This window comes from Perna viridis, chromosome 7 (genome assembly GCF_037379345.1).
Source record: "Perna viridis isolate PV_CMFRI_1.1 ecotype Kerala chromosome 7, ASM3737934v1, whole genome shotgun sequence".
NCBI lineage: Eukaryota > Metazoa > Mollusca > Bivalvia > Mytilida > Mytilidae > Perna > Perna viridis.
Genome location: NC_142451.1, coordinates 39,249,969 through 39,394,147, shown reverse-complemented (window position 1 = coordinate 39,394,147; position 144,179 = coordinate 39,249,969). Strand labels below are relative to the sequence as shown.

Sequence of the window (144,179 nt, the reverse complement as noted above, 5' to 3'; positions counted from 1 at the left end):
AATTGAAACAAACAATAATTGTTGTTTTCAATAGGTAAAAGTGAAAAGGAAATTCAGTTTAAATGTCAATTAAAAAAAAAACTGACGATAACAATCATCTTCAGTCATTACCGGGTGCTACCTTGTCGGAAGTTAAAACAATAGCTCTGGCATCGGGCTCTTTTGAATGTTTTAATCCACGCGGCCCACGTATTTCCGGTAAATAAGACAGACTCGATTCTTTATTTTATTCAATGCACTTCCGGAACTTCACTTGTCAAATGTCTGCTGTTATCTCCTTTTATATTGTAAATGTTTATCTTTAATGGTAAACTGGGATGACAACCGTCTTTTTATTTCCTATAAATCGCATCGAAATCAATGCAAATACACTCAAATCGTCCCTAAATTGATGAACCTAAATTAATAGCCAAATGAAAGAAAATATAAAATTAAAGATAATAGATTTTTGACATTTGATGTTCTTTTCACTAAATTAGTAGACGGTGCATAAGTGACGGTCAGTCTTTTGTCTTTTTAATTATTTTTATATGAATGAAACGAGAGAATACCATGCAAAGATCCACGTTTGTTTATGTTCTCTTTAATAAATATAATTTTCCGTTTATTGATAAATTATATAATGAATGGTAATGGAAAAAAGGAGCACGACGCTTCAATAAGGAAGGAAGACAAAACCTATTTCATTTATATTGAAGAAAAATGATATGCACACATTTTTACCAAAAATAAATTGACAATAAGGTATATAGTTTATAGATATTGTATTTTCTATACATTGAAGGAATTTGTACTTCTTGAATTGATAATATCTCCCATAAATGCCATGAACGTTAACCACATCTAATTCAATGAGCCACCTGCACAATTTGAAAATAAATAACAGGTTTAATGCTCTGTGGTTAACATTTATAAGTATATCACTATTATAGGAAATTTTATGGAACCATTAAAAGTTATGGAACACGACCATAGCGATTTTATGGTCATTAGTCATTTCTGATTTAATACCTTAAGAGAAGATGACAGTTTTTGCTCCCTTTTCATATTTTATAGACAGTCTCTGCACCATTTTCAATACTTATCATTCACTTATCGTTCAATCATTTTCTGTCGATCATTTATCGATAAAAATGCAAGGCACTTAATTAATTTGAAGGACATTTCTGCGCAAGAAAAAGAAGACGTCTAGGACAATTTTTTTTGGAAAAAATATTATTCTCTATTGTCCGATTAGATAGTGCCCAAAGGTATTAAATTGTTCTGATGTAGATAATTTTATTTTCACCCCTTCATGATGTGTCGGAACGTACCCTTTCGGTGCGGCTGTACAGAAAGATGTTTTCTTTGGAACTTTTATTTCCACAATTTTGTTTCATTCGTTTACAGGATAAGATAATGAAGTATGTGATAGCTATCACATTAAAGAACATTTATCCCCCTTGTCAGCAGATTTTAACACCCTAGTACAAAATTGACCCTTCTGTTTTCGTCTGCGAATTCGTCAACCTTTCAAGTAAATAGACAGATGTAGCGAGGCCAGGACAAAAGGATAGAGAATTAAATAATTTTTATACAGTTGATAAATACAATCTTGCTTTAATGATTGTAATTATATTATCGTAAATGTCAGAATACCAACCATAATCCCAATCTCAAGGCCTTATTCAGCAAATTTGAGGTGTCATTAAAATTGAATTCGAATGGCAAGAAAGTCAAATATAAGATGCTGAAATTTCAGATGCAAACATTTTCACAAGAGTCTGATTTCAAAGTTTGATGTCTAAATTTTCATTGCTCTCGGTGTACTCCATTGACCCGGGTAATGTGTGAAAAGTTGTCATGGTTTGTTTGAGGCATCAAACCTCAACTGACATAAATGGGCTAATGAGTTTATATAATTTATGTATAATAGGAAATGGTATACGAATCAAACAATCGGAGCAACTGTGCAGAGGAATCTTAGGCCAAAGGAGTAGCGTCACTTTTCAGTTAGGTTGGTTCATTTTTTACACTTAGGTGCAAGTCTTTGTAAGAACCAGCCTAACTGGAAAAACAGAAACATTGAAATAAAAAAACACATGGATCTGACAATGTAATTTCACTCAAGAGTGACAGACTACTATATAATCTCTGCATCACTGGATTTGTTTAGAATTTTTTCAGTAGTATAGTAGAAGAACAAGTACTATCTTTAAAAAAGATAGCCAACGCAGTAAAATTTGTTCTTTTTTACTTATAATTCTATTCTCATCTGGAAATAACACAATTGCACGCAATTTCAATTTCCGATACAGTTTTTTTAACGCCACTAAGTTATCAGTATTTGGCTTAGTAGGTGACTTGTGTTTCCATGGAAGGGCGTCTTTAAGGTCAAAGGGTAAAAAGCAGAACTATACCGACTGCGTCGGAATAAGGGTTTTCAAATAGTTATCTGTCATTGAAATACTCATTTTCAGCGCATTTCAATGAAGTTATTATAACTCAATTTACCAAACTTTTATGGAAAATCTTCCTTGATACAGATGGTGCTAATAGTCAAATTATTCTTTCTGAATGGTGTTTTATACCATGTTTCACCCACTGCCTGATTCTTACAGAGTGTGGCACTTAAGTAAAAAAATCAAATTAGGTTAATATTTAAATCGAACTAAGGTCATGTGTACTTTTGTGAAGCCAATCTTTTGGTAAAGTACAAAGAAATTTCAGAAAAGGGAAGTGAAATTATAATTTCAGCTATCTCTGCATATAATAATTACAAATCAAAATTCTACTTATAGTGCAGAGTTGATGTTGGTGATGAATACCACTATGTAATTGAGTGCATTAATTAACGGTCCGATAGAAGCTACAATGTACATGTAACAAATGACAGAAAGTGCACATTTAATTGCAATGTTTTAAAATGTATGGCTACCATGATTCAAAAGCAGTATTTAAAGCTGTGAAAATTTTGACTACCATGTCTGATGTGGAATAAGGAGGCAGCTCAGTTTGTTCACCTATTTAGGACATTTTTACTCCAAATCTTATCTTAAGATGATTAAGGCATATTCGTTCAGGATGCTCGCTGGTCTATTAAGGAATAATAAGGGTTCAAAAAGGATTGTGAAATCTTTTAAGACTGTTCATTCTAGAACAATATAATTAGAAGAAAATAGTAGGGTTGTGAGCTCGTTTTTTGAGATGTAGGCATTTAAGTAGCACTCCAGTGAAGGATCATGCAAAATGTGATTCATGGGTAAAAAGCCTACATATCTTTATTTTTGATATTTTGTTTGAAAAGTCATAGTAAACAGAAATAAACGTGTGTTTTTTCATATAACCCGTGCTCTTAGGAGATAAAAATTATATAGAATGCACTGTAGATTTCAAAATTAAGGGAGATAACTCTGTAAATGGCGCTCAAATACAATAGAATCTACTGTATTTTCAATATCAATTATCTCCTAAGGACAGGCAGATTTGAATGAATAATTACACATTTCATAGTATAGACCCATAAAACAACTTAATTACAAAAAAAATATGTAGCCTTTTTTGGGGTGTATCACATTTTTCAGATTTTGCATGATTCTTACAAAGACAGCTACTTAAAATTTTATCGGGAAAAAGATTTCTCTACATTTTTCTTAGGTTGTGTCTATGTAGGCTTTATTATATGTTAATAAATATGTAATTTCATATTGGCCCTGTTCTAAGTTTGAGGTCTGTCATATAGGTCGAAGCGGTCGTATTCGTCCCGAGACTTCGCCGAGAGCCAATACGGCCGTCGAAGCCAATATAATTTACCGAAACCTATAACAGGGCCAATATGAAATTACATATTTATTGACAATTTTATAAACCAACTCATCTAGATGATTTTTAGAACAGTTGTTTACGTGTTTTACCAAGAACATGTAGGTTTATTTGCAGTAATTAAGTCTTGAATATCCTTTTTTTATAAAATGGAAGATTTTTTTGGGGGGTTTATGCAGCTTTTAGTCCTGGTGATCGAAGTTCATTAAATCCAATTCTAACTAAAAATGGCGGTGTCAAACGACCGGAAGTTATGATGCCATGATGCCATATTTGTCCAGGTTTGATCCATATTGGTCCTCTTTTTTCATATTGGCCCCGTATAGATGCCCGGTTTGAATTCATATCAATTTGTCAGTTTTTGACATATTTTAATATATTTTGGGTAGTTTGTTGGTAACTAGTTTTAGACACTGAAGAAATTACAAGGATTTCATAAAAACTTCCCAAAAAATATTTAAAGGTGTGTTTATTGAAATTATGAATAACATTTGACATTTGACAGAATTTACTATAATAATCATTTTTTTTCTTTTTTGCAAAATCAGTAAAGCAAGCCAAAATGCTATTATTTTGTAACACTTGTACACCACATATTTTGATCTAATTTAGGGCTTTTCGACCACCTCACTGACTTTTACCTCTTTCAAATTTAAAGAGGGGGACCGGTCCCGAATTCAAAGAACAAATTCACGGACGAGTCTTCTGTCCTATTACAAAAAGTTCAAGAGGACCAAAACAAAAACAAAAACAAACAAACAAACAAACATACAAAAAACAGAACGAAAATTACTAACCAATAACGATCAAGAATAAATAAAACTGATACAGTCCTTAATACAATGTAGTTATTCGTACATTTTATACATGTACCAGGTTTTTTGTTTATGAGTTTGTGTAAATATCGAACTAGGATTGACAGAATTCCCGTATGCTTTTTATCTCTTATGTTGTTTTGACTTTTTTTCTATATCAACGTCGTAATTTGTGATTGTCTTTGAGTTTAATCTATTTTATTTTCATTTTTAATGCTTTATTTGTCACATTTGTATGCTAATTTTCCAATGGTGCATGTGTTTGCTGTTCAATTCTACATGTAGTAAGCTAAAACGTATACATATGAGACAACCATTTGATACTGAAGGTGAGATTTGGAAGAAATATTTATTTTTCACATACACCGAATCAAGTTATATAGTTCCATTAATAGATGTAAAAGCACTTTGTTCAGACCAGAGTGATTTGCAAGTATAAAAAAAATATTCTTTCTACCATCTTCAAGAACTAAATTTCTCCCAAGCCCCTTTCCTTTTAATATTACACTGTCACACCCTTTTAAGTAACATAAATGCTTTAACAGGACATGTGCGCAACTCAAACAGGTGCATGACTAGTTTTCTATTACTACATATAGTACATACACTTAAACAGCAATATTTAAAAAAATATATGAATTATGAGTTATGAGTTCTACCCGGAAAATGATTGCATTCAGAAAAAAAATCCCATGAATATCTTCGATGTTATCTCGAACAGAATAATGATTCGCGGAAATTTATAACGTTGACAATATTTTTGCCTTTATGAGGCGGTTTTCTAGTTTTGTTCCACGGTGATTTCATTATTCCTAACTTCCTGCAATATTGCAGTATAAAATGGTATACCATAATTACCTAGAAAAAACGTTATTTTTATTGTTTGACGTTTTAATTGGTCCATTCTAATGGCTCTTGCAGGCGACCAATTTACCGTAAAAGAAAACCAGTGCCGGTTAGAAAGACTTTTCCGGTTTAAGTATTTTTCTGTGGTAAAATATTTGACAACTTACAAAACCAGGAAGTCTACTAGGATTGAAATATTGACTATTGACTCAATTAAATGGAAAAACAATATACGTAAGATGGTAATAAATTCAATTTCGAATAACAAAATATGTAGCCATTGTTTCGTACTTATAATAAAATGTAGCAAGAAGACAATATCTGAACTTTAATCAAGTGTCATTCGTGTTCTAAACACATGAGATTATTATATCAAATTATATCTGTCAGTTTCATCAATAAACGTAAGTTTCGTCGAAATTGTGACTAATTATACAGAGCGATTAATAATTGGCATTTAACAGTTTATTAGAGAAATGGCGGGATACTGAAAATCTCCATCGTCATCTTAACAATGAGATTTTGATTCTGTAGGTGGGAATTAAGTACCGCAAGCGAAGAGCTATTTATGTTCATTTCAATGCAAATTATAGACTAAATTGGCTCTTTATACTTCCTGTTTTGTTTTTCAACGTCTAACGCACGTGTCGTCTTGTTCTCAAATATTCAGTACCGACTTAATTAGATAAAGTTTTAAGATGTAGTTACATTGTACGTGTTTCATTTCGATATAATCATGAACCATTTTAAAAACTAAAGTTACGAATGATATTTACTATATAAATTTGGTCAGAATGAAATTGAATTCTCTAACAGCAGTGAATGCAAGTTCGGCAGATGTAAACCATTTCGCCAGTGAATCTACATACAAACTCTCTAAAATCATTTTTTGTCATAATTTACTAATTGTTCCTCATTGTAGAAAGGTTAGTCATTTTTCGTAACAATTGAAAATGACAAGTGTAAAGTTATAAAAACACTTCTAAATAATGCAGTAATCTGGACAAATGTATTCGCGTTCACAACATTTGAAGCGACGTCCTTACACTAAGGAGCCCTGTTCAGATTAATGGAATAGCTGGTTAAACATGTTTGAAGGTACACAGTCAGTAGTGGCACATATGAGCATGGTCATATGTAATAAGTAATGATGCAAATGATTCAAACATGAATGTGATTTGCGAGCAACATATGATTATTCTGTGTTGCACTTTTTGCCGTGTACATAAAATCATTTTAACTGCCGTTAAAAAAAAACAACAAAAAAAAAACCAAACAAACAAAATTAAACAATAAACAAACAAACTAAAACAAAGAAAAACACCATCAAAATCAAGTGTGACCATAACAAAATCCTGCACTGAGAAAGCAGGAATTAATTCATTTAATTTTGAGACAGGAAAAGAAATGCCAGACCAATTAAAAATAGAAAGTGACATTATTCAAGTTACTTCGGACCGTATTTCACAAATCAAAATTAGATTACTCTTCATTTATTTTGATCCATTTGTCTCATATAACATTGAATAATGACATGTTGTATTTAGTTTGAAGAATGTGTCAATTTTGGTGTTACAATTAGTAGGTCCGGATAAATGATGGTCCGGCAACCGGTTTGTCAATTTCACACACTTCTCGAATTTTCTCGTCATAATCTGATATTTGTAATGTCTTCCTGTGAAAATGAAACAAACCAAATGTTCACCTTTCACCTTTACAAAAGATAATGATGAGGGCGATTGAAATAAAACCATAGATCTGCATATTATGCTAAAAGCGGTCGTAATCGTCCTAACGGAACGATGTCCTGTCACGTGTCCGATTTTATACTACGACGTTCTATTGAGAATTTGACAGATACATGAAAATAAGATAAATGAAGTTTACCGTAGAAAGGTTATGATGATCTTTACTTGAAATTTAATGACTTATCATTTCAACCCATTTGAAATCTTAGCAGTGACATCACGCACAGGAAATTGTCAACCACTGTCGAAAACTACGACAATCTCGCTATGGCAAGCGACAAAGGAGCAATTAAGTACTATATTTTCATTCCTTTGATCTTACCTTAGTTTAATATTCGAATCAGGTATTATGTCTCTCCAAGGAAGCAGTCATTTTTTTTTTTTGGGGGGGGGGGATTTCGGAAGGGCGGGCTTAGCTGGGATTATATATTTTACCCTGATTTTTATTCATGGTAATTTCGAGCCCTGAACTTTTATGAGCTACCGGCCCCGTGCAGGTCTGGGTGTCAAAAGAATAGGCCTGCAGCAGCGCTAAGCTTGTCGTAAAAGGCGACTTAAAAGTGCTCAGAAACCTAGCCGGGGGCTAGGCGCTCCGCCCACAGAGCAACTGGGATGTGTGGCCAAGGAGCTGGAATGGGGTACCCCAGGTGTGTTACATGCTGGGGTTGTCAGGCTATCGTACGGAAAACCTGACCGCAAAACATAGTGGTGCACCGTGTTGCGAAAGATGCCACGTTAAAGAACCCTGCTGTGGTAGTAGGAGTAGGAACCTTTGCGCTCCGTCACAGGAGGCTAAATTGCCCGACCCTACCCAACCCCATTTTTCTAGTGGCAACCAAAATTTGTCGACGCTATTGTCCTTGTGTCCCATCCCTTGTTTTATTTCATCATCATTCATGTTCATTTTATCACCCATTTCATGTTCATCGCCTGAATATAGTTGAAATATTGCTGCTCGGGCGTAAAACCCAACTACCAATCAATTAATCATTTATGACCTACTGTAAACTCTGTTGTGGGAAAAGCTATTTGCTCCTATCTTTTTTAGTGTTCAAATTTGATATCCTACTCCCCTTAACTATAAAATGGTTGCTCATCTACCGTTGTTTTCTTACGATCATATCACCTTCCTAATAGAAATACATGTAATGGTCTACATATCAAAATAATAGTCAAGACTAACTATCCATCTAATGACGACAACAAACACACCCAGACAATTACAATACAAGTACAAAAATGAATTTTGATTTAATCTGTGTTTTATACACAATATTTTTTCATGGTTTTCCGCCTTTTCGTTTGAGACACCCTTAATTTTTGGACAATATAAAAAAAAAGTAAACTTTAAGTTTAATTTAAGGAATAAATGTCAAAACAAGTATATTAAGATACCATGATATAATTTGAACATTTAAAAGCGAATACTGTCGTCCATGATATAGGTTTTCGAAAATGTACTTAAAAGTGTTAGTCTTTCTAAAATTCAGGCAAAATTAATTGAATTAGATCAGAAACATTTGTGTTCCCCTAAACGACAAATTTCTATTTGACATTACAACGTTGTGATCTCCATAGCTTTTAAGAATGTATGTGTGAAAACAAAAATTAAATGAATGTTTTTGACAATCGTGAATTTAGACAGTGTTACCTACCCTTGAATTGTTCATTTGTGGTAAAAAAAAAATAAATAAAAAAAAAAAAAAAAAAAACGAAGCGTCAGCGAGGAGACGACTCAATTACATCAAATTATCAGTACATTGCCTGAACACGGTGAAAGTAAACAAAGACTGTCCACATACACAATGTAAAAAACAGAATAAAATACAATTACATAGAATACCTAAAGTTAAGTAAAACAAGAAACCACACACTTTCAACATTAAAGCAATAGCTATATGAAACGAAAAGAACAAAACAAACAAATAAAAACAAAAAACAAAAACAAACAAAACGGGGGTGACATCAGGTGTTTCAGAATGGTAAGTATGTTCTGCTCCATCAAAGTATGTTTTAAAGACATACCACTATACAATTAAGTTTTGTCCTTGCCAATTTTTGTACCGCTTGCCTCATTCTTGTTGCAAAGACTGGCAATCAATAATCATCGGTTAATGGTTAACGCCTCGGAAGCTTTTGTAACTACCAAAACATTTGACAAGTTCGTTCACTCTATTGAAAACAGAATCTGAATTGTACAGACAAAAAAAAAACCTAGATAAAAATTCTATCGCTTCATCGGCTCTAATTTCTTTAGTTCTGGAGCCAAATGATCGAACTGACAATTTTTTCAAATCGCTGAATAAAGACTTCAAAGAGAATAATTCAAACTTTTTCTGTCAAAAAGTCATCACTATTTGTAAAGTTTTCGTTGATTCATCGCTATTTTTATTACATAAATAATAACATTTTCAGATTTAAAATTTGTTTTATCTCTATATCTATAGTTTTCAAATTTTCAATGGGATATTTTCAAATGTTCGCATGAGTTGTTCTCACTTTAAAGTCATATATTTATTAAGTCGAAAGTTGAGGTTTTGTTAATTTTTTACTGGCTTTAAATTTTGACATTACGGTTTTTTTTACAATTTTAGATGTTCTGATAAGGGATAGTTCGACACACACACGCAAATAGATAAATCTTATTTGAAGGTTCCCCTGCAAAGATTGGCCCGTCTGTTTTTAAGATTTGTGACGGCAAAGGATCTCCCGTTTTTGGCAGGTAGTCCGAATTGTATATATTTCTTTAAATGAAAACATCTTTCACGAGCTTATCTAATTGAATAAAGATATAAGAGTAGAAAATATGAGGTTTCGTCACGATAGTGTGTCAGAGGGCATTTTAGTATTCATTTTGCTATTGTCCAGAACTCAATACAAAACCCTAAATGTGTAAGTAATTCGATAAAAAGGCATTTTTACCCAAGACTATCATGTTTCTGTTTAGTATTTAAATATTTATATTTACAAAGAACATTATTTAATCGTTCGGTTCTACGAGGCTTTTGAGCCACCAAGAAAACAACAAATGTGTGAACTTACTCCATGTCTAACTGATGATATATCATACATGTAAGCATGTCATCTTAAGGACTAAGTGCACGTTGGTTCGTGTGGTACATTTCAAATGACTGAACCCTGATCCAAAAAAAAATTAATGGTAAGGTTTTCCTTTAATCCTTCCTCAACTAAACGTTTGACCCCTCGGATCTCTTGAATTTATAACTGTCAGATTTGAGATAGAGTAAGTCCAAATTTTTTTATGAAACGGACCCAGACCATGCACTTTGGCATCAATTGAACAACGTGTGTTTGTGTGTGTGTGTTTGTGTGTGCTGTTTAACGATAATTTGATTCCCATGATATTATGTGTGAGTATACTTTTTTTCATGCTTCCATTAAGATGGAGAAGTTACTGTTATACAAATGTAATATATGACTGTGTGTGTATATGTGTGCGTGCGTGTGTTTTCGACGCTATTGTCCGAAATGAAGGGGAGTTTTGAATCAAAGTTTTCAGCGTACAACTCAACTTGCATGGGCTTATCCAGGGACTTTTAGACATAGTTTTATATTGACTCTTCTAACATTTTACTGTCAATACAGAAGTTCCCGTACATTAGCTTTAGCGATGTTTTAATAAGTTCCCGAAAATCATAATCCAAACTGAACAGAAATTAAATATATATATATATATTAACAACTAATTATCATAAAAATTAAGTTACTACATGTATTTTACAAATTGTGTCATGTTACGATTGTTGCTTAACTAGATAATTTAGTATAGAGTCTAATTACAATCTGCTAAACTTGAATGAAAATTGGAGATTTTATTGAATACCGTTTTACATGATAGAAATCAAAATTATCCTCTTGACTTTTATTCAAAATAATTGCAAAATGTCGTAATCTACATTACAAATTACAACGATTTAAGCCCTATATTCATTTAAAGTTTAAATAATTCAACAAGTTTTTATCTCATTTTATTTCTTTGATAGAATTATTTTACGCGTAGGAAAATGATATCCAATGTGTTAAAAGATTTACAAGTATTTTAATAAAGACTCTATCTCGATATAGATCGCGATAACTTCATCACCCCTAACGCATAGATCTAACTTATAATTTATTTTGAGATATGAGACGCTATGTTCCCTTTTGACAAATTGTGGAAAACTGTAATCGGAAAATTGGCGGTGTGTTTTGCCTGTTGATATCCGCCAACCTTGACGGAGCTATTCACACCAAACAATCACCACGGTTTCGTATTTCAACGAACTCATGTTATCTTTCGAAGCCTTTGTTTTAGAAAACCTGTACTGGATTATTAAATCTTAGCATTCCTTCAAATTGACATTTTTCTCAATAAATTAAAATTTAAAGTCTCACCTTCGAAAAGGTATTTAATAAATTGTCTCTCAAAAATGGCTCCGAGTGGCTTCCGGGCGACAGGATGGAAGGGCGCCTAAACGGGAAATTGCGTGCGAGGCGGATGTTTCCATTGTTTGTAAATGTTTGACACTTAGGATAAAACGGAAAGTTTGTTTTTAAAAAAAAATACTTCAAAACTTCAACAATTTTGCAAGTGATAATTTAAAATACATAATTACCAAGTTATTTGACTTCTAATTAGAATTGTTAAAGAAACGTGTTCTCAAGGCAAGGTTGAAATCCACAACTGCTAATTATCAAATAAACAAAACATATATCAACAAATCACAATTATAACAAGTCTGTAGATTTCATCGCATCTTAATTAACACACAAACGTCTTAAATGGTAAAGTGGTAAAGAATAAAGTTATTTATTCCTTCCACGATCTTCCGAAAAACATAAAAGGTGACTGTCAGGATTCGACCAACAAGATTAACATGTTGTTCTTTTTTTTTTTGCATATTCTGTCAGATTTGTGAAAATTTCTTCACAGTCTGAATTAGAAAATTGGCCGCAGATCTTGAAAACAGACCTGGTTGCCTTTAGATACAAATGTACATGTGCGTCCATTAGTGTGTAGATCTTAACGTGTACGTAATTGTTTCAGCCATTTTCTCCCAATAAAAAAGAAAAAAAATAGTTTGAAAAAAATATATATCATGTTATATATATATAATATACTGGTTCTGGAATAATTTATGATGTACCATATTGTACAACGTGCAAGACATATTCATACGTGATGTGTGTTTATTTCCCCTGCCCTGTCTTTATCCTTGAATACATTATTTTGAATATCTTATTTTATTCGGTTCGCTACATTGTTTCGTCTCGTCTTTGTTTCATGTATTCACGTCTAGGCAATGCTCTTTAGATTTTGACGTACTTGAATCATTCTACTGATGACGCTCCGGTATCTTTTGCCGATATTTGATTATCATCGCCCGAATCTTTGTTCCCTTGATTATTGTTTGAAATCCAAAATGTATATTTAAGCGCAGCGAATTTTGGATGGACTTGGTCCGGATATAATGATACACAAATCGCCTAGGTAATGCAAAGAAGTATTCTCTACTTAAAGATGAGCAACCCTATTCCTCTAAAATTTGGAGCATGGACAGGTACACCGGTAGGATAAGCGTTCCCTGCTTTTCTTAAGTTGTAACGAAATATCATATCCGGGTTAGACGAAAGAGGAGAGGAAAGCTATGACATGGTAAACAAACCGGTTCTCATGGTGCAGATAGATACACCATAACGATCTACGAGTTCATGATGACCATCATAAAGCTTTTGCAGTGATGACTTTAATCGTGTAGCAATATAATTCTAAATCAACATTCCGTGCATTTAATGATTAAATTCGAATTAACATATAACGAGAAAAAGACTAAATTAAAATCGCCAACAAAATTAGGATCAGAAACCAAATCAGTAGAAAGCATCCGAGTTGAATCACACACAAAAAACTTGGCAAAACAAAATGTAGTAACTCAGGCTCCACCAAACATTGAGACTGCAGAACATGTGCACGTTTACGGGAAGTGAATATGGTATTATGGAATTCAAGGGAACAGGGATGATTCGAACGGTAATAAAATATTAAATAATATAATGATTAACCAGGGAAAGCAGACACGCACAACAAAGAACATGAAAATACCAAAATAACTCGTGCAAAAAAAAAACCAAACAAACAAACAAAAGTAAATGAGCAACCTGGACTCCACTAAAAACCTGGGAGCATAGACTAGGTGCACCGGAAGAGCAGGAGTCCCATGACTTTTACACTGTCTGTTGGACAACGTTTGAACACATTCAGGACGTATTCATTTTAGCTAAACCTGAAGACATTTTACTCATAAAAAACGTCTGGCTGTTGAAGGTGGTCGATAGTCCGGGCATCTTGATGAACTCGAGGATACTTGCGTGTGTATTTCATCTACCGCGAACATCTTTTTTTTTAAAATCTTAAGTGTATGTCGTTGCCAGTCATGTACAATCATATGAATCGTAATCTTAACCTACTTTGGACAAGACTTGTTTTTCTTTGAAAACGCTATTGTTCGTAACAGACGCTTTGTTCCTTGCATCAACCCTTTGACGTTTATAAGAATTTGAATCTTAATAGCTAAGACAGGAATTGCAATGAGATACAATACCTTGAACATGTAATTTACTAATTAAATAACTCGATCCTTTATCTTAGAAATCGCTTTATTGTCCCCGACGACTCACCTTACTTCTGTTGACAGGCGCTAGCATTGGATTACCTCGGCCTTCTTCGTTTACAATAGAAACACAAAACAAAGATAACTTGTTTTAGGTAATTAGTGTGTTACATTGTGTTACAATGGTAATTATCTTACTGATAAAAAAGACAACACAAGTTGTATTTTCTGATCTCGGACTACGGAATATAAAAACAATCAATGTAAGATTTAAAAAAGAACACAGAAGCATTGAAAATTCAATAATAATTGACTAATTTTTACATGTGTATGCGTGATTTAAATTTTCAACTAAACTGTTCATGTACATGTGGTCTTCAAACACCTACCAACTTATGTTTGCGTTTGTACACTATATTGTCAGCTGTACAATTTAAAAGATATCTTACTAGGAAAGCAATGTTTTAAGATTTGCCATTCTCAGCAATTTTCAAGTTAAATTAATGTTCTCGTTCGGAATTTTTTTAGTTGGTGACGAAACTCATTCGAATGGTCAAACACTTATCTTTTCTCCAGATGCTGGTTTATTATTTTTTCTCATTTTTCTTATTGGAGGAGGGGGAAGTTCTTGTTAATTCTAATTGGTTTCGTTCTTTTTGTTTTGTCAGCTTCGTTATACATTGAGACCTGTCTAAACTGAACCCCGTTTAGGCTTTAAAATATGTTTGTTTTAGAGAGCCGGAGGTTTTCGGTTTGCAAAGAATTATAATAAAAATTTAAATTAATGTAAAGGGTCTATACCAATTTTCTGGATTAGACAGGTTTTGGATTATTCAGGGTTCGATTTGGACAGGCTTCACCGTACTTGTATCCTATGATATCTTTTATGAGTTTTCTGTCTCCGTGATACTTGTGTTAATCAGAATGAGGCCTGATAAAAGTACAAGCATTCGGCCTATGTGTTAAACTTCATGCATCTACCACAGCCCGACGTGCTGATAACAATATCGCCCCCGAAAAATCATACACAATTCAACTTCGAGGTTATTAGCTGTAGCATATGATGTGAAAATCCCACACAATTTTTCCATATATTCAGACCATCTTTTTGTTTTGGAAGAAATCATAATGTTGATTTTTTTTATCCAACATGCACCTTTGCTTTTCATATGGTAAATAATCAAATGACTTTCGGTTCTCGAAGACTGGAATATGTTCAGCTAATGTTGCTACCATCACTACAGACGTTTTGTGACTGTAATCACAATCTGACTGATCGATATAAAACTTCTACCGCACAGCTGATACAAGATATCACGTCTTATAGAATTGGCAAATCACCAAACTTTACGCATTAGCACTGGATTTTAAAATACTCGTTTGCAATGGTACAGGCGCTGCTAGCGAAGCGGGAGATATTTACCCTTCCAGATTACTTGATGTCATTCCCGGTTTTTGTTGGAGTTCATATTGCAAGCGCTGTTAACAAAATCCGCCCTTTTCTGTGCTGTCTTGCAAAATGTTTTCTTATCTCCAGTTTTTACAAGCGATTTTATTTCATTCTGTTGGCTATAATTTTTGAGTATTTGGTCTGACTTTTTGCGTATGAACAGCTCTTCATCTTGATTTTCCAAAATCATTTCTTCTTTTTCTTTTTCTAGTTTGTCATGGCAGAATACTGACAACAGAAGAAAAGATAAAAAAAAAATGCATATGAAAAGAGTTGACTTTTCAAAGAGTACATAAGTTTTCAACGACGTGCAACTAATAGAATGATTTTTTGTCGGTTTGTCGTTTACTTGCAGCTAGTTGCATTTTATTAATTTTAAATAGCAATACGTTCATGTATAGCAAGACAGATTTTTACAAAGAGTAAACAAAGAGGAATAACTCTATTTGCGCACATACTGTAAAAATGTATAAAGACAACATTGCGCGCAGTTGCACGGTGTTCGTCATTAATCCCAGCTTGAACTTACTAGGTTTTAAACATGAACTTAGCCGTCATGTCTGCTTATGAGTTTTTAGTACTAATACTGGATTCGTGATAATATGAAATTTTTTCCTTCTAAATATTTTGAAAAAAAAGCTTTATTTTTTTTTGAGGAAATCATGTTTTACTTGTTGTTGGAACTTTTTTTTATTATTGTCAATTTCAACAGATCTGTATACAATACGACATTCCTGTAAGCGCGGATATGCGGGATGCATGTACGGGACTTCATTTTTTAAAGTCGAAATTGCGAAATTTTAAACTTTTTGAAAGCCTTATGAACTCGCAATTTTTACTAATTAAACTGGTCTGGAGCTGGCATGTCAGTTAACTGCTAGTAAGCCTCAGTTTATACATTTGGGTAATTTATATTTTAAACTCAAAACATAAACAGATACAAAAAACACAAAAAAAATGTAAAGAAGCTCATAAAATCAAAGCTATGATAGATGGAATTTCATATGACCTTAAAGTCACACAAACAGTTTAAATTCTTCTAAATATTTTCTATACAATATTAGGTTGTTTTGAAGGATTGTGTTTGTATTGCTTATATTCCTGAAATACTGAACGTTTTCCATTGTAAGATAACCAAACTGCTTGTGTGTTGGCAGACAGATAGAATCAATCACAGTTTTGACCTCCATTGTCATGCTTTTCCTCCATTTCATCGAAGAAGCATATCCGTCATTTTTAAACGGATTGAAATCATTCTCTTTTCTTTTCCGGTGTCTTCTCGACCAAGATGATAAATCAGTTATGCGAGTCACGTCGTTTTGTATGAAGTCCAAACCTAAGAATTCAAAGATTTTCTTTGAAACATCAACAGAGTTTCTCGCTATGTGTTCTGCTGTTACAAATAAAATATTTTTTGGATAAATTTCTGATAGCTGTAGAATCCCTTTTCTATCTATATCCATCTTTCTACAGACTGCATCTGCCATAATTTTTAAAGAGGTTGTATTCATAGCTTTTTCATATTTTAGTCGACGAAATTATGCCCCTAGGATCTCTATACAGGTATACTACTTTCAATTCTTTATTTACTGCCAACAATGTTTTAAGATTGCTCGCTGTAATTCGTAACGTTTTTGTAAACCTGACATTTGCACCTAAGCAAAGCTTCTTGAGATTTTTAATATCATATGATTTGAATTTTCCCATGTTAAGCGTACATGAATGTCGGCTTTGCATACTTGACGTCAGTTTGGATAGTGCCTTATAATCACAATGATAAAGTTTGTTTAGTAGAGTAGTGGCATCTGTATCATCGATTCTGTAAGAAATAAAATCGCATTTTTTATGACAATAAGTTCCAAAACCTTCTGCAAAAAACACAATCAAAATTGTTTAATCACAGTCCCTTGGGTTAAGGATTATTTTTTGTGGAGGATTAATTCTGAAAACATCAGTAAATCAATTTGATTTTCTCTTTTTATATCACACTCAACAGCAAGAACAAAGACAAGGCTTTATAGGTTACAATAGCGCAATTATGTCTCCTCGGTATTCAGCCAGATCTTTACCCCAACATGCAGTCCAGTGGAAAATACAGAAACGTTCACGAATGATGGATAATAAAAAAGATACTTTCATGAAAATTTGTACGAACAGTAAGGAACCAAAAGTATCGAATTTAAAAGCTAGCAGCCCATGTATGTATATTTTATGGAACACTTAAGGCTTAGGGTGGCTACTGTAAATTGATGTTTGAAAAAGTATCCCCCTTTTTGAACCTTAATTTACGAGCAGAAACTCCGCATGACATGATGGTTTTTATTTCAAAATTTAAAAGCTATATGGGTGTCTTTTAGCAACATTGCGTTAGATTAGAGAAATTTCACCCGGATCTATTTTTAGATTTTAGTTGAAACGAGGAACCCCCCCCCATACGGAAATTGCATTATGATTAATTGCGCTTTTGTATCCTATGCTACGTCACAAAAATTCTGCATAACCACTCTATTATAGTGTGCGCTATACAGTTACATTAAGGCGCAGTGTTTCGCACACCAAGTTACCCCCGTCAAATTTTGTAAAACTTAAAAGTTGAAATTTGGTGGATATGTAATGGTAAACAGGTGTAATTTAAATTCAGATTGGTATCCGGAACGTTTCAGTCTCCTGCGGTATTAGGTTCTCTCCTCAGCATCAGATGGCTGATTTCCGAAATACTTTATTTCGCACGGACTTTTGGAACTAAAATTGTGAGAGAATGAATCGAAAAGGGTCTTATTATTTTTACCCTTTTTCAACCTACTCCATGCATGCTTTCATCCTGTGGTAGTGTCTAAGTGCTTGATATTTTATAAAACATAGTAATTGGCTGTCATTTGTTGAAAGGCATTCCTGATTTGTACTAAAACTCAGTAATATTTTTTTTCTCAGTATGTTACCATGGCTACTGGATTTTATAACAATAATCACTAAATTACTTGTAAATGACTTGAACCTCCACACACCAAGGATTTCAAAAATATGCACTTTTTTAAGACAAAACACTAGAAATTTCTGTGCGGACTGCCTCAACAAGCTATTTTCAACAAAATGAGACAAAATTTTCAGAAATGACCTAACTGTATTGTACTACCATACACATGCCGGAAAGATTATAATCTAAAGGCACAGATCTATAGGTTTTGACAAGACGGTTTTTAGATTTACGTCAGCAAATGCCCCATGTTAATTAATTTTCAAATACAACGTAGGGTTTTAAAACCATTGGACATTATTATTTCATATAAGCCAAACCTGGAAAAATGGGTTGGTCAAATATCATCGGAAGGACTGGTGCCAAGATGTCTTAATACTACAGTTTCTTTATATAGGTCTTACAAGTCTCATTTGCGACAAACGTGATGACTTTTCATTCAGAATTGTCACCTTTCCTTTCATCTGTGGCAACATCCCTTCGGCACATGCGTATGGAGTGTTCATATCACAACTCATACGTTATGCCAGAGCTTGCCGAAACTACGCAGACTTTTTGTATCGCGCTAGAACTCTAAAAAATAGGCTTCTGGAACAGGATTATTTTGCTACAAGATTGAAGTCATCACTACAGAAGTTTTATGGTCGTCATCATGAACTCGTGGATCGTTATGGTGTATCCATCTGCACCATGAAAACTGATTTATTCAACGGGTCATAGTTTTCCTTTCCTCGTTTGTCTACCCCGGACTTGACTTTTTATGAGCAACTCGGCGGGTGTTTCTAGAAAAGCAGAGGACGCTTACCCTACCGGTGCACCTGGTCCATGCTCCCATTTTTTAGTGGAGTCCGATTTGCTTTTGTTACTATGAATGTATGATTTTAGTTACTTTATGTTCTTTGTTGTGTATGTCTGTTTTCCATGTCTGGTCTTTGTCCCTGGATTACATTCTTTTAATTACCGCTATAACCTTGGTTCCCTTGATTACTCTCTCAGTTAATATTTGATCCAGAATTTTTACTGTAAATTTCTGCTTCCGGCCTATTGATCAAATATTCACACATACTTAATCACATAGTGCAATGGTATAATTTTTCCACCTGAATGACTTCGTGGGGTTTCTAGTGAGGGCAACAAGGGTATCACCTAGTAAGCTACTCTCCTTGTAGTTTTTTTTGGTGTAAAATCTGATATATTTATAAATGTATGTTCATCACAAGTCTATCTAGCTATACTTTAAGAATGAGCAATATATGAACTTACGAGTTTTAGCCTCGTGGTTTGAGCAGTTACCATACAAATAACAATTATTTTGAAATGCACAAGTGCATACATGTATATAGTAAAGTTACATTGCGAACCCGTCATTGTTTCTTCAGAACGTATAAAACATATTTTGGTAGTACAATACCGTTAGGTCATTTCTGAAAATTTGGTCTCAATTTGTTGAAATAAAGCTGTTTCAAGGCAGAAATTTCTAGTGTTTTGTCATAAAAAAAGTGCATATTTTTGAAATCCTTGGTGTGCGGAGGTTCAAGTCATTTATAAATAATTTAGTGATTATTCTTATAAATCTAGTAGCCATGGTAACGTACTGAAAAAATATTACTGAGTTTTAATACAACTCAGGGGTGCTTTTCCAAAACTAACAGCCAAATACTGTTTTATAAAATATCAGGCACTTAGACACTGCCACAGGATGAAAGCATGCATGGAGTAGGTAGAAAAAAGGTAAAAAATAATAGGACCCTTTTCGATTCATTATCTCACATTTTCAGTCCCAAAAATTCGTGCGAAATAAGATATTTTAAAAAATCAGCCATCTGATGCTGAGGAGAGAACTTAATACGGCATGGAATGAAACTTTCCGGATACCATTCTTCATTTAAATTACACCTGTTTATCATTACATATATTACATATCTCTATGCATAAATGCTTAACTACATTTAAACAATATATCCACCAAATTTCAACTTTTAATTTTAGGTTTTACAAAATTTGACGGGGATAACTTGGTGTGGGAAACACTGCGCCTTAATGTAAATGTATAGAGCACCCTTTGCATGACTTTTGTCTGTACAACATATATGACAATGAATAGAAGCTTATCAGTATTATTATTATTACTGGTACAGCAAGGAAAACATGTAAAAAAACATGCCTTCGCTGAGAAGTTTTTGAAGTAGGCTAATTTTAAAGAAAGTGATTTATCAATAAATCAGTTTAAATTACATGTAAGTGCGACTGGAATTTTCGTGATCAGGTAAAATTAGAAACAAAATAGCCGGTGTATTCATTTGTATTAGTTTGAGAAAAGAAACTTTCACAAGTAAATTATTATTTGAGGATTTGAATACATTTAAGTAACGTATATTACTTTTGAACTTTGTAAATATATAGTGGTATGTACGTTTCTCGTCTAAAAACCCAGTCACAAAAATATAAATCGTAATAAAATATTTTCGATCATTCTTGAGAATGTAGAGGACATGTTTTATTATTGTCGAAGTACTCATGTTTAGCTATCGACCAGAAGGGTTCATAAAAGTAGAATGTGTTTTCTCTGCATCCAAAAATATGCCCAACGAAGGTAGCTTCACTCCTCATGTTTGCAAATAAAAGGACATCTGTATGGAAGCTGCTTGTTTTTAATGGACCCATTTTCTCTGAAATTAAAAAAAAAATTAATTCTGTGTGCTAACCGACGAATATACATGGTTACAAAGGTTTCAGATACAGGGACTGGTATTTTAGTCCCTATATTTGAATGTGTATCTAAGCGATCCTTTTTCGTGCATTTTGATTGGCAATGGCAGTTAATTCAATGTAATGTCTCTTACTTTTCCAATGTATGCATTCAATTAAAATTTTTATATTTAAATTTTCATGATCCTAAGTGCAGCAAAAATGTTAGAATGACTGAAAATATATGTTGTGATTTTGTAAGTATATTTTTGATTATAATGAAATTAGTTACTTTTTTCTATTACTATATTGAATGGCATGTTGAATTATTTAAAAAAAAAAAAAAACCACCGAAACTACCCATGTAATATATAAATTACAGACATTATCTCAGTCAATACGCTATATGTCGACCCGTTTTAATATATTGACATCGGGCTTCGTCCTGGTTAATGTAATCTAAATAGTCCATATATAACGTATGTCCATAATTAATCAATATTGCCAGAGTAAATATCATATTGCACGAGCTTTCGAGTGCAATATGATACTCTGCTAGGGCCAATATTCATTCATCGATACCCATTTATTATATAGTAATAAATTTTCTGTTGTTCCTGAAATATCTTTTAAACTGCTGTGATTTTTTCCTCATTGTTCTAATATTGAACTGGGTCCAATATATTGATATAAGCACTATTATTAACCAACTACCCAAATTACGTTAGAATATGCCGAAAACTGACCAATTGATATGAATTCAAACCGCTGCTCTATACGGGGCTAATGTGGACCAATGCATCATAACTTCAGGTCGTTTGACACCGCCATTTTGAATTAGATATTCTCAATTCATTATCCTGCTGGATTATTTATGCATATGTACCTAAACATTTATATAATTAACCAAACAAATAAGAAACTTAGAATAAGGTAAGAAAACATTATTTTGATATGGCATGTCATTCAAATACATTCACAAGCTCTAATGAGCTTCAGACCAAATATAAAGACATACATTATGTAACATAAACAAGACAAACTAGAATCAAAGGATGTGCATACAGAAAAAAATGAATCCAACATAACTACGATATGCAAACCAATAATTTATTACACCTGGCAACCCTATTGCAATGTTTAAAACAAAAAGCAAATTATAACTTCAATTGCACATTTGTATATCTAAAATGTGCTTTCAGAATTGTGTTATTACAGGAACTTTGATCATCAAGAGTAAAAGCTGTAGAAACACAAAAAATCTTTCCTTTTACACAAAATGGATATTTAAGACTGATTAATGCAAAGAAACCTACATGTTCTTGGTAAAATACGAAAAAATTAACACTTTTATGTTGTGGTAGACAAAAAAAAATAGTTTTCATAGAATTAAGTGTAGCGTTTCAGTGATGCGAAATGCTAATGGTCATATCAATCACAAATTTGTCTAGTAATGCAGTAGCTGATAAAATGTTTCTTTTCCCTAATTTCTTCATTTCTTCATCCCCATTCCCGTTTAATTTTTTGTTTAAAATTGATTGCTGTTCTCATCCTATTACTGCATGAAGTAGTTTGCGGCGTTAAACAACCAATTATCAATCAATCAATCAATCACGTAAAATCCGTATTTTACTTATTGCACAATCAATCACAGTCACGAATGTGCAAATGTTAAAAAAAAAAACAAGTGTGAGCAACAAATTAAATTTGTGCACACATTAAGTTCAGTGTACCCTTATTCATAAAATGATTGGCTTTATTGACGGATAAATTGATAGCTTTGAAATCAGAAATGTATATTTCAGCGCAGTGAATTCTGGATAGACTTGTTCCGGATATTATGATACGCACTCTTTTCAGGTTATGAATATAAACATTGAATATGATATTCTTACATGTATGTAGTACTCTAGCTAAAAGTTATGCAAAATGTGATTCATGGTTGGAAAGTATGCATATTTTTATTTAGTACGTTATAATAAACAGAAATTAACATGTGCTTTTTTTTAAATAACCCCTGTTTATAGGAGATATAAATTATGAAGAATGTTCTATAAAATTCAAAATTAAGGGAGACAACTCTGTAACAATGAAACACAACAGAAACGATTGAATTTTTAATGTGGATAATCTCCTTAGAGCAGACATATTGGAATGAATGATCGTTAATTACATAGACGCACAAAACAACATAATAACACAAATAAAAATGTGTATCTGTTGTTAAGGGTATATCATATAAAACAGGATTTGAGACTTTGCATAATTCTTACCAAGACTGATACTTAAAGGTGACATAAGTAGGTGTACCTGTTATTATCATATTCAGTTCTGTGTTATACATTGTTTTTAACAACAACGTTGCTAAAAATACCAGAACTAGAAATTTCATGAACAGGCAAGGCTTGTATCTTATTTTCATCGTTCTTAAGGCAATGACAATTTTTTCCTTCGTTATTTTCGTCATCAAACCTTATCTAAAGAGACCAAATCACCTCTGAAAGTAGATAAAAGACGAGATTTAACATGTGATCAGTATTTCTGTACACATAATTATTATCTTCAACTTAGTGTGGTCAGGTTAAGTGTTTCTGTACATCTCTATATGTACATAAATGGAGTCTTGGCAGGTTCAGCATTCATGTAAATCCCTAGAACAATTAGAGGCTGATCAGATTCAGCATCCCTGTAAATCCCTAAAAAACTAGAGTCTGCTCAGGTTCTTTCAGCATTTGGTGTCTGTTTTCCGTTACAAGCTCATACACTAAGATAAAAAAGCGTCAAACTTTAGTTGATTGATTGATTGTTGGGGCTTAACGTCCGAGCAGCAATATTTCGGCTATATTCAGGCGATGAACATGAAATGATGATGAAATGAACATAAAATAATGAGGATGAAATGAAAAAAGGGATGGGACACAAGGATAATAGGGTCGGCACATTTTGATTGCGACTAGAAAAAAGGGAAGGATGGGTGGTGTCGGGCAATTTAGCCTCCTGTGGCAGAGCGCAAAGGTTCCTACTCCTATCGAATACCACAGCAGGGTTCTTTAACGTGCGAGGAACGTGGCATTTTCCCAACACGGTGCACCACTATGGTTTGCGGTCAGGTTTTCCGTATTATAGCCTGACAACCCCAGCATGTAACACGCCAGGGGTACCCCATTCCACCACCTGGGGCACACATCCCAGTTGCTCTGTGGGCAGAGCGCCTAGCCCCTGGCTAGGTTTCTGAGCACTATTTAGCTAAGCACTGCTGCAGGCTATTCTTTTGTTACCCGGACCTGCACGGGGCTAATAAAAAAAACAAAATCTCCAATATACCTCTTTACTAGTTAACAAACTTCAAGTAGGCTCTTTTAACACATGTTATGCTGGCATGTCTTCCTAATGTTTGGTTTAAGTCCCTATTTTTGCCGTGAAATTATTACCTTTCGGAACTATATCCATACTCAGTAACTGTTCACACGATGAAAATATGGAAATTACTTTTGATAACAGGAAGCACCGCGACGTTAAAAATAAATTTTATAATCTACGGTAAATGTTTTAATTTCCCTTAAGATTCCCCAATATGCCGACAAGAAATGTCATGTCCCGGAAGTAACTAAAAATAAAAAAAAAAGATGTATGTAGTATGGATTACGTTATGACAGTATTTACTGTATGCGTAGTCCAGGTTTATGTGCAATAGTGCAGCATGTATTTCATTTAAAATAAGTGCATTTACATGTATGTCTTTGGACATAAAGGAATTTATGATGTAAAGCATATCATATTCATATGCGCTTTAAAGCACATGCAAACTATTTTCCTTAGTATTTGTTTATACAGTCATGGCCAAATAAGGCAGCGCAATGTTAATTGGTCAGCCAATCAAAGAATAGGAGACAGCCGCGCGTTTTTCTGCCTGTACAGTCTGATCAGTCGTTTGCATACGCAAGCGCCATTTTGGTGGAACAAAACTTTTTACAAGCCTTTTGCATTGGTGGAGCGAATCTTTTTTACAAATTAGAAGTTGAGTATCTAGTGTATAAATTTTACAAGCCTTGGTCATTAATACCTATTAAAGGCAGCAGATCGTAATTACCCCCTTTTATTATAATGAAAGTTCTGATCCTGGGTCATTCCTTCATTTCACGTTTGGATAATTACTTGGCCACATCTAGACAAGCAGACTTTTGTGTGTCATACAGCGATTTTGGTGTATATTTGGACGGCACTCTGGGAGGGGACATAACCAGGGTCAGATACAGAGGGCTGCCTATGGTTCATTACATAAAACCAGATATAGTTGTGCTACAACTTGGGTCTAATGATTTGTGCAAGGAGAAATCTGTAAACGATGTTGCCCGGGAATTGAAGCAGTCAGCTTGAAACAACTTGAGGTTGCTCAAATTATTTTGATGCAAGTTTTATTCAGGATAGAACTCACAAAACGGATCCGGTATGACGTCGATACGAATTGGTTTAATGGCAGGATTGAATAATAGGGAACGTGGAAAGATGTTCGAGAAATGCCCGTAATGCTGCATATGGCAAGGGACAACACTACTAGACTATTTTTAAAAAAAAATTATGGTGACAATTAAAACATTAATGCAACAACTTCGAAATATTTTGTTACATGTATGTTAGCTTGTTTTGATATTAATAAAAATTGTCCATTTCAGTAATTTTCTGCATATTAATGCATGAGTAAAATGATTTTTACAGTAACAACCTGCATGTGTATTCCAGGTTTATGTGCAATAGTGCAGCATGTATTTCATTTAAAACCTATAAAGTCCAGGTGAATGTTCATGGATACATGTAGTTTATAGTATTTACATATATGACATAATACACATTACTTTATTAATAATTTTCCACTTAGGTTTGATGCGCTTGTGAAAGAGTAATCAAAGGAACCAAGGTTATAGCGGTAATTAAACGAATGTAATCCAGGGACAAAGACCAGACATGGAAAACAGACATACACAGCAAAGACCATAAAGTAACTAAAATCATACATACAAAGTAATAAAAGCAAATGAGCAACTCGGACTCCACTAAAAACTGGGTGCATGGACCAGGTGCACCGGTAGGGTAAGCGTCCTCTGTTTTTCTAGAAACACCCACCGAGTTGCTCATAAAAAGTCAAGTCCGGGGTAGACAAACGAGGGAAGGAAAACTATGACACATTAAACAAATCAGTTTTCATGGCGCAGATGGATACACCGTAGCGATCCATGAGTTCATGATTACCATAAAACTTCTGTAAGGATGACTTCTTGTAACAACATAACCCTGTTCCAGAAGCCTATTTGTTAGAATTCTAGTGTGATATAAAAAGTATGCGTAGTTTCGTCAAGCTCTGGTATAACGTATGAGTTGTGATATAAACACTCCATACGCAAGTTGCAACATATGAAAGGAAAATTGACAATTCTGAATGAAAAGTCATCAGGTTTGTCGTAAAGTTTGGTCAAAATCCTGTATAGTCCAGGTGGGCATACTTACAGTACATGTATATTAACCTGAAGAGTCCAGGTTTATGTAGTTTTAAGTAAAAAGCATTTATTTCATTTAAAGTCTGTATAGTCCAGGTTTATGCAGTTTCAAATACCACTGTTACAGATAATTCAATTAAAGCCCTATAGTCCAGGTTGATGTTCATGTCCAGTATGTAGCTTACAATACTTAGAAATAATATTTATTCACAGTCCTGGTTCGTAGATAATTCACCACTTCACAGTATAGTTTAGATTTATTTGCAATTACAATGAATACAATATACAGTGTGGTCTTAGACTAGGTGTACAGAATACATTGTACATGTACAAAGTAAAAACAAAAACATCTCGTGTATGGTCGAGTTATATGGTGGTTATATGGGAAATGTAAGCTTGCTTTTAAGGATTTGTATTCACTATGTGTAAATATATAATATTATTTATTAAACATCTGCTTACATTACAGTATAAATTTCAATTGGTTAAGATTGCAGCATAATAGCTTTAACATACTATAAGGGTATTAATGCATTTAAATACTAGTAGGTGTATTTTGGAAGGATTAGAAAGGGCAGGTCACAGGCCTCTAGTAAGAAGTGTAAGGCTCCCCAAAACCCTCCCTTGGTTGTAGACATGCAAGCTTGAGTAGTTAATCTGTCTTCTCGTTCAGTACACATATCTCAGCAGAAAAGGAAAAGGCCAAGCCGAATGTCCACATACAGTCAAAGTGAAGATTTCTTGTCAGATCAACAGCCCAGACACAGTCTTAAAGAGATGAAACGCAGGTATCAGAAGGATACCTCTAGTTCAGATATGGAGGTATCTGTACCTGAGTCGGATGACTCGGATCGAAAGGATCTTTTCACAGGTGAGATGGGAAGTGACAAACAACTTCAAAATTGCTTACCCTCTATAGGGATATCAGATTTAGTTCCAGATCCAGATATAATTACAAATAAAATCAAGCAAAATAAATTCATTGAATTCATTGAATTCATCGGTCAGTAAATGATTTTATTCAAGATGAGTTTGCTAAGGTGTCATATAGATGATGCTTTATCCATAATTAATAATGAGTTCTTAAAAAGCCTCCAAAACCTGTTCCACATGACTCTTTTTGTAGTAGTTTATCAAAAGCATTAGAATACCTGGGTTATGACAAAAAGCTCTATAAATCCCACAGCTTTCGAATTGGGGCAGCAACAGCAGCTCATGCAAGAAATATTTCAGATGATAGGATAAAATACATGGGGAGGTGGCGGTCTGGTTCCTACAAAAAGTACATAAGAATCCCGAGCATAAGTTAAAAGGGGGTTTATTTCATGTTTTTATATTCCAGACTGAGCTGAGGCAGCTGGGAGTGGAACAAGTATAAATTATTTAAGAATGAATTAGGACAAAACAGACTGTTGCGTGATTCACTAGATAACTAGATGGGTAGATTGATACAAGTATCTGTTATCTTTTGTTGCTAATAAAAGCTTTGTCTGACTTAGGCGGCCAGAGCTTTACTTAGTTTTTTACATGTTCATTTCAAATTAATGTACATACATGTATATTGCAAGACTGTCTTAGGCGGCTAGGTTACTTACATGTACATGTCCAATATGATTTATGAAGTCAAATATAAATATGAATGTTGATTTGCTTAATGGACAAGATTATCCTAGACTGAATTAGGCAGCTAGATCACTCTTAATAAGTATGTTGGAATTTAGTTAAAAAATAGGGTGTGCATAGTCTGACTTAGGCAGCTATTATACTCAGAATCATTGGGATGTGATCGATGGTGCATGTACATGCATGTAAAACGAGGAGCTAGACTGGCTTAGGCAGCTAGCAAAACGTAGGAATAAGCATATAAATACAAAACAATTTCATTATGATATCTAATGCTTAGTTTCAAACTGTATTATTGTCTTTTCAAGTATTTGTGAACTGGTGGGAAGTGGTGACAGAATACAGATAATATGCACAGGAACATGACGTTATGTCACTTTTCGCCAATCACATACACATTGTTGCGAGCTAGCGCTGGAACCAATTGGCATACGGTTTGAAAATCGAAAAATTAATATGAGTAAAGACACAGATTTCGTATAAATGAGAATTTCAGAACACAATGCGGAGCAGAAAATTTGGCGGCTGTAGAATACATGGAAAATTATGATAAGGCAGTATTTGTGTAACAAAACATAAATCATTATACCATTCATTTTCTTATCTAAATGTAGTTGAATATAGCAAGAATTTCATTGTTAATGTATTCAGACTGGCTTTAGGCAGCTGACTTAGATGTTTGAAAGTAGAGTTGTCAGCTCCAAGATATATGAGGCAAACTTGGGTGGCGGGATGATTGTTTTGCAAAATGGTTTCCCGTCGCAAAACAAGCAGTGTGGCCAAATTTTTACATACATGTGCCACCTTCGCTGTTCCTTAAATCCATATGGTAGGATTATTTGATAGATTTTGATTCTTCGATAAAATTCACAGTACGTTTATGCTTAATGTACTATTCTTATAATTGCAAAGTTTACTGTTTGTATATCATGTATAAATTTGGTAATTCCTATATTGATTTTTTTTCACTGTTATTGAACAAGAATTTAAATGAAATGCTAATTTTCAATCAATCAGTGTGATTTCGTTTAACAGCGAACCAGCTTCGTATTCCTCATTTATCCCATGGAATTGAATATGGATGTTGAGTCTTAATGGCATACCACTGTCGGAGGCATCCCACTTACATGTACTACATGTAGTTATGATGCATACAGTGAGAATCAAATCTAATGAAAATGGTATGCTACTGTCGTCATCATACATATGAGTACATGTACATGTACAATCATGTATATATGTATATGCTTCTTGGATTTTGGCAAGGTTTTAACAAATCATAACTTCATCTTTTCTTATTTTTCTTCTTATAAAAAGAGGTGAATAATTAAGATCTGTTTTACAAAATCGGAAAAAGTCGGATGTATTATCCGCATTTCCATTATTGGAAATCATTTTATCATCCTGATCAATGAATTTCTTTTCTCAGATAGAGTAGTCAATCATTATCTTTTTGGATTTTACACGCTGTTAGTTGTAATCTGGGTTCCTGGTAAATATCATAAGCCACTCTTGGATTGCAAAAATATTGACTTCGATCACCAGCGGTGGATATGCGCAATATTTGACTAACTTGCCGCCGCTTATGAAATGAAAAAAACGAAGAATTTTAAATTATTTAAAATAACTTAATTGTTGTACATTTGTATAGAAAGATACTATAAGTTATTTGAAAGGACTACTTAATGTCAAGAGCCGAAATATTGGAATTTTGAAAGCGGACGTTCAGTGCCATGAACCTATCTATCGCCTCCGGTCTGTCTTTCTTTTTTATTTCTGTGTGTCATAATCTTAGAGTGCACTATACAGTTACATTAAGGCACACTGTTTCGCACACCAAGTTACCCCCATCAAATTTTGTAAAACTTAAAATTAAAAGTTGAAATTTGGTGGACATATTGTTAAAATGTAGTTAAGCATTTATACATAGAGATATGTAATATATGTAATGATAAACAAGTGTAATTAAAATGAAGAATGATATCCGGAAAGTTTCAGTCCCCTGCCGTGTTAGGTTCTCTCCTCAGCATCAGATGACTGATTTTCAAAATACCTTATTTCACACGAACTTTTGGAACGAAAATTGTAAGAGAATGAAACGAAAAGGGTCTTATTATTTTAACCCTTTTTCCACCTACTCAATGCATGCTTTCATCCTGTGATAGTGTCTAAGTGCCTGATATTTTATAAAACATAGTAATTGGCTGTCAGTTTTGGAAAGGCACCCCTGATTTGTACTAGAAATCAGTAATATCTTTTTCAGTTTGTTACCATGACTACTGGATTTTATAACAATAATCACTAAATTACTTATAAATGACTTAAACCTCCACACACCAAGGATTTCAAAAATATGCACTTTTTAATGACAAAACACTAGAAATTTCTGTGCTTACTGTCTCAAAACAGGTATTTTTCAACAAAATGAGACCAAATTTTCAGAAATGACCTAACTGTATTGTACTACCTTACGAACTGTCTATGACGTCTCTTGGGATATCTGAAGGGAAGAAAGGCACATGTACACAATGGCTTTTAAATTAGAGCGACCAAACATTCTGTTTTTAGGAGTAAAAGAGATTTTTTATTCATTGTCAAGTATCAAAGCATATATTCTCCCAGTGTGATGCGTCTACTTTTCGGTTTCAATATATTTGTTTTGATTTCTTGTGTGTGTGTGTGTGTGTGTGTGTGTGTTATGAGCTTTAGGGAAACACGTGATGAGGTGACCGAACTAAAACATATTTGGAGTAAATTGATAACTTATGATACAGAAGGGTAGTAACACAATTACTGAACTAATAAAATATATGCAGTGCCCAAAAGGAGTAGTCAAAAGGAAAGTCCGTCCAACAAATGCCAAGATCAGGGTAAAAACCATTACAGAATATGTATTATACGTAACTACTTACTCATTCTCGCAACTGACAAAAAGTGAGTAGATGTATAAAACTGAATCAATAAGTATAATCTAACGTATGCAATCACACAGCAGGGGCGTAGCTAGGCCTGTTTTAAGGCGAGGGGGGGGGGGTCGCTCAAGGCCCCCAGTGAGTCCGGCAAGGCAAAGCCCTGAGGGAAACTCCTGAATTTTAACGATTTTGGAGTCAGTTTTTATGTATTAAAAAGGATTTATCATTGCATAAAACCTTTATTTCATCTTTAAAATGTGTGTTTCTATTTTTGTTTCTTTTTCCGAAAGTACGCAACTGCGTATTTGCGTATAGGCAGCTACGCCCCTGCACAGGGTCACATGAATATTGAATTGAGTAGATTGTAATTAAAGGTAGTAGTAGGAAAACAATGACACATTAAACAAAGCAGTTTTCATGGTACATATGGATACACAGTAATGACCCACGAGTTCATGGTGCAGATGGATACACCGTAACGATCCACGAGTTCATGATGACGACCATAAAACTTCTGTAGTGATGACTTCGATCTTATGAAAAGTCTGCGTAGTTTCGGCAAGCTCTGTCATAACATTTTAATATAATTGCAAAATGCAATATCGTTTCAAAAATGCATTTTCTACTCATGTAATATTCAAATTACAGACTTTATCTCAGTCAATACGCTATATATCGACCCGTTTGAATATACTGACCTCGACTCAATAAGGAATGAGAGGACAATTTACGTCGTCAAAATTAACACTTTTATGGTTTTTTTGTGGTGGACAAAAATATTTTATATAGATTTAAAAAAAAAGCGTTTCATGAGACACTTTCTGTATGTTTCAGTGATGAAACGAAAAGCGAGGCAATCACGAATTCAAGAAGCATAATGCGAGTTTCGAAAATATCACTCACTCTGAATATCTAGATAGAATGTACTTCTCCATCAGTTTAATATTTGAGTTACTTGCACAATTCCTACGCACACTTAGAAAAAATGTTTTAAGCTTTTGAAATGCCCACAATGGAATCCACATAAAAAGGAATTAACGCTTTTAAAACAGAAGGATACAAAGAAGCTCAGACAACAAACAAACAACTAGAGATTAAGTAGCACTCCAGCGAAGAATCATACAAAATTTGATTCATGGGTAAAAAGCTTACATATTTTTATTTTTGATATTTTGTTCGAATTGCCATAGTAAACAGAAACTAACATTCAGTTTTTCATATCACCCGTGTTCTTAGGAGATAAAAATTATATAGAATGCACTGTAGATTTCAACATTAAGGGAGACAACTCTATAAATGACATTCAAATACAATAGAATCTATTGGATTTTCAATGTTGATTATCTCCTAAGAGCAGGAATGAATAATTACGGATTTCTTTATATAGACCCATAAAACAACTAAATTACAAAAATAAAAATATGTAGCCTTTTTTAGGGCGTATCACATTTTTCAGATTTGCATGATTCTTACAAAGACTACTACTAAACACTGAGGGTGCAAAATAGCGTCATTTTCAGTCATTTGCTAATTTTGCTAGAGTAAAAAGTCTTTTTCTCCAAACGTCCCATTGGTTTGTTAAAACGTAGCGTACGGTGTTGGTGTCATATTTGGTAACGTCGAAATCGGCAGTATGCTTATTTAATTTTTACATAAAATAACACACACGACATGTTTTATTATTTTATTGTCCGATTCGATATTATTTTTTCGTACGTTTTGGTCAATTGAAACGATCAGATTACATCCTGATATGGTAAATAGTTTGGCATCAATTATTTAAAAATGATTTGAAGGAAATTTTATCCTATGAGAAAAATAAAATGTTAGGAATTATGAAAACATATTTCCTGATGCGCTAAAAAAAAGTAGAACACCCTCATGAAAACAGAAAGCCAACAAACCAACAAGCAAAAAAGTCAGTAACCAACCCCCACAGGAAATCAAATTGTGGAAGCGTATAAAGTGATTTTATTTCTTTCCTATTTGGTTTTATATCTCTACTGTAAATGTACATTGTATGTTGAATACATGTACTCGTTTCGGAATTCTAAGGTCTGTTGCTAAACATAAAACATTGCTAAACATTTCGAGAAAACAAAACCTTGGCAAAGCTCCCTCTTTGAGAAAATTTGAGAGCGAAATCTCCCGTTTTACTTATACGACGAAAAAAAATTGCGGTCGTATAATGTTATGGCGCAGTCGTCGTCGTCGTCTGGGGACACTTCGTTTCCGTGCGATAACTTTAGTTGTGGTTGACGAATTGTTCTGAAATGTTGATATGACTTTACCAACAACTAAGAAGATTCCTATTTAATTTGGACTTTGTTGCCTTTGCCACTTTAGAAAAGGGACAAAAAAGGGTAAAAATACGTGTTTTATTAAAATCCAAGTAGATTGTTTTTTTCGATTTTAATTATTCTATTTTCAACGTGTTCTTTATTTAATTCGGGTAAAAAATGTACCCCAGATTTTATGTTCTTTTGGACCGTTTTCAAGATATAGGGGTCAAAGTTGGGCAACATTTTCATAACTTTTTTTTCGAAATTATTTATTCCATTGGATTCTTCATTGGATACCTCATTAATAATCCTGCCTGAATTTTTCAATCAGATTTCGGATATCTCTTACGGTTTTCGAGTTATAAGGGGTCAAAAAGGCCACACCAGAATAAATCTTTCTTTTTTTGTTTTTGGTCCGATTGGAAAAAATTTAAAAAAAACATTTTTGCAATATTTGTACAGCTTATTATATCTTATAGCTAAAATAATTGTCAAGAGGTAATTAAGACGATCATGAAATACGTTTTTCTTTTTCCAGTTTTCTTTTCAACATTTCTTTCATCATTTTATCAGATTCGCTAAAATGTTTTTTTTAATTCATTACATCCACAGTCGTATTAATTCAATCTAGTAAGTCGTAACTTTTCAATACTTTTTATTGTTTTTAAAATTGACCTTTAAGAGTTTTTACGTCGCAAAACAGAACGTTACTTTGGAAACGTCAAAAATACGCTTTGTGACATTTTTGTTAGACACGGTTTTACATTATATATATTATAACCCATTTGTTAAGCCAAAGAAAAAATGAAATGATAAAACCATAGAGGAGGATGAATACATTTTTAAGTATATGAAGAAATTAACTCAACACCATTTGCCTTTTTGAACAATTCGTTCGAATTTCGTATGGTGTATGCGTGCATAAATAAAATATACAAATTTTAGATGTGGTGACATTTTGGTTAGACACAGACAATATGCTGCGCAAAGATACATGTTCAACCAAGTACCATTATTTTTAGAATATACTGTCTGCAGCATATATACATGTAAAACTTAAAATTTCATAGTTATTAGTTCACCGAAAGTTAACGAAAAAAGCTTTTGATAAAGACCGGGTAGCACGCAACGTGTAGAAAACGTCGACAAAAAGACAACGTGATATCACAACATTTGTGCGTATTTATCTACTATTAGACAATAAAACTCATTATTTTTTAGAATAAACAGGATATTCTGAATATTTATACAGTATTTTAAGCGTAAATATACTTTGGTAAAAATACTATTCGTTGTTATATTTTACAACGGTAAGCAAGAAAGTAGCCAATGGCCAACGTCGAAAAAAATAAGATTTGTGACATAATTGAAATACGGACAAAAAGGCTTTTAACAAAAAGACTGATTGATCACTATATATATATTTTTTTTTTCATTGGGGTTATGTAATAAATTGTCAATATAGTTAATAAAAGTCCCGATTAAAAAATCTGTTCGCATAACATAAAAAAATGTCTAACATTTTGTCTTCAAATCGATTTCTTTCCATTTTAACAATGTCCACATGAAAGGGGAGACATTTGTGATATAATTGTAATACGCTTTGATCTTTAAGTTATCATTATGTCATGAAAAATATGACATCGCCTGCAGCACAAACTGCTCTTTGAAAAAAAGTTTGTTTTATCAAAATACGCCAAGAAACAACTTAGATATATTGGTGAAATGGGAAGCAAGCATTTCTTAATGTTACCCGTCCACATATGAAAGTGGACGTTCTTGTGATCGAATAGTGCTTTCCCTCCGCAATAATTAATGGCATATTTCAAAGACGTATGATTATAATCCTAAAACAACAACCATTTTCGAACATTTTAATATCTATATTGCCTTTGATAACTCAACATTCTAATAGCAATATTTAAGTTTTCGTAACCAGCCCCGGTTCAGTCGAATGTGACACCAACAACGTACGCAACGTCTAATGAGTTACGTGTACGTAAGTCTTAAAGTATTACGAGTGCTTCGTGAAACGATACCATTTATTCTGTTCATTCCACTGCCTCCGCTAACTTTTGAACAGTTAGATCTACAATAAAGGCGAAAAACATGCTGTGTAAGGGATGAAATAACGGAACCAAATATTTTCCTATCGAAGAGATACGACAAAATTGACCCTTTTCAATGGGCTTGACATTTATAAATATACATGTATGGAATACACAAGGACGAAAATAATGAGAATTTTTGCTGTCTTCATACAAAACATACCTCTGCTTATTGCATCATTGAATTTTCAGTTAATAGTCTTCCAGCTGAATTTTCGAATTTGCAATCCCCATGCATTTTTTCCCTTTGTGAACCCACTACTTGTCAGTAAATTTTTTATCTGTCAGACAGTAATCAAAGGAACCAAGATTCTAACGGTAATCAAAAGAATGTAATCCAGGGACAAAGACCAGACATGGAAAACAGACAAAACTGGGAACATAGACCAGGTGCATCGGTAGGGTGAATGTGCTCTATATTCTAGAAACACCCGCCGAGTTGCTCATAAAAAGTCAAGGCCGGGGTAGACGAAAGAGGAAAGGAAATATATGATACGTTGAACAAATCAGTTTTCATGGCGCAGATGGATACACCGAAACGATCCACGAGTTCATGATGACGACCATAAAACTTCTGTAGGGATGATTTCAATCTTGTAGCAACATGACCCTGTTCCAGAAGCATATTTGTTTGAATTGTAGCGCGATACTAAAAGCCTCCGTAATTTCGGCAAGCTTTGGCATAACGTATAAATGAGGTATAACCGTCCTCAGTTACTGTGCACACGTGAAAAATTCTTATGATAATATACTATTTAGATAAGATAATACTTTATTGCAGAAGCACATTAATGCTTTAGAAGTTATACCAAAACTCATTTATAACCAGCATGAGATATTAAGACAAATCATAGCAGAGTTCAAACACAATATTATGTTAATTATCTGATGTAATAAAATCTCTAAGTGTCCAAGCATCTTTAACAATATTATAAATAATTAACTTTCGTGTACATTTTAACAATGACATGAATTTATTCATATTAGGCCATAAACATTAGTACCTTGGTAGATATTGCAGTCTAAGCTGTCTATAAGCTGGACAAATTATAACAAAATGGTATTCATTCTCTATACACAACATATTACAACATTTACAAAGTCGTTCATCACGATGCAAGTTAATAAAACGAATCTTCTCAACGTTCAGTTTTAAAACACCGAATCTAAGACATGATATGAATTTTACATTAAAATTTTTCAACACATACAACTCTAACTCAAAGTCTGTTTTTATATTTTTGTATAATACTAGCGCTTCTCACAGTTGTCTACAGACGTATGCCAATTTTTATAAAATTGATCAAGAAGACGTTCATTTACAATATCAAAGATTATAAGTGCAGCATCTTAATCATACCATTATTATTGAAACCGAGTTCAAAAAGTAAATTACGAATATTTGTAGCCCACTTTACTTTATATTTATTACAATCGGTAAGAAGAATCTTATAAATATCATACACAATGCCTGGTCTATTAAAAACAATATTTACCCAGAATTTCAAATTTGTTTGCTTTCTTACAATATACATAGGTAAATGACCTAGGTCATCAATCAAACAACATGTAGGTGTTTGTTTCGGAACTTCAAGAACAAATATACAGAATTTATTATGAATGAATTCTATATAGCATGCACGGTGGAAGCCACTTCTGCGAAATAATTCAAAATGTAGGATACAAGACTGTCAAACATAGCACATTGGTGAAATGTAAGTAGATTTCAGAATATTCAATAGCGAAGCTAGTGCTCTACCACCTTGTTCAGAAAGGCGTTTTTGAGTTTGTAGAAATTTGCCGTTGTAATGCAGAAGAACTCCAAGATAGACGTATGATTTGATATTTAGCTCAGTATTGTCGTAGTACCACCTAAAATTTATGTTCTGCCACCTTTTACGAAAAAAATCTCAGTTTTATTTTTGTTCACTTTTATTTTCCACTTAGAGCAGTATACGTAAAGTTTATCCAATAACAACTGTAAAGTTTCGGGTGTTTTTCCAAAAAGGACCGTATCATCCGCAAATAATAAGAGATATATAAGAAATCCATTCAAGTTGATATAATCGTTCATTTCGTCGTTTGTCATACGCAAGTCTTCAGCAATGTCATTGATAAAGAATATAAAAAGTAAAGGAGATATTGGTTCTCCTTGCTTTACACCAATGTTATTTGAAAAGGCTTCTGATAGACGTCCGTCACATTTAACTCTCAAGTTTACAGTTTGATACACAAATTGTACAACCGATACAAATTTAGTAATTTTTCCGTTTTTGAACAGTTTATACCATAAAACCTTTCTGTTTACTCGACCGAACGCCTTGGTAAAGTCTACGAAAGCCGTGTACATTGCTATTAGATGTTGATGTTATAATCCCATGTAGAATTAATACCGCGTCTACAGTTGACTTCTTTGTTCGAAAACCAAATTGATTCATAAGGAGAGTTTCACTATCTTCTGCCCAATCTGAAAGACGACGGTTTAAGATTAATGTATAAATCTTCGAGAATACACTTACTAAAGTTATTGGTCTGTAGTTATTCGTGTTTGTTAGATCGCCTTTTTTCGGTACCGGTACTACTATTCCTTCTCTCCAATTTTCTGGATAAATGCACAAATCGAATAGTTTAGTAAATAAAACTGCTAATGCTGAACTAAACAAGTTAATGTCTGCAAGAAACATTTCACCGCTTAATCCATCCGTATCTGTGCTTTTTTCTCTTTTCAGTTTTCGAATAGCATTTTTTGTCTCTTCAGTGAATTTCCTATCTAATTCCTCGATGTGTAAGCCATTAATCAATGGTCTGATTATCAAAGTTTTAACCTCATCTGACAATTTTCTAGGTTCCGTACCAAGAACGTTCTTAAAATGTTAAAATAAACCATCGCTTTCTGCCGCACATCCTGAACGATATTTCGGTCTTATTTTCCTCTAAAATTCTCTCGGATGAGTTTTAGCAAGCTTGCTTAGTTCATCACCCTGTGTCCGTTTATATCTCACTTTTGCTCGATGTTTGATTGTATTATATTTATTTCTAGAATTTATATACAAGTCTCTATTTTGATCGCTAGCGTATCGTTGGTAGCGGTTTCGTGCCTTGTGAAATTCTCCCCGTTTTCGTTTACATTCGTCGTTGAACCATTCATTTGTTTGATAGTTTTTATGCGGTTTTCACGTTTTATAAATGTCTTATCGAAAATGTCATATGTATGGACAATGTCTGTTATCTTGTTAACGGCATAATTTGCACCTTCGTCATTGTTAATGTTAGTCACTAGATCTTTCTAGATATTTCATCATAACTTTTGAAAAAATATTCATCTTGTTGAAGAATGCGGCCAATATGTCCGGGTATTAAACAAAAACACACATTAGCCTCCATTTTAAAAGAAAATAATGAAAGTTGAATATGAACACACTACTTTTTGATATCTTTGTTACACGTAATGTTGCAATGACTAGAAAATCTTTTTTGTATCAATTAAACCATTTTTTCATGCAAAAAAAACACATCATTAAGTTTTTACTAGGTAAACTCACATTTTCACATCATAACAGGGCTGGAAAATTGTATAAACATAAATAACCCTTTCAACAGGAAACAAGAGGCTCCGAAGAGCCTGAATCGGTTACCTGACAAACCATGCCCTATTAACTAAGTAAGTAAAGGTATCATGCTTTATTACCATGTTTGATAAAACAATACTGAAAAAGAGCACATAATGATGAATTTTGTATGTTCAACTGAATGTACCCAGTGCATTGTAAGATGTTTGAAATGCCTTCAAAGTGTTTTTAAAACATATGCACAAAATTTTGGCAGGATTCCCACCGTGTCGGGGTATGCCCTGTTATTCCAACGGGACAAATGGGCATTAGCCCAGTATACATTTGTTGAAAAAGAACATAAATGAAGTTAATCACGGCTATACATTTTCGCCATCACCATTCAACCCATGAGACTATGTTTACCAAATATCGTTGAAATCAAAGCAAGTATAAAAATTAGCGGAAAAATGACAGCTATTTTGAAATTGGCCACCCAGAACAAACTTTCGTCGTTACCATTCATTTAAAAAAGTCTGTCCAAAAACGTTTTCATTACTGCAAGTCAACTAAGAATATCATGTTTTTTATGAGTAACTTTATCTTCATTACTCTTCAAAGCATTGTGACCCCATACTCTATTTTCAGTAATGGCTGCCATATTGTTCAACCGATGACAAATTTTAAATGATCAGTTTGTGCATGATACCATGAGGAACCAATATGCCAACTTTCATTGAGTTTTATCAGTGAAAAAGATTTTCAATGTTTTACGTATGAAAAACAACAACAACAAAAAATTGTTTCAAGGGCCTTACTCCTACATCCGTTTTCGAGTTATTTGCAATAGAATGTATTTGAACTCTAGTAACGACGGCCATGTTTTTCAGTCAATGACAAATTTTAAACAATCACTTTGTGCTGGATACCCTGAAATAATAATGGGAACTTTCATTGTTGTTGAATTGATTCATAGAAAAAGATTTTCAATGTTTTACGCATGAAAAACAACAAAAAAATTGTTTCAAGAGGCATAACTTCTACATCAGCCGAGGATTCATTTTGAAAATTTCGGCATAGGTCCATCTTCTGATGATGACCAATTCAATTGTGAGAATTTTGCTTAATTCAACAGTTTTTGAATTACTTGCAAAAATTGTATTTTGACCACTATGTTCTAATTTTAGCTACAGAGGCCATAATTTTCTATGTTTCAAAAAAATATTTTATGATACTCAATAACTACCCAAAAGATCTGTCAATATCTTCTAACACCGGCCATGTTTTTCAACCGATATAACTTTGTACGATCAGTTTGTGCAGGATACCCTAGGGAACAATTATGCCAACTTATATTATTTTTTTCAAATGGTTTCAGAGAAGATTTTCAAAGTTATAAAAGTGAAAAACGATAAAAAAAAAAATCTGTTTCAAGGGCCATAACTCCTACATCAGACGGGATTCATTTTGAAAAATTTGGCATTGGTCCATCATCAGATGTTGACCGATATAGCTCCTATCAGAATTTTGCTATATTCGACAGTTTTTGAGTTATTTGCAAAAAACTGCATTTCGGCCCCTATGTTATATTTTTAGAACAACGGCTATAATTTTATATGTTTAAAAAAATTATTTTGTGATATTCATTAACTACTCAAAGTTTGAAAAGATCCTTCAATATCTTCTAAAGTAATTAACTAGAACATATTGGTGGACAGACAGGTAATTTTTTTAGGGTATCACATGATGCCTCCCTAATATGTGTGGCAGGGTATAAAAGTACCATGTTTGAATGTGATTCCATCCGTAAAGAAAAAAAACCAAACTTTTATATTAATTCATTTTTATTTTAACAGCCAAAATATAAAAATAAAAATACAATTCTCCGTAAACAACATCCATCAATAGGCAAGATGTAAAAATAAAAATACAGTGAAACCTGTCTAAAGCAAACTCTGAATAATCTGAAAACATGTGTAAACCAAACTCTGAATTATATGGAAACCTGTCTAAACCAAACTGTGAATACATGAAACTTGTCTCAACCAAACACCGAATAACCTGAAAACCTGACACTTTCCAATGCCCCTTTACATCAACTTAAAGTATTTTGAACCTTCGTAAACCAAACATCTAGTCCAAAAACATTCTAAATCTAAAGGTGGTTGGTTCAGACAGGTTATACTCTGCATTTAATCAAGTAAAGTGAATGTTTAAGTCAGTGAATTCTTAAAAAACAAACCTTGTAGGGGGTACTATATAAACTGTTGAAAAGATATTAATTTTCAATTAACAAGTTCCGTGTAATTTGGTAATATATAAATCTGATGTAAACATTCCAATTTCTGTGTTAAACAAAGAAATCGATAAGTAGAAACATATGCTTTCAGTGTTCTAGGATTTGAGAAAATTTTAGGTTTCCACAGGAAAACTCCAAATAAAAAAATCCCGATTTATTCTTGTCAAAGGGAAAGAAGAACATAATATACAACTTTCCAAAAACCAAAATTGCACTTGTTCCGGGTGATGGGAAAGCGGAATACTAAAACACTGGGCTAATAATATATCAATATAAAACTACGTTAAATTTGAGTTTTGCATTGAAGTTTTATTTTTGCGATTTAGTTATATGTTGCATTGTTGTTACACATAAAATATAGATTTAGTTCTTAGATCCTTCTTTTGATTTAGTTCTTCTTAGATCATTTGAAATCCTTCTTTTAAGTTACATTTTCTGAGGAAAAGCATATGAACACAAGAAATTTTCTACGGATTTATTGATTATTACATCAGCTTAATAATAATTGAAAAAAGCAAGTAGAAAATACAAAAAAAACTTGATTGGATAAAACATAAATTAATCTGATTGAAAGAAAACAATTTTAATTTAAAGGATGAAGGGGACATTATCATTATGTTTCCATTCCTCCCCTCCTCCTCTTCAATGTTTAAGCCAGATCTATTCCAGAGGGCATAGGGTAAAAATTATAGCGAGAACACAACTTCATCTATCAGGCAATGCTTTTTTGACTACGGTATATCCAGTTGTTTGTCCTTCCCTGTATTATTTTCACTACGAGCTCTAGACCAGTTCTTTTATTTAAAATTTGTACTTGGCCCCACACCCCAATCATAAAAATGAAATAGTTGATCCAATGTTTTTAAGCTGAAAATTGAACTCAACCTGTATTTTATTGTACTAAACAACTATGCACAATTTCATAACAAAATAATTGTTACATTCTCAATTTAAAATGCAACCGCATTTTTTTCTGAGGGTATCACATACATTGTAATACCTCACCACTATATGTGGAAGAATATAAAAACTAGAACAAAGTTGACAAAAGGCATGTATTCTCATTTTTTTCTTCATTCTGTGATAAAACTTGAAGAAGTCAGTCAACTTTAATAGGTAATGATACTTGATTTGTTTCTAATTTTATTTTTGGACCAGTAATTTTATATTCATATGACTAAAATCGATCACCTTGGTATTCAGGAGACTGTAGTTGTTTAACAAATATAAAAATATTTTGGTTTTGAATATCAAACATTGACTTACACCTCGACTGTTTTCTGGAAATTGCCATGCCTTGTGTGGACACGACCCATATTGTCAATACCTCGTGACACAGATTCTTTCATATCACTGAGAAATAGGACTTTTACTGAATGCCATGTCTCAGTTAAAATTGGTTGTCGTGAATAACCAAAATATGATCACTCGTGAGCGGAACAAGTTCCGCACACTCGTTAAATCTCGGATTTCTTCGGCAATCGTGATAATATTTTGGTAATTCACTCTTTCCAATTAATTATCCTATTAACAAAAATGAGTTTTCGTTTGACTAATAAAATCTAGTGTGGCAGAGTTGAATTTAACCAGGAATTGACTGTGGATATAATATTCATTTAATGTGACTCTTTCTATATATTTTTGTATTGTATTTTATTTATTATATGATATATGATTTGAGATTAATAAACGAATGGTTTATATGTTTATTAAAACTTACTCACATTTATATTAAAATGTATACATGTTGTTACTTGTATCAGTGTAATTGATAATCATTTACTTTGACTGATGGATTTACCTATCAGCTGGTGAGCTATTTATAGAACTCTTTATTTTTCTTTTATTTATTGGTCTATTCAGGTCACATGTACTTTAAAATTCTCTTTGGGGTTTCCTTTGGAATGTGAGTATTATTCTCTTTGAGTTTGCTGAGCTGGATGGCAGACATATTGATTTCCTTGAGATTTTTATAACTTAGTCTATAGTTTCTGCCTAGTATTTCAACATAAATCTACTTTGGAAGTTTAGTTGTATTGCTGAGTTCTGGAACTTGTATTTGAGGTTTGTTTCTATATTTCTAGCACTTTATCCCACTAAAATAACTTTGTCTTAACTGAGCAGCTAGTATGAGGTTGAATGTTTGGTTTGAATTTGAGAATGAATTTGCAGTATGAAAATGAACTGAGTGAATGAGTAAAATCTATTTAAACCATTTAAAGAGACTAAATGATATAAAGGATTATAAATATTTAAAAAAGTTAATAATTGAGCTATTAAACCAAAAGTTTCAAAAGAGACAAATCTTGAATGAATGTGATTTCTTATAAATAAAAAGGATATAAACAATTGATTAAATGGTTAAATTTTAATATGTTAAATAATATTTTTATTTAATGATGTACTCAAAGTGTTTGTGTTTGGTGTTTGTAATGAATGTTATTATTGTTCCATGAACACATCAGTTATGAAACATATATTTGCTTCAGGTTTTATATGATGTGTCATACTGTATTATACCAGACAGTCAACCTGACCTTTTCATCTATTTGAGAGGTAAGCATTAAGTTGTGTTTTTATTATAATTTTTTGTGTTAACATACCATTTGTGGCAATGTTTGGCAAACTTATGTTTTGCTGTTATTTTAAATCTTACATGTTGCATACAATTAATAGAGTACCAGAGATCTGTACAGAATACTATTATGTCAGAAGTTACAAAATTATATTGGTATGAGATTTATGTCAATCATGAATAATTATAATTCATACATGTAGACGCAAGATATATTGAGTCTTAGAGACAGACAAATACATGAAAACATAATCTATATTTTATTCTAACAATATTGTACAGGTTGACTGAATATGTTCTTTATTTAAAAAATAGAGTTATCTTTCTTTTCTCTGTACTTAAAGTATTTTATTGTATTACAGGGTCAATTAATTTATTATTATTTCGATACTACTTCGATAGTTACAATGACGATAATAATAGTAATCAAGGGAACCAAGATTCGAGCGGAAAATCAATAGAATATAATCCAGGGACAAAGACCAGGCACGGAAAACAGACACAACAAAGAACATAAAGTAAGTAAAATAATACATACAAAGTAACAAAAGTAAATGAGCAACTCGGACTCCACTGAAAACTGGAACCATGAATCTGGTGTACCAATGGGGTTAGCGCATTCTGCTTGTCTAGAAACACCTGCCGAGTTGCTTATAAAAAGTCAAAATATCTTCGGGTGATAGCAATTCTAACCAGTGTTGCCTCTTGTGCGTGTCAAATTCAAATGGGTAGCAGGTCGGCGAATATGTACCTAAAAGCATCGACCTTAATGGTTTATTTTCGTGTTGGTTTCGAATGTGTGGGAAATATTGCATGCCACTAAACTCATATGATGGGATTAACTTTTACCGACTCAAATTTGCATCCGAACTTTTGCAGTTTACCGGAAATTACCGGATGTTTAGTGTGGAAGGAGATGTTTATTCTGACATATCTGATTGGTCCTTGGTAGGTGTAATAAATCATTGATTAAAAAAGAATAACCTTATTCTGATTGATTGATTGATTATTATTTAATGTTGGATCAGGTGTAGTTATGTTCTATATGTAGCACTCTTGTACGTACGAAAGCATCTCGACCCTCGCTTTAGAAGTATATGGCTTTTGTAATGGTCAAATCAAGTACATCACAAGGACTCACATATAAGACGAAATAAATCAATATACCAACAATTTATTGTATCAATCATTTTGCTCGATTATCTATGTGATATGTAAAATCTTAGATAAATAGTTTGTCCATTTGGGACAGGGTGTCGAGTTTTTATATAAATATGTACTTACATGTATGACCCCATAAGCACGTATATTCACTTTTGTATCTGCGTTAAATAACAAGCATTCCTAATTCATGTAACTGTATGACACGTAACCAAAACAACTTTGCTGAAGCTAGTTTAATTAAAATTCAATATTACAATGTAAAAGAAAACAGAAATCATAATATTGGAAAAAATCAGAAAATAATATGTATAATATATGCTTTGCAGGAAGTTGGATACAGTCAAAAAAATTTAAACAAAAAAAAAAATGAAATGAATTTCATGGTCTGCTTTGTCACGAAACTTGAACTCGTGTTTATTTAAAACAATCGATGTATCATTTTGAGTCCAAAGCACTACATGACAGTCTTTATCTCATCAAGGACATCTATCAAGTTTAGTGAAGCGTCTTCAAGATCCCGAGTTCCAGTTAACCAGGTGCTACTAGATGTATCGTAGAATGTATCTAGAACATTCATTGTCCATGGAATACCCTCTTGCTTTAGTCTGCTGGCAAAGAAATTTTCCAAAATTGGTAACTTCAGTCTGGTTCAGAGCTTTTCCTTTGTTATATCATGGCATTACTGCTCCGAGGTATGTTTTCAACTTATGATTTTTAGTAAAATTGGTTGCATAAGTGATTGCTTGGTTCACGTTTGTTTGTCCAACATCAGTTCCGTTTCCTGTCCAATATTTTTGGCTCTTTTTCCCATTTGTTACCTCTTCGTTTGGTCCTGATGCATAAATATACCACTCCGCCATCATATAATCGTCATCTTTGTAGATATTGTCGTCAATGACGTTAAGATCCTTTGCTGTTTTCTTTGGAGACCGTAATATAATTATCCTTTTCTTGTTCTTTCCACCAGCATTCCTTATCTTTTTTTACAACTCTTCTTGTCCAGTCATTGTATTTGTCAGTGTTTTCTCTGAGACTGTTGCTATAGTCGTTGCCATCGATTCCGAGCTCAGTAAACAAATTGAAAGACAGTTTGTAATCAAAGGCTCTTAGTTTCCTAACAACTTTTCTCCACCAGGTGAGATATTCCGTTCCAGCCTCATCAGTAGCGTTCGCTTCAGCTTCATGGTGTATCCAGGAAATAATTTGAGTAACATTCAGGCTGAGAGAATCATTGACAATCGTTTTCAAATTTCTCAAAAATTTTCTCATTTTAAAGCCTTCAAGATCAGCACGACATCGGATACGAAGATTCTTTAAACCTTTAGCTGCAACGTGTTCAATGTTTGTAGAGAGACCCTGGCCAGTAGTCAGAGGGCTGATCGGACTTGATGAAGTCATTAGCTCGTGTACATAACATGTCAACAGTACTACAGCTACTAAGATGTTAATCTTTATTGCACTTCTGAAATTAGATATAAAACGATTCAATAATTTCTAATCAAATCGGTTTGTCAATATCATGTACCTCACCAATCCAACACCTGAGTTAAAACATGGAACATTTTAATTATATCAAATTCACCTTATAGATTCAAAATCAAGTATGGAATAAATGGCTTTGGCTTAATTTAAACTCAATTGATTTCCGTTCGAAACCTGGTTCCTAACGTATATTTCAACAATCTTTCGGAGAATTATAAGAAGAATTTATCACAAAAATATCATAATCTTTCTTAAGAACAATCTTATATATAAATGAAGAGTAATGATAAAGTTGAGCAATAGTCAAAAGGAATCGTAAAAAAGTCAGTATAATAAATGACAGTATTAAGGTAAAAACCGAGAAAGAGAAAAAACCTGATTTTATCAGTGCTTACTGAAAATGACAACAAATGTAAGGTACACTTTTTCTTGACGAAAAAATGGTGAGTAGGGTAATAGGAAACACATATGTGTTTTGATTGGCCTAATCATGCATTAGAATCATTATTTCGGGATATATATTTATCAACGGTATGGGCATTAGAATTAATTTAACTTAAGTTAATGTCTTTAGTCAATATCATTCATGACCGTTCTTTATAAAATCATGTCATCCACTCCAATTCAATTTAAAAAATCTTCTATATGCTATAATGTTTTTAATGATGTATAATGTTTTTAAGTCGGGATTTTTACTGAGCATGGGGAATAGAAATATACAGTATTGAAAAATCATAGGTTTTAATACTATTATATTCAGATAATAGTCCTGAACTGATTGTCTCCAAAAGATCTTTCGAATTTTTCAGGATCCATATTGAATTAATACCACTACGGGTGTAACAAGTGTTGTGGTAGGACTGCAGACCATCTTTTACAGTTGTGAGTATAGAAGTTAAAAGTTTTGAAAGAGGTTCGGTGGTACATTTTGCAGATCCAGCTATGAAACATTGTTTGTATGGATTCTTGTGAAGTTTAGGAATCCAGTACATAGACGGTAAACCACAATCATCGTCCTCGGTAGAGAGACCAAAAGAGGATAGCACAGGTTTTCCACAATCTCTTCTTTGGAGAGAGTGGTAGCAGTATTGGTCTTAACACTGCTATTATTTTTTACGTCTACCTCTGATAATAAACATTGGATATAAAACGTTTTGCAGACAAAAACAATGTTGTTTTGGGCTTTGTCTGCTGGTACGACAACACATTTGTAATGTATAGTAGACAATGTTTTTGCTATACCGGGGTCTTTGAAAACTGATGTAGCCTTGGCACTCATTGACCTACTTAAAACTTTCATTCGTTTCAAAATTAAAGACCTCACGGCCTTTAACCACTCTGACAGAGAATCAATGTCTTCTTGTCCTCGTTTGATCCATTTTCTTGCGTAGTCCTCGACGGCATCCAGTAGAACTTTAAAGTTATCGTTCCAATTTATGGAGCCTGGTTCACGGTACTTGGGACCTTTAGAGAGGATATTACGCAGAGATTCGTTTTCGATAATGGTTAAATCTCCGGTAACGACGTGACCAGAAGGACCATATTTGAATGGAGAGGTTTTGCAAGAACAGTCAGGTGGTTTAGCCTTGAAGTCCTCAATCTCGAGGTTCTGCAATAGCCTTTTATAATTGAAAATTTTGGATGTGATGGGTGAAGTATAGGAATATGAAATAATTGGTATGGATTTGTCTTTGAAATATGAAGGAACTTTGTTGGTAACATTTTTGTGATGGAGGATGTTAGCCAAATTAATTGCACCCTATCTTAGCATGTTTAGAGGCTTTTTAACGGTAGCCCTAATCTATAAATCAAATCAAATATCAACTAAAAGTTTCTCGAGGCATACATTATTTAACAACTGCAAGTGACTTCACTGAAATTGTGCCCTGAGTAAATTCATTTAAGGAGCTTTCAAGCATTTTTGTCTAGCTTGATATTATTCCAGTGTGGTCAATATATAGGTATTTGGTCCTTATTTAAGCACAATGTTGCTTTCTCAAAAAAAGTTTGATTTCCATCTACTTTTCCGTTGTTCAATGATCCAGACAGACGAAAAATAAAAAATACCAATAAAAAGCAAAGAGAACAACCCTCCATGAGTCAACATATAGCTATTATTATTGAAGTCCCTTAAAGTAAAGGCTGTATGGGCTGACTGACGAATGGATGGACGTAAATCGGTATACCACACTACGTTTTTTATAAGATAGCAAATGCCTGTTCGTCTTCTAGCATAATTCCATTATAGTAGAGAAAATAAAAATGCGAAAATGCAGTTTTACCAAGAAAAAAAAAACTGATAAATATATATATATATTGTTTCTTTAATATAAACAGCTGCCTTTGTTATGTTTAATTTTAAATATTTTTCATTATTTGAACTACTGTTAATACTAGTGATATAATATTATACACGATATCATAAAAAGGTCCGAATCATGAAAAATAAACTCATATATTGATTGTAGACAAAAATACCATATACGCTAAATATCGCTAAAGTTGGCACCTTCACGTGAATTAAATAAATTTAAATTTAACCTGACGTGAATGGCTATGGTAAATATGTTAAAGAGTCAACAACCCCACCAGGTTGAACAAAATATCAGCTCAAGGCTACCCATCAGTCTTCAATAAATGACGAGGAAACCCGCACATAACAGGGCAGGGTGCAACTGTTTCTAAAACTACATTATACATCGGTACAGCGAAATAGTTTCCCACATATACTCAAGCAAAATAAAAAGATTACTGAAAGTGAAAACGAAACAATACACACAAAGATTCTTGACTTTGGCCAGGCGCGAAAAATGCAGCGGAGTTAAAGTCCTTTGGCGTGATCACAACCCACCCCTCTTAAATCTATCCACTGTGGAAATATATAAAACGATTAAATACATCTAAAAATCAGTTCAAAAGGTACGAGTCCCTTGTTAAAACAGACATAAAGAAATTTATTATAGATTACACAAATGCACAAACAAATGACTACTAGCAGTTAATTGGCATAAGACTACTTAAGACACATTGAATATCTTTTTTTATTATCATGCTTTTATATCGGGTGGTTGTCTTATGGAAATTTCTCCGACATGTTTGCCTCACTACGCTACCGTTATCCTTATGTTCGTTCATTCATTGTTGATTCATTTGAAACTTTTTTAGGAACTAGACCTAAGCATTGGGGCATAACTCATTGATGTTTATATCATATACAATTCCACCAAAGCCTGTCAAGCATTTTTTTTGTAACAGAATGAAATCAATGTTAGTTATCCTTAGATGAGAATTATATTAAATTTTTTACACAAACCTTTGCTTTATTAGAGCTTTGTTCCTTAACCTACGTTTACCTCCTTATCTTAGGTTTTTTTACCTATTTTTTTATCAAAAGAACAGAATAATTGATTTATGGTGGTTATCGTCCCAAAATGATTCAGTCTTATCTCGTATTAAGGAACTTTGACGTGTTTGTTCTTTCCCAAGTTTTGATCGTTGGCGCCTCATTATTCTTTCCTGTTATTTGGTGACTGATTACAAAATAAAAAAAACCCTCAAAAGTATTGCCCTCAGCATGTACAACACCATTGTATTATACTAGACATCATCGGTACCAAAAAGTTCATTGAGAACTCCTGAGGTTTCTAAATGTAAATGATTTGTTGAATGAAAAACAACAAAGACATTGAAACGTTAATTAAAATATAGACCATTTAATACTTTGAGGATTTACAAACGCATGTTTTACGAAAGGTTTCTCTCAAAGGTGTTAGAATACACACATACAAGGTCAACAACATTCAACGCGATCTTAAGCTTTTTTAATAACTGTTTAAATGTATGAAATGCTAAAAACATTTAAGATGAGTACCTAAAATATTTTGTTATGTTTTTAACCAAATCATCAAGTTTGATATTAAAAAAAAGTGTTTATATCGGTGTTTTATTACATGGTTTTCCCCAAAAATAACATTTTTAAAAGGTATAATATTTGTCAGGTGTCCGATGGTAAAGATAGGGGCAATTTAATTAACTGAAGTGATCAATAAGTTACTGTATAAATTCCGAACCTTTTGATGACTTTTCAGACAGTTTTCTAGACATTACAAGTAGGTAAGAAAAGGAATTATTTATTCTAAAAACAATGTTGGTGATTTTGATCTTTTTGAAATGCAATTATTGTTTTGTTCTTGTTTCTTTATTTTTTCTGGCAAATATGTAGAAAAATATATTTAAAACATAACAACAGTATCCCATTATTTCTTCAAGCTTTCAGGATTAAACAAATGCACTGTATTAAGTGTATTTTAGAGAAGAAAACCTAGATTTCTTCGTAATTCAATAAATATTTGGAGAGAGCATAAATTTGACATTATTTCTAATTCTTTAATTTAACATTTGTCGCCACTGACAGTTGGTGTTGTTTTGATGAAACCAAAACTGCAAATATCTTTAGAAAACAAACGCATTTTTGTTCCTTTTGTTTTTTTGTTTGTTTTTTTTTTTTTTGTCGTTGTTTTTTGTTTTTGTTTTTTTTTGTTTTGTTTTGTTTTGTTTTGTTTTGTTTTTTTTCAGTAAGTTTAAGATGATGTTTTTTTCCCTTACATCACATCAAATACTAATCGCTTACTGAAATTTAAGTTACACAATATACATTTTTCATAAATATTGAAGTTTATATTTTTGTTAATAACGAACAAAATTGTAAAAATCCTGGGCAGCTTTAATGTGAACTGTAATATAATTGCAATATTTCCATCTAATTAAAATTATAAGTTAAAAAATTAAAAGCTTGAACTTTATAGCAAGTTTTAGGGAACTTAAAGTTAATTTATAAAACTATTCCACATATAATTTCAGGACGAAATAAAGATGAACATATTTACAATTGTGATTCTGTTGACATGCTGTACACTTGAGCTTATGGCTTCATCCAATCCGATCAGCCCCTCTGACTACCAGAAGGTGATTGGACAGGGTTTCTCAACAAATTACTTCAAAACTTTGGATTTTTCAAAATACAGCAAAACTAACATTGAACACGTTGCAGCTAAAGGGTTTAAAAATCTTCGTCTCCGATGTCGTGCTGATCTTGATGGTTTAGATATGACAAAATTTTTGAAAAATTTAAAAACGGTTGTCAATGATTGTCTCAATTTGAATGTTACTCCAATTATTTCCTGGGTTCATCATGAAGCTGAAGCGAACGCTACCGATGAGGCACGAACGGAGTATCTAAAGTGGTGGACAAAGGTTGCTACGAAACTTAGATTCTTCGATTATAGACTGTCGTTCAATTTGTTTACCGAGCTCGGAATCGATGGTTGTGGCAACGACTGTAGTAACAGTCTCAGAGAAAACACTGACAAATATAACGATTGGACAAAAAGAGTAGTAAAAAAGATAAGGAATGCTGGTGGAAAGAGCGATAAAAGAATAATCATATTAGGGTCTCCAAAGAAAACTGCACAGGATCTTAACGTCATTGACGAAAATATCTACAAAGATGACGATTATATAATGGCGGAGTGGCATATTTATGCATCAGGACCCAACAAAGATGTTAAAAATGGGAAAAAGAGCCAAAAATATTGGACAGGAAATGGAACTGATGTTGGACAAACAAACGTGAACCAAGCAATCACTTATGCAACCAATTTCACCAAAAATCATAAGTTGAAAACATACCTCGGAGCATGGATGCCATGGGATAACAAGGGAGGAGCTCTGAACCAGACTGAAGTTACTAACTTTGGAAAATTCTTTGCCAGCAGACTAAAGCAAGAGGGTATTCCATGGACAGTGAATGTTCTCGATGCATTCTACGACACATCTAGTAGCAGCTGGTTAACTGGAACAAAGGATGTTAAAGGCGCTTCACTAAACTTGATAGATGTTCTTGATGAGATAAAGACTGTCATGTAGTGTTATGGACTCAAATGCTGAAAAAAACAAGAGTTCAAATTATAATATTTCGTAACAAGGCAATCCATGGTTTTCATATCCATTCTTTGTTAAAAATGTTTGATTGTACCCAAATTACTTCAGATCATTCGGCTATATTTTATCAGTTATTGTTTTTCCATAACTACTAATATTTTTTCTGTTTTTTTAAGTTGTAATATTGAATTTTAATTAAACAAGCTTCAGCAAAGATATTTTGGTTACATATTCATACAGTTTTAGGAGTTAGAAGTGCTTGTTATTCGAAGCAGATACAGAAGTGACGCCTTTGCTCTTTACAAATGATTATGCGTGCTTATGGAGTCATCGGTATCATATTATCCAAATGGACAAATGCACAAACTATTTTTCTTTTAAAAGTTTTATTTTGCATATCAAATTTATAATCAAACAAAATAATAGATACAATAAAACTAACGGTATAACACTTAATCTTGTAGTGCTTTTAAATCAGACAGATGAAAAAAAAATCTATGAATCCAAATTCAGTGAGGCTTTACCAGGATTAAACATTTATTATAAAAAAACATATATAATCCATTAAAAAAAAACCAGGCAAATGTTCTAAATTTTGACCTCGGACAGGACTAAATCACAATTTCATAATAAAAATACAGAATAAAAAATTCCATCTAACCTTCAATTTTATCCGTGCTCTTTGTTCTGGTGGCAAAACCAAAGCAAAATACAAAAATTATCAATTACATATCTAGTGATATCTGCAAATTTGCAGAAAAGTACAATACCGAAAACGAACGAAAAAAAAAGTCATCTGGCTGTGATCAAATATGGAAGAAAGAAAATTATTTTGATGAAGTGGGAATACAAAGAGGGGATATCAAACAAGATCTTTAAATGAACAAAACCACGCTCGGCAGCAGGAAAATGGACCAAATAGAAAAGCAAAACGCAGACAAATTCAGGTAGAGACGAGCAACATGACCCCCTAAGACCAGCTTGGTATAATATATGATGTTACTTGGTACAAAAATAACTATCGTACAAAAATGTGCCGTACAAAATCGTAATTATCAGTATTTAAACTTTTATTGATTATAGTTTTTATGTCTTTATATGCCGACAAATACCGAGCTTGATTACAAATTTCAGGATCCAGTATTGTAAAGCTAAGAAAGGAACAACAGAGGGTTGACGTATATTTGTAATGCAATGTAAAAATAAATTTGTCTCAATTATTAGTTTTGATTTGAATAGAAACACCAAAAATCATTGATTAAGGAGATACGTTACTAGGAAACAATTTACTTCCCTTTTAATAACAGGGAAAGTGCCATGATATCATGCAGCGAACGAATGTTCTAGATGCATTCTACGACACTCTAGTAACAGCTGATTAACTGGAAGGCGCTTAGACCGATATAAACTCAATTAAAATTAATCACCCATAAGTCTTCAATAAATGACGAGGAAACTCCCACACCATAGTACAGGGTGCAGCTGTCCCCCACATAACATTATACACAGGTAGCTATCCCCATATACCCAAGCAACATAAAAGTAAACTGAAAGTGAAGACGAAACAATACAAAGATTCCTGACTTTCGATAGTGGTAAAGAGTGCAGCGGAGTTAAGTCCTTTGGTGTGATCACAGCCCTCCCCTTTTAAAACTATATCTACTGTGGAAATATATAACACGATTAAACACACCTAATTTCAGTTCAAGAAGGTCTGACTCCCTTGTTAAAACTGAAATAACAATTAGATAATTAATTGGAAAGGGTGAATAACCAAAATACCATCGCGAGTGCCGAAGAATGCTTAGATTTAAATCCTCAAGCATTCTTGGCACAAGTGATCATATATTTTTATTCACGATAACCAATTGATTATCCTATTTATCATATAGATTGTCTTCATAATTCATCAATATGTTCAACATGAATTTTATATTCTGTGATTGGCGGAATGATATCAAAGTTGTGTCGGTTTGGCGGGAGAAAGTCCGAGAGTAAAATTACCGAATATATTTCACAGTGTAAATTATCGAAATTTATTAAACTGGGACATTCGGTAAATCACTGCTATCTATATAATAAAGAAATTCATAATACGTTACAGAAACGCACATACAAAGGACTACTGGCGGTTAACTGACATATGCCTACTTTAGAAAGAGTAATGAAGGAAAACTAGATTCCAGCGGAAATCAAAGAATGTTATCAAAGAACAAAGTCCAGACATGGAAAACAGACAAACACTACAAAGAACATTATATAACCAAAATAATACAAAGCAAGTAACAAAACTTATTGAGCAACACAGACTCGGGGAACATGGAACTGGTGCACACGTTCATGATGACGACCATAAAATTTCTGTAGTGATGACAGCAACATAATCCTGTTCAGGAAGCCTAATTGTAAGCAGTGTAGCCCGATTCAAAAAGGCTGCGTAGTTACGGCAATTTCAGGCATGAGTGTTGATATGAAACCTCCATAAGTATGTGGTGAATAGATGTGAAAGGAAAGTCGCCAATTCGAAATGAAACGTTATCGCGTTTGTCGTAAAGAATGGTCAATAGTTTTTGAAAAACAGCCAGTTGGTGCAGAGAAGAGAACCAAATTCGCCGATGACCTGAAGTCAAGGAATGTTACCATAGATGAAAGGAAAGTTGACAATTTGAAATAAAAAATCAACGCATTTGTCATATACGTTGGTCTATAGTTTCGAAAAACAGCCAGTTGCTGCAGAGGAGAGGGCGAGATTCCATTATCTTTCCACTTATTTATAAAATTACTTTTTTCCATTTTGATGATATGGTCTGAAACGATTATAGCAGACGTTCAGAAGACGTACAAATGGGAAACTGAATATTCTATTCAATTATCTTTAAAAGCAAAAAAATGTGATAAGTTAATGTGAAAATAATGAATTTAATTCTGAATTTTTTTTCATTTTCGTAAATATCGGGGGATAACTGTTTTTAATTCTTTTTTTTTTTTGCTTTGGTAGCCTAAGAAAGAAAAAAAAAGATGAAGCTAATTAAGATCATTTAAAGTCAAGTTGTAATTGTACGAAATTTCGTTCCCCGTCACGTGATAATGTGAGACTTCGGTTTAATAACAGGTCTATGATTTTGCTTTTGAAGTCGACGTTCCAATATAATTATAACCTTTGTGATCACAAGAAAAAAACGTGAACACTGACAATGTCCAAACATTACGTTTTTGATCTATTACACCTTATGTAATCTTTTATTTCAGCAAACTCCATATATTTAGATTAGAATGTACGTTGTTTGTACATGCATTTCATGTGATTGTTTAAATCTTATATCGTTTAACCTATACCACATGCCGTATATTTCATCCCTACACAGAACACATTTGAAGTGTTATAATTAATATATATTTCATCAGGAACATGACATGTCAAAATCTGTATCATATGCGGTTTCAACCCTCGACCTATATCACCCCGTGGGCCAGCGGCCCTTGGGTTAATAAAGGAATTTCGTGTTGATATGGTATGTAATACAGATTTTGACATGTATTATTCAGTACTTGTATATATCGAATTCGGGCATGAAAAGAAACTTAAACAAATCAGTATTCACTTTACATAATGTTTAGTAAAATGTGTGTTTTTGTCAGCAAAACCTTTTTTACAGTTTATCCATACATAACATTAACATCTTGGTACAAAATAGAACAAAATGTGTAAATTTGCACCAAATTTGGGTAAAAACATGGGATACCATTACATTTTTCTTTCCGGGATACTTTGGTCACATGCAATGACAACTTAAATATTCCAACCATTAAATGATATTGCACCATAATAACAAAGTTTTGACGAAATATTAAGTTTGTTGATGAATGGGGCCAATATGTCCGGTTATTAATCAAAAGCACACATAAACCTTCCAATTTTGAATAAAAATGAAAGTTGAATTATGAACACTATGTTGTAACAGCTAGAAAATATTTTCTTAAATCATTTTTTTAAGGAAACAAACATGTCAATAAGTTTTAATCTCACATTTCACTTTATAAAAGGGCCAGAAACTTCCATAAAGAAAAAAAACCCTTTTAACAGAAAGCAAAAAAACTCATAGCTATATGTCGCCCTCCACCACAAAAAAAGTTGAAGTGCAAAAGTTCCATAATTCCTGAAAATTTGGTCGAATAAATATGGTCGCCCGAACTCCAAATGGTGACTAACAATACTACAATACTTAGCGGGGAACAAAAAAGGAAGTAAAACATTAATAAAAACAAGGAATCTAATGGGGCAAACGATACCATGCAACATTGGAAATAATTTGGGGGTTAAAACATCTTTAATTTGCCATAATTTATGTGTATATAATCCGATCAAACTGACCTTGATCTTTATTTTATGATACTCAATAACTGTAAAAAGTTTGAAAAAGATACTTCAATACCTTCTAAAGCAGTCGTCTGAAAAACGTTGGAGGACAATTGACTATTTGGAGGGTATCACATGATATCTCCAGACATTGTGTGACAGGGTATAAAAAGTATCATGTATGAATGTGACTTCATTTGTAAAGAAAAACGCCTTTATTCTATTCATTTTTATTTAACAGCCAAAATATGAATATTAAAATAAAATTCTCCATAAACAACATTTATCAATAGGCAAGATATAAAAATAAAAATACAGTGAAACCTGTCTAAAGCAAACTCAGAATAACCTGAAAACCTGTCAAATGAAACTCAGAATAATAAGAAACCTGTCTAAACCAAACTGAAAACAATCTGAAAAGATGTCTAAACCAAGCTCAGAATAACTTGAAAACCAGTCTAAACCAAACTCAGAATAACTTGAAAACCTGTCTAAACCAAACTCAGCATAATCTGAAAATCTTTCTAAACCAAACTTAGCATGATCTGAAAATCTGTCTAAACCAAACTCAGAATAACTTGAAAACCTGTCTAAACCAAACTCAGTATAATGTGAAAACCTGTCTAAACCAAACTCACAATAACTTGAACACATGTCTAAACCAAACCCTGAATAACCTGAAAACCTGTCTAAACAAAACTCAGAATAATCTTAACACGTATATAAACCAAACTCAGAAAAAATTTGAAAACCGGTCTAAATCAAACCTTGAATGATCTAAAAATCTGTCTAAATCAAATTCTGGATAACCTGAAAATCTGTCTAAACCAGACACTTTCAAATCCCCTTTACATCAATTTAAAGTAATTTGAATCTTTGTAAACCAAACACATTCTAAGGTGGCTGGTTTAGACAGGCTATACTGTACATTTTTCAATCTTAGAAATATTCGTTCTGATGAACTAAAATCTCCCCCTCCATAAACTTATCAACCCTGCATTAACTATATCAAAACATGTGCAAATCAATTTAATTTCACAGAAAAATCAAAAGCTTTATCAAAGCAGTGTTATCACTTCTTGTATATACGAGGTGGCCAAAAAAGCAAATTGATTGTTCTGAATAGAAAAATTTATTTATAATCATGTCAATCAATTAAGTAAGTACTAGTCCATATAAAATTCAGATGCGGCCTACAGTAGAAGTGGTTCATACTGCAGAAAAAAACAACTGAATTAACAATATTTTTTTTTAGTCTACATATGCTATATTTTTTATTTAACAATAGTCCTTCCTGTAAATAATTATATCTGCATTTTTAGAAAACCATGCATTCATCCTCCATTAAACAACCAAATCATGAAGGATAACTCTTGCGTAGTTGCAAAGTCTCACTAACCACTTCTAATGTTTCCATTACTTTACATGTTAAACAAGTAATTTTCAATCTTTCACTGTGAATTCCCAGGACAAATGACACGTTAAAGTTGCATACCATTACAAAGCTAGGAAAATAAGGCTTTCAAAATCATTACTCTAATGGTACGATGTCCCTAGAAATTCTTCACAAAATTTACTTGAATAAAAAATACTGAAAATCACATTTTTACCTTTTCTGCTAACTGACAGCAAGGAGGAAAATTACTCACTCTTGTTCATACACTTTTGTAGTAAATTACAATAAATGATTTTAAAGTACACATTCTCAGCTTTATTTTGACTACTTTTAATCAGAATACACACAAATAATGCACTTACAATGCATAGGTCTAGGTTCAGTGTGTTTTTGGAACTACATAGGAGGGGGGGGTGGCCATTTGACCCGGAAGTAGTTAGTGAGACCTAATTTTAAAAAAATATTTATATTTTTTTATCTCAAACGTGCAAAAGAGTGTTGTGGTTAAACTTACATCAGATAATACAGGTAGCTCCAACATTTTTATCATTTTCCAAAAACAAATTTAAAATACTATATAGTATTCCAATGCACCTTACTACCCCCTCCACAAAAAAAATAGGTAAGTGGTGCTGCATTTAATTGAGTAAAGTTCCTTTCCAATCAATGAAGAGTTTTCACATCAAAATTCTACTTTTTCTTTGCCTGAATGGCAATGTCTCAGCTAAAATTGGTTATCGCGAATAACCAAAATATGATCACTCGTGCGCGGAACAAGTTCCGCACACTCGTTAAATCTCGGCGTACTTCGGCAATCGTGATAATATTTTGGTTATTCACTCTTTCCCATTAATTATCCTATTAATAAAAAGGAGTTTTCGTTTGACTAATAAATCTAGATGTTTACAAATAGGCAAAGCAAAACTACGGTAAGTCGCAATATACGTCCTTCTTCTATTGAATTCCAGATCGGCAGTTTTATCGGTTCTGTATTTGTCATTTTTACCCGCATGTGCTAGCCTTTATATACTTTTTAAGTAGCACTCCACATAAGAATCATGCAAAATGAGATTCAAAGTTGGAAAGCCTACGTATTTTTATTCTGGATATTTTGTTTAACATGTCATAGTAAACAGAAAGTAAGTGTGATTTTTTTAAATAAACCTTGTTCATAGGAGATAAAAATATATAGAATGTAGTGTAGAATTCAAAATTAAGGGAGATGACTCTCTAAATGACACTAAAATATAACAGAAACTATTGACTTTTCAATGTGGATTATATCCTAGGAACAGAAAGAATTGACTGAATAATTATACCTTTCATCATATAAAGCAACTTAATAACAAAAATAAAAATACGTAGCCTTTTTTAGGTGGACCACATTTTACAGAATTTGCATGATTCTTAAAAAAATACTTCTACTTTATAATTCGACCGACTGAAGATTTCAGTGATTTAAAGTACAATACATTATATTTAACTACAAAACACTATGACAAATCAACCGGTAAATGGAAGAAAGAAGTACGAAATTCCAATAACAAAACATGTACCTTAACTAGTTTATAATTAGTACTTCGATAGTTACAATGACTATAATAATAGTAATCAAGAGAACCAAGATTTTAACGGAAAATCAATAGAACATAATCCAGGGACAAAGACCAGACACGGAGAACAGACACACACAAAAAAGAACATAAAGTTAATAACATAATACATACAAATTAACAAAAGTAAATGAGCAACTCGGACTCCACTAAAAACTGGGGGCATGGATCAGGTGTACCAATAGGGTTAGCGTCTTCTGATTGTCTAAAAACACCTGCCGAGTTGCTTATCAAAAGTCAAGATATCTTCGGGTGATAGCAATTCTAACCAGTGTTGCCTCTTGTGCGTGTCAAATTAAAATGGGTAGCAGGTCGGCGAATATGTATATTAAAGCATCGACCTTAGTGGTTTATTTTCGTGTCGGTTTCGACTGTGTAGGAAATACTGCATGAGACAAAACTCGTATGATGGACTTAACTTTTACCCACTCAAGATTACATGCGAACTTTTGCAGTTTACCGGAAGTGACCGGATGTTTAGTCTCGAAGGAAATGTTTATTCTGATATATCTGATTGGTCCTTGGCAGGTGTAATAAATCATTAATTTAAAAAGAAATAAACTTATTCTTATTGATTGATTGATTATTATTTAATGTTGGATAAGGTGTAGTTATGTTCTACATAAAGCACGCTTGTACATACGAAAGCATCTTGACTCTCGCGTTGGAAGTATTTGGCTTTTTTAATGAACAGAGCAAATGCATCAAAAGGACTCGCATATAAGATAAAATAAATCAATATACCATAAATTTTATTGTATCAATCATTTTGCTCGATTATCTATTTGATATGCAAAGTCTTAGATAAATAGTTTGTCCATTTGGGACAGGGTGTCGAGTTGTTATACAAATATGTGTGACCTCATAAGCACGTATATTCATTTGTAAAGAGAAATGGCCTCATTTTTGTATCTGCGTTAAATAATAAGCATTTTTAATTCATGTAACTGTATGACACTTAACCAAAAGAAAACAGAAATCATAACAATGGAAAGAAAACAGAAAATAATATATAGCCGAAGGCTTGGCAGGAAGTTGGATGCAGTCAAAAAAATTTTAACCAAAACAAAAATGGAATGAATTTCTGCTCTGCTTCGTCACGAAACTTTTTCAATTGAACTCGTGCTTATTTAAAACAATCGATATACCATTTTCAGTCCAAAGCACTTCATGACAGTCTTTATCTCATCAAGAACATCTATCAAGTTTAGTGAAGCGCCTTCAACATCCCGAGTTACAGTTAACCAGCTGCTAGATGTATCGTAGAATACATCGAGAACATTCATTGTCCATGGAATACCCTCTTGCTTTAGTCTGCTGGCAAAGAATTTTCCAAAGTTTGTAACTTCATTCTGGTTCAGAGCTCCTCCTTTATTATCCCAAGGCATCCATGCTCCGAGGTATGTTTTCAACTTATGATTTTTGGTGAAATTGGTTGCATAAGTGATTGCTTATTTGACGTTTGTTTGTCCAACATTAGTCCCGTTTCCTGTCCAATATTTTTGGCTCTTTTTCCCATTTTTAAAATCTTTGTTGGGTCCTGATGCATAAATATGCCACTCCGCCATCACATAATCGTCATCTGTGTAGATATTTTCGTCAATGACGTTAAGATCCTGTGCTGTTTTCTTTGGAGACCATAATATAATTATTCTTTTCTTGTTCTTTCCACCAGCATTCCTTATCTTTTTTACAACTCTTCTTGTCCAGTCATTGTATTTGTCAGTGTTTTCTCTGAGACTGTTGCTACAGTCGTTGCCACAACCATCGATTCCGAGCTCAGTAAACAGATTAAAAGAAAGTCTGTAATCAAAGGCTCTTAGTTTCCTAGCTATTTTTCTCCACCAAGGGAGACATTCCGTTCTAGCCTCATCAGTAGCGTTCGCTTCATCTTCATGGTGTATCCAGAAAATAATTCAGGCCGAGAGAATCATTTTCAAATTTCTCAAAAATGTTCTCATTTTAAAGCCCTCAAGATTAGCACGACATCGGATACGATGATTCTTCAAACATTTAGCTGCTACGTGTTCAATGTTAGTTTTGTTCTATTTTGAAAAATCTAAAGTTTTCATGAAGTTTGTAGAGAGACCCTGGCCAATCACATTCTGGTAGTCAGAGGGGCTGATCGGACTTGATGAAGCCATTAGCTCGTGTATATAACATGTCAACAGTAATACAGCTACTAAGATGTTCATCTTTATTGCACTTCTGAAATTGGATATAAAATTATTCAATAATTTCTAATCAAATCAGTTTGTCAATAGCATGTACCTCACTTATCCAACATCTGAGTTTAAACATGGAACTTTTTAATTATATCAAATTCACCATATAGACTCAAAATCAAGTTATTGAATAAATGGCTTTGGCTTAATTTAAACTCAATTGATTTCCGTTCGAAACCTGGTTCCTTTGTTTTTCCTTTCAAACGTATATTTTCAACAATCTTTCGGAGAATTCTAAGGAGAATTTATCATCAAAATGTTATAATCTTTCTTAAGATTAATCTTATATTTAAATGAAGAGTAATAATAAAGTTGGGCAATAGTCAAAAGAAATCGTAAAAAAGTCTGTATAACAAATGACAATATCAAGGCAAAAACCGCAAAAAAAACTGGAGTTCTGACTTGTTACAGACAAGTGGGCGAAACCAGGTTTTAAAGCGTGCAAAATATCCCGATTCCATTACGGCTAACAATTTCGGGTAAATTACAAAATAAACGGGTAGTATGAAATTGCTACCAATCAAAATTTCAGCCAGATATCGTTTTAACTTTCACTTGTGGAATTCGTTCAGGAATAAAAGATTTTGTTGAATAATAAATAAAAATGCTTTCAGCTTGTAGTTATCATTTATTCGATGGAAAACAGAACTGACACAGGAATGTTTATTGTAAAATTGTATAAACGATTCGTACATTACAGGATTTTTTATAAGTTTTTCTATACATATCTCATTATGTAGATATGACCAAAATCGACGATAATTAAAATGCACTGCTACATTTTTCCGTTTAATTTCATTTTTTTGTAAGGTCAAAAAAAATAATATATAGGTTACCTTCTATACTTTTGAAAACAATAGTGTAGGTAGGTAGAGATTTCTTTAATTTTACTTTTTTTATATTAAGTATACAAGAGAAAAAATCTGATTTTATCAGTTCTTACTGAAAATGACAACAAAAATAGGGTACACTATTTCTAGCTGAAAAAAATGTGAGTAGGGTAATAGAAACACATATGTGTTTTGATTGGCCTAATAATAAATTAGAATCATTATTGCTGGATATATATTTATCAACGGTATGGACATTAGAATTAATTGAATTGAAGTCAATGTCTTTAGTCAATATCATTCATGACCGTTCTTTGTAAAATCATGTCATCCACTCCAATTTAATTTATAAAATCTTCTATATGCCCCGTATGTCTTAAAATGTCCCTAATAAGTGTTTTATTGCGAAATAACTACAGTTTGGTGAAAAACACACACACTTGAATAATAAAGTTAAAATAAGTTATATGATTTCGGGTATGATATAAAAAAAAAATTAATCGGTAACAAATAATTTAAATTAACTTAGCGAATCAAAAGGAGCATTCAAAGCATAATATGATACCAAAAACCTTGAAAAGATTTTAAGAATAAGAATATTTACATTTCAATACAATTCCGACAAGTTTTAAAAGACTTTGAGGAATGTGAAGTCCTTACCTGTTTGAACTGCCTAGAACGGGCCGACAAGGCAGTGATACAATCGGAATATGTACTGTGACTTTTCGATAATTTCAGTTCATTACATTTCCCATCTTTGTCATCCGACAAATTCAAAATGGTATTTTTGGACAATATTAGTTATCAAACTCAAAAATAAACATTTTGCATTGTTTTAAAATATGTGTATGTTGCTATATTAAAATATCTCAAATAAAGACTTTGAATGAATTGTAGTTCATTAAATGGACACTATTTTATCGAATCTAGTGGATTCTCCTAATTTGTATTTGTGTTAGTAATGAATTCATTTCTCACTTTTTTTACATTGTAATAGATATAGAAAACTTCGAAATGAAACAATATCTGCACTCAACCGAACAGCAAAGTAAAAAATGTCGATTTCTGATGGAAACTTGCTTCGTATGATCATGTGTATTACCATCGGTAAAAAATAAAATGAAGACAGAAATCTTTGAACATAGTAATTGTATTCAGGAAATTCTCAAAACCAAAACTATCGAAATTTGAGGGATTTTGCTATTTAACTTTTTTTATTTCTATAGTGGGAACAAAAGAAACCTGTCTTAGCATGCTTAGAGGCTTTTTAACGGTAGCCCTGATCTGTAAAACAAATATTTTAAGTTTCTCGAGTCATACATTATTTAACAACTACAAGTGACTTCATTGAAATTGTGCCCTGAGTAAATTCATTGCAGGAGCTTTCAAGCATTTTTTTCTGCCTTGATATTATTCCAATGTGGTCAATATATAGGTATTTGGTCCATATTTAAACACAATGTTGCTTTCTCAAAACAAGTTCGATTTAAATCTTCTTTTCCGTTGTTTAATAATTCTGTGACAGACGAAAAATTAAAAAACTATATAAAAAGCAAAGAGAACAACCCTCCATAAGTCAAACATGTAGCCATTTTGTTCCCTTAAAGTGAAGGTTGTATGGGTTGACTAACAAATGGATGGACGTAAATCGGTATACCACCCTACGTTTTTTATAAGATAGCAAATGCGTGTTCGTCTTCTAGCATAATTTCATTATACTAGAGAAAATAAAAATGCGAAAATGCAGTTTTACCAAGAAAAAACCTCGGATTATTATAAGTATATATATAAATTGTTTCTTGAATATAAACAGCTGCCCTTGTTATGTTTAATTTTAGATATTTTTCATTATTTGAATCATTGTTAAATTAATACTAGTAATACAATATCATACACGATATCATAAAAAGGTCCAATAGGTTTTGAAAAATAAACTCATATATTGATTGTAGACAAAAAAATACCATATACGCTAAATATCGCTAAAGTTGACACCTTCGTGTGAATTAAATAAGTTTAAATTTAACCTAACGAGAACGGATATGGTAAATATGTTAAAGAGTCAACAATCCCACCAGGATGAAAACATATCAGCTCAAGGCCACCCTTCAGTCTTCAATGAATGACGAGGAAACCCTCACATAACAGGTCAGAATGCAATTGTTCCCAAAACTACATTATACATAAGTACAGTGGAATAGTTATATAAAACGATTAAACACATCTAAAAATCAGTTCAAAAAGGTACGAGTCCCTTGTTAAAACAGACATAAAGAAATTCATTATAGGTTACACAAATGCACAAACAAATTACTACTTGCAGTTAACTGCCATAAGACTACTTAAGAAATTATCTTCTTGGTTCGACACATTGAATGTCACCATGTTTGCTTCACCACGCTATATTTAGCCTTATGTTCGTTCATTCATTGTTGATTCATTTGCAAATATTTCAGGGAGTAGACCTAAGCACTGGGGCATTACTCCTAAAATCATTGATGTTTATAACGTATCCAATCACACCAAAGCCTGTCAAGCATTCACTTGTAACAGAATGAAATCAATCTAGCTATCCTCATGCTTTTTTTTAGAGTTATGTCCCTTAACCTACGTTTACTTCCTTATCTTAGGTTTTTTACTTATTTTTTATCAAAAGAACAACAAAATAACTGATTTATGGTGGTTATCATCCAAAAATGATTTAGTCTTTTGTATTTCGTACTAAGGAACTTACGTGTTTGTTCTTTCCCAAGTTTTGATCGTTGACACCTCATTATTCTTTCCTGTTATTTGGTGACTGACAACAAAATAAAAAAAACTAACAAGTATTGCCCTCAACATGTACAACATTCAGAACTCCTGGTGTTTCTAAATGGAGGTGATTTGTTGAAAAAACCAAAACAAACAAAACAAACAAAACAAAAACAAAAACAAAATTGAAACGTTCATTAAGACATATACCATGTAATATTTCGAAGATTTGCAAACGCATGTTTTACGAAAGTTTTCTTTCAAATGTGTTCGAGCACACGTATACATGGTCGACAACAATCAACGCGACCTTAAGGTTTTTTTTTAATAACTGTTTAAATATGTGAAATGCTAAAAATATTTAAGATGAGTACCTAAAATGTTTTTATTATTATTCTAAATGAATCATGATTAAGTTTTTTTTATGTTTTTAACCAAAACATCAAGTTTGATATTAAAACAAATGTTTATATAGGTGTTTTATTACATAGTTTTCCCCAAAAATAACATTTTAAAAGGTATAATATCTGTCAGGTGTCCGATAGTAAAGATAGAGGCGATTAAATTAACTGAAGTGATCAATAAGTTACTGTATAAATTCCGAACCTATTGACGACTTTACAGACAGTTTTCTGCACAGTACAAGCAGGTAAGAAAACGAATTGTTTATTCTAAAAAAAAATGTTGGTGGTTTTGATCTTTTTGAAATACAATTATTATTTTTTTGCTTTTTTCTTTATACTTTTTCTGGGAAATATTTAGGAAAGAAATACTTTTAAAACATAACAACAGTATCCCATTATTTCTTTAGGCTTTCAGGATTAAACAAATGCACTGTATTAAGTGTATATTAGAGAAGAAAACCTAGATTTCTTCGTAATTCAATAAATATCTGGTGATAGCGTAAATTTGACATTATTTCTAATTCTTTAATTTAACATTTGTCGCCACTGACAGTTGGTGTTGTTTTGAGGAAACCAAAACTGCAAATATCTTTAGAAAAAACGCACTTTTGTTCCTTATGTAATTTGTTTTCCAGTTAGTTGAAGATGATGTTTTTCTTTCCTTACATCACATGAAATACTAATCGCTTACTGAAATTTGAGATACACGATATACATTTTTCATAAATATTGAAATTTATATTCTGTTAATGACGAACAAAACTGTATAGATCTTGGGCAGCTTTAAAGTGAAAAGTAATATAATTGCAACATTTCCATCTCATTAAAATTATAATTTAAATAATTAAAAGCTTGAACATTATAGCAAGTTTTAGGGAACTTAAAGTTAATTTATAAAACTGTTCCACATATAATTTCAGGACGAAATAAAGATGAACATATTTACAATCGTGATTCTGTTGACATGCTGTACACTTGAGCTTATGGCTTCATCCAATCCGATCAGCCCCTCTGACTACCAGAAGGTGATTGGACAGGGTTTCTCAACAAATTACTTCAAAACTTTGGATTTTTCAAAATACAGCAAAACTAACATTGAACACGTTGCAGCTAAAGGGTTTAAAAATCTTCGTCTCCGATGTCGTGCTGATCTTGATGGTTTAGATATGACAAAATTTTTGAAAAATTTAAAAACGGTTGTCAATGATTCTCTCAATTTGAATGTTACTCCAATTATTTCCTGGATTCATCATGAAGCTGAAGCGAACGCTACCGATGAGGCACGAACGGAGTATCTAAACTGGTGGACAAAGGTTGCTACGAAACTTAGATCCTTCGATTATAGACTGTCGTTCAATTTGTTTACCGAGCTCGGAATCGATGGTTGTGGCAACGACTGTAGTAACAGTCTCAGAGAAAACACTGACAAATATAACGATTGGACAAAAAGAGTAGTAAACAAGATAAGGAATGCTGGTGGAAAGAGCGATAAAAGAATAATCATATTAGGGTCTCCAAAGAAAACTGCAAAGGATCTTAACGTTATTGACGAAAATATCTACAAAGATGACGATTATATGATGGCGGAGTGGCATATTTATGCATCAGGACCCAACAAAGATGTTAAAAATGGGAAAAAAAGCCAAAAATATTGGACAGGAAACGGAACTGATGTTGGACAAACAAACGTGAACCAAGCAATCACTTATGCAACCAATTTCACCAAAAATCATAAGTTGAAAACATACCTCGGAGCATGGATGCCATGGGATAACAAGGGAGGAGCTCTGAACCAGACTGAAGTTACTAATTTTGGAAAATTCTTTGCCAGCAGACTAAAGCAAGAGGGTATTCCATGGACAATGAATGTTCTCGATGCATTCTACGACACATCTAGTAGCACCTGGTTAACTGGAACAAAGGATGTTAAAGGCGCTTCACTAAACTTGATAGATGTTCTTGATGAGATAAAGACTGTCATGTAGTGTTATGGACTCAAATGCTGAATAGACAAGAGTTCAAATTATAATATTTCGTAACAAGGCAAACCATGGTTTTCATATCCGTTCTTTGTTAAAAATGTTTGATTGTACCCAAATTACTTCAGATGATTAGGCTATATTTTATCAGTTATTGTTTTTCCATAACTACTAGTATTTTTTCTGTTTTTTAAGTTGTAATATTGAAGTTTAATTAAACAACCTTCAGCAAAGATATTTTGGTTACATATTCATACATATTAGGAGTTAGAAGTGCTTGTTATTCAAAGCAGATACAGACGTGACGCCTTTGCTCTTTACAAATGATTATGCGTGCTTATGGAGTCATCGGTATCATATTATCCAAATGGACAAATGTACAAACTATTTTTCTTTTAAAAGTTTTATTTTGCATATCAAATTTATAATCAAACAAAATAATAGATACAATAAAACTAACGGTATAACATTTAATCTTGTAGTGCTTTTAAATCAGACAGATGAAAAAAATCTATGAATCCAAACTCAGTGAGGCTTTACCAGGATTAAAAATTTATTATAAAAAAAAACATATATAATCCATTAAAAAATACCAGAGACAAATGTTTTAAATTTTGACCTCAGACAGAACTAAATCACAATTTCATAATAAAAATACAGAATAAATATTCCCATCTAACCTTCAATTTTCTCCGTGCTCTCTGTTCTGGTGGCAAAACCAAAGCAAAATACAAAAATTATCAATTACATATCTAGTGATATCTGCAAATTTGCAGAAAAGTACAATACCGAAAACGAACGAAAAAAAAAAGTCATCTGGCTGTGATCAAATATGGAAGAAAGAAAATTATTTTGATGAAGTGGGAATACAAAGAGGGGATATCAAACAAGATCTTTAAATGAACAAAACCACGCTCGGCAGCAGGAAAATGGACCAAATAGAAAAGCAAAACGCAGACAAATTCAGGTAGAGACGAGCAACATGACCCCCTAAGACCAGCTTGGTATAATATATGATGTTACTTGGTACAAAAATAACTATCGTACAAAAATGTGCCGTACAAAATCGTAATTATCAGTATTTAAAATTCTATTGATTATAGTTTTTTTATGTCTATGTATGCCGACAAATACCGAGCTTCATTACAAATTTCAGGATCCAGTATTGTAAAGCTAAGAAAGGAACAACAGAGGGTTGACGTATATTTGTAATGCAATGTAAAAATAAATTTGTCTCAATTATTAGTTTTGATTTGAATAGAACTATAGAAATAGAATTGAACTATACCCACTGTGGAAATATATAACACGATTAAACACACCTAAACATCAGTTCGGAAAGGTCTGAGTTCCTTGTTAAAACTGAAATAACAATTAGATAATTAATTGGAAAGAGTGAATAACTAAAATACTATCGCGAGTGCCGAAGAATGCCTGGATTTAAATCTTGGCACGGGTGATCATATTTTTTTTATTCACGATAACCAATTGATTATCATATTTATCATATAGATTATCTTCATAATTCATCAATATGTTCAACATGAATTTCATGTTCTTTGATTGGCGGAATGATATCAAAGTTGTGACGGTTTGGTGGGAGAAAGTCCGAGAGTAAAATTACCGAATATATTTCACAGTGTAAATTATCGAAATTTATTAAACTGGGACATTCGGTAAATCACTGCTATCTTTATAATAAAGAAATTCATAATACGTTACAGAAACGCACATACAAAGGACTACTAGCGGTTAACTGACATATGCCTACTTTAGAAAGAGTAATGAAGGGAACCTAGATTCCAGCGGAAATCAAAAGAATGTTATCAAAGAACAAAGTCCAGACATGGAAAACAGACAAACACAACACAGAACATTATATAACCAAAATAATACAAACAAAGTAACAAAACTTAATGAGCAACACAGACTCAGGGAACATGGAACTGGTGCACAGGTTCATGATGACGACCATAAAACTTCTGTAGTGATGACAGCAACATAATCCTGTTCAGGAAGCCTAATTGTAAGCAGTGTAGCCCGATTCAAAAAGGCTGCGTAGTTACGGCAATTTCAGGCATGAGTGTTGATATGAAACCTCCATAAGCATGTGGTGAATAGATGTGAAAGGAAAGTCGACAATTCGAAATGAAACGTTATCGCGTTTGTCGTAAAGAATGGTCAATAGTTTTTGAAAAACAGCCAGTTGGTGCAGAGAAGGGAACCAAATTCGCCGATGACCTGAAGTCAAGGAATGTTACCATAGATGAAAGGAAAGTTGACAATTTGAAATAAAAAATCAACGCATTTGTCATATACGTTGGTCTATAGTTTCGAAAAACAGCCAGTTGCTGCAGAGGAGAGGGCGAGATTCCATTATCTTTCCACTTATTTATAAAATTACTTTTTTCCATTTTGATGATATGGTCTGAAACGATTATAGCAGACGTTCAGAAGACGTACAAATATTCTATTCAATTATCTTTAAAAGCAAAAAAAATGTGATAAGTTAATGTGAAAATAATGAATTTAATTCTGAATTTTTTTCATTTTCGTAAATATCGGGGGATAACTTGTTTTCAATTCTTTTTTTTTTTGCTTTGGTAGCCTAAGAAAGAAAAAAAAGATGAAGCTAATTAAGATCATTTAAAGTCAAGTTGTAATTGTACGAAATCTCGTTCCCCGTCACGTGATAATGTGAGACTTCGGTTTAATAACAGGTCTATGATTTTGCTTTTGAAGTCGACGTTTCAATATAATTATAACCTTTGTGATCACAAGAAAAAAACGTGGACACTGACAATGTCCAAACATTACGTTTTTGATCTATTACACCTTATGTAATCTTTTATTTCAGCAAACTCCATATATTTAGATTAGAATGTACGTTGTTTGTACATGCATTACATGTGATTGTTTAAATCTTATATCGTTTACCCTATACTGCATGCCGTATATTTCATCCCTACGCAAAACACATTTGAAGTGTTATAATTAATATATATTTCATCAGGAACATGACATGTCAAAATCTGTATCATATGCGGTTTCAACCCTCGACCTATATCACCCCGTGGGCCAGCGGCCCTTGGGTTAATAAAGGAATTTCTTGTTGATATGGCATGTAATACAGATTTTGACATGTATTATTCAGTACTTGTATATATCGAATTCGGGCATGAAAAGAAACTTAAACAAATCAGTATTCACTTTACATAATGTTTAGTAAAATGTGTTTTTTTGTCAGCAAAACCTTTTTTACAGTTTATCCATACATAACATGAACATCTTGGTGCAAAATAGAGCAAAATGTGTAAATTTGCACCAAATTTGGGTAAAAACATGGGATACCATTACATTTTTCTTTCCGGGATACTTTGGTCACATGCAATGACAACTTAAATATTCCAACCATTAAATGATATTGCACCATAATAACAAAGTTTTGACAAAATATTAAGTTTGTTGATGAATGGGGCCAATATGTCCGGTTATTAATCAAAAGCACACATAAACCTTCCAATTTTGAAAAAAAAATGAAAGTTGAATTATGAACACTATGTTGTAACAGCTAGAAAATATTTTCTTGTCTCAATTAAATCATTTTTTTAAGGAAACAAACATGTCAATAAGTTTTAAGTTCACATTTCACTTTATAAAAGGGCCAGAAACTTCCATAAAGAAAAAAAAAACCTTTTAACAGAAAGCAAAAAACTCATAGCTATATGTCGCCCGCCACCACAAAAAAAGTTGAAGTGCAAAAGTTCCATAATTCCTGAAAATTTGGTCGAATAAATATGGTCGCCCGAACTCCAAATGGTGACTAACAATACTACAATACTTGGCGGGGAACAAAAAGGAAGTAAAACATTAATAAAAACAAGGAATCTAATGGGGCAAATGATACCATGCAACATTGGAAATAATTTGGGGTTTAAAACATCTTTAATTTGCCATAATTTATGTGTATATAATCCGATCAAACTGACCTTGATCTTTATTTTATGATACTCAATAACTGTAAAAAGTTTGAAAAAGATACTTCAATACCTTCTAAAGCAGTCGTCTGAAAAACGTTGGAGGACAATTGACTATTTGGAGGGTATCACATGATATCTCCAGACATTGTGTGACAGGGTATAAAAAGTATCATGTATGAATGTGACTTCATTTGTAAAGAAAAACGCCTTTATTCTATTCATTTTTATTTCACAGCCAAAATATAAATATTAAAATAAAATTCTCCATAACAACATTTATCAATAGGCAAGATATAAAAATAAAAATACAGTGAAACCTGTCTAAAGCAAACTCAGAATAACATGAAAACCTGTCAAATGAAACTCAGAATAATAAGAAACCTGTCTAAACCAAACTGAAAACAATCTGAAAAGATGTCTAAACCAAACTCAGAATAACTTGAAAACCTGTCTAAACCAAACTCAGCATAATCTGAAAATCTGTCTAAACCAAACTCAGCATAATCTGAAAATCTGTCTTAACCAAACTCAGAATAACTTGAAAACCTGTCTAAACCAAACTCAGTATAATGTGAAAACCTGTCTAAACCAAACTCAGAATAACTTGAAAACATGTCTAAACCAAACCCTGAATAACCTGAAAACCTGTCTAAACAAAACTCAGAATAATCTTAACACGTATATAACCAAACTCAGAAAAAAAGTGAAAACCGGTCTAAATCAAACCATGAATGATCTAATTCTGGATAACTTGAAAATCTGTCTAAACCAGACATTTTCAAATCCCCTTTACATCAATTTAAATTAATTTGAATCTTTGTAAACCAAACACATTCTAAGGTGGCTGGTTTAGACAGGCTATACTGTACATTTTTCAATCTTAGAAATATTCGTTCTGATGAACTAAAATCTCCCCCTCCATAAACTTATCAACCCTGCATTAACTATATCAAAACATGTGAAAATCAATTTAATTTCACAGAAAAATCAAAAGCCTTATCAAAGCAGTGTTATAACTTCTTGTATATACGAGGTGGCCAAAGAAGCAAATTGATTCTTCTGAATAGAAAAATTTATTTATAATCATGTGAATCAATTAAGTAAGTACTAGTCCATATAAAATTCAGATACGCATCCAGTAGAAGTGGTTCATACTGCAGAAAAAAAAACAACAGTCCTTCCTGTAAATAATTATATCTGCATTTTTAGAAAACCATGCATTCATCCTCCATTAAACAACCAAATCATGAAGGATAACTCTTGCGTAGTTGCAAAGTCTCACTAACCACTTCTAATGTTTCCATTACTTTACATGTTAAACAAGTAATTTTCAATCTTTCACTGTGAATTCCCAGGACAAATGACACGTTAAAGTTGCATACTATTACAAAGCTAGGAAAATAAGGCTTTCAAAATCATTACTCTAATGGTACGATGTCCCTAGAAATTCTTCACAAAATTTACTTGAATAAAAAATACTGAAAATCACATTTTTACCTTTTCTGCTAACTGACAGCAAGGAGGAAAATTACTCACACATGTTCATACACTTTTGTAGTAAATTACAATAAATGATTTTAAAGTACACATTCTCAGCTTCATTTTGACTTCTTTTAATCAGAATACACACAAATAATGCACTTACAATACATAGGTCTAGGTTCAGTTTGTTTTTGGAACTACATAAGGGGGGGGTGGCCATTTGACCCGGAAGTAGTTAGTGAGACCTAATTTTAAAAAATATTTATATTTTTTTTATCTTTAACGGGCAAAAGAGTGTTGTGGTTAAACTTACATCAGATAATACAGGTAGCTCCAACATTTTTAACATTTTCCAAAAACAAATTTAAAATACTATATAGTCTTCCAACTACCCCCTCCACAAAAAATAGGTAAGTGGTGCTGCATTTAATTGAGTAAAGTTCCTTTCCAATGAATGAAGAGTTTTCACATCAAAATTCTACTTTTTCTTTGCCTGAATGGCAATGTCTCAGCTAAAATTGGTTATCGTGAATAACCAAAATATGATCACTCCTGCGCGGAACAAGTTCCGCACACTCGTTAAATTTCGCCGTACTTCGGCAATCGTGATAATATTTTGGTTATTCACTCTTTCCCATTAATTATCCTATTAACAAAAAGGAGTTTTCGTTTGACTAATAAATCTAGATGTTTACAAATAGGTAAAGCAAAACTACGGTAAGTAGCAATATACGTCCTTCTTCTATTGAATTCCAGATCGGCAGTTTTATCGGTTCTGTATTTGTCATTTTTACCTGCATGTGCTAGCCTTTATATACTTTTTAAATGGCACTCCACATAAGAATCATGCAATTTGAGATTCAAAGTTAGAAAGCCTACGTATTTTTATTCTGGATATTTTGTTTAAAATGTCATAGTAAACAGAAAGTAAGTGTGATTTTTTTAAATAAACCTTGTTCATAGGAGATAAAAATATATAGAATGTAGTGTAGAATTCAAAATTAAGGGAGATGACTCTCTAAATGACACTAAAATATAACAGAAACTATTGACTTTTCAATGTGGATTATATCCTAAGAACAGAAAGAATTGACTGAATAATTATACCTTTCATCATATAAAGAAACTTAATAACAAAAATAAAAATACGTAGCCTTTTTTAAGTGGACCACATTTTACAGAATTTGCATGATTCTTAAAAAGATACTTCTACTTTATAATTCGACCGACTGAAGATTTCAGTGATTTAAAGTGCAATACATTATATTTAACTACAAAACACTATGACAAATCAACCGATAAATGGAAGAAAGAAGTACGAAATTCCAATAACAAAACATGTACCTTAACTAGTTTATAATTAGTACTTCGATAGTTACAATGACTATAATAATAGTAATCAAGAGAACCAAGATTCTAGCGGAAAATCAATAGAACATAATCCAGGGACAAAGACCAGACACGGAGAACAGACACACACAAAAAAGAACATAAAGTTAATAACATAATACATACAAATTAACAAAAGTAAATGAGCAACTCGGACTCCACTAAAAACTGGGGGCATGGATCAGGTGTACCAATAGGGTTAGCGTCTTCTGATTGTCTAAAAACACCTGCCGAGTTGTTTATCAAAAGTCAAGCTATCTTCGGGTGATAGCAATTCTAACCAGTGTTGCCTCTTGTGCGTGTCAAATTAAAATGGGTGGCAGGTCGGCGAATATGTATATTAAAGCATCGATCTTAGTGGTTTATTTTCGTGTCGGTTTCGACTGTGTAGGAAATACTGCATGAGACAAAACTCGTATGACGGAATTAACTTTTACCCACTCAAACTTACATGCGAACTTTTGCAGTTTACCTGAAGTGACCGGATGTTTAGTCTCGAAGGAAATGTTTATTCTGATATATCTGATTGGTCCTTGGCAAGTGTAATAAATCATTAATTTTAAAAGAAATAAACTTATTCTTATTGATTGATTGATTATTATTTAATGTTGGATAAGGTGTAGTTATGTTCTACATAAAGCACGCTTGTACATACGAAAGCATCTTGACTCACGCGTTGGAAGTATTTGGCTTTTTTAATGATCAGAGCAAATGCATCAAAAGGACTCGCATATAAGATAAAATAAATCAATATACCATAAATTTTATTGTATCAATCATTTTGCTCGATTATCTATTTGATATGCAAAGTCTTAGATAAATAGTTTGTCCATTTGGGACAGGGTGTCGAGTTGTTATACAAATATGTGTGACCCCATAAGCACGTATATTCATTTGTAAAGAGAAATGGCCTCATTTTTGTATCTGCGTTAAATAATAAGCATTTTTAATTCATGTAACTGTATGACACTTAACCAAAAGAAAACAGAAATCATAACAATGGAAAGAAAACAGAAAATAATATATAGCCGAAGGCTTGGCAGGAAGTTGGATGCAGTCAAAAAAAATTTAACCAAAAAAATATGGAATGAATTTCATGCTCTGCTTCGTCACGAAACTTTTTCAATTGAACTCGTGCTTATTTAAAACAATCGATATACCATTTTCAGTCCAAAGCACTACATGACAGTCTTTATCTCATCAAGACCATCTATCAAGTTTAGTGAAGCGCCTTCAACATCCCGAGTTCCAGTTAACCAGATGCTATATGTATCGTAGAATACATCGAGAACATTCATTGTCCATGGAATACCCTCTTCCTTTAGTCTGCTGGCAAAGAATTTTCCAAAGTTGGTAACTTCATTCTGGTTCAGAGCTCCTCCTTTATTATCCCAAGGCATCCATGCTCCGAGGTATGTTTTCAACTTATGAGTTTTGGTGAAATTGGTTGCATAAGTGATTGCTTATTTGACGTTTGTTTGTCCAACATTAGTCCCGTTTCCTGTCCAATATTTTTGGCTCTTTTTCCCATTTTTAAAATCTTTGTTGGGTCCTGATGCATAAATATGCCACTCCGCCATTACATAATCGTCATCTTTGTAGATATTTTCGTCAAAGACGTTAAGATCCTTTGCTGTTTTCTTTGGAGACCCTAATATAATTATTCTTTTCTTGTTCTGTCCACCAGCATTCCTTATCTTTTTTACAACTCTTCTTGTCCAGTCATTGTATTTGTCAGTGTTTTCGCTGAGACTGTTGCTACAGTCGTTGCCACAACCATCGATTCCGAGCTCAGTAAACAGATTAAAAGAAAGTCTGTAATCAAAGGCTCTTAGTTTCCTATCTACTTTTCTCCACCAAGTGAGACATTCCGTTCTAGCCTCATCAGTAGCGTTCGCTTCAGCTTCATGGTGTATCCAGAAAATAATTCAGGCCGAGAGAATCATTTTCAAATTTCTCAAAAATTTTCTCATTTTAAAGCCTTCAAGATCAGCACGACATCGGATACGATGATTCTTCAAACATTTAGCTGCTACGTGTTCAATGTTAGTTTTGCTCTATTTTGAAAAATCTAAAGTTTTCATGAAGTTTGTAGAGAGACCCTGGCCAACTACCTTCTGGTAGTCAGAGGGGCTGATCGGACTTGATGAAGCCATTAGCTCGTGTATATAACATGTCAACAGTACTACAGCTACTAAGATGTTCATCTTTATTGCACTTCTGAAATTGGATATAAAATTATTCAATAATTTCTAATCAAATCAGTTTGTCAATAGCATGTACCTCACTTATCCAACATCTGAGTTTAAACATGGAACTTTTTAATTATATCAAATTCACCATATAAACTCAAAATCAAGTTATTGAATAAATGGCTTTGGCTTAATTTAAACTCAATTGATTTCCGTTCGAAACCTGGTTCCTTTGTTTTTCTTTTCAAACGTATATTTTCAACAATCTTTCGGAGAATTCTAAGGAGAATTTATCATCAAAATGTCATAATCTTTCTTAAGATTAATCTTATATTTAAATGAAGAGTAATAATAAAGTTGGGTAATAGTCAAAAGAAATCGTAAAAAAGTCTGTATAACAAATGACAATATCAAGGCAAAAACCGCAAAAAACTGGAGTTCTGACTTGTTACAGACAAATGGGCTAAACCAGGTTTTAAAGCGTGCAAAATATCCCGATTCCATTACGGCTAACAATTTCGGGTAAATTACAAAATAAACGGGTAGTATGAAATTGCTACCAATCAAAATTTCAGCCTGATATCGTTCCGTTTTAAATTTCACTTGTGGAATTCGTTCAAGAATAAAAGATTTTGTTGAGTAATAAATAAAAATGCTTTCAGCTTGTAGTTATCATTTATTCGATGGAATACAGAACTGACACAGGAATGTTTATTGTAAAACTGTATAAACGATTCGTACATTACAGGATTTTTTATATGTTTTTCTATACATATATCATTATGTAGATATGACCAAAATCGACGATAATTATAATGCACTGCTACATTATTCCGTTTAATTTCATTTTTTTTGTAAGGTCAAATAAAATAATATATAGGTTACCTTCTATACTTTTGAAAACAATAGTGTAGGTAGGTAGAGATTTCTTTAATTTTACATTTTTTATATTAAGTATACAAGAGAAAAAATCTGATTTTATCAGTTCTTACTGAAAATGACAACAAAAATAGGGTACATTATTTCTAGCTGAAAAAAATGTGAGTAGGGTAAAAACACATATGTGTTTTGATTGGCCTAATAATGCATTAGAATCATTATTGATGGATATATATTGATCAACGGTATGGACATTAGAATTAATTGAACTGAAGTCAATGTCTTTAGTCAATATCATTCATGACCGTTCTTTGTAAAATCATGTCATTCACTCCAATTTAATTTATAAAATCTTCTATATGCCCCGTATGTCTTAAAATGTCCCTAATAAGTGTTTTATTGCGAAATAACTACAGTTTGGTGAAAAACACACACACTTGAATAATAAAGTTAAAATAAGTTATATGATTTCGGGTGTGATATAAAAAAAATTAATCGGTAACAAATAATTTAAATTAACTTTCAAAGCATAATATGATACCAAAAACCTTGAAAAGATTTTAAGAATAAGAATACTTACATTTCAGTACAATTCCGACAAGTTTTAAAAGACTTTGAGGAATGTGAAGTCCTTACCTGTTTGAACTGCCTAGAACGGGCCGACAAGGCATTGATACAATAAGAATATGTACTGTGACTTTTCGATAATTTCATTTCATTACATTTCCTATCTTTGTCATCGGACAAATTCAAAATGGTATTTTTGGACAATATTAGTCATAAAACTCAAAAATAAACATTTTGCATTGTTTTAAAATATGTGTATGTTGCTATATTAAAATATCTCAAATAAAGACTTTGAATGAATTGTAGTTCATTAAATGGACACTATTTTATCGAATCTAGTGGATACTCCTCATTTGTATTTGTGTTAGTAATGAATTAATTTCTCACTTTTTTACATTGTAATAGATATAGAAAACTTCGAAATGAAACAATATCTGCACTCAACCGAACAGCAAAGTCAAAAATGTCGATTTCTGATGGAAACTCGCTTCGTATGATCATGTGTATTACCATCGGTAAAAAATAAAATGAAGACAGAAATCTTTGAACACAATAATTGTATTCAGGAAATTCTCAAAACTAAAACTATCGAAATTTGAAACCAAATCCTTCACCGAGAGATTCTCTCATGTGCAATACAAGGAATGAATATATATATATATATGGATTTTGCTATTTGACTTTTTTTATTTCTATAGTGGGAAGAAAAGAAACCTGTCTTAGCATGCTTAGAGGCTTTTTAACGGTAGCCCTGATCTGTAAATCAAATATCTTAAGTTTCTCGAGTCATACATTATATAATAACTACAAGTGACTTCATTGAAATTGTGCCCGAGTAAATTCATTTCAGGAGCTTTCAAGCATTTTTTTCTGCCTTGATATTATTCCAATGTGGTCAATATATAGGTATTTGGTCCATATTTAAACACAATGTTGCTTTCTCAAAAAAAGTTTGATTTCAATCTACTTTTCCGTTGTTTAATAATTCTGAGACAGACGAAAAATTAAAAAAAAAAACTATATAAAAAGCAAAGAGAACAACCCTCCATAAGTCAAACATGTAGCCATTATTATTGGTCCCTTAAAGTGAAGGTTGTATGGGTTGACTAACAAATGGATGGACGTAAATCGGTATACCACCCTACGTTGTTTATAAGATAGCAAATGCGTGTTCGTCTTCTAGCATAATTTCATTATACTAGAGAAAATAAAAATGCGAAAATGCAGTTTTACCAAGAAAAAACCTCGGATTATTATAAGTATATATATAAATAGTTTCTTGAATATAAGCAGCTGCCCTTGTTATGTTTAATTTTAGATATATTTCATTATTTGAATCATTGTTAAATTAATACCAGTAATACAATATCATACACGATATCATAAAAAGGTCCAATAGGTTTTGAAAAATAAACTCATATATTGATTGTAGACAAAAAAAATACCATATACGCTAAATATCGCTAAAGTTGGCACCTTCGTGTGATTAAATAAGTTTAAATTTAACCTAACGAGAATGGATATGGTAAATATGTTAAAGAGTCAACAACCCCACCAGGATGAAAAAATATCAGCTCAAGGCCACCCTTCAGTCTTCAATGAATGACGAGGAAACCCTCACATAACAGGTCGGAATGCAATTGTTCCCAAAACTACATTATACATAAGTACAGTGGAATAGTTTCCCACATATTGTCGAGCAAAATGAAAAGATTACTGAAAGTGAAAACGAAACAATACATACAAAGATTCCTGACTTTGGACAAGCGCGAAAAATGCAGCGGAATTAAAGTTTTGGCGTGATCACAACCCACCCCTCTTAAATCTATCCACTGTGGAAATATATAAAACGATTAAACACATCTAAAAATCAGTTCAAAAAGGTACGAGTCCCTTGTTAAAACAGACATAAAGAAATTCATTATAGGTTACACAAATGCACAAACAAATGACTACTTGCAGTTAACTGCCATAAGACTACTTAAGAAATTATCTTCCTGGTTCGACACATTGAATGTCACCATGTTTGCTTCACCACGCTATATTTAGCCTTATGTTCGTTCATTCATTGTTGATTCATTTGCAAATATTTGAGGAAGTAGACCTAAGCACTGGGGCATTACTCCTAAAATCATTGATGTTTATATCATATCCAATCCCACCAAAGCCTGTCAAGCATTCACTTGTAACAGAATGAAATCAATCTAGCTATCCTCAGATGAGAATTATGTAAAATTTGTTACACAAACGTACCGATGCTTTTTTTTAGAGTTATGTCCCTTAACCTTCGTTTACTTCCTTATCTTAGGTTTTTTACTTACTTTTTATCAAAAGAACAACAAAATAACTGATTTATGGTGGTTATCATCCAAAAATGATTCAGTCTTTTGTATTTCGTACTAAGGAACTTACGTGTTTGTTCTTTCCCAAGTTTTGATCGTTGACACCTCATTATTCTTTCCTGTTATTTGGTGACTGATAACAAAATAAAAAAAACTAAAAAGTATTGCCCTCAACATGTACAACATTCAGAACTCCTGGTGTTTCTAAATGGAGGTGATTTGTTGAAAAAACAAAACAAAACAAAACAAAACAAAAACAAAAACAAAATTGAAACGTTCATTAAACCATATACCATGTAATATTTCGAAGATTTGCAAACGCATGTTTTACGAAAGTTTTCTTTCAAATGTGTTCGAGCACACGCATACATGGTCGACAACAATCAACGCGACCTTAAGGTTTTTTTAATAACTGTTTAAATATGTGAAATGCTAAAAATATTTAAGATGAGTACCTAAATTATTATTATTCTAAATGAATCATGATAAAGTTTTTTTTTATGTTTTTAACCAAAACATCAAGTTTGATATTAAAACAAATGTTTATATAGGTGTTTTATTACATAGTTTTCCCCAAAAATAACATTTTAAAAGGTATAATATCTGTCAGGTGTCCGATGGTAAAGATAGAGGCGATTAAATTAACTGAAGTGATCAATAAGTTACTGTATAAATTCCGAACCTATTGATGACTTTACAGACAGTTTTCTGCACAGTACAAGCAGGTAAGAAAACGAATTGTTTATTCTAAAAAAAAATGTTGGTGGTTTTGATCTTTTTGAAATACAATTATTTTTTTTTGCTTTTTTCTTTATGCTTTTTCTGGGAAATATTTAGGAAAAAAAATACTTTTAAAACATAACAATAATATCCCATTATTTCTTTAGGCATTCAGGATTAAACAAATGCACTGTATTAAGTGTATTTTAGAGAAGAAAACCTAGATTTCTTCGTAATTCAATAAATATCTGGTGAGAGCATAAATTTGACATTATTTCTAATTCTTTAATTTAACATTTGTCGCCACTGACAGTTGGTGTTGTTTTGAGGAAACCAAAACTGCAAATATCTTTAGAAAAAACGCACTTTTTTTCCTTATGTAATTTGTTTTCCAGTTAGTTGAAGATGATGTTTTTCTTTCCTTACATCACATGAAATACTAATCGCATACTGAAATTTGAGATACACGATATACATTTTTCATAAATATTGAAATTTATATTCTGTTAATGACGAACAAAATTGTATAAATCTTGGGCAGCTTTAAAGTGAAAAGTAATATAATTGCAACATTTCCATCTCATTAAAATTGTAATTTAAATGATTAAAAGCTTGAACTTTATAGCAAGTTTTAGGGAACTTAAAGTTAATTTATAAAACTGTTCCACATATAATTTCAGGACGAAATAAAGATGAACATATTTACAATCGTGATTCTGTTGACATGCTGTACACTTGAGCTTATGGCTTCATCCAATCCGATCAGCCCCTCTGACTACCAGAAGGTGATTGGACAGGGTTTCTCAACAAATTACTTCAAAACTTTGGATTTTTCAAAATACAGCAAAACTAACATTGAACACGTTGCAGCTAAAGGGTTTAAAAATCTTCGTCTCCGATGTCGTGCTGATCTTGATGGTTTAGATATGACAAAATTTTTGAAAAATTTAAAAACGGTTGTCAATGATTCTCTCAATTTGAATGTTACTCCAATTATTTCCTGGATTCATCATGAAGCTGAAGCGAACGCTACCGATGAGGCACGAACGGAGTATCTAATCTGGTGGACAAAGGTTGCTACGAAACTTAGATCCTTCGATTATAGACTGTCGTTCAATTTGTTTACCGAGCTCGGAATCGATGGTTGTGGCAACGACTGTAGTAACAGTCTCTGAGAAAACACTGACAAATATAACGATTGGACAAAAAGAGTAGTAAAAAAGATAAGGAATGCTGGTGGGAAGAGCGATAAAAGAATAATCATATTAGGGTCTCCAAAGAAAACAGCAAAGGATCTTAACGTCATTGACGAAAATATCTACAAAGATGACGATTATATGATGGCGGAGTGGCATATTTATGCATCAGGACCCAACAAAGATGTTAAAAATGGGGAAAAAAGCCAAAAATATTGGACAGGAAACGGAACTGATGTTGGACAAACAAACGTGGACCAAGCAATCACTTATGCAACCAATTTCACCAAAAATCATAAGTTGAAAACATATCTCGGAGCATGGATGCCATGGGATAACAAGGGAGGAGCTCTGAACCAGACTGAAGTTACTAACTTTGGAAAATTCTTTGCCAGCAGACTAAAGCAAGAGGGTATTCCATGGACAATGAATGTTCTCGATGCATTCTACGATACATCTAGTAGCAGCTGGTTAACTGGAACAAAGGATGTTAAAGGCGCTTCACTAAACTTGATAGATGTTCTTGATGAGATAAAGACTGTCATGTAGTGTTATGGACTCAAATGTTGAATGAACAAGAGTTTCTATTTTTTTTTAAGTTGTAATATTAAATTTTAATTAAACAAGGTTCAGCAAAGATATTTTGGTTACATATTCATACAGTTTTAGGAGTTAGAAATGCATGTTATTCAAAGCAGATACAGAAGTGACGCCTTTGCCCTTTACAAATGATTATACGTGCCTATGGAGTCATTGGTATAATATTGTCCAAATGGACAAATTCACAAACTATTTATCTTTTAAAAGTTTTATTTTGCATATCAAATCTATAATCGAACAAAATAATAGATACAATTAAATTAACTGTATAACATTTAATTTTGTAGTGCTTTTAAATCAGACAGAAGATAAAATCCATGAATCCAAACTCAATGAGGCTTTACTATCATTGAAACATTTATTATAAAAAAACATATATAATCCATAGAACCAAGCTCGACAAAAAGTGCAAAGAGGGATATCAAACAAGATCTTTAAATGAACAGAACCACGCTCGACAGCAGGAAAATGGACCAAATAAAAAAGCAACACGCAGACAAATCACGATAGAGATGAGCAACATGACCCCCTAAGACTAGCTTGGTATAATATATGATGCCATTCGGTGCAAAAATAAATATCGTACAAAAGGTGCCTTACAAAAATCGTATTTAAAATTTCATTGATTATAGTTTTTTTATGTTTATGTACGCCGACAAATACCGAGCTTGATTACAAATTTCAGGTCCAGTATTGTAAAGTTAAGAAAGGAACAATAGAGGGTTGACGTATATTTGTAGTGAGATGTAAAAACAACTTTGTGTCAGTCATTCGTTTCGATTTGAATAGAAACACGAAAAATCACTGATTAAGGGGATATCTTACTAGGAAACTTCGAGGTACGATCTGTCTCCCTTTTAATAACAAGTAAAGTGCCATGAAACAGTGTAGAGAACGAATGTTCTAGATACATTCTACGACACTCTAGTAACAGCTGATTAACTGGAAGGCACCTAAACCGATATAAACTCAATTAAAGTTACCCGTGAGTCTTCAATAAATGACGAGGAAACCCTCACACCACAGGATAGGATGCAGCTGTCCCAAAAATAACATTATACACAGGTACAGCGAAATATCCCCATATACCTCAATAGCATAAAAGTAAACTGAAAGTGAAGACATAACAATTCTTACAAAGATTCCTGACTTTGTACAATCGCAAAGAATGCAGGGGATTTAAAGTCCTTTGGCGTGATCATAGCCCTCCCCTCTTAAAACTATCCACTGTGAAAATATGTAACACGATAAAACACACGTAAAAATCAGGTAAAAAATGTCTGACATCCCTGTTAAAACAGAAATAATAATTATATAATTAATAGGGAAGAATGGATAACCAAAATATTATCGCTAGTGCCGAAGAACGCCTAGATTTAACGATTGTGAACTTGTTCTGCACACAGTTAAAATCCTCAAGCGTTCTTGGCACGAGTGATCATATTTTGGTTATTCACCATAGCCTATTTATTGTATAGATTGTCTTCATAATTTATTGATATGTTCAACATTGATATCAAACTTGTGACGTTTTGGCGGGAGAAAGTCCGAGAGTGAAATTACCGAATATATTTTACAGTGTAAATTATCGAAATTTATTACACTGGGAATATTCGGTAAATCACTGCTATCTATATAATAAAGAAATTCATAATACCTTACAGAAATGCATTAAAAAGGACTACTATCGGTTAACTGACATATGCCTTCTTTAGAAAGAGTAATAAATGGAACCAAGATTCTAGCAGATATCAAAAGAATGCAATCCAAGGACGAAAACCTGGCATGGAAAATAGACAAACACAACAAAAAGCATTAAATAACCAAAATAATACATACAAAGTAAGAAAAGTTAATGAGCAACATGGGAACATGGCCCTGGTGCACCGGTAGAGTAAGCGTCCTCTGCTTTTCTAGCAACACCCGCCGAGTTGCTCATAAAAAGTAAAGTCCAGGGTAGACGAGAGAGGAAAGGAAAATCATAACACGTTGAACAAATCAGTTTTCATGGTGCAGAACGATACGCCGTAACGATGTACGAGTTCATGATGGCGACCATAAAACTTCTGTAGTGATGACATCAATCTTATAGCAATATAACCCTGTTCTAGAAGCCTAATTGTAAGCAGTCTGCGTAGTTACGGCAATTTCTGTTATGAGTGTTGATATGAAAGCAGGTGAAGGGATGTTGCCACAGATGAAAGGAAAGTTGGCAATACGACATAAAAAGTTAACGCGTTTGTCATATAGGTTGGTCAATAGTTTTCGAAAACAGTCAGTTGGTGCAGAGGAGAGAACCAAAGCCAGTGAGGACCTGAATCTTTCCGTTATGTTAAATGTGAAAGCATGCATTTTACTACTCTTTACATTCGTACTGCGCCTTTTAATGTACGGATGCTCTATTACCCCCAATCAATATTTCCACCAAGTTTCACCTTTTATTTTTAAGCTTTACAACATTAGAAACCCGGTCAATTTTGTGCACGAAACAGTGCACCTCAATCGCATCTGTATATTGCAACCTTAGCGTCGTCGTTTCCCAGTATCATATTCGGCATACGTCGATCCGTCGGACTATCGAACCGACTACTGAACTATGAATTATGGACTCATGTACAAGCGATGAATATGCACATTATATGAGTTATTTCTTACGAGATACTGAAAAATACACATAAAAGAAATTACCGCTTTAAAACATATAAGTAAGGATACAAGTAAGCTTAGACAAAAAACTAATAATGAAACAGTGAGAGTGCAAGATAGCCAATTTTCAGACATAAAATTTTTCAAGAGTAAGTTTTTTTTGTTTTTTTTCTGGTCGAAACATTGAAGGCATTCAAATTTTACCGCTGGCAACTGGTAGCCTTAGAAAAACGAAGCACGACCACACTAGCTAGAATAGCGCTAGAAGTTACCACGTGATTTTTTTAAAAATTTATATTTCGTCAAAAAGTAAGTAGTAGTCTTTGTAAGAATCATGCAAATTCTGTAATTTGTTATACACTGAAAAAAAGGGTTACATATTTTTATTTTTGTTGTTTAGTTGCTTTATACGTCTATATGATGAAATGTATACTTGTTCATTCCAATCTGTCTGCTTTTAGGAGATACACCACATTGAAAATCTAACAGCTTCTATTGTATTTTAGTTTCATTTACAGAGTTATCTCCCTTAACTTTGAATTTTATGGTACATTCTATATATTTTTATCTCCTAAGAACAGGGTTTATATGAAAAGTCACATGTTAATTCTGTTTACTATAATATTTTAAACAAAATATCAAAAATAAAAATATGTAGGCTTTCTAACCATGAATAACATTTTGCATGATTCTTATCTGGAGTGCTACGTAATAAGGTGATCATCTGTAAGTTTATGATATTTTTTTCCCAATTTTCTTTACAAATGCATTTTGCCAGAAACCTGTATATATAAACTTGTTAGTAAGCCAATTTACGATAAAATTATCATACGGTGGAGCACAGGATTCCCTGACTTTTCCACTTATTTATTAAACTATTAAACTACTTTTTTTCCCTTTTGATAAAATGGTAGCAGATGCCCAGAAGACGTAAACATGGGAAACTGAAGATTCTATTCAATTATCTTTAAAAACAAAAAACAAAACGAAAATGTGAAAATAATGAATTTAATTCTGGACTACTTTCATTTTCGTAAAAATCGTGGGGGGTGGGGGTGGTAACTTGTTAATTTTGCTTTGGTAGTCTAAGAAAGAAAAATGTGGTATGAAGATGTAGCTAATTAAGATATCCTAAAATAGGGAACTAATGGTTTTATTTCAATGTTTGCAGTACTTATTTAGTTGTGATCATTTAAGGTCAAGTTGTCATTGGGTATGCCCAATATACCTCCCTACTTTGTGTGGCAGTGAATAAAAAGTATTATCTATGAATGTGACTCAATTTGTAAAGAAAAAAACACGTTTATTCTATTTATTTTTATTTAACAGCCAAAATATAAAAATAAAAATAAAATTCTCCATAAACAACATCTATCAATAGGCAAGATATAAAAATAAATATACAGTGAAACATGTCTAAAGCAAATTCAGAATTATCTGAAAACCTGTCTTAACCCAACCCTGAATTATCTGAAAATCTGTCTTAACCCAACCCTGAATAACCTGAAAAACTGTCTAAACCGAACTCTGAATAATCTGAAAACCTGTCTAAACCAAATCCTGAATCTAAAACCTGTATAAACCAAACTCTGAAAACCTGTCTAAACTAAACTGAATAATCTGAAAACCTGTCTTAACTAAACTCTGAATCTGAAACCTGTCTAAAGCAAACCCTGAATCTAAAGCCTGTCTAAACCAAATTCTGAATCTGAAACCTGTCTTAACCAAACTCTAAAAAATCTGGAAATCTGTCTAAACCAGACACTTTCCAATGTCCCTTTACATCAATTCAAAGTATTTTGAACCTTTGTAAACCAAACACCTGTCTAGTCCAAACACATTCAAGGTGGTTGGTTTAGACAGGTTATACTGTACATTTTTCAAACTTAAAAATATTCGTTATGAATGAACCAAAACCTACCCCTCCATAAACTTATCAACCCTGCATATTAATTGACTGGCTGAAAATAATGTTACTTTTCACTTATTGATTGAAAAAGATTAACTATATCAAAACATGTGCAAATCAATTTAAATCCACAGAAAAATCAAAAGCCTTATCAAAGCAGTGTTATAACTTCTTGTATATAAGAGGTGGCCAAAGAAGCAAATTGATTGTTCTGAATAGAAAAATTTAATTATAATCATGTCAATCAATTAAGTAAGTACTAGTCCATATAAAATTCAGATACAGCCTCCAGTAGAAGTGATTCATGCTGCAGAAAAGACAACTAAATGAACAATGTTTATTTTCAGTTTACATATGCTACATTTTTTATTTAACAAAAGTCCTTTCTGTAATTTTATCTGTATTTTTGGAAAACCATACATTCATCTCCCATTAAACAACCAAATCAAGAAGGATAACTCTTGTATAGTTCTAATTTCACACAAAATCTTTATAATTTTTATCTCAAAAGAGCAACAACCGAATAAAAAAAAATTGTAACTAAGAGACTGGTTGTGTGGTGTGTAACTATTTCAAGAAATAAAAGTGAATTTGTCAGGTTTTTGACATGCTAGAATCACCTCTTGTCTGATTTTTATATAGACTTATACTTAATGTTACGTCATTCTTGTACCAATCAGATCAATTGTTTTATTTCTTGTACTTATTAACAGCTAAATATACCTACTGAGTAGAAATAAAGTAGATAAAATCAAATGAATATAAATGGTTCAAAAAACAGAAAAAAGGAACACAAAGTGATCAAAATTTGAGGTATTTCATAAGAGTATTGTGGATAAACTTACATCAGATAATACTAGTAGCTCCAAAATGTTTAATCATTATTTAAAAATCAAATTTAAAATACTATTTAGTCTTCCAATGCACCTTACTACCCCATCCCCACCCCCCACCCCCCCCCCACACCCAAAAAATAGGTAGGTGGTGCTGCATTTGAATAAAGTTCCTTTACTATCAAAGAAGAGTTCTCACATCAAAATTTTTTTTTTCTTCCTCTTCACCTAAAGTCTTGACTAGAAGAGAATATTACAAATACATGTAATTTGAGGTGTTCTAATTATTGTTTTTTTATGCTCATTAATTTTTTACATTCAAATGACACCATACTAATACTCCAATTTACAAGTTGAGTCCATGCAATAACATTGTCCACTGATTTCTAATCCAATTTCATTGAAATTTAGTATATGAGTTGCCAAAAGAAATTTATGATGTTGTATTATCTTGTTTTTCATCTTTGTTTTCTCCACTTTGGCTTCCTCCTCCATTGTCAGATTTCTTTTCCTCTGTACTTTCTAGTTTACTGTTATCGTTGGTATTATCAGTATCATTTCTTGGACTTTCTTTTTTCTCTGGTGATAAAAAAATTAAAGAAGAAACCAATCATTATTGTGTTTCCATTTTATGATCATTTAAATTTATTTGAATATTTAAGTCAGTGAATTCTTGAAAAACAAACCTAGTAGGGGCTACTATACAAACTGTTGAAAAGAAATTAATTTTCAATTAACTACTTCCATGTACTTTGTTTATATATAAATCTGATGTTTACATTCTTATTTTAGTATGCTTAATGGGAATTGATAAGGAAAACCATATGCTTGTAGTATATAATGAATATTACATGACAAAACCTGTATCACATGCCATATCATCCCGAGGGCAGATATTGGTAGAGGGTGATATGGCCTATGATACAAATTTTCCTATGTATTATATGTTTTATCGTATATTTGAACAGAAAAAAATTAGTGATATTTAGTTGTTGAGGAAATAACCATTTCTTTGGTCTAGTTTTGATGCTCAAGTAAATTTGTATTTCAATTTAAATAATTTGTTTAAAACTGTTTTATTTCTGCTTTTTATCTTTTTTTAACATCTGTACAGTCAGCATCTATGGAAAATCCAGAGAAATGCAAAATAAAATAACGTTAGAGAAATCTGAGTAGGGGTGCGTTAAAGGTTGCAATGTCACAATACCTGATACTGATGAAACAGCAAATGCTTTATCAGATATTCAAAACAGCTTTATATAGTAAAAAAATATGTTATAAATTAATATAAAACTAAATCTGAGCTTCCTATATTGTATCACATCAGAGGATGCATTTTCTTTCATTAAAAATTCTTTATTCAACTGACATATTTCTTTCTGGAAATTAGAACAAGAGGAGCATGTTGTTGTTCTTGTTAAATGTGTAAAATATAACTTGTGTATCATGCTACAGGTAATGGGAAATGAATATGAAAATTCTGAGTAGAGTTAAGTGTCAGTCCCTATAAGATTTAGCCAGTAAGTGAAACATGGTATGAAGAAAAAACATCATTTTGATAGTGTAATTTGACTACAATCAAACCTCGGTAGCTCGAACTCCAAGGGACCATTGAAATGTGTTTGAGTTATCGGGAGTTTGAGAAACTGAAGTTCGTATATTTCCAAATTTTTTCCTTGCTGGTCCGAGTTCGAATTTATCGTTAGAAATTGCTTACTTCCTAGTTTGTGGATCTTTTTCATTCACTTTCGGAAGATTATTTTGATTTGTGGACATTAAAAATGCTGTGTTGTTTTTTAAAAATGTTCAGAGTTCGAGTTCCTTGGTTAATAATTTGTTTTCATCTGATTTTCTTTCATGCTTTCATCAAACCAACTTTGGAACATTCTTGAACATCAGTTAGTACTATATAGATCAAAACTACCTAATTGACTTAAATATTACCTGTAATTAACTTAAATGACACTGATTAATGATAGGGTTTCAGTTTTTCACACCTTTTATTACCCAAGCTGATAAAATGGCTGATGAGTTCGAGTTATTGAGGGCTATTCACTAAGATTTATTACCGAAAGGACCGACTAGTTAGTTCAAGAAATCCAAGGTTATTTATATTGATTATATAGGAGAAAGATTTGTACTTTGAATTGTGTTCAAGAAATTGCAGGTGTTCGAGCCATCCAAGTTCGACCGCATTTGCACCAAGATTTTCCATATCATGCTGGACCATTGAATTACATTATCACTGAAATGCATTCAAAATGTACATTTCAAGGGCAGTTAACTCTGTCAAAAACCTCATTTTTCTAACATTCAATTGAAAAATTTCTGAGCAAAGCCAGTGATGCAGAGATCAAATAATGTTTCTTTTCAAATAGAGAAAAGTATCCTTGAGTGATATTACATTGTCAGATTGGTGGGTTTTTGACATGTATGTTTCTGATTTTTCTCATTTTGCCTGATTCTTACAAATACTTACAATGTAATTGATTAACAAAGGGATAGGTTCATTAACACTTGTTTCAGGCCTACAATTTTGTTGAAATTTCAACTTACTATCTGGTATTTTCTATATCTGCATATTTTAAAGTTCAAATGATGTCTGAATCTTATTATACAGAAAAAAAGCCGCTTTAGAATCATCGAGTCACAATGTAGTCACAAAATGCTGTTTTTGTACAATTTTGCCCCATTTTCATCTTTAATCCTAGTACAAAACAAGCATGAAAAGCATTGAAACTTTGTTTTTAATGAAGGGGCATAATCGACAAGGGTATTTATGCAATTTTCAATTTTACGTGAAACACTTAAGGTTTTTGGGGCTGATTTTGATACTTTCTGAAAATACCCCTTTATCATGCAAAGAGTACTTATTAAGTCGGCATTTAAACGCTTATTTTCCATACATCATGTGTTAAATACATTTACTGCATTAATTCAATTATGGTGCATTGAAATGCATGCTGAAAGTGCTTATTTATCATGAGTTTAATGTGAATTTTGGGTACATTTCTAAAGTAGCTGAGCTCTTCAAGGTATCTTCACTGTGTGATAGCAAATTTTAAAGCAGTGCATATACAAGTTACATCCCTTTAAAAACTTTCTTGAAAAAAAAATAATTAGAATCATGCTTTCACATTATAACTAGTGTATAGGGAGTTTAACAGAAAAAATAAAAGAAGGGCAACACAAACCTGTTACTTTTGTCTTAATTATAAAAATGGCACTCATAAATTAATTTTCACCAGTACCTATCTCTGGTTCTTTTTTCTTCTCTTCTTTCTCTCCACTATCAGACTTATTTGAACTTGTTTCTTTTTCCTCTTTTACTTCTTTTTCTTTCTCTTTGTCTTCTTCATCTCTTTGTGATGAGACGGCTGTTTGGACTTCTCTTTCACCTTCCTGTTCAATTTGCTGCCGCTCTTTTTTAGCACTCGTAGATGTGTTGCCCTTTGCTATCTTTTGATTAACATCATCTATGGCCTTTTTGATGGCTGATTGTGCTGATGTGTCTCCTTTACGAATTTGGTAAAAAAAATATATATAATAAAAAACATTTGAAAAACTTGTTTTTTGCCATATCCTCTGGCATTAAGTGATCCAAGATAAAAGGCTTTAACAAAAGAAAACAGTCCCTGAACACACCAATCAGTGCAACTATCTGGAAGACCAATGACAGGGGACCAATCCATTCGTAGTTTCGTTATATAAAATTATGGATGATCAGTTCATGTGTAATTCAGAAATTTGATCGGAACAAATCAAATGAAATGCCATTTTAAATTAACTTTTAGCTTTAAAAAAAATCAACATTTTGTACTCCACTAAATGTATTAAATTAAAAAAAAAGTGCAAGTTTACCAGTTCACGTCTGAATCTGTTTTATTAAGAAATTTTGTGTAAAAACGAATAACCTAAACAAGCAATCTGTAAAATATATTAACAAATCATCAGTCACATGATGTAAAATGGAAGGGATCACTGGATTGACTGATCGATGAATGATCACATTTTTAGTTCCATGGATTGGTGAATCTGTGTTGTTATCATGATGTTTAAATCATTGCAAAAAATGTGATGGGCTTTTAATCACAATAATTAAAACCTCACAGTATGTATTTTTAATAAAACAAATGTGTCTTTTTTTCTTCCAAATCACAAAAATTAAAATGAATTTTTTACTTAAATTCCAAAATTGCAAGAATTTCTGAATTCATAGTTTTTACTAATATGGATAGGTACATGTAGTAAGGAAGGAAAATATGATGTTTGACACTAGGATAGGAAATAATTCTGAACATGGATATGAATATATAATAACTTGGGTTTCCATAGAAATGAAAAAAAAAATCAATATTTTGCACCAACTTGAAGTACAAAATAATGGCAGTTTTGAAGTATAGGCAGTAAATATCACAGCAAACCCGATAGGTTGATATTTAATGTTCCGTCAAGACATTCAAAACTGAGGATATTATGTTTATTGGTGACTTCACATCTGACTAGACATAATGTAGTCATTGGATATCGCTGATATTTTTTAGTATCACAACAATTTTGAGATAGAAAGAAGGAGGCGGTAAGAACGATGGAAAAACAATAAAGATGTCAATAAATCAATATCTGTTACCTTGTGATTTTGCCAAATCTAATGATGTTTCAAAAGCTGTTATTGCTGCACTTAGATCTCCCAGTTTCACTGAAATATAAAAATTACATATATTGAGTCTAAGTTCAACCAGCTAGAAAATAGAAACAATAAACATTTTCTACCACATTTCATTATATTTGGAGTAGCACATCTTTAATATGTATTTAAACATTATGCATAGTTTGAAGGATTCTTGTTCTATACTTCTTGACTCACAAATGGAGTAGAATGGAGAACAAGCCTGAGTTTCATAAAAATATCTCAAAATTGAGAAATTCATCAAATCCAGAGTTTTTTCTCTTATCTCCAATTTAAAGTGATCAGGGGCTGGTATCTCAAAAAAGCTCAAATTGAGATTTTCCTCAACTCAAATTTTAACCAATCAGATCATTGAAATTGAAGATTTTTGAGGGAAACAAGTCAAATCTCAATTTTTTAATTTTTTATGAAAGCAAGTCCATATTGGTTAAAATTTAAATTGAAGAAGAATTTGAGGAAAATCCCAAGTTTAGATTTCTTTTTATTGAACTGGGCACTGGCATTGCTTTTGCTGTTTTTGACAAAGATAATGCTATATTTTTTATCTGAGCCAAATTATTTTCTTAGAAAAAAAATTTGGTGTTATATTTTTAAGCAACTTCACTGCCCTCCCCTTTTCATTAGTTCAGCTAAGCCTATTTCCTAGGGCATTGGGTGAAAATTCTAGCTAGAACACTACTTCATTTAAAAGTTGATGCTTTTTAGACTACAGTATATCTAATTGTCCATTCTTCCCTGGTATATTTTCATTTTAAAATTTAGTCCAACCCTTTTATTTCAAATTTGTTCCTAGTGCCATACTCCAATTATGAACATCAAATGATTGGTCTGTTGTTTCCTAACCTTCAGACTGTGCCACCAGGACTGATGCCTGTAGCTGCCACATTTGATCCTCAGCCTCCTCAGCTGCCACCATGGACTTCTCGCCATTATCCTTTGCCGTCTCATATTTACCAATTTCTAGGTAACAGCGACCTATTTCATGATACAACCAGGTACTCTCTAGAGGTGATTTAGACATCGGCAGCTTTTTCTCCCACCTGTGAAAAGACATCGATTAATGAAAATCTTAACTGAATTTCATTTTTATATGAAAAAAATCGTAAGTGCTTTTCATGGTATAGTCACAATGAAACACATGACAAAAGCCAATACATATTTTGTTATTACAATGTGCCTATACAAAACATAAAAATACCAATCTAATATAGACATTTGAAATGTTGTACATTTGTTTTAAGGACTCCCCATTTGAAGCCTACAAAAGTGAACATCAGTAAGAGTAAAAGTGGTGATCTGACTTCGAAAAAATAACTTGGGTTTATGAGTTAGAAGAAAACAGAACAGAATGATTTTGAGGTATTACTGGTGGATTCCAAGGTCATAATTAAGTTTACTGTAAAGTAACAACTGTGTCTCCCTAAAATTGTGGGTCTCAAAAGTGGGTTACAACATTATCCAATGAAAATCAAAGTTATATTGGATGCTGTTTTGAATTATCACTATTTTTACATTAAGTCAAAGTACCTTCCAATAACAAAAATTGTGCATCTAATGTGAAATTAAATGAAACCCCAGCATGCGCTTATTTATTTAAAAGTAAAATTAAAAAAGCAGTATAACTCAAAAAGGTATTTTTTTTATTTAGATGAAAAATGGACTTGTTTTACCCATTCACAAGTTATCATCTGAAAACATGTATTGGCAAAAAGGGGGATGGAATGGTACGAAAGTGAAAAATGGCATAACTCGAATAATATTTTTGCATTTACATGAAAATTCAATACAATCTGTGTTTTAAAGTCCTTAACAACTATGCAAATTTCAAAACAATTCATTGATTCTTTCTCAATTAGTCATCTGGAAACATGTATTGGAAAAAAAGGGGGGATGGTAAAAAGTGAAAAATGGCATAACTCGAAAAGTCTTTTTTGGATTGAAGTCAAAAGTGAACTTAACCTGTAATTTATAATACTAAACGATTGTGCACAGTTTCAAAACAATTAATTGTTATGTTCTTAATTTAAAACGTAACCGCAATTTTTTTTCTGAGGGTATCGCATTATACTTTACCATTATGTGCGGCAGAATACAAAAACTAGAACAAAGTTGACAAAAAGCATTTAACTTGAAGCTGTGGGTAAACTTTAATAGGTTATGATAGATATTTGTTTAGTTTCTAATTTTATTTTTGGACTAGTAATTTTCTATTTTTTTATGATTAAAATAAGTCAGCTTGGTATTAAAGGAACTGTAGAAAATGAAAATAACTTGGTTTTGATTATAAAACATTGACTTACACCTCAACTGCTTTCTGGAAATTACCATGCCTGGCGTGGACACGACCCATATTGTCTAAACCTCGTGACACAGCTTCCTCCATATCACTGAAAAATAGGACTTTTACTGAATGGCAATGTCTCTGTTAACATGTGTGACATCAAGTGTTCACTTCTTACAGTTTTTTTAGTAAAACTCATGCAATTATTCTGTAATAACACTATATTGTATAGAAATTCAGTATTCCATGTTAAAGGTACTAAAAATCTGTAATTATCCTAGATTCTCAACCCTTCCCAACCCAATTTTTTTCACCCTCCCTGAAAAATTTTATTTTGATTTTTTCCCCAACTTCTTCCAAATTGGCAACATTTTTCACTTAAAGTGATAAAAAATGAAAAAAAAATAGAATTTGCCTGCTCCTAATTTTGTTACCCTACTTGTGCACCTGGTCCATGCTCCCAGTTTTTAGTGGAGTCCGAATTGCTCATTTGCTTTTGTTACTTTGTATGTATTATTTTAGTAATTTTATGTTCTTTGTTGTGTATGTCTGTTTTCCATGTCTGGTCTTTGTCCCTGGATTACATTCTTTTGATTACTGCTAGAACCTTGGTTCCCTAGTGCTAAAAACTTGGTTCCCTTAATTATTTTTTGAAAATGTTGGATGAGAACTTAGGATTTTTTTTATGACCTAACCCAAAGCATTTATTTTTCTGTGAAATAAATTTATGACATCACACTAGACTAAAGATTAATTCTTATGACAGGGAAACATGTATTAAAGGGTATGTTCATATAATTTGATAATTCTTCTTTGATGGAGAGACAGTTGTGATACCACACCAAAGACAATGGGTAATAAACATGTGATTTTCTGTAGTGTGATTGTTAAACATTGCCTATGAAATCTGATTGGTTGGAAGAAACATGGTGATGTTTTCCCATAACAAGTGGTGACATAATAGATGCATTATCATTCAAATTTCAGTCACAACATTTTCAGAGGAATAATAAAAGATTTGTGTGTAAAAGTATTGCAATACTAGAAACTGATGCAAAAAAAATCAAGATTTTGAAATTTTCACCCTATTGTTTTTTTTTTATTTTTGTCAATAGGGGATGAAAATGAAATAATTAATTTTATTTGGCCTAACTTGTTAAACAAGAACATCACAAAATATCAATTTGCTTTTTATTTTTTCATTATATAGTTTTATTTCATCAACATCATAAAAAAAACTTGCCGAGGCTTGAAGTTAAACGACCAGAACTGATATCTTGTAATATTCTAATTTCACTCATTATGACTCCTATAAATACATACTTTTCCTCTCCCATACTGAGGTCAGTATTATGATGATCCAGAGCTTTCTCGTACTGTCCCATCTCCAGGAAGGCATTACCTATACAGCTGTGGAGATTGGCTATCACTTCTATCTTGTTTGGAACTTGATCATCTGTGAAATTCTGAACTGTTGACAGACAGCGCTGTGACCGTCTCAGAGCCTCTTGGTAGTCACCTTCAACCTGAGCTGTGAAGTAGAAAGATTCAGTGTCAAAGACAAGTTTTGTTTTAAATTGATTAAGAGGCCATATATTTCTTGTTAATTATCCTGGTTTCTCATGCACGAAATTCAATTTTATGAATGAAAAGCAAATTGAAAAAATAGAGTAGTCCAACTACATGGGAAATAAGGTAAAGGTGGGTTTTCAATCTGGAGAAATAAGGCACTTTAATGTAGTTGAACCAACATACATGGTACATGTACTACTGATATAATTAAAAGCAATGATTAAACTTTTCTGATTAAAGTTTTCTGACCATTTCAGTGTTTGAAAAACATTGTAACTAAAATTAAAAATAAGTACAATGGTGTTAGGATAAAATAAGTGTTGGTCCAAGATCCGGGTCCAACAATTTCTGACTTAGGACCTTAACCATTTTCACTGACACTTCATAAGAGACTTTTAGTTTTCCTCAAGTAGACAGACCAAGTTTTGAAACTTGGAAAAGTCTAGGACTTCACGCTACTGAACAGAAATTTGAATCCTTGTAAGTCTTCATAATCTTTGGAATGATAGAAGACTGTGGACCTCCCTCATTTTGGCTCTTTGTGAGAGCAAGACCATATCTAAATTAAGTACTACAGTAAAACCTATATAAACTGAAGCCTTTTTGGACTGTAGAATTAATTTGTTTTCAACAGATGTTTGGTTAACTCAGGTTCAAAGTATGTTTAAACAGACAGAGACCCTGTTTATGCTACTTTAAGACAAGGGGTAGTTTTAGTCGTATTTTATGAAAATGGGTCGTAAAATCTTGAACTTTGTGTCATTTAAACGTGTATATAATGGAGAGATTCACAATCTATAGAGCATAATTTGCAGTCAAATAATATAGAAACTGTGCTGAAATTGTAGGGGTCTGCTGACACACAGGGATAAAAAAGTGTCTTTTGCAGATATGAAAGATTTGTATTCTTTTTTTTCACAATTCAGTTTAGGCAGGTATCACTGAACATAAAGTATCACCCACCAACATCAATCTTTTCAAGCTCTCTAATAATGTAATCATTAGGAGACAGTTTTCCTGTACCACCATCAGGTCTTGGTCTTTGTTGTGCTCGCTCATGTTTCCTGGCATACATTGGTTTCTGTTGTCTCCAAAAATCTGTCCGTGTGTCCAGATAGGAGAGACCTTCTGTCACCAAGTTATTGATCATCTTTCCTATATCCGATCTTGAATCTAAAAAGTAATTTTGAATTGTGCTACGTTAGTTACATGGTACTCAACTCTTTAGGTTATAGTTACATGGTACTCAACTCTTTAGGTTAGAAAAAAAAAAAAATCTTCCTACAGTTCTACAGTTTTGTCAAGTTGAACTTTCCTAAAAACCTAGCTCAATTAAAATTTTGATCTATCAGATTGCTAGAAATTTAAAAATTTCTAGCGAAACTCACCATGAAATATATTTAAAGAGGTAGACCTAGGGTAAGAGACATCTCTTAAAAATCATTCCAATGTTTGTATTCAGCATTTTACATCAACCTATGTCAGCATCTAATTAACTTGGATTCATTTTATTTTGCTTCAAACAAAAGTTTGAGAGGTTATGGTGAAATAGAATATCATACAAACATATCCCTGATTTCATGAGTTATGTCCCTTACCCTAGGTCTACCTCCTTATGAACTATACAGTGCTTGAAATAAGCCACTAGACAAATTGTTGTAAAGCTAAGAAATGCAAAATATAAAAAAAAAATGCAAACCTGATTGTCTCCAAAAAAAATTATCTCTCTATTTTCAAAATTAAATTTCAAAAACCTTTATCATTAATTCCTAAAATATGTCAGACTTTACCAGTTTCCTTCAACAGTTTTTCCAGATACTGTCTGTCACCATATAATTCACCCAGTAACTGTTTGATTGTTTTCTCGCTGCCTGCTGGCCGACTAGGATCATACCTGTGACGTTTTGGAGCTGTGGTTAATTTTTTGTAAGTGTTGTACTGCTGTTTCTTTGGCTTTTTCTGTTAAAAAAAAGCATTGAAAATTAAAAAAAAAAAAATATTATACAGTTGGTCATGTTGGCATATGATAAATGGCAGGTCGCAAATATGCAAAAATATTTCGTTATAGTGCATGATTTGGCATTAATTGCCAAAAACTATGACTTTGGACCAGTAAATTGTTTGTACATCTTAAGGATTTCAGAAGTAAACCCATCTGGAAATAATAAATACATGTTTAAGAAAAAAAAACAAAACTTTGTTTGTATTTAAGTAACAGAATAGATTACATGTGGTCATAAAATTTCAAATACCATATATATATATATATTTTTTGGTGAGTGTAAAATTTAGTGATTTAAATACAAAAATTATGGCATATGCTTAGTAGTGCACTTAGTACTAAATCTCAGTGTAAATACGTCTCACAATTTATTTTTTAGTTTTAGACTTAAAAATTAGCAACCTGCAAAAATTACTCTATATATTTGGTATTATATATAAATACATTGTAATACATCCTAAAGCTTAGGGTGAATTTCAGTCCTGGGTAAATTTTGAACAATGGTTACAGTAGCCCATGAGTCCACAAGGTCTTTGTAATGTTACACAATACCGGTATCTTACATACATGTTAGTAGATAACCTAATAAATTGTACTATAAAGTGGTCAAGAGTCATGCCTGACATACATTCAATACAATTTCATCTTAGAATCATGCAAATGCAGATATTCAATAGTTCCAGAAAACGTTTTGCTCAAAAATGTTTTCAAGATGGAAACCCTTCAGCATGCCTTATAAGAAGTGGGTGCTTTCCACTATGCAATTTATTCCTCTAGAACCACATATTTATGTTCCATTACTGGTATTTCTCAGTTGATCTACAAGACAAACTGGAAAGAATAATCAAGGTAACCAAGGTTATAGCGGTAATCAAAAGAATGTAATCCAGGACAAAGACCAGACATGGAAAACAGACATACGTAACAAAGGACATAAAGTAACTAAAATCATACATACAAAGTAACAAAATCAAATGAGCAACTCGGACTCCACTAAAAATTGGGAGCATGGACCAGGTGCACTGGTAGGGTAAGTGTCCTTCGCTTTTCTAGAAACACCCACTGAGAAAGTTTGTTGGTATCAGTTAGTGGTAAACAAGTAATGTTTCAAAAATGAAAGTGTAAGTGAAAGTTTACAGCTATATTTCAGTTGAATCACACAATGAAAAAAGTTCTATCAAAACTTGTATAAAAAATTCAAAAAAATATTTAAAAAAGTACAGAATTAAGAGTAAACATACAAAGTGACAAAAGTAAATGAGCAACTCAGACTCCACTAAAAACTGGGAGCATGGACCAGGTGCACCCGTAGGGTACTATATGATTATCAAAAGGGTATATTACATGAATTAAGGCTACTTAAAGTGTATTATCAAATAGATGCTGAATGGCTGGATGACTCTGCATGTCTTTCAGATGAAACTATACTTGTTAAAGTCAACATATTGTCAATGTAGACCTCAGAACTGTCATTTATCATAGGTACATGTATAAGCATTTCAAAACAATGGAAACTGTCTGAAAACTAACTAGAAAATTCCAAAAGTGTATTGAACTGATAAGAAAATTATTGTACATTTTCTATGTAATTGTGTCACCAGGTCAAGTACAAAAATATGGCTATTGTCAAAATATGCTGAAAAACATTAAAGTGTAGCTATTGATTAAATGCAACTTGCGTAAGATGTAAATTAAATTTATTAGTAATAATAATGTTTTTCTTTTGTTTTTACTGCCTGATATTTTTATCTTGGGACTTTACATGATACTAAATAAGAGGAACAACACAATTACTGCAATACTAATCTGATCCATAATCAAGTCAAGTCCAAAATAAATCTGGCAAAATAGATATTACACCATCAGAGCAGCTAGTACCACAATGGTCCTGACTTGGTACATGCATTTAAAACTAAATGGTGGGTTAAATCTAGGTTTTACAGAAGAAAAAAAAATTGTCTAATGGTGTTACTTTGAAATTCCCTGTAATTTTACTGATAAACAATATAACTTCAGTTTTGGATGCCTTTACAGAACATAAAATTTAACTCTATTAGGATTACAACAAAATGTTCCGTTTTGATTATTGACAATTCATATGGTAGCAAAGCAACTGATAGTTTTAAAAAAAAATATTGACTCCAGTCTTTCCAAAGGTTCAATTTTTTTTCAGGACATTCGGTCCTCTGATGACATATTATTTTCTGGACTGAACCCAGTTTTACCGTCTCTCTTGACCTGAATCAAGATTGTCTTAAATGTAAGAAATTTTCCGGACTTCTGGTCTGATGTTCCAGATTTTTTACCAGTCCAGTCACATCTTTACCGGTGATATCCGACCATCCGACAAACCTTTGGAAAGACTGTGACTCTCCTTCTTACCTCATCCATTTGTGTAAAGAAAGACAAATCTCCATCTGTGGTAAGCTTGACTTTTTCTGGAGCTGAAAAATTAAGCATAAGTAATGTTAAACAAGAGGTTCCCAGGAGCCAGAATCGCTCACCTGTTGTGCTATGCCTTTCACGGGCAATAAATTAAACAAGAAGTTGTCAACAACAATTTTGACACAAGAAAACTTTGATAGGACTTATCATAAGGATCATTTCAGCAAATGAAAGTTTAAATCTATCACAGTTTTCAAGACATTGGCTGAAAACTAAAAAAAAAAAAAAAAAAAAAAAGTGTTATTTTCCCCTGTCAACAGCAATAACTCTTATAAGAAGGCATCTGACAACTTTTATACCTGAAGACTTATGTAGTCCAAAAAAATAAGGATAATTTCAGCTATTGAAAGAATTTGGCTAAACCTAACAGTTTGGAGGTATACATGAAAAACTACTGTGTGACCCCTATGCCCTATGTTCTATTTTTAGTAACAACGGCCATGCTTTTCAACAGATCAAAAATCCCCAAATCAGTTCTATGCATAATACCCAAAGGAACATTCATACCAAGTTTGGTTCCAATTGGTCAAGTAGTGTCAGAGAAGAAGATTTTTGGAAGATATAAAATTAAGGGCAATAACTCCAACACGGCTCAATAGATTAAAATGATTATTTGACCACAGATAGATCTCATCATGCTAAACACTTTTACTCCATCAAAATTTGGCTAAACCTAACACTTTTGGAAATATATGCGAAAGACTACTGTCTGACCCCTATGTTCTATCTTAGTAACAACCGCCATGTTTTTCAATGGATCAAAAATCCCCACGCCAGTTCTATGCAGGATATCCCAAGGAACATGCATACCAAGTTTTGTTCCGTTTGGTCAAGTAGTTTCAGAGGAGAAGAGTTTTGAAAAATTGTTAACAACATCGACAGACAACAATGGACGCCTAGTGACGGCAATGGATGATTTAAAATTAAACTAGAAAAAAACTGTGATCAAAGCTCACCTTAGGATAATATGAGTAAATATATGATCCAAATCTAAACAAAGCTGTCAAACTGAAGTTGATATCACTTCAGCCTAAAACCAAACAAATACCACATCACGGCATTCATAAATAAAGTTTGTGTCAAAATATTATGGGGCAAGTTGTAGAAACAACTGCAACAAAAACTGTGGACAGGCAATGAATGGATTCCACGATCATACCTGCAAAGCAACCGTTATAACAAAACAAAGGTGCTAAATGTCACAACAAAGCAAAATATTTTTTTACCTTCACCCTGTTGCGTTTTCTTTAGGTAATATCTTTTTTAAGACTGTTTTCAACTTCATTGGGGCTTGGTCATGATCAAGCTTAAATGTTTCTTACAAAACAATTATTGGGAAATAAAATTGTCACACGGTGGCATATCCAGGGGCTCAAAAAGTCTTGGATTTGACCTCTTATTATAAGAATCTTTTTCTTCTGTAATATTTTGGCAAAAAATGTACAATTTATGGTCTTGATCCCTGTTTTATAAAATTCTGGATTGGATCACCACTACCCCCACCTTCTTTTTTTAATGAATTTCTTTATACACCTGGGGAATAAATATTGTCTAATTAAAATAGTTCGGTGCATTTTGACAGTATTACAGATGTAACTTTGTTACATTTCAAAACCTTGTACATGTACATACATCCAACTGAATTGTCAATGGCCTCTTGAGCTTTCTGTATACCAAGTCTGAATTCCTGCAGTTCTGGTCGCAATTTGTGACCCCTGTGGTAAAATACCAGGGACATCTCGAAGTCTCCTTGATAATAAAGTGCTTGTGCCTTTTGATAAACACCCTGTAAAAGAATTCAACCGGGCATAAGCTAAGATTCAGTGAATAGGAGAAGTGACTCCTCCCTTTCAGGAGTGATAGGGAGAAGTGAGTCAGGAATGGGGAGAAATACTTCACTACTAGAATATTTTGTTGCATTGATATGAACTTGTATCTCAAGAACATGTATTCTAATAAATCAAGTCAGACATTTTTACCATAAAAGTACTTCCTGTGTAATAATTTATTATCGAAATTCATTGGACATTTGTATAAAACCATACTGCTTTCAGAAAAGAGCAAGTGATCAATCAATCACTAAAATCTGGTCACAAGGACAACTCATATCATTAACCCCTACTATTCAGAACTTATTGACAAAAGTAACATGTGGTTTTTCATATAGGTAGCCTTTTTTCGGGTGTATCACATTTTACAGAATTTGCATGATTCTTAAAAAGACTGCAACTTAAGTGTCAGTCTCTGTAAGAATCAGGCAGTATGTGAAACATGGTATGAAAAAAATACCATCATTTGATAGTGTAATTTGACTATTTTTGCCATCAGAATCAAGGAAAAAAGACAATATTTTCCATATATCTGGTGCATTGAGTTATAACTTCATTGAGATGCACTGAAATGAACATTTCAAGGGCAGATAACTGTCAAAAACCTAATTTTTGTAACATTCTATTGACAAATTTCAGAGCAAAGCCAGTGATGCAGAGATCGATTAGTGTTATTTTCAAATAGAGAAAGTATCCTTGAGTGATATAACATTGTCAGGTCGGTGGGTTTTTGACATGTATTTTTCCCACTTTGCCTGATACCTACAAACACTTACACTGAAAATGGGTCAAATATGAAAAAAAAAAATTTCAAATTGCAGATTGTGACCTGCAGACAAAATGGTGGATATGAATTTTATAAAATGACTCGTCACGGGAAATATCTAAATTTGTTATCCCTTGGGCATTGGCATACTTTCTCATGCACTGGGTGATAGGAAAACTGATAAGATCTAAAATAGTTTTCACCTTATGAAATGTGTTATCTTCTGCAAGGGAGGCCTCAGCATCTTGTAATGCACTATATGTATCACCTAATTGTAAATGGCATCTGGACCGACATACAAGGCAGTTCTTATCATTTGGTTGTAGTTCTAATGCCTATAAAAATAAAACAGAAAAAAAACACATTGACATGCAGACATAACACAATAGACATAGGATTCCAACCTGGTTGGTTAACAATAGTGCAAAAGTTTTCATTCATAGTTAAGTATTACTTATATACTTTGCCTGTTCAAGTGATCCCCTCTCAGGCTATTTGTCCTTATATTTGGCAGTTTAAGCAGAACCACTCATTTCTACTTGATGTCTGACATTATGGTGAGTGGTGACATACAAATGTATGAAGTGCACTTTCAACAGGAGAACCTAGCTGTAGCAGTAATTTGGATAAGAAGTGGCTATGTGCCATTTATCAACTCCAGTTAAAAATGCATGCCCCATCAACACAGGCACGTGTTTTATTTTAAAAAAAATACCTCGGCCCCATTCTCATCCTTTTTTTGAAATGAACCAATTTATGTGCCTGTGCTCATCATTGATCAATATTAGAATATGACAAAATATTTCTCAAGTACAAAATCTCTTTATTGAAAAATAAGATATTATTATTTATTTCACTGTATGTAAAGTAACATGTATAGTGTTCATAGAATAGGAAATATATTGATGATTGAAACATAAATGTTTCCCACTTCTTGCGTTTAAGGCCATAGCCATAGGAAATTTCAGTTCATGGAATTGTGCATATAGAACTTACTGTTGTGTAACTCTCAATAGATTTTCTGTATTCTCCTTGTTTGAATAAGGAATCGGCTTCTGCTTTATATATTTCAAATGTCCCTCTGGGTCCTTCAGATTCATCTCCGTCAAACATTTTGCAAAGTTATTTTGAGTTCTTGTCGCCGGCTATCTTTTCACAACAGTATCAACTTCCGGTTAAAGATTTCACCATAGAAACGTACGCAATGCACTTCCGCTGTTCCAATCGCTCACGTGCACGTTCGCTGAAGTCAATTTGGCGGCCCAGTTTAATTTTAAGAAAGATGTTTTATTAGTTACATGGCGATTTTAAGCAAAGCATATACAATTAATATGATTTTTTAACCTAGCAACGTTGTAGAGACTGTGACAATATTTATGATTTGTAAATTAGGCCGATTAAAGAAATTCAAAGCATAATCTGCACTACGATGGATTAAAAAGGATTAGGACCAATAATCTGGATATATTTAAATGCAAACTGACCCAGTATATTAAATGTGAATTTATAATGATATAATTGGCTGTAATTTTGTAACTTTCGAAGTCAATTAACAACAACAACAAAAGTTAATTTTATTCTGAACAAATATGAAAATAACATTTTCTTCCAATTTCATATCAAACTGTTTAGAAACAAGATAAAAATACAAAATATCAGAGTACTTCAATTTTCAATAAAGCATTTGAAAATACACTTTAATATAAATGCACGTATATGTACATGTATGTGTCATTATGTTTGAGCCTAAACCAGTAATTATAACTCTGTTGACCAGAGCTAATAAAAGTATTTGTATTAAACATTGATTAATTATTTTCAAAACTTTTTAATTTTTTTTTAAAATATTTGTGGATAACAAGTTTTTAATTTTTACCCAATCAGTGCACCTGGTAAATGTTCCCAGTGTATAGTGGAGTCCAAGTTGCTCATTTACTTCTATTACTTTTTATGCATTATTTTGGTTATTTTAAGTAGCTGTAAGAATCTTGCAAAATCTGAAAAATGTGGTACACCCAAAAAAAAGGCTACATATTTTTATTTTTGTAATTAAATTGTTTTATGGGTCTATACCATGAAATATGTAATTATTCATTCAAATCTGCCTGCTCTTAGGAGCTAATCAACATTGAAAATCCAATAGATTCTATTGTATTTGAGTGTCATTTACAGAGTTATCTCCCTTTATTTTGAAATTTACAGTGTATTCTATATAATTTTTATCTCTTATGAACACGGGTTATATGAAATACTGAATGTTAATTTCTGTTCACTACGGCAATTCAAACAAAATATCAAAAATAAAAATATGTAGGCTTTTTACCCATGAATCACATTTTGCATGATTCTTAGCTGGAGTGCTACTTTAAAATATGTTCTTTCCAAGTCTGGTCTTTGTCCCTGGATTACATTCGTTTGATTTCCATTAGAATCTTGGTTCCTTTGGTTACACTTTCTTCGTATTTTGATAACTGTTGAACACATATTCAGTGTAATTGACAAAACTGCTAAGATATTAAATTTTGTTTATCCATTTTTGTTTGCATGTTTTTTTTTTAATATTTTTTGATGAAGCAGGGCCTAATCTAGAAGGAGAAATGAGCAAAAACCTTTCCTTGTTTGTGCTAATTTCTTCTTTTTGTCTTTGACAAGGAGAAGTTTTTGTAATAGATTATATAGGAAAAAAATGTCAATATTGTAATTCTCTAAAAGAATTTACAAAAACTTCTCATTGTCATTGATGTATAGATTAAGCTTTCTTAAGGCATTATTATTGTTATTTGTGTTTATTTTGATTTGGAAGTATTATATATATGTATACGCTTTCAGTTTTCCGGTTCTGTTCGAGTTTTTCTTGTAAAGAAAAAAAATCCTATTCAATCACGATCGCTATAACCTGAATTAAACTAGTACCGTTGCCGTGTACAGGTGCTTTTGGTATATCATCGCTATTGCATGATATTATATTGTGTGACGCTGAGCTGATATCGCAGCAAAACCCATTTAAGCAAGCCCTAAAGTGGGTAAAACTGCAATTTTTCAAAAATCAAAATTTGCTTCAATAAACCGAGATTCAAAAATGCGCAGTTTTAATAACACAAAAAAGAATGTATGTAACCAACGGAAAGTCATTCATACACTTTCAAAAACTTTCTGATCTATGTCTTGAAACATGTTTGCGCACAAATATTTAAATTGTGCATTTAGTCATGGGACAATGATGATCACAACACCCCATTGCCTTAAAAACAGCAATTTTTGTTTAAACCTATCTCATCAAAAATCGAATTGTTGCATGATTTTAGACAATCCGTATCACAAAAGAGAAAAACATCGATAAGTCGAAGTCGAAGGGAACATGCAGGCAAGAATGTTCGAGTTATGCGAGGGTTCGTGTCATCCGAGGTCGAGTATAACCCGACTATTATTACCACGGTTACGAATTTTGACTCTGTGCGAATCGTTAAGTCCAGGAAATAATGAAAAAAATCTACTAAAGTGATTCGCTTTCGTTTTATCTACTCAAAGTTTCCTTTGCTCATCCTTCTTAATATTAGATATCGATACATCGGTTGCAAAACATCAAAATAAAAAGGAGAGGTACTAAATCAGAATAAAGCGCGAGTTTTTAAGGGGACCTACCAGGTGAACGCCCCTAAAATTGGGAAAATTAGCATCAAATCTCGTTTTGAATGTCGGTTTATTGGACTCCTCATAGTAATAATGCACTCGATAGATTACACATTTCCCTTTTTTTTCTTAAAATGCATGAAATTTATTGCTCTAATAAAAGATTTGGAAAATATGAAAAAGAAATGGCATGAATTTGAAAAAATAAAGCATTTATAGATCAGATAAATTACATAAAGTCTTCTTGCTGAATTATTAATGCTGACAACATCCTCACAAACATAATTTTATTAAAAGATCATTTTCCTTTTAATTAAAAAATACCCGTAATCGCAACGCAACTGAAGACTTAATTACGCGTCCTTTTTGTATCGATTGACCTGCTTAACAGTTTGTTTTCGCTTGTATGTCATAACTAGTATTATGTGACAATTAAAAGAGTTAAATTAGTATTATATTTTTACTTTACCACCATGTAAATCTACGTGTTCTAGAAATCAGTGGCAATATAAAATAGAGTCGTTAACTAAGTTTTAATTGACAGAACATATAATGTCAAATTCTAATATCTTTGTTGTGTCTTTTGTTGTTACTAACAATCTATTGGTGTCTCGGTTATAAAATATAGAATATGGCGCTCTGAGTGAATATTTTAAGTCTATCAGATCCTTTCTCTTGCCATCGTTTGAAATTCTCATGACGTTATTAGATTCGAAACCACTGACATATACATTACCATCGGAGTCGGTGGTGACACCGGTGGGACTCAATAGATTTCTGTCCTTGACCTTCCACAATATTTTACCAGACATATCACAACAAAACACAGTATTTTCTTTCCAATAGGCAAAATAAATGTTTCCCTTACAGAAAGAGAGGTATGGGCAGTTTTTGTTTTTGATAGGTATCTTGGTCACTGTATGCAAGTTATAGTCAAGAATTCTATACTCCACCTCTGTAAGATGAACAATTACGTTATGTTCACTTAATGCCAGGGCCTCGCATGCTGTGTTGAATATTGCCTCTTTCTCCAGTTGCTTCGTTGCCATGTCAACTTTTCCTACACATTTGCCGGAATAGGAGGTATAAAATATCTTACCATCAGCATAAGCAATATTATTCGGTTTGTACTTCAGGCGTATTAATCCTTGCAGCGAACCGTCTGAATGTAACAAAACTATACGTTGATTCCTTTTATCACCGAGCAAAATATTCCCGTCTGGAGTAGCTGAACATCCAAAAATTTTCATATCTCCAGAAATGTGTGCTAAATCTAAATCCAACCTCTCTCTCAATTTAATCGTAACGTCCCATTTTGCTGTAGTGTTTGGTGTGGACTCCGATGAACGTCTTGGTGTGAACTCCGATGAACGTGTTGGTGTTGACTCCAATGAATGATCCGCAAACTGGATTTTTGACGACGGAGACGGAATTTGCACTTGATCTGGAACTTTGTTATTAACAATAAGCTTTTCCGCTGTAGTTCTATGGTCAAGTTTCCCGAAACTCGAAACAAGTCCGTTAAGAAACTGTTCAATCGGTTTGGCGAATGATACGCATACCTCTTGGTACTTGTTATGATTATTTACGCTTTTCACATAAACCTCTTCTTTTCCTATCGTCTTCTTAAAATCTTGTGTTATTAGGAAGAGCTGTACGTCGGAAGCTTTGTCTCTACATCTAATGACATCCGAAACCTTACGTTTCCATTCAACAATTTGTTTATCATTATCCTTTAATACTTTAACAGAAGATTCAATGTCTGCAACAGGTTGCAAAAAAGCATTTTCAACTTCGTTGTCAAGCTCTTTTTCCAGCTTATCTAAGTGGTCGTTGATCTCAAGACGAACTGCATGAATCTGCTTTCGATATTCGGAAGCTTGTTCGTTCATTTTTGAAACCATTGTAGACTTTCCAGTTATTAAGGTCTCAATCGAACGCTCCATGTTTTGCAGACTATTTTCTACGTCGTCGAAGAAAACTGATGAGTCATCTCCCTGGAATTGACTCAATGAGTTTATTTCCCCACAGTCCATATGTTTCGACGCGCACAAATCGCAAAATGGCAACTCGTGTTTCGGGCAATAATGTTCTAAAATTTCATAGTGTTCCTCACAAACCGTTTTGACCGACAAGAGTGATATCGGCATTGTCTTCAAGTCATCCAATTTCAGTGCTTTATGCCTCATCGTCAATTTCCTCCGCATATGATGCAATGCGCATGTCTTGCAAAAGTACTCATCACATTCGGGACAGAACTCCTCTGCCTCTTTCTTCAGTTCATCTAGCTCGCAGTTGCTGCAGTAATACGTATCTTGGCTACTATTGTCGTCCATCGTTTCAAAATGTAGAACTTTTCAAATAACTGGAATATAAGGTACAAATATTTTAAACACACTTAATTAATTTCACAAGTCTAAATGTACGTCTGTTTTACATGATTCTACATATAAATGTACTTATTAATGTCAACAGTAACCACACGAAACCATTGAAATGGGGTTAGTTTTTTTGACAAGTCGTCCGAACAAGCGTTCTTACTACTTTCTGTATTACACTATACTAGTAATCTTAATGGATATTCTTGCTACTTTGTACCAATCCCTCTAAAATACACACACTCCCAAAGGCAGAGGTGATACAAAGGGCAGATTTTTAGTTATCGTTATAGTTATAGTTATCGTTCTTGATTTGGTTGATATAAGTGGACGATGAAAGTATAGTTTTCTAAATATATAACGTTACAAAATTGTAGCATGTACATGTATTGATCAGAACCATCAAGAGTATTCCCACTACAGTTAATATATATATATATACGTGTACACGTATCATACTATATATGCTTCAATGAAGTTCATATTGATTATTTTATCGCATTAAAATGCCTGAAAATCCATAGCCACAAATTATTAAATCGACGAGTCGCACACACTTGCACCGTGCGGTTAATGATAAACTTGCTGTTCGCTAATAGGTAACAAATCCGATCACATTACAGTCAATTCCAAATTCTGTATTTGATTAGTATCAGGTACACACCTCGTACAAGTATGCATACAAATGAACTTAAACGGAAATTCATGTCAATTTGTTCTAACATACGTAATTTAATTTCACAAGATTAAAATTAAAGCCACTTACTTTTCTGCGTAGCGAACAAATCAAACGAGGCGACGAAAACGCGAGAATATGTTTACAACACCAGCGTAACAGGGATGTATGTCTTGATCCCACCTGACATTAGGTATACACGGTGACTGACCTAAAGAATATGAAAATAAACTAGAACAAACATACCTCTATCTCCCCGCTGAATGTTGACATTTACGTTGCAGCAGAGGGGTCACGTAAAGTTCAAGGGTTTTGGACGACTAATCCATTGATCTTTGCCTCACACATCTGTTCAACATTTAAAAATGACCACTGCTAACAGTATGCAACTCATCGACTCGATTTCACCCACCGCTAACAAATGCCTAGAATTTATCTCCAGCTCTGAATCCAAAAAGGGTTTAGTCAATTGGGTGCCGGCATTATGAGACCTGCATAGTATTAGAAATTAACATTTGTTTGCTTTACGTACATGAAAATGAGCTAACGTAATAAATGTTTGGTTCTTAATGAGTGATAATTTTGTTTTCATAGACAGGAGGGGGTCTGATGGATAAAATTAGGAATCAATTGACACTACCTCATAACTACTTGAAAAAAAAATGAATGAAAACTCTTGTACTAGGCTAATAGAATTGATCAAAATTGCCATATTTTTATAGGTTTCTATGGGAATAAACTCGTGCACGCAGGCGTGCTAAAATTCAAAGTACCGAGGTACTTCAAATCTGATTTTATATACAATGTATACCTAAATACTGATTGTAAAGATAACGGCAATGACTGAGAAACAGAATATTACAGTTATCATATACAGTCAATTACTCAGTATGCACATAATGGTGGTTCTTGTTAACAGCAAAACCAACTAATAATGGTCGTGCTAAAATGGATTTGCAAATCATGCGCCGAGGTTCAATATTTTGTAGAAAAATATAGTCAGGATCGGATCGAAATTTGAATTCTATAGCTCCTTACACTTTCAAATTATTACCCCCTGAAGTCAAATTGTACCTGAGCACTTTCATACGACATGTTGTTTCTCATTCAAACATGGTTCATGTTTATATAAAATAATAAACTTTTTTTTCAAAAAGTCTAATCAAAATTACTTCTGCAAAGGTAAATACATCTCGTCACACTCTACTCATCACGCAGGTATTGAGGCAACAACTTGACCGATAAAATCGTTTATAAGGTCAGCGATCTATACAGGTATACTTACGGTTTAATACGAGATAAACTGAAATAGTATGCCTAGGCAGGCGCGTAGCTGAGGCCAAATTGAAGTGTAGGCAAAATTACGGCAGGGGGTCTGGGGCCAGCAATCCAGGGGGCAAAGCCCCCCCCCCCCAAGCTCCGCGGAGATAGCGTTATAGAGCAGCATTTATGCCTCTCCTGGATGTATTTTATCTCCAAAAACAAAAAATGGCAAAATTAAGTGCAAGCAAAAGCTTTTTTGCCTAACGGCAGCTACGCGCCAGCTAGGTCTTCGCACTGTAAGTTTTCTGAGATATCTCATTGTGAAATCTGTGTTAATTAGTTCCTCCTTCCTTCATTTGGTGTTGATTCACCCAACAACTAAGCCTTCTTATTAAAATTTATATTTGTTTGTCTAGGTCGAACTGGACCATCACTTAGGTTTACAAAGGCACGACAAACATAACTTTTAGAAGCTAGTGAAATTTTTAAGAAGCTATAATACTGTATAATACATGTAGGTCAACTGTCTCTCTGATATATGTATATCTGATAGCTTCACGTTAATGTCTGAATACATTGAACTTGAATTAGTTTAGTTTAAACACGTTTATTTGCTCAAGAATACAGGCAAGGGGATTAGACTCTATTTATAACAACATTTTGGAGGTCCTTTCCCATACAAATAATAATGCATAATGACGGCAATTAAGTAAAACTCAATAAATTACAATGATATAAAATAGGAAAAGGCAATGCAGATTAACATGAACGATATGAAACTAAAACAATGAAATGGAATAAAGGGGGTCTGGCAAAAGGACTTGGTAGGGATAACGTGAGAGATAGTCTTTTCATATAATAAACATATAGTATTGTTCAAATCTTTTAGTTCGTTTGATGAAGTGATAAACATAAGCAAAAATATCTATGTTTTCGTTATATGTAAGACTTTCGTCACCAACCAACGGAAATTATATTGTTAATTTGTGAACAGACCAAACTCTGGTCCGACTTTGATCAGCGTAACAACATTTCGTGTCTATTGTTTTTATCTGACTAGTAAAATCAAAGTCGGCTATCTGTATAAATAGGCTAGGCTCAAATCATTCTAGCTATTCTTATCAACTATTACTAAACGTTGGGAATTAAGAACAAAACGTCAATATGAAAACTGTATTAGCTATCGCTCTTTTAGGTAAGTCTGAGACTTTATTGTTAGGGTAACTCGGGTATTAATTGCCAAGTCCAGCCAAATATTTCAAAAATAATGCACGTCCAAAGTTAGCAGTTACTCTAGCTATGTCACATTAGGTGAAGACGACAGGGGAAACCTATGACACAATGAACAATTTGGTACTCATGGCCCAGGCGATACATTATAACTATTCACGAGTTCCTTATGACGACCATAAAACTTTTGTACTGAAAACTTTAATGTTGTAACAACATAACCCTGCTCCAGAAGCCTGTAGCTAATTCTAAGAGAGTTAGAACGCAACAAAAAGTACGCGTAGTTTCTGTCAATTCATTCAAGTTATGTAACCAATTTCGGGAGAGTTTACCTTTCATGAATCGCGCAAGGAGGTTTGTAAACAAAGGTAAATTGTCCCAAAGGCCGGTTATACTAGCATTAATTAGTGAAAGGTTGAAAACAATAAAGTTCAATTTCTTACTGACTCCAGTTTAAAGTAGAAGTGATCATTAATAGGATTTGTAAGTCTCGTTCTGGTTTCAGTTTCCCTTCTGGAATTTCTGATGTTGAACGTATTGAAATCCGAAGACCGATCTGCATTTTATTGTTTACTTCCGGGAAATCGGAACGCTGCAATTACAATGCAAAATCTTCTTTTTTATGCTTTTCTTAACATTTGTATTATGTAGAACTAGATATTTGTCTTTTTTTCAGTATGTATACACACAAAAAAAATGTTGCTTTTAATATTGAACCCATTGATGTGTTAATGACAAATCTCCATGCATTTGAATGGTAGACGAGGACCCATTCTCATAAAATCACGGAGTCACGTGACGAGACGTACATACCCTATTAAAAAAGTCTGTTAGTTTGGGATTAGTCTATATAATAACCTATGTCACTAAAAGAGGACAAATCAATCAGAAGGCTAAATGCAGACCAAACTTAACTTTTGTGTAATACAAATTGTTGTGACTATATTTCATTTTAAATAATATAACCTATTGTCACTGTATAATATTTTTTTAAATCTACTTTTCAGGTGTCCTGGCTGTATGTGTGTACGGGTGAGTATTTTGCTTCATTTCCTATGTATTTTTGAAATTCTACTAAATGACGGGTATTCTTGTGAAAAGCAGAAACTACTTACTCTTCCAGAGCACCTGATTTCACTCCAGTCAATGTGGTGTTCATACTATTCACTTTTCTTTCATGTTGTTTAACTAGTTCTGCGTCCACAAAACAAAGCACAATAACATAGACAAACTGAATATAGGCAAAAAAAGGTAACACACAGAAAACAAAAACACTTACAAAATGAACTCACACAAGAAACCTGGAGCGACATCAGGTGCTTCGGAATGGAAAGCATGTCCTGCTTCGACATCCGCACCCGTGATATTGCAAATGAATATAATCCATAGACATAAAACTAACTGAAGATACCTCGGGTCATCTGAGGTAGAAACTTTACATAGGTCAGTCAAATTGAGATGACGAGCACAAAACTTCTGGAGTCATGATATGAACAAAGGCTAAACTTATCCCTGTCTTAGAAATTTATTTGTCATAGCTCTACTACGAAAGTCAGTGTACAGGTCACATGGTCGGTAGCAACGGATCAATTGTGAAATATATACTCCATAGGCTTGAGATATTGGTATATTGCCACTTAAAAAGGTCAAGTTTACAATTGGGAAAGCAGCATCATCACGTTTGTCAAAAATTATTGATTTTAAACTTCATGTGCCATCTTTGTATAGATTAAGGTATAGGTATGAAGCAGAAGAAAGTGTATCTGTTGTCTATATTTTCAAGTCAGTTTGGGTAGATGTGAGTTATCCTTGACAGTTGTATTATCAGTGATAATACATCATCAATATAGCGGAAACGAAAGTTAAAGCTCTAGGCTCGCCCCTTCTCTTGTTTTATAAAGTAGCCGTTGAACAAATATTGCTTAACACAAATATAGAAAAGATCGACAAAGAGTCGTTGAAACATCTGTCCTCTAGACAAAAAATATTGTCGACAAGAAATTTCAAAATTTTGACAACATCAGACTTGGAGCATTTCTTGTTATAGAATTATTGTAGTTTTCACAAAAAAGCCTTTTCTTTACTTACATTACTAAATAAGCATATCGTCTAGTCCCTTGTCATGCATAGAAACACTCTTAGATAAAGATCAACTAGAACTGACTTTAACTTGTCGTGTGGAAGTGTGGTGCGTATGACGAAAAAGGCAAATATGAATTGAGTGCGTTATTACACATTTTTCATTGCCCTTTTCAGTCTTGACACAGTAATATCAAGGGTCATTTGAATGTATTCAAAGTTTTTTCTCTAGTTGGTACTCAAGATTTAACGTTTTCTTCTCTTCAAGTTTAATTCAAACATTACTTCTTCGTTTACAGACAGAATGACCAATGTACCACAGCCGCAGACTGCACATGTGGAGCAGACCAGAAAGCCGAATGTGATCATCATGGAAAATGTCATTGTCATCATGCGTAAGTATCACGCCGGACCCAGTTTCATTTCGTATCCTATTTATAGTCATATCGTGTCACCCTGCCTAATAATGTTGAATGATATGCTGTTCTAAGCATTAAAACCAGTAAGTTTTGCAACCAAAAAGCGAATTCAGAACAATGGCGTCGTCACACAACTCCGAACAGCGTCTGATATTCAAAATTTACTCTAGGCGTTGTAGATTGTTTTCTCAGAAAATGCAACAATCTTTAAATGTCGGAAGAAAATTTTTTTTAAAAGCGACGTTCTTGGATTTTCAGAACAACTTACACAAATAGTTGTTGATCGTCAATAACTGTTGACACTTTGGTTCTCGGTTTCTAATTGTATTGTTTTAATAATTCTTCATTATTTTTAGCCGATACTCAAATGAAGTGCTATGTAATAGTTAATGCTAAAAAATAAGAAAATATATTAAAAAAATCCTGAAGGCAGATCGAAATAAAAGCGAAAACTGGTATATCACATGCTATTAAATTAAAATACGAACTGCACAGGGTCATTTTTGTCTGTAATATAAGTTTTCAGTCATACCATGTCTATTTTAGACCTGCCAACCCCGATTGTACAACTGACACAGACTGCACATGTGCAGCTGACCAAACAGCTGTCTGCGACCATAATGGAAAATGCCACTGTCATCATCAACATGGAAAGAGGTAATTGTAGAATTTTCCACGCATCACTTAGATAGAATTTAATTTTAAAATGTAAAAAATTAATTGATGTTGTTATCTATTAAGAAGTGAAGAATCGGAAACATTGTTTTTCCGCTCAATTATTATTTTGATTTGTGTCATACCGGTATTCTCATTTGTCATCTTAAATGATTTGCAGTTAAGGAGTAAACAAGGGAACCAAGGTTATAGCGGTAATCAAAAGAATGTAATCCAGGGACAAAGACCAGACATAGAAAACAGACACTCACAACAAAGAACATAAAGTAAATAAAATCATACATACAAAGTAACAAAAGGAAATGAGCAACTCGGACTTCACTAAAAACTGGGAGCATGGGCGAGGTGCACCGGTAGGGTAAGCGTCCTCTGCTTTTCTAGAAACACACGCCGAGTTGCTCATAAAAAGTCAAGTCCGGGGTAGACAAACGAGGAAAGGAAAACTATGACCCGTTGAATAAATCAGTTTTCATGATGCTGATGGATACACCATAGCCATCCACGAGTTCATGATGACGACCATAAAACTTCTGTAGTGATGACTTCAATCTTGTAGCAACATAACCCTGTTCCAGAAGCCTATTTGTTAGAGTTCTAGCACGATAAAAAAAAGTCTGCGTAGTTTCGGCATGCTCTGGCATAACGTATGAGTTGTGATATGAACATACGCTCCATACGCAGGAGCCGAAGGGATGTTGCCACAGATGAAAGGAAAGTTGACAATTCTGAATGAAAAGTCATCACGTTTGTCGTAAGTTTTGTCAATAGTTTTCCTCTACCATCGATTACTAAGTGTAGGTCAAGATATGAGGCTGACTTCACAGTGTCTGTAGTATCCTTTATCTCAAGCTCTTTTGGGTAGATGCGATGTATCAAATCCCCGAAATTAGGATTGTTTAAAGATAATACGTCATCTATACAGCGGAAACTGAGATTGAAGGATCTAGCCAAACGATATTCTTTCTTTCTGATCAGATCAGCTATTAAGTCAGCCTCATAAGAGTGAAGGAATAGGTCAGCAAGTAAAGGAGCACAATTTGTTCCCATTGGAATGCCGACCGTTTGTTGAAAAACACGTCCACCACACTGGACAAATATGTTGTCGATTAAAAATTCCAGCATTTTGTAAACATCTTCCTCTGTATATTTAAAAGATGATTTGAGAGTATTTCTTACAAAGTATGAGGAATCTCTACCAAGAACTATATATTTGTATTTAGGTGTACCATCTTTTTTGGAAAAACAACGATTTATAATGTTTTTAAGTCGGGATTTTAACTGAGTATGGGGAATAGAAGTATACAGTGATGAAAAATCATAGGTTTTAATGCTATTATATTCAGATAATAGTCTTGAACTCATGAAATTTTCATAATAACAAATTTTGAATTCATTGTTTACAGAGTGAACGAGCAATGTACCACAGCCGCTGACTGCACATGTGGAGCTGATCAGAGAGCCGAATGTGATCATGGAAAATGTCATTGTCATCATGCGTACGTATCATGAACTAAGTTTTATTCCGATCCATATTAAATATTGCGACACCTGCCTAATAGTGTTGAATGACCTGCCTGTTTTTGCATCACAACTAGTATGTTTTAAGAAAAAAATGATTTTAGAAAAAGGCGTCTGAAATTTAAATTTCACTTTTGTCGCTGTAGACAGTTTCTCAAAATATGCAAGAATCATGAAATGTCGAGAGAAATTGATTAAGTTTTCACTACATTCTCGGATTGTCAGAACAACTTCTGATTTTATACTGTTAATGATTAGAAAAGCATGTTTGTTACAGTTAGAGTAACGAGGCAAACAGACTTCAGTCACTGTGTGGACTTTGCGTCTGCAAAATAAACAAAGACTGCCGATCTAGTCCAGTAAAAGTACACATTAGTCAAAGGATCAAATTTTGTTCTTTCCATTTTTAAAAGCCCACGTAATTCTTATAATTGGCAATTCTGATTTATTTTTTTAATGAATAAATACTTATCAAGAAGAACCATATGAACACCTTGGTTATTAAGTTTGAGTTGAATATAAATTCGAAGACTGATAAACCATTTAAATGCTTGATTTACAATAAATTTGTTGCATATTGTGATATTTTTTACTTCAACAAAATGTAAAACAAAACAAACCAACACAAAAAAATACATGAAGCTGTTGAGCATCAATTAGTGTGAACTCATTAGTTCTTTGGTTTCTGAATGAAATGATTTCTGATACAGATGATGGTTACCAATCAGAAAATTGTAAAATAAAATCATTATATTAGGGGAGATCGAAATCATTCGAAAACTTGTATACCACATGATATTCAATTGAAGTACGAACTGCGCATGGCTATTATCGTCAGTATTATTTTTTTTACTATGTGTCGATCAAATCATGTGTATTTCAGACCTGCTAACCCTGAGTGTACAACAGACGCAAATTGCACATGTGCAGCCGACCAAACAGCGGTATGCGATCATCATGGAAAATGTCACTGTCATCATCAACATGGGAAGAGGTAAATTGAAGATGTTTTCATGTTAATTAGAATTTAATATTGAACATGAGAATAAGAATAAATATATATAAATAATGCAATGGAATTTTAACATTAAATGACTGCAATTGTGACTAACTTTGATTTCAAAAAAAGTTTGTTTCAAAGTTTTGTCACATCAATATTTTTATATTTTACTTTGTATAATTTGTCTTTTAATTAATTTTAAATTTCTTTATTTACAGACAAAATGACCAATGCACTACAGCCGCAGACTGCACATGTGGAGCAGACCAGAAAGCCGAATGTGATCATCATGGAAAATGTCATTGTCATCATGCGTACGTATCACGGATCTAGTTTCATTCGCTTAGTAGTACCATTAGCTGTTCATATCAAACATTGACGGTAGAGACAAGCCAGATGATAACTAGAAATACAGTGAGCATAGCTTACAAATAGAAACCTCCATTTTTATGACATAATTACACACAAATACTTTCTAGAATTTGCATTTTATCCAAACGTTTTTATATATTAAAAAAGTTTTTAACAAAATGTATGAAACCATAATATTTAAGTGTTTGCCAAATAGAGATTGGGTACATGAAATGTTAAGTCAATTCAAGATGAAAATCAAAAGAAAATGTACACTCTGGCAATACCTAAAAATCCCTCGAACTATTTTCATCAAAATCCATTCAGTAGTTGAGAGGTATTTGGTGGTAGAATTAAATCCATTCAATTGATTTAAATTGAAAACAAAAATGTCAGATGCACAATTATTGCCGTATATAATTATCAATATATTGTACATTTCTTTAAAAAAATCTCAAATGGTTAAGAAGTAGTTGCGGATACAAAATGGGTATCTCTATCTCCATCTGAGTAAATGACAAAGTCAATTTTACGCTTGTGGAAATCCAAAATCTGGGAAAAATTTCAGGGGAAAGTATATGACTCTGGAGTCTTTTCAGGACGATTTTTTCGAATACTTTCAATCTTCTTCCATGCATACTGAAAATATTCGAAAAAATCGTCCTGAAAAGACTACAGAGTCATATACTTTCCCCTGAAATTTTTCCCAGCCCTCTCCAACAAGGTTTTCAGAGTGGTCTCGGCTGTATAACTGCATCTTTTATATTAAATGAAACTATATATCATATCATTGAACTTAATAGTAATGTATATGTGTCCTTCCTTGATAGTCGTAAAGCCTTCGACACAGTCTGGCGAAAGGCTCTTTTGTGTAAATTACATAAACTCAATGTAAAGGGTAAAATATGGAGTATAATAGATGATTTATATACTAATACAGAAAGCTCGGTTGTAATTAACCAATGTAAATCAAATTCTTTCCATGTATATGATGGGGTCAGACAAGGTGGCGTTCTCTCTGGTTTTCTGTATCTTGTATATATTGATGAGCTTTTACTTGAACTAGCAAAATGCAATAAAAAACTATGTGTAGACTACTCAACTAGTTGTGCTCCATGTCTAGCTGATGACATCGCATGCATCGCTCTTTCGCCTACCAAATTACAAGATATGTTAGATATATGTTCTAATTATGCAAAACGATGGCGTTTTCAATTTAATGCATCTAAATCTTGTATTATGTGCTTTTCGAAGAAGACATTGAACACGAATAACACATGGACGATATCCGGTCAAGACATTCCTATTATGAACACTTATAAACATCTCGGAATAGAAATTTCAAGTGACTTAAAATCATTGCCAAGAAGCAAGAATGCGTGCAAAAAAGGGAGACAAGCTTATTTTTCTCTTTCAAACATTCATAATGGTGACATTAATCCTTTATCTATAATAAGGTTATACAGATCAGTAGTGCTACCGTCGTGTTTATATGGTAGCGAAATGTGGTGGAATTTAAAAAAGCAGGACCTAAATTTTGAACTGTTTTCAACACCTTATCGTAAAACATGCACAGAAACTTCCAAAAATGACAAGATCTGATATGTGTGAAACCATGGTAGGCCTCCGTCCAATCGAATGCGAGATTGAAAAAAGAAAGCTGTTGTTCCTTGGAAAATTGTGTAATATGGATATAGAAACTTTACCGAAAAAAATCTTTCTTTGTCGTCTTTTCGCCTGCACAGAAAATTTTTTGAATCGCTTTGGCTTCATCCCAGACATTATCAAAATATTGGAAAAATACAATATTATGAACTTTCTGACCGATTTCTTAACAAACGGACATTTTCCATCAAAATTAGAATGGAAAAAAATAGTATGCAATTCTTTGAACTCGCTACAGGATGAACTTTGGACAATGCGTGTGAATACAGATAGTGATTTCTCTCGATTCAGACTACTTCAACAACACTCTATCTGCTCTAACATCTGGAAGTACCCATCATCTTCACGTGAACTCAAAACTACATTTTTTATAGCCAAATTGATTAGCACAGTTCCCAGCTCTGATGAACACACATGTATTATTTGTAATAAAAGATTTACAGACATTATTGCACACGCCTCATGTGACTGCATGGAAACCAACTACCTGCGTGAAATATTTATGGATCTGGTCATTGAAAACTTTAATCTGGAAGTATATGTAGAAATTAGTGAATATGATACGGACAGTCTATATAACTTTTTCCTAGGGAAACCAGTATCGTGTTTGCTAGACGCAGAGGACCTTGATAAATTACAAGGACTATGTTACACGCACTTAACCCAATCCGCCGCTGAATACAATCGCATGCGTTGTCGTCTTCTTTGACAAACTCTACTTATTCATTCTAATTTTATTTATTTATTTTGTCACCGACCCCAACCTTTTTTAATACAACACCTTCTCATTTAATTATGCATTTTCTTGCCGTCATCTCGAAATATTGTACATACTGACACTATTTTATATGACTTAAATATTGCAATTGTGTAATCTCGATACTTGTTTATACTTATATACTCTTTATATCGTAATGTTTAAATATTCATTGTATTAATCTCTTATAAGAGGAAATAAAGAAATGAATGAATGAATGAATGAATGAATGAATGAATGAACATTAGTCAAAGGATCAAATTTTGTTCTTTCCATTTTTAAAAGCCCACGTAATTCTTATAATTGCCAATTCTGATTTATTTTTTTAATGAATGAATACTTATCAAGAAGAACCATATGAACGCCTTGGTTATTAAGTTTGAGTTGAATATAAATTCGAAGACTGATAAACCATTTAAATGCTTGATTTACAATAAATTTGTTGCATATTGTGATATTTTTTACTTCAACAAAATGTAAAACAAAACAAACCAACACAAAAAAATACATGAAGCTGTCGAGCATCAATTAGTGTGAACTCATTAGTTCTTTGGTTTCTGAATGAAATGATTTCTGATACAGATGATGGTTACCAATCAGAAAATTGTAAAATAAAATCATTATATTAGGGGAGATCGAAATCATTCGAAAACTTGTATACCACATGATATTCAATTGAAGTACGAACTGCGCATGGCTATTATCGTCAGTATTATTTTTTTTTACTATATGTCGATCAAATCATGTGTATTTCAGACCTGCTAACCCTGAGTGTACAACAGACGCAAATTGCACATGTGCAGCCGACCAAACAGCGGTATGCGATCATCATGGAAAATGTCACTGTCATCATCAACATGGGAAGAGGTAAATTGAAGATGTTTTCATGTTAATTAGAATTTAATATTGAACATGAGAATAAGAATAAATATATATAAATAATGCAATGGAATTTTAACATTAAATGACTGCAATTGTGACTAACTTTGATTTCAAAAAAAGTTTGTTTCAAAGTTTTGTCACACCGATATTTTTATATTTTACTTTGTATAATTTGTCTTTTAATTAATTTTAAATTAATTTATTTACAGACAAAATGACCAATGCACTACAGCCGCAGACTGCACATGTGGAGCAGACCAGAAAGCCGAATGTGATCATCATGGAAAATGTCATTGTCATCATGCGTACGTATCACGGATCTAGTTTCATTCGCTTAGTAGTACCATTAGCTGTTCATATCAAACATTGACGGTAGAGACAAGCCAGATGATAACTAGAAATACAGTGAGCATAGCTTACAAATAGAAACCTCCATTTATATGACATAATTACACACAAATACTTTCTAGAATTTGCATTTTATCGAAACGTTTTTATATATTAAAAAAGTTTTTAACAAAATGTATGAAACCATAATATTTAAGTGTTTGCCAAATAGAGATTGGGTACATGAAATGTTAAGTCAATTCAAGATGAAAATCAAAAGAAAATGTACACTCTGGCAATACCTAATAATCCCTCGAACTATTTTCATCAAAATCCATTCAGTAGTTGAGAGGTATTTGGTGGTAGAATTAAATCCATTCAATTGATTTAAATTGAAAACAAAAATGTCAGATGCACAATTATTGCCGTATATAATTATCAATATATTGTACATTTCTTTAAAAAAATCTCAAATGGTTAAGAAGTAGTTGCGGATACAAAATGGGTATCTCTATCTCCATCTGAGTAAATGACAAAGTCAATTTTACGCTTGTGGAAATCCAAAATCTGGGAAAAATTTCAGGGGAAAGTATATGACTCTGGAGTCTTTTCAGGACGATTTTTTCGAATACTTTCAATCTTCTTCCATGCATACTGAAAATATTCGAAAAAATCGTCCTGAAAAGACTCCAGAGTCATATACTTTCCCCTGAAATTTTTCCCAGCCCTCTCCAACAAGGTTTTCAGAGTGGTCTCGGCTGTATAACTGCATCTTTTATATTAAATGAAACTATATATCATAACATTGAACTTAATAGTAATGTATATGTGTCCTTCCTTGATAGTCGTAAAGTCTTCGACACAGTCTGGCGAAAGGCTCTTTTGTGTAAATTATATAAACTCAATGTAAAGGGTAAAATATGGAGTATAATAGAGGATTTATATACTAATACAGAAAGCTCGGTTGTAATTAACCAATGTAAATCAAATTCTTTCCATGTATATGATGGGGTCAGACAAGGTGGCGTTCTCTCTGGTTTTCTGTATCTTGTATTTATTGATGAGCTTTTACTTGAACTAGCAAAATGCAATAAAAAAACAGGTGTAGACTACTTAACTAGTTGTGCTCCATGTCTAGCTGATGACATCGCATGCATCGCTCTTTCGCCTACCAAATTACAAGATATGTTAGATATATGTTCTAATTATGCAAAACGATGGCGTTTTCAATTTAATGCATCTAAATCTTGTATTACGTGCTTTTCGAAGAAGACATTGAACACGAATAACACATGGACGATATCCGGTCAAGACATTCCTATTATGAACACTTATAAACATCTCGGAATAGAAATTTCAAGTGACTTAAAATCATTGCCAAGAAGCAAGAATGCGTGCAAAAAAGGGAGACAAGCTTATTTTTCTCTTTCAAACATTCATAATGGTGACATTAATCCTTTATCTATAATAAGGTTATACAGATCAGTAGTGCTACCGTCGTGTTTATATGGTAGCGAAATGTGGTGGAATTTAAAAAAGCAGGACCTAAATACTTTGAACTGTTTTCAACACCTTATCGTAAAACATGCACAGAAACTTCCAAAAATGACAAGATCTGATATGTGTGAAACCATGGTAGGCCTCCGTCCAATCGAATGCGAGATTGAAAAAAGAAAGCTGTTGTTCCTTGGAAAATTGTGTAATATGGATATAGAAACTTTACCGAAAAAAATCTTTCTTTGTCGTCTTTTCGCCTGCACAGAAAATTTTTTGAATCGCTTTGGCTTCATCCCAGACATTATCAAAATATTGGAAAAATATAATATTATGAAATTTCTGACCGATTTCTTAACAAACGGACATTTTCCATCAAAATTAGAATGGAAAAAAATAGTATGCAATTCTTTGAACTCGCTACAGGATGAACTTTGGACAATGCGTGTGAATACAGATAGTGATTTCTCTCGATTCAGACTACTTCAACATTACTCTATCTGCTCTAACATCTGGAAGTACCCATCATCTTCACGTGAACTCAAAACTACATTTTTTATAGCCAAATTGATTAGCACAGTTCCCAGCTCTGATGAACACACATGTATTATTTGTAATAAAAGATTTACAGACATTATTGCACACGCTTCATGCGACTGCATGGAAACCAACTACCTGCGTGAAATATTTATGGATCTGGTCATTGAAAACTTTAATCTGGAAGTATATGTAGAAATTAGTGAATATGATACGGACAGTCTATATAACTTTTTCCTAGGGAAACCAGTATCGTGTTTGCTAGACGCAGAGGACCTTGATAAATTACAAGGACTATGTTACACGCACTTAACCCAATCCGCCGCTGAATACAATCGCATGCGTTGTCGTCTTCTTTGACAAACTCTACTTATTCATTCTCATTTTATTTATTTATTTTGTCACCGACCCCCAACCTTTTTTAATACAACACCTTCTCATTTAATTATGCATTTTCTTGCCGTCATCTCGAAATATTGTACATACTGACACTATTTTATATGACTTAAATATTGCAATTGTGTAATCTCGATACTTGTTTATACTTATATACTCTTTATATCGTAATGTTTAAATATGCATTGTATTAATCTCTTATAAGAGGAAATAAAGAAATGAATGAATGAATGAATGAATGAATGAACATTAGTCAAAGGATCAAATTTTGTTCTTTCCATTTTTAAAAGCCCACGTAATTCTTGTAATTGCCAATTCTGATTTATTTTTTTAATGAATAAATACTTATCAAGAAGAACCATATGAACGCCTTGGTTATTAAGTTTGAGTTGAATATAAATTCGGAGACTGATAAACCATTTAAATGCTTGATTTACAATAAATTTGTTGCATATTGTGATATTTTTTACTTCAACAAAATGTAAAACAAAACAAACCAACACAAAAAAATACATGAAGCTGTCGAGCATCAATTAGTGTGAACTCATTAGTTCTTTGGTTTCTGAATGAAATGATTTCTGATACAGATGATGGTTACCAATCAGAAAATTGTAAAATAAAATCATTATATTAGGGGAGATCGAAATCATTCGAAAACTTGTATACCACATGATATTCAATTGAAGTACGAACTGCGCATGGCTATTATCGTCAGTATTATTTTTTTACTATGTGTCGATCAAATCATGTGTATTTCAGACCTGCTAACCCTGAGTGTACAACAGACGCAAATTGCACATGTGCAGCCGACCAAACAGCTGTCTGCGATCATCATGGAAAATGCCACTGTCATCATCAACATGGAAAGAGGTAATTGTAGAATTTTCCACGCATCACTTAGATAGAATTTAATTTTAAAATGTAAAAATGTAATTAATGTTGTTGTCTATTAAGAAATAAAGAATCGGAAACATTGTTTTTCCGTTCAATTATTACAACAGTTTATTGCAAAAGTTATTAGCTTTGTTTTCAAACATTTTTTTATTTTGATTTGTGTCATACCGGTATTCTCATTTGTCATCTTAAATGATTTGCAGTTAAAGAGTAATCAAGGGAACTAAGGTTACAGCGGTAATCAAAAGAATGTAATCCAGGGACAAAGACCAGACATGGAAAACAGACAACAAAGAACGTAAAGTAACTAACGTCATATATACAAAGTAACAAAAGTAAATGAGCAACTCGGACTCCACTAAAAACTGGGAGCATGGACCAGGTGCACCGGTAGGGTAAACGTCCTCTGCTTTTCTAGAAACACCCGCCGAGTTGCTCATAAAAAGTCAAGTCCGGGGTAGACAAACGAGGAAAGGAAATCTATGACCCGTTGAATAAATCAGTTTTCATGATGCTGATGGATACACCATAACTATCCACGAGTTCATGATGACGACCGTAAAACTTCTGTAGTGATGACTTCAATCTTGTAGCAACATAACCTTGTTCCAGTTTATTAGAGTTCTACCACGATAAAAAAAGTCTGTGTAGTTTCGGCAAGCTCTGGCATGACGTATGAGTTGTGATATGAACACTCCATACGCAGGAGCTGAAGGGATGTTGCCACAGATGAAAGGAAAGTTGACAATTCTGAATGAAAAGTCATCACGTTTGTCGTAAAGTTTTGTCAATAGTTTTCCTCTACCATCGATTTCTAAGTGTAGGTCAAGATATGAGGCTGACTTCACAGTGTCTGTAGTATCCTTTATCTCACGTTCTTTGGGGTAGATGGAAGGAAACCATTACTCTGGCAGTAATCTTGATAATATGAGACTATCTAGTTGAAGCTCACAGTATATCGTTAACATAGTCATAAGCTTTTTTTGTTTTTTTTCCGCAGACAAAACGATCAATGCACAACAGCAGCTGACTGCACATGTGGAGCTGACGAAACAGCAAACTGTGACCAACATGGGAAATGTCATTGTCACCATACTGGTGGTGGGTATGTATCGTGTTAAGATCATATGACTTACATTGAAAATATCATGTAAACAATTTGGTAGAAATCTTTTGATTACCTAATCTACATTCGCTATGTGAAAAAGTACGTGCATAAACATAGCATGAATCGTCACTTTAAATTTTATCGTATGTAATGAGACTTATTGTATCTTTCCAGTACCGGATCCTGTGATGCTGATGCCTGCAACAATAAGTGCGCACCAAACAGTGGCCATTGTGACCATCATGGAGCATGCCATTGTGCCCATCATTAAACTTAGGTATTTTATGAGCAATTTGATTACCTTCTAAGGTCTTTTAAAGATATATCAGACCAAATAACTGAGTGGTTGATTAATTATCTTCTTTGTGCAACTTAAGTCCTTAGTTTGACGGACGAGTACATTTTGCAACAAGAAACAGCTTTATATGGTAAAGGTATTTTTTGTTTTTGTTCTGGTCATAACATAACATCTCATTCCGGAAGCTTTCGGAGTTTAGTATTGCAATGTTGTAGGTGAAATTAATTTTTTTCTAGGCTTTTATGATTTTGTTTTTTTTTTTTTCTGTTTAGAATATATTTTTTTAATCATCTTTGTGGTTGTATAATTTCGTTTTTGATGAATAAAAATTTGAGAAATCATTTCTACACAACCTAGCTGTTGAGCATTGATAATAGCCAAAGGAAAAAAAACTATTGAAACCATATTTCTCCGGTTTTGTAATATGGAACACGTTTTAAAAAAGGTCTTTTCCTCTTTAACACACATTTCATTTTAAGTCCTATATAAATACATTCTCATAATTTTAGAAGAATAAAGAAGGTAACGGCTCATTATTTCCAAGCTTAAACATGGCGCTTTCTTATATAACATTATATCATATACTTAGATAACAAAATGCAATTTTTACATTTTTTAAAAGTTAAACCCTATTTCGTTTACCCTATACGTATGCCCAATATCAAACGCCTAGGCCTGTATCGCATACCCTATATCGTACCAGACTACACTTAAGTATACTGAAAACATAATCAAGGGAACCAAGACTATAGCTGTATTCAAAAGAATGTAATCCAGGGACAAAGACCAGACATGGAAAACAGACATACACAACAAAGAACATAGAGTAACTAAAATCATACATACACAGCAAATGAGCAACTTGGACTCCACTAAAAACTGGAAGCATGGACCAGGTGCACAGGTAGGGTAAGCGAAATATATGCTTTACTAAACATCGCATGTCAAAATCTGTTTCGGATGCCGTATAGATATTACTGTATTGATAAATGTAAAGAAATTCATATTTGACTGAAAATAATTAAACTTGAATAAAACATAAGGTAATCTACAGGAACAATTATAATGGAACTTGATAAACGATTGCTGCTGTGTTTAAATGATAATAAAATGGTTTTTTTTCTATTTTTGTAGTATATACTCAAGAAGGAACAAGTACATTTTTACAGAAGATATATCAAAAGTGATCAATAAAACGTTTCTCTGTATACTCATCAATTTATTCTTACGCAGTGATTAGCCACACATGTTTTCCTTTGGATACCGGTCTCACATTGTAGTATTACTTTTTAGATTAATATTTCTTTGGGTAACGTAAGATATTTTGTATTTATAAGCTCATGTTGACAATTTGATATGTGACGTCATTAACGTCTGCAATCAAGGATTTATATAGTCTCATTCTAAATAACAGTTTGATTAAGGACCAATTCCTAATTTGAACCGGATAATGTCAGGTAAAAAATTATAAGGATTGTTATTTATTCATTTATTTATTTTTTGCTTGCATATCCAAGTTTGGGACAATTTGAGCCTGCTCATAATCCACATTGCGATTTCTAAAGCGTACACTGCCACAAAGTAAGTGCATTTCCACAAATTGCCAAAAGTTTAAACAATTCTTAAGAGTCTGTCGCTTTAAAAATCAGGCAGTGGATGAAACACTATTTTAAAAGTGTAATTTGAATATTTGCATCCTCAGAATCAATGAAAATCCAAACCATATTGGTGAATTTGGTTTTAATTTCATTAAAATGCATTTAAAATGAACATTTAAGGGCAGATATCTTTGTCAAAAACCTCATTTTTCTAACATACTATTGAAACATTTCTGAAAAAATCCAGTCATGCAGAGATTAAATAGTAGTCTTTTTAAATAAAGAGGTTATATAGTTCGGTTGTTTTCATAGGTTGAGAAGAAAATTCTATATACTGTGTAAGTGAGTTAAGTGGAGTGATACTTAAAAATAAAAATATGAATGATGTGACAACCAAAGTTGTCGTAAAGTTAAATGATACAAACAACAATAAGATATCATGTACCCGTCAACTCAGACTTAATTCTCACTTAATATCGACGTTACAAAAATGAAATATAACTTCCACTCAAATTGAAGAGTAATCAAGGGAACCAAGATTCTAGGGAGGAAACATATCCAGAAATCTAAATTGATGCAACAGTTTTAAATTTAAACGCTGTGTGTGCAATAGACAAATAAACATATATATTCATATAATGATGATGATGATGATATATCATCATCATCATCATCATCAGAACGAACAACTACATAGGGCGATATAGTTTTAAAGAGTCATCAAGGGAAGAAGGATTCTATCGGAAATCAGAAGAATGTTATTATTGCACTCCAATGCCCCATTCTCGATTACTTTAACATTGATATCGCGTGGATAATAATTTCCTTTCCGCTGGTCACAGCACCAAAACTGTTATCGTATATAGACTCAAATACGCATTAGTAGTGATCGTATATTATGGTGCAAGTAAAACGTTATAGTGGATAGCAATCGTTATACAGTTGATAGGGAAAACCGGTACTGTAAGCGTCCTCTACTTTCCGAGAAACACCCGAGGAAACTGAAGAAGAGGAAGAATTGGGTAGGGTCGGGCAATTTAGCCTCCTGTGGCCCTATGGTTCCTACTCTAGGAGAAGACCACAGAACGGTTCCTTAACGTGCGAGGAACGTCGCATTTTCCCACGGTGCACCACCATGGTTTGCGGTCAGGTTTTCCCTATCATGGTCTGACAACACCAGCATGGAACATACCAGGGTTACCCGATTCCATCTCCTGGGGCATACAACCCAAGCGCCCTAACCCCCGGCCAGGGTTCTCAGCACTATGTAATCGCCTTTTACAACAATCTAAGTGCTGCTGCGGGCCAATTCTTTTGACACCCGGACCCGCACGGGGCTCATAAGAATGAAGGAAACGGTCAGCAAGTAGAGGAGCACAATTTGTTCCCATTGGAATGCCGACCGTTTGTTGAAAAACGTGTTCACCACACTTGACCAAGGCGAAATAGATGGGCTAGTCCTACCGCAATTTAGTGTTTATGTCTTTAAACCGTTCATTAGCATATATGATTTAAGAACTTTGTTGCCAATCCTTGTCTTTTTATTACCAGTTTGAATTTGTAAATTCAACTGATTGATTTTATTTTTTTTTTAAACTCACGAGGGGACTTGATTAAAACGTTTGGCTCACAGTTTGTTGCATTGAAATGAAAAAAAAATAGCTAGGGAATCTTGTTCTTGAGATTAAGGAAAATAACCTTCCCGAGAATAAGAGTATTTCCGAACTTGATAAAGATTTATAGCGCTTTTGCTAGGCAAAAATACTGTATACAGATTCAATTGACTAAATTCCGGATATGCAATTCATTTTGTGGATTAAATGTTTTATAGAAAAAAAACCAAAACAAAATGGTTCACCTGTCAAAACATTTTTTTCTTATACTGATATGAGACTATATTTTATTATACAGATCTTCCCTTTGTCAAATCCTTATTTTTCCGTAGTGTGCAGCCGATAAGTTACAAAGAACATCTAACGTTCGGAACAAAGTAAATAATAATGTACTCATTCGTCTTGTATTTGAACTTCCTTTTGACTCGTAGCATGTAAAGCTAGTTCAATACCGGTTTCCTTCATAAAATGACTCGTTCAATATTTTTGTGTCATATACACTACATTGTAACATGTACTGTATTAGAAAAAAGATAGCCGACGGTGAGAAATTTTACTAAGCTTCTACATTTCTTTCAAGAAAAAATAACACATGGCTCGCAATTCAAATTTTGGATACAATTTTTGAACGCTATTTCAAGTTTTCGATACCGTTTTTTTTTTTAACGCCACTTAGTTATTAGTATTTGGCCAATCGGGAAACAGAATTGCGATCAGGTGACTTGCGTTTCTATAGAAGAGCGTCCTTAAGGTCAAAGGGTAAAAAGCAAAACTATACCGACTGCGTCGGAAAAAGGCTATTTCCATTGCAAACTATAAATTCAAAAAACTCCTTTTATTTTCTACCCCGTTATATTATACACAGCACTTTGTTTTCTTTTACCGAATACCCGGGCACTTCGTGATATAGGAGGAGGTGACTCGCTAACTTACGTAAAACCCCTAAAGCTTATTCAAAATCAGTTACAGCTATCGTCTTTATTTACAAAAAAATCTTCTATTAAACGTTCTTTTGAGCAGATAATTCCAAGTATTAAAATATTTATTCCTGTATTCGAAGATATTTACGATTGAAAAATGAAGATTGTTCCATCTCGACAGATGGATATGGTAGTTCCGAATGGCTTCCAGTCAATTTAATTTCCTTCAATTAATCTTACAAATTAAAATGAAATGTCACTTCCGAAATGAGAATACTTAAAACAGGAGCTACCACAATCAAAGCAATAATCAATGGAACGATGGCCAAAGGTCAAAGGTTAAACCAAACAAGGCCGAAAGAGAACCTAAACACTGCATAAGGAACCAAGACAAAACACTCAAGAAATGTATTAACTAGAAATAATAGGTAATTTCGCCCTCCAATCATGTCGACAAAGTTTCAAAGCATGTGACATTTTGTTATTTTTTTAATTCCAACTAAACAAAATAAAGCTGGTGACCATCATCCGACCAATAACACCTAAAATGGAAAGTTAAAGATAGCAGTTATCGATACCGTTATCTGACGTAGCAAATTATATAGATACCGCAAAACAATTAATGAGCAACGCGAAATCGTCCAAAAGAAATATGATCAACTAATTGCAATCGTATCGTTTGAATACCACAACAATCGGGAAATTTATTGTGGTGATCGTATATCTTTCTTTTGCTTTTCATATTTCAGTAACATTAGCGTATTTTCTCTACGTATAGTATATAAAGATAGGAAACTTCCAATTAATGAATGAGTTGTGATATGGCTTTTTGTGATTCAACAGACTTAAATACCTAGAAAGACGGACACAAAACCATGTTAAAAAGTAATACTTAATTGCGTACACAAATAGTAACGAATGGTCAGATATATTTAAGCTTTTACCTTAAGCTTCATGATGACAGTGGCATTTGCCATGTTTACATTCTGCAAGAGAGTCTCCACAGAAATCAGTACAGTCTGTATACACAGTGCAATCTACTGTATTACGTTTTCTAAAAAAATAATTAAAAAGTTGATAAAGGCGTCATGTTCACCAATCGGATAGCCATCAAACGTTAAACGTTGAGGTTCAGAAAATTATGAAAAAAGCAGAAACCGTTTTTAACAAGTTGTTACTAAGAGGTATTTTAATCTTTCTAGCAACCTAACATTCTATGGCATTTGAGTCTGATATTAGTTGCAACGAATTACGTAATTTCCGAAGTTTCGAAACATCGTCTGAAGTTCGGAATTCACTCAAGACGCTGCAACCAGCCCTCTCAGAAAATTCATGAATCTTGCACAGTCGAAAAAAAGGTCAATTCGAAGTTATCCGCTTGTAAAACGACGTCTTATATGAATAATGTCGGAGAATTTCTAAAAGTCTGTGGGAACACGAACAATTGCGTGGAGCTCGGGTTGTAGGGGTTGGAATTTTTGGATGTTTGGTACGCAACATTTTGCACGGGACAATAGTGCTAAGGAAATATCAAATGTATGAAATAAGTTTACTTATTCAAATCTATAAAATGATCCCAATTTGATATCATTGTTCAACGTGCATTTTGGGTTAAATTCGGCTCTAAAGAAACCTTTATTTATTTATTTTTTTTGGTGATGAAAAACATATAAAACGCACTTTTAAGTCATGTCTTTTGCTGTTTTATTATTTTTATTAAATGTTATGACTTTCTATAAAGTATCGTGAATTTTACATTTATATTTGTTCTCGTGTTACCCAGTTCTGCGTACTTTGAGTATGATTTTTTCCACTGATGAGCGTATGTCTAATGGTTACACAGGTTTAAATAAAACATTAACATTGATGTAAACAACCGTATGAGTCGCATATGTTAGTTTTCATAAATATGTTAGAATCACATTCATGGGTTGATGCTCTTGTAGAACAAATCTCTTAAAAGAAATACCTAATGATTTATAATGTTTAACTGAAAGTGCTACTTGCTTAAATTGTAATGATAATCTTTCTCATATCGCTAATGATTTTTTATTTATAATCATACGATATCTACATACCCAGCCTCACCATGGTTGTAATGGTCATGGTTTGGAACACAATGACATGTATGTAATGTTGTACAGTGGGGAGTGTCATGTGCATTAGTACATGTGCAGTCACCGTCCACGTGACATTTTACATTTTTTAGAGGGGGGGTTTGGGGTTTTTTTTTTTGTCAAATGCCGTCTGTAAAGTGTTTGAATTTTGTAACAGAAAATCCGTCTTAATATAATTTTCTTCTAAATATTCTTTTAGACGAAATAGGTAAATGGTCTTAGGGTCAGGACATTTTGTTTGACCATTTCGGGGGTTTCCAACTGTCCGGAAATAGCAAATAGCATAAAACTCTTGCTATTTATTTTATTTTTTTTTTTGTCCGAACTGGTTTCGTCTTTGTCTACCTAAATATTTTCTGAACATCCAGAAGACATGATTAACTATCGAAATTAAGGACAACAGGCAATCCCAATTATGTAATTGTTTATGTAAATCGAAGTATGGTTTGAGATTTGTCTTTGCAATCTTCATTTATTATATAAAATGAATTCGTGCTCTTACTCGTGCAAAATAAACCTAATTTACTTACCCTGCTCCACCATGATTACCGTTGTCGTTTGGTGTACATCCACATTGATGATTTGTACACTCTGGAGTGTCATGTGCGTTTGTGCATGTACAATCAGAGTTCACGTGACATTCTACTGCTCGTTTCCTGTCAAACAAACGATACCTTATATTTTTGGTTGATAGCCTTAACTAATTAAATATTTTTCTATGGACAAAATCACCGAATTATAGGGACGGGGTGTCGGCGATGTCCTATATTCTGTAGAAACATTAAATGGCTCACAATCATTATGCCGGAAGTCGCGTATTTCAAAAATGACGTATGCAGTTAAAATTATTTGAACTTTTAACGCACACAGCGTGTGTTATGGGAAGTCTCGCATGTTCTCGTTGTACAATTTCAGCTATATAACAACATGGTAATGCATTATCAACATGTCAAATGTTAACACAGTCTTTAAGCCTTAAATAATATAAAAAGACATATGACGGTTCATATAGATTTTCTCGATTTATTTCTATTAAACCACTTTATTCGTCCTTTTAATCAGTTTATTATAACATAATACACATGCCAAAAAGAACTTAAATGGTGTTAACTCACCCTGCTCCACCGTGATTACCATTGTCGTTAGGTGTACATCCACATTGATGATTTGTACACTCGGGAGTGTCATGTGCGTTTGTGCACGTACAATCAGAGTTCACGTGACATTCTACTGCTCGTTTCCTATCAAAAGAACCCCAGATAAATTAACTGTGTTTATACTTCTTAAAGTTTGTACATTTCAGAAGTTCACATAATACTATTAAGTTCATACTGTACAATAGACTTTCCGTTTATTCGTTCGAAAATTCCAAAGATCTTCTGGAAAACCTCAATTAAGAACTAATATAAGAAAACAATATCATTAAAACCTCTTTATACTTCTATTTCCCATACTCATTTAAAATCACGGCTCAAAAACATTATACATCGTTGTGATTAAAACAAACCGGTCAACCTAGATATAAATATGTAGTTCTTGGTAGAGATTTCCAATATTTTGTGAAAAATAATCTCAAATTATCTACCAAATATACCGAAGAAAATGTTTTCAAAATGTTGGAATTTTTTATTTAGAACATATTTGTCCAGTGAGATGGGTGCATTTTTCTACAAACGGTCGGCATTCCAATGGGAACAAATTGTGGTCCTCTACTTCTTGCTCACCTTTCTCTTCACTTCAGAGTTTTAATATACGTATTAACTCTTTTTTTATTTGAATTTGTTTAGTTTTTGTAACATGTTTGATTTCATCGGGAAAAATGCTTTTATAGCAATTTGTTTTCCTTGATAAGAAATTATTTCGTGGTTTAAAAGAAAAAAAATTAAAACTTCGAAAATTGGCACGCCTTGGAGAGCATATCTTGTACAAATAAAAGTTTCCAAATCAGGTGTGTGTTGTTCGGGAATTCGGAATGTTACTATGGTAAAAAATCTAGATATTGTGACACGAATCGCCTTTTGGATGAAGATTGTACGGGAAAAGAAGAAAGAACTTCAGAATGATTACATATCTTTAGATTACATAATAAACCATGTCTAGTATCTTTTTGCCACAAGTAAATATTCTATATGCATCTAGTAGCATTAAGTTAGTTAAAGCATAAACTTAGGTTTAGTTTTTATCCTAGGGAACATTTTCCGACTGAAAAAAACTTACCCATGACCATGATTTGGAACACATTGGCATGTATGTAATGTTGTACAATGGGGAGTTTCATGTGCATTTGTACAGGTGCAATCACCGTCCACGTGACATTCTACTGCGCGTTTTCTATCAAAATATAAACAAAATCGAATTTACAAGATACCATTTATTTCCGGAAGGTCAAACATAAATCATATTTGATTCCGAATTTACTTTTTATTTCGTTATGATATTTGACCTAGTCCCTTTATTCTCTTCATGTGAATAGTGACGAGATACCTTAATGTATATCGTTTTTATCGTTATTAAGTATCACTCCAGCTAAGGATCATGCAAAATGTGATTCATGGGTAAAAAGCCTACATATTTTTATTTTTGATATTTTGTTTGAAATGTCATAGTGAACAGAAATTAACATGTGGTTTTTCATAAAATCATATAGAATGCACTGTAGATTTTAAAATTAAGGGATATAACTCTGTAAATGACGCTCAAATACAATAGAATCAATTGGATTTTCAATGTTGATTATCCCCTAAGAGCAGGCAGATTTGAATGAATAATTACACATTTCAAAGAATAGACCCATAAAACAACTTAATTACAAAAATGAAAATATGTAGCCTTTTTTGTAGTGTATCACATTTTTCTGGTTTTGCATGATTCTTATAAAAACAGCTACTTAACTCCTTATTCATGATAATTTCATTTCCCAGCTAGTATAGGGAGAATGAAGATCATCTCTACAATTACCTTTATGCCATTGTCAATGGAAACACAAACACGTCATAGGCAATATATCGATAAGCAGAATACCATTGGTAATTTTTCTCTCGTTGATAGAAAATCATGATCTACACTAAGAAATCGATGGTAAAGGAAAACGTTTGACCACACTTTACAACAAACGTCATGATTTTTCATTCAGAATTGTCAACTTTCCTTTCATCTGTGGCAACATCACTTCAGAACCTGCGTATGGAGTGTTCATATCATAACTCATACGTTATGCCAGAGCTTGCCAAAACTAAAGAGTTTTCTAAAAGAATTCTAACAAATAGGCTTCTGGAACAAGGTTATGTTGCTACAATATTTAATTCATCACTACAGAAGTTTTATGGTCGTCATCATGAACTCGTGGATGGATACGGTGTATCCATCAGCTCCCTGAAAACGGATTTGTTCAACGTTTCATAGTTTTCCTTTCCTCTTTCGTCTACCCCGGACTTGACTTTTTATGAGCAACTCGGCGGGTGTTTCTAGAAAAGCAGAGAACCTTACCCTACCGATTCAGCTGGTCCATGCTCCCAGTTTTTAGTGGAGTCCGAGTTGCTCATTTACTTTTGTCACTTTGTTTGTATGATTTTAGTTACTTTATGTTCTTTGTTGTGTATGTCTGTTTTCCATGTCTGGTCTTTGTCCCTGGATTACATTTATTTGATTACCGCTATAACATTGGTTCCCTTGATTACTCTTTCAAACAAGATTAACTCGGAAAGACCAATTGTTATCATAATACATCTGTAAATATATTGTAAGGTAATTTTGTAACTTTTTTAAATATTTATACAATGTGATTCGATATCCAAACTAGTTCATTAGTTTGGAGGCTCCATCACGCACCCAACCACTTCCCTCTAATCAACTTCATTTTGAATTTCATGTTCCTTTATACTACCTCCTATTTATGAATCAGCCATTTTAAAGTTTTTTTCTGTATAAGCCTTTACGTGTACATCACTCTTAAAAAGCTAAGATTTATGTGGCTCAATTGTACCAGGATCTAAATTTATCCTGTGATATCACAAATGGCGAAACTAAATATGTATAGTTAACATCATGCAGCCCTGTCAGCTTTCTCGTGAAAAAATTTGTGGTCACACGTACGGTTTTTGGGTTAATTGTTACAAGAAGTATTACAAATAAAACACAATAAATACTTTTGGGTTCTTTTGGTGACTTATGGTGATTTTGGTCGTCATTTGTATCACAAAATTCCGAGAAATGGGGTGTTCTATTGAAAGTAGCATAAATTCGATTCTACAAGTTATAACGCGTCAAAAAATGTCGAAAAACTTTTTTTTAATGTAAACTCACATTTATAACTAAATTAACGATGTTTCCAACGTATCTGCCTAATCTAGGTCCTTTAGTTTCGTTTAAGGTTACAATTTTATCGTAAAAAGGGGAATTTCGTCATTTTCAGATTGCTTCTACTTCGCCCATTCTAACAATCTTTCATATGATACAGTAAATTCATACTGTATAAAGAGAACTTAAGTTATAAATATCTGAACAATTAAAGTCCATATAGGTGAGAAATTGCCATCCTTATCACTGGAAAATACCCAATTAAAAATTCTCAAATCCTCAATTAAAACTAAAATACTACTTTTACATGTAATCGCTGTGTAAAGCCATCTAGCGCATTATCAGCTTTGACATTCATGTATACAAAATATTTGCTATTTCCAGGCGAATAATTCTTAGTTTTAAAGTAGCATTAATGACCTTTTCACATAAAGGGACATCTTCGGAATTTTCTTCTATTTCAAATATCGTACTTTGAACCAGCTTTTATACGTTCAAAGATATATGTGTAACATCTTTACTTTCAAATAAGCAAAAATGTGAAAATTTGAACTACCTCAAGGCGAAATAATATTACCCCTCAAGTTTATCTCAATATGAACGCATATGACCGAGTGACTTCTTTAATACTATAAGAAAGCTGAGACAGACATTGGGCTGCCTGATGGAACTTATATGTGATAATCTGATTCATTGTTTAAGGAATAAAAATACAAAAGAATTTGGAATTTTGCATAATCGAGGTATAAAATGTGGATGGCCAAACATGAAATAAATACTTCAGTTTAGATTTTTGGCGACAATTTGATTCGTAAATGGGATATATCAGGTTACCTGAAAATAATATTGGAGTTGGTGAGTTGGTTTGCAGAGTTATCTAGTCCACGCACTAAACAATACAGACATGATGAAGTAATGTTATTGCGGAAATATTAAGGAGAAAACATTTAGAGTGTTCTTTTATTAATTGCGGTAAGGATTTATATTTTACTCCTTAATTGCAGACATTTGCCTTCAAATTCAGTATATTCTTTGATTTTGTACTAAAACACTTATTAACAAAGCGGTCAAATTTTCTCATTGCTGGGTTGAAGTACAAAGATTACAACTTATTTCACTTACGTTGCCAGGGAAACGGCGACTGAAATATAAAACAGTTTATATCATGACATCAAACTTAGTATTAAATGTAAGCATTGCTTTCGATATAAATTATCTTCGTACTTATTTTGTGATATTTGTTAATCCTTATGATAATAAATTAAATTGAGAAGTACTCAAAAAAAAAAAAGAAAATATAAACATATTAAATTGTAATTATAAAGAAATGTAATATTATAACTTGTTAAAGCAAAATTGTTATTCGGATTACTTAATACTGAATATGTAAGAATTAGGCAACATTAAGAATAAATGAATCATGCTTAGAAGAAAGAAATAAATTTGACAATGTGGGCACGCAGTTTATGGTCTATTGATAACATTCGTTTAAGAAATGTTAGAGGATTAAGACAAGAGAGTTCTAAGTTACAATAGAATGATAAGGAGAGCTTGGGTTATCTCTCTGTGATGATGAAAGAGTAATCAAGGGAACCACGATTCTAGCAGATATCAAAAGAATGTAATCCGGGGTTAAAGACCAGACATTGAAAACAGACACACTCAACAAAGAGCATCAAAATAATACATACAAAGTAACAAAAGTGAATGAGCAACTCGGACTCCGCTAAAAACTGGGGGCATGGACCAGTTGCACCGGTAGGGTAAGCGTAATTGCATTACATTTCATATAATTTATACATCGGTTAAATAAATAATTACCATTTCTGTATTTAAGATAACTTCATGAAAAGACTTATGTGATTTTTTTGTTTTATCCATAATTCAACCCCTGCCTAATTCTTACAGAGAATTGCACTTAATTTACGCCTTACCTAAAGATGCAAGTACTATGAACACTCTCATGATATCAGATGAAGACAACAGAACAGACCGAACTGTTTCAGTTATAAAGCGATTCTTTATGTGATCTTGATATGACCTTTAGATTAGATTTCCTATATTAAAATATGCCATAGTACGAGGATATCATGAAAATAGGCCAAATCGTACATGTAAGAGACCTCACGTCAGTACCATTTCATGTCAGTCATTACAAACATATGTTTGAACCAAAATCGAAATAGATGGGTTTTGTGTCTATACGAACACCTGGAAACGTTTCTTACAATTATACTAGATTATGTTAATATATTAAGTCCTATGGAAAACATGCATTTCCCTTATGATTTATATTTACATTCTTTTCATGAATTACTTCGGTTGTCAAAAACATTCGGAGCATTTTTTCCTGTGTTTTCAAGACACCATATTTATCTTGCTCCCAGCTTGAAAAATGGTGGCAAACTTAGATTGTATGGTTGTTTTATGTGAGCATTTTAGTACATGTTCAAGGACACGGTCGTATCGGTAGATAGTATATCCTTGTCACGTGTTCTATTCGTGCAGGTGTAATCGAAAAACAAAAATGACTTGATGCCAAATTACAAGTTATATATTTGGTTAAATATGTACTTTTTTCCACATTCCAAATTCGCATAACCACTTTTTTATTTTGCGCTATAGACTGAATACAAAAATAAAAATTACATCAATGTTGCTCGTTTCTGTGTGCTATAGTCGTGTTTTAAGCAGTAAACCCTTGTCACCAGTATAGTAACCATATATATGGGACGTTCTAAATCAAAAATGGTACTTCTTCACACAGTAAAAATTTCAACATATGTTTTCCATATGTTTTTGAAAACACATGAAAAGATGTTTATCATATGTTTAGGACAACTTATGGAAATATATGACTAACGAATAAGTTCATATAAAACAATTAAAGAAAAATAATATGTTATTTATGTGTTTTTCTAGGATTTTATGCATGAAAAGAGCATGATGTTCATATAATTTTTCCTAAGACCACTCGGCCAAGATAGACTATATTACAATACATTAGACATTTATTAACATTTGCGCAATGTAATTCAGGGACAGAGACCAGACATGGAAAACAGACACACACAACAAAGATAATAAATTAACTAAAATAAAACATACAAAGTAACAAAAGTAAATGAGCAACTCGGATTCCACTAAAAACTGGGAGCATGGACCAGTTGCACCGGTAGGGTAAGCGTCCTCTGCTTTTCTAGAAACACCCGCCGAGTTGCTCATAATAAGTCTAGTCTGGGGTAGATGAAAGAGAAAAGGAAAACTATGACACGTTGAACAAATCAATTTTCATGGTGCAGATGGATACACAGCAACGATCCACGAGTTCATGATGACCATAAAACTTCTGTAGTGATGACTTCAATCTTGTAGAATTCTAGCGCGATAAAAAAAAAGTCTGCGTAGTTTCGGCAAGCTCTGGCATAACGTATGAGTTGACTCCATACGCAGGTTCTGAAGGGATGTTGCCACAGACAAAAGGACAGTTGACAATTCTGAATGAAAAACTATGAGAACTTAAAATTTGGGTATGATTAACATGACAATACAAAAAGAAATATTAAATCAATCTTGAAATATACACAGGCAAAATTAATTCACATGATTTTCACATGAATTCACATGACTTTCGCCTGAATTGAGCAAATAAACTTTATGATAGAAATTCGGGTGAATCGAGCCTTCAAATGAAATTCATGTTAAGTGAATTTCACGTAAAAATCACGTTAGTTGCATGTGATGTTCACATTAATTTGATGTTAAGCTCGATTAACATGAATTTCACGTGAAAATATTTGCCTGTGTAAGAACTAGAAAAAAGATTTTAAAAGTTATTACTGACTATGGCTAGAATTGAAACTTGATGAAAATTAGCATGACAAAGAATAATCAAGGGAACCAAGGTTATAACGGTAATCAAAAGAATGTATTCCAGGGACAAAGACCAGAACATAAAGTAACTAAAATCATACATACAAAGTAACAAAAGGAAATGAGCAACTCGGATTCCACTGAAAACTAGGAGCATGAACCAGGTGCACCGGAAGGGTAAGCATCCTATGCTTTTCTAGAAACACCCGCCGAGTTGCTCATAAAAAGTCTAGTCCGGGGTAGACAAACTATGACCCGTTGAATAAATCAGTTTTCATTGTGCTGATGGATACACCATAACCATCCACGAGTTCATGATGACGACCATAAAACTTCTGTAGTGATGACTTCAATCTTGTAGCAACATAACCATGTTCCAGAAGCCTATTCGTTAGATGTAAGACAAGGTGTTCATGAATAATTTCTAAGAAGATATGTAATCAAGGAAAATAAGAGAAGTATCTGGTACTTCAGGTCTTTTTCGTGATACCCTTTGATTTCTTAAAAATTAGGAATATATACATGACTTCTTAGATTATATGTATTCTTTCCAAACCTTTCATCCTACTACTTATATTATACATACCTTTGGCGAATGCATATGCATTTATATATATATAACGTCTCAGAATGTGACGACTCTATTCGCTACACTGCTCCATCGGATCAAATTGACACAGGGAAGATAAAGGTCTGAAAAATTCCTAACTACCATACATCGTGTAGTGTACTAAGTTACAGCCCTAGATTAATCCTACGAGGAGGAATGACCCGGCTAGCGAAAGCTATATTTTTATATAGCCTAGCTAGCCGAGTGGTCTAGGGCGCTGGACTTAGTGCAGGCGGTGTTGCCATAGATGTCACAGCGGTACGAATTCGAGTCCCGCGTAGGGAACGACCAAAAATTTGCTTCGCAAATTTGACAGTTCTAACATCGTTGGGAATTTTTCAGACCCTTCTATATATATATATATATATATATATATAAATATGTGTGTGTGTGTGTGTGTGTGTGTGTGTGTGTAGTTACAAATTTGTACCCCCCTCATATATATGTGTGTGTGTGTGTGAATATATATAGTTACAAATTTTTAACCCCCTCATGCATTTATTTCGATTACGATGGCAATATTAGTTATGTCAAGTGATATTACCTTAATTTTGACTTGATTAGTAATATTTATTGATCTATTCCGGTCTGTTTACATTGAGATTTACAAGCCGTAACGCTTAATTTTACGTCCTGTTGAAATGATACGGTTAGTTGACGGTATTTATGATTATGGTTTTTTAGGAAAGTATCCTTACCAGATGTTGAGATCATTATATGTATGATTTGTATTTTTTTTATTAGAAAATATTGCATTTTCCTTTCTGGAGAAAATACAACTTGCGATCGCCATTCCTGTTTATATTTTACCGGGACATTGCACGTGTTTGTAAGAAGTATTCTGATTGGTCAGTGGTGAGATCATCATCATATAAAAAGAGGCCTACTTTCGGCTTCAAACAGATTCTGAATCTCAATAGCTGCTTGAGCAGTCACTTCCGTAGCCAAAAACAGAACCATACCAATCTTGGCTCAGTATCACTATGAGTGATAACCACCAGAAACAATCTTAGATAGGCATGGTATTATACCTATTCACATATGCAAATTAGCCATATGCTTGGATGAGTCATCCTTCTTTGGGGTTTCCCATGTTAGCCGTCAACTTGGTTGAAATTACATACCGTAGGGAGAATTTGATTCAAAGTTCCAAATAAACTTCTAGTGGACGAATACTCACCAGATAACCTTCTATGAGTTGTATAAAACCTTCTGTAGGCTTAAATTATTTTAAAAACCAACTTCAGGTTCTGATAGGATACTAGGACCAAATTGGGTTTTAGAGGAATAGGCTACTGATTTTATCATGTCATTGTTGTATTGAAAAGAAGATTATTTATTC

General features: G+C 33.0%; 5 protein-coding genes and 5 pseudogenes across 11 annotated transcripts; 3 read left to right on the top strand and 7 right to left on the bottom strand.

Annotated features, from left to right (window-relative positions):
- Positions 1-16,287: 16,287 nt before the first annotated feature.
- On the bottom strand, positions 16,288-20,909 carry LOC148612648 (carbohydrate sulfotransferase 1-like; annotated as a pseudogene).
- Positions 20,910-45,133: 24,224 nt separating this feature from the next.
- Positions 45,134-46,334, bottom strand: LOC148612647 (uncharacterized; annotated as a pseudogene).
- A 14,125-nt stretch (positions 46,335-60,459) lies between these two features.
- Positions 60,460-64,976, bottom strand: LOC148612646 (uncharacterized; annotated as a pseudogene). Its single transcript, XR_015924450.1, has 2 exons — positions 63,440-64,976; positions 60,460-61,932 (listed from the first exon to the last, which is right to left on the bottom strand). The product of XR_015924450.1 is annotated as an uncharacterized LOC148612646 (transcript).
- Positions 64,977-66,061: 1,085 nt separating this feature from the next.
- LOC148612645 (uncharacterized) lies at positions 66,062-68,148 on the top strand. Its single transcript, XM_088590536.1, has 2 exons — positions 66,062-66,179; positions 66,855-68,148. Exon 2 carries the CDS (start codon positions 66,867-66,869, stop codon positions 67,917-67,919), a length of 1,053 nt encoding a protein of 350 aa, XP_088446662.1. The 5' UTR covers positions 66,062-66,179; positions 66,855-66,866; the 3' UTR covers positions 67,920-68,148.
- A 7,363-nt stretch (positions 68,149-75,511) lies between these two features.
- On the bottom strand, positions 75,512-81,089 carry LOC148612644 (uncharacterized; annotated as a pseudogene). Its single transcript, XR_015924447.1, has 2 exons — positions 80,359-81,089; positions 75,512-76,984 (listed from the first exon to the last, which is right to left on the bottom strand). The product of XR_015924447.1 is annotated as an uncharacterized LOC148612644 (transcript).
- Positions 79,989-83,292, top strand: LOC148612643 (uncharacterized; annotated as a pseudogene). The gene is made up of 3 exons (XR_015924448.1): positions 79,989-80,030; positions 81,355-81,469; positions 82,145-83,292. The product of XR_015924448.1 is annotated as an uncharacterized LOC148612643 (transcript).
- A 5,620-nt stretch (positions 83,293-88,912) lies between these two features.
- Positions 88,913-105,410, bottom strand: LOC148612642 (outer dynein arm-docking complex subunit 4-like). Of its 2 annotated transcripts, none has more exons than XM_088594297.1 (12): positions 105,230-105,410; positions 104,437-104,568; positions 103,271-103,424; positions 101,576-101,637; positions 98,982-99,150; positions 98,155-98,364; positions 96,943-97,150; positions 95,639-95,725; positions 94,182-94,378; positions 93,279-93,347; positions 91,900-92,163; positions 88,913-89,227 (listed from the first exon to the last, which is right to left on the bottom strand). In XM_088594297.1, exons 1-12 carry the CDS (start codon positions 105,344-105,346, stop codon positions 89,082-89,084), a joined length of 1,815 nt encoding a protein of 604 aa, XP_088450423.1. In that variant the 5' UTR covers positions 105,347-105,410; the 3' UTR covers positions 88,913-89,081. The 2 variants fall into 2 exon arrangements, with proteins under 2 accessions (XP_088450423.1, XP_088450424.1); XM_088594298.1 differs by having other exon boundaries at positions 89,092-89,227; positions 91,843-92,163.
- A 2,725-nt stretch (positions 105,411-108,135) lies between these two features.
- Positions 108,136-111,484, bottom strand: LOC148612641 (uncharacterized). 2 transcript variants are annotated; one of them, XM_088594295.1, is made up of 2 exons: positions 111,164-111,484; positions 108,136-110,228 (listed from the first exon to the last, which is right to left on the bottom strand). In XM_088594295.1, exon 2 carries the CDS (start codon positions 110,197-110,199, stop codon positions 108,397-108,399), a length of 1,803 nt encoding a protein of 600 aa, XP_088450421.1. In that variant the 5' UTR covers positions 110,200-110,228; positions 111,164-111,484; the 3' UTR covers positions 108,136-108,396. The 2 variants fall into 2 exon arrangements, with proteins under 2 accessions (XP_088450421.1, XP_088450422.1); XM_088594296.1 differs by lacking the exon at positions 111,164-111,484 and adding an exon at positions 111,008-111,124.
- A 1,755-nt stretch (positions 111,485-113,239) lies between these two features.
- Positions 113,240-129,018, top strand: LOC148612640 (uncharacterized). 2 transcript variants are annotated; one of them, XM_088594293.1, is made up of 13 exons: positions 113,240-113,375; positions 114,418-114,442; positions 115,789-115,884; positions 116,455-116,565; positions 117,987-118,079; positions 118,985-119,095; positions 119,320-119,415; positions 122,631-122,741; positions 122,966-123,061; positions 126,270-126,380; positions 127,405-127,509; positions 127,687-127,789; positions 128,945-129,018. In XM_088594293.1, the coding sequence occupies exons 1-12, from the start codon at positions 113,345-113,347 to the stop codon at positions 127,781-127,783; spliced, it is 1,083 nt and encodes a 360-aa protein (XP_088450419.1). In that variant the 5' UTR covers positions 113,240-113,344; the 3' UTR covers positions 127,784-127,789; positions 128,945-129,018. The 2 variants fall into 2 exon arrangements, with proteins under 2 accessions (XP_088450419.1, XP_088450420.1); XM_088594294.1 differs by lacking the exons at positions 116,455-116,565; positions 117,987-118,079.
- Positions 129,019-132,412: 3,394 nt separating this feature from the next.
- On the bottom strand, positions 132,413-140,429 carry LOC148612639 (uncharacterized). Its single transcript, XM_088594292.1, has 7 exons — positions 140,289-140,429; positions 139,477-139,495; positions 136,276-136,389; positions 135,174-135,299; positions 134,589-134,714; positions 132,886-132,995; positions 132,413-132,483 (listed from the first exon to the last, which is right to left on the bottom strand). The coding sequence occupies exons 1-6, from the start codon at positions 140,317-140,319 to the stop codon at positions 132,887-132,889; spliced, it is 525 nt and encodes a 174-aa protein (XP_088450418.1). The 5' UTR covers positions 140,320-140,429; the 3' UTR covers positions 132,413-132,483; position 132,886.
- Between the last annotated feature and the right edge of the window lie 3,750 nt (positions 140,430-144,179).

Bases quoted from the DNA above. Each gene is read 5' to 3' on its own strand.
- LOC148612645 (XM_088590536.1), top strand. From the start codon at position 66,867: ATGAACATATTTACAATCGTGATTCTGTTGACATGCTGTACACTTGAG.
- LOC148612642 (XM_088594297.1), bottom strand. From the start codon at position 105,346: ATGTTTGACGGAGATGAATCTGAAGGACCCAGAGGGACATTTGAAATA. The intron at 101,638-103,270 runs GTATGTACATGT...TTAATTTTTCAG, and splicing joins CATTGACAATTCAGTTGGAT to CTCCAGAAAAAGTCAAGCTT. The intron at 99,151-101,575 runs GTAAGAAGGAGA...TTTTTTTAACAG, and splicing joins TCTTTACACAAATGGATGAG to AAAAAGCCAAAGAAACAGCA.
- LOC148612641 (XM_088594295.1), bottom strand. From the start codon at position 110,199: ATGGACGACAATAGTAGCCAAGATACGTATTACTGCAGCAACTGCGAG.
- LOC148612640 (XM_088594293.1), top strand. From the start codon at position 113,345: ATGAAAACTGTATTAGCTATCGCTCTTTTAG. The intron at 114,443-115,788 runs GTGAGTATTTTG...CTTCGTTTACAG, and splicing joins CTGGCTGTATGTGTGTACGG to ACAGAATGACCAATGTACCA. The intron at 127,510-127,686 runs GTATGTATCGTG...GTATCTTTCCAG, and splicing joins TGTCACCATACTGGTGGTGG to TACCGGATCCTGTGATGCTG.
- LOC148612639 (XM_088594292.1), bottom strand. From the start codon at position 140,319: ATGAGAGTGTTCATAGTACTTGCATCTTTAG. The intron at 134,715-135,173 runs GTGAGTTAACAC...TTTGTTTGACAG, and splicing joins GGTAATCACGGTGGAGCAGG to GAAACGAGCAGTAGAATGTC. The intron at 132,996-134,588 runs GTAAGTAAATTA...TTATTTTTTTAG, and splicing joins GGTAATCATGGTGGAGCAGG to AAAACGTAATACAGTAGATT.